This window comes from Lepidochelys kempii, chromosome 2, assembly GCF_965140285.1.
Source record: "Lepidochelys kempii isolate rLepKem1 chromosome 2, rLepKem1.hap1, whole genome shotgun sequence".
Lineage (NCBI taxonomy): Eukaryota > Metazoa > Chordata > Testudines > Cheloniidae > Lepidochelys > Lepidochelys kempii.
The window spans coordinates 204,069,014-204,213,192 of record NC_136381.1 but is presented as its reverse complement, the minus strand read 5'-3'; the positions used below and the strand labels follow the sequence as shown (position 1 = coordinate 204,213,192).

The 144,179-nt window shown below is 40.1% G+C and overlaps 1 long non-coding RNA gene across 1 annotated transcript; it reads right to left on the bottom strand.

Annotated features, from left to right (window-relative positions):
- Nucleotides 1–24,792: 24,792 nt before the first annotated feature.
- Nucleotides 24,793–125,668, bottom strand: LOC140907476 (uncharacterized). Its single transcript, XR_012157505.2, has 3 exons — nucleotides 125,545–125,668; nucleotides 87,999–88,060; nucleotides 24,793–25,250 (listed from the first exon to the last, which is right to left on the bottom strand). It is a non-coding gene; the product is annotated as an uncharacterized LOC140907476 (long non-coding RNA).
- Between the last annotated feature and the right edge of the window lie 18,511 nt (nucleotides 125,669–144,179).

The following is a 144,179-nucleotide window of genomic DNA, read 5'->3' as shown; positions in this document are numbered from 1 at the left end:
GGTCTGAAGAGGAATGACTTCTATCACATCCCAATACCTAAACACTAACAGCACATAAGATGTTATGATGAAGAGAATAGCTGTTTACTTTCCATTTGCTTTCTTTTAGAATTCGTGTTGGTGAATTTATTGCTCATTAAGTAATGGATTACACCATTGACTTGCGCTAAGTACATAGTGTGGCAAGGCAATGTGCCAGCTTCCCAAAAGAGCTCTGTCACTGCACTTCCACCCTGATTTACAAAGTACACTAGATATTCAAGCCAAGTCTTCAACGAGGAGAGGATAATGACCATGCAGTACTATGCAGAATCAGACAATGGTCTTCTTTTCAGTCATGAACATTTTTGACCATTGCTGTACTGTTTGTAATTACCATTTAACAACTCTTCACTTCAATATATATCAACAATGCATATTAAAAAATCATTATGGCAAAGATGCTTATTATTATATCAAACTAGGTAAATTCTATCAACAAGGAATTATTATTTTAGTACAACTGATTCAATTAGAAGTCAATAGGAGCTAGCAGGGGCTTAGCATTTTTGAAAATGCCATTTATTTAGGTGCCTAAGTATGGATTTCACAGTCTGGCTCCAGGCACCCAGTTTTTGAAAACCCTGGCCTAGAAAACTGAATTTCAGTTTGTGTTCTACATTGAAAATGACAATTGAATGGGCATGGGGCACAGCTAAACCAGAACCAAAACTGTACTAACAAGTTACTAAAAACTGTAAAAAAAAAAAAAAAAAAAAAAAAAAAATCAAGTTACATATATTAATCTACCTTTTTAGAATATATATTCTTTGTCTATTCTTTATAAAGGGTATCTTCAGGCCGTCTTACCTATCTTCTCTTCATTTTGCAGTGTAACAAATATATGCTAAATCATGTGGCAAAAACTAACTTTCTGATAGAGCTTTCAGAAACAAGGACTTTCAAGTGTTGGTTTACTCACTGTCCTGAACATGAATCTTAGACAATAAGCTCTTAATTCGTAGGAATGGATGGTGACTAAAGTATTATATAGTTTGAAGAGTGCTCCCTGAGTTTGCAACCCCTATTCTTTACTCTCCCACTCATTACTTTTCCCAAGTTATACTTGCTGTACATTTACCTTGCCACAGAGTGATTAATAGTGCTGCCATTCCCCTGCAATTCAGACCACCACTCTCTGTATCCTATTCAGTCCCCTAGAGCCTGGAATGCATGAGTCTCAAAGTCAGTCAAGGATCAAGGTTTCCTGTGTCATGAGACCAGCTGAGTCATCATGTTGGCCCTCAAAAAAATTAACAGAAGGAAACTTTATTTGGAGATCCCCTGCAGATCTGAGAAATCGTAATTAATATTTATCAAACTCTTAGTTTTCCTGTGCTAGAACAGAATTTCTGAATTAGACACAGCATACCAGTCACTTTGCCATTCATAAATGAGTATATCCCATTATTGTTATTATAATGTGTTAAGTTTCAAATTGGTTAGGAAAAAATCATCATGGCACCATATTATTGTATTATGGAATAGAACATAACATTTGAATTATTTAGAAGAATGAATAAAACAGCAGATAGAAGTGTTGCTAGTTGGATATAAGTTAACCTAGACTTTCAGAAGTGTTTTGACAAAATTTTCTCACTGGAACTATTAAGAATAATAAACCATTTGGCTAAGGAGTAAACATTTTTTCATGGATCAAACACTGGTTAAGTGACAGCAAATAAAGTGAAAAATATGTACATAGATATATGTACTGGGGACTGGAGGCAAAATGTGATGACATTTTGTGCAGTTTTGAGAGTGATTATCTTGTACAATTTGTTGATACAATTTTGACATTTTTTTTTAAACTCTGGCCCAAAGGGAATTTTAATACAGAACTACCATGGCCATTCCCCTTCAAAAACCACCACCACTGATTTCCAAACTAATTTGTACTATCTTGTAAGCATTACTATATGTAATACATCCAATAATAAATATCATGCCTGGAATATTTTGCCGGATCAGGCCTTTAAAGAGTAAATGTTCCCCAGCAGGAATAATTTAGCAACAAATATTTTCTTTTGCCTCTTTTAGGTTTATACCATGCAATTCGCAATAACTTTCTATTATGCAGCACCACTCAAAACATACAATTCCTATATCACACTAATTGAAAACTGGTTGAAAGCACTCTGTTGTATTTTAAAATATACTCTATGTTAAAACTGCACTTTTTGTTTCCAGGTGTACAATAAAAGTTAAGCATGAAGTGTGTCATGAACAAAACATAAAACAAATACTTTGACCATAAACCTTGGGCATTCTATGCCTTCAATCAAACCATTGCAATTAATATGAAATTCTAAATACAGAATATAATGCCACATAAATAGTATAACAGCCAAGTCCTGTCTAAGCAGCCATATGTTTTTTCCCATTGTTCAAAAAAAGGAGATGACTTCCCGTCACTTATGTTTCTGATTAGCAAGGTGATTTATGCCACAATCACTAAAAATGCCAGCAAGTGAATGAGAAAATGCATAGTGACTGCACCAGATGTGCACAATAAACAGGAATCCCATTGTAATCTCTGGTACTTAGTTTATATGAAGGTAATGTAAGAAACACTCTTGGATATGGCAAAGTCACTCTTTTTTTACATTTGACTATAAATGATATGAAATAAATTGCGTGTTTTATACTTTATGGCATGCATACATTGATAAATTAGGTACAGTTTTGTATCCCGACTTATCTACAAGACAAACCTGGCTAAGATCATGGGGATTAATTGCTTCAGAAGTGTGAAATGCAGCTTTTCCATTCTTCTCTGCACACTCAGTGAAGAAACAATGATTAATCACTGTTTAACTATTCTCTTGAGGATCTACAAGATTGCCAAAGCAGGACTTATCCTCATAAATCCAAAAAACACAGGTTTAGATTTGTTGCCAACAACTGAAAGAATATGAACTTAAAGCCATTCGTTATCAGATTAAAACAATGTCAAGGCTTTACAACCCACACCAGTGCAAAATTCTCTTTAATTTTCAGCTAACAATGGGAATCAGATTATCAAATCAGATTAAAGAAAAATGTATGTATTTACATATATATGATCTCACGTGCGTGCGTACACACATGTGCACACACACACACAACACTTATCAAAAGTAAAACATCCTACTAATAATAAAGCCAGTCTCACTAGCCCAGCCCAATAGAAGCAGTAAACCTTAATTGATAAGGTTGCTATTGATATTAAGGCAATGCTGCCTAACACAGAATTTTAACTGGAACAGTTGCTGTTTCTGTTTGGCTATAACAAAATTCACTTAGTTGACCCTGTAATAAGGCTGTGATTTTTAAATTGTTTAAATACAACTTTTGAAAAATGTCTCAGGCACTGTTACATTTCAAGAGCGTAAGAGCTTATTGATTAGATTTTTTTGCATTTGTGTAACAGCTTTTAACATCAATATTTAAAAGGTGAATTTTATTACACAAACGACCCATTAGGTTAACTGACCACTTCATCACATTTGTTATTCAAAAAAGGCTATTTTAACTTTAAAAATTGGCTACAGCCCATGCCAATAGCTACTTTCAATATTCTGCCCACTGTACAAATCTATTTGATGTAATATATAATCTGTTGTATGGTCCTTGAAAATGCCACAAACAACAGCTCCCAAATGGTTGCTAGTCTATTGTGTGAATATGCACTTTAAAAACTCTCAATGCTTTTATATATCTTTAAAAGGGGGACAGGAGAATCCACTGAAGTGCAGCATCTCAAATACTTCTACGAATGATTTCTCTTCGGTTACCTCTTTGGACTTAAATACATTATAACATTAATAATACGGCAACTCAAGAAGAGGCAAGAAATTCAGAGTTAACCATTTAGGTTCAGAGACACCATTCCAGTGGTGCACTGAGGATGAAAAATCAAAGGATTTCTATGCTCTTAGATGAACTGAAACACAGTGGTAAGAGCCAGTCCCCTGAGCAGGTTCTCTTCTCTCTCTGCCTCTTCAACTCCAAACTCCGCCCCCTTTCTTATTCCCCAGTCCGGCAGGTTCTTTCCTCTCACCGCCTGGAGAGAAGGGAAGTTTCCTTCTATTGACAGGTTTCAGAGTAACAGCCATGTTAGTCTGTATTCGCAAAAAGAAAAGGAGTACTTGTGGCACCTTAGAGACTAACCTGCTTATTTGAGCATAAGCTTTCGTGAGCTACAGCTCACTTCATCGGATGCATACTGTGGAAAGTGTAGAAGATCTTTTATACACACAAAGCATGAAAAAATACCTGCCCCCACCCCACTCTCCTGCTGGCAATAGCTTATCTAAAGCGATCACTCTCCTTACAATGTGTATGATAATCAAGGTGGGCCATTTTCAGCACAAATCCAGGGTTTAACAAGAATGTCGGGCGGGGGTGGTTTAGAAAAAAACAAGGGGAAATAGGTTACCTTGCGTAATGACTTAGCCACTCCCGGTCTCTATTCAAGCCTAAGTTAATTGTATCCAATTTGCAAATGAATTCCAATTAAACAGTTTCTCGCTGGAGTCTGGATTTGAAGTTTTTTTGTTGAAGAATTGCAATGACCTGACCAAAATGACCAATGAGGAGACAAGATACTTTCAAAGCTGGAGGGGGGGAGAAACAAAGGCTCTCTCTGTCTGTGCGTTGTTTTGCCAGGAACAGAAAAGGAATGGAGTCTTAGAACTTAGTAAGTAATCTAGCTAGATATGCGTTAGATTCTGTTTTGTTTAAATGGCTGATAAAATAAGCTGTGCTGAATGGAATGTATATTCCTGTTTTTGTGTCTTTTTATAACTTAAGGTTTTGCCTAGAGGGATTCTCTATGTTTTGAATCTGATTACCCTGTAAGCTATTTACCATCCTGATTTTACAGAGGTGATTCTTTTACTTTTTCTTCAATTAAAATTCTTATTTTAAGAACCTGATTGCTTTTTCATTGTTCTTAAGATCCAAGGGTTTGGGTCTGTGTTCACCTATGCAAATTGGTGAGGATTTTTATCAAGCCTTCCCCAGGAAAGGGGGTGTCGGGTTTGGGAGGATTTGGGGGGGGGGGCGGGGAGACGTTTCCAAGTGGGCTCTTTCCCTGTTATATATTTGTTAGACGGTTGGTGGTGGCAGCAATAAAGTCCAAGGGCAAAAGGTAAAATAGTTTGTACCTTGGGGAAGTTTTAACCTAAGTTGGTAAAAATAAGCTTAGGGGGTTTTCATGCAGGTCCCCACATCTGTACCCTAGAGTTCAGAGTGAGGAAGGAACCTTGACACTGTCTATACTCTTTTTTTGAGTCATGCTCTGATGCACCGTGAAGGGAAGAAATTCCAAAGGTGGAGCAACTCATCTGAGAAAAGCCTACCACTGACTAGGTTTAATAACCCAGAATAATAATCTCCCATCTGATATTAACTGCCTTGATCAGATAAAGGTAAAAGGGAACTGTGAGAGTTCAAAGCCTATTCAGAAACACAAGTGATAATCTGTACGGCTGTGTGGTCAATGGTTAAAGCACTGGGCTAGGAACGGATGAACTGGGTTCTAATCCATACTGCCCCTTTGTTTTATTGTGCAGTTATGAAGGCAATTTTATCTGTACCTCAACTTCTCCAACTGGAAAGCCCTGATTCAGAAAATCACTACAGCATGTTCTTAACTTTCAAAGTCATTTCAGCACATGCTTAAGCACCATTCCTGAATAGGGATGGTTTTCTGAACTGGAGCCTACATTGTGGATAATACTTAGCCATATTCGTAAAGCACAGCAAGTTCTTCAAATGAAAATGCTATTTAATTACTACTACCACCACCTTTGGTAGCATTGTCCTATGTTTCAGCAGGCCAATATACTTTTTGCTTGTCCTAAGATAAGTCTGACAAATGTTTTGTAAGTACCATCCTATGTGTGTCCTACTTTTGTAAAGCAAGGTGCAGTGTTACAAAGGCAAGAAACTTTTACCATCAGCAGTCTGTACACAGATCAGCCCTGTCTACACTAGGAAACTGACCCATTATTAACAGTGGTTGTCATGAAGAAGTCTCCATGAACTGGTGTGGAGATAAGGTTAACTGCTTGCACAGATGGAAGATATTTTCAACACCACCACTGAGCATCAATCATGTTTTCCATAATGATGTTGAAAATTGTTCTTTTCTCATCTATTACCTATTTTCAAGGACCACTTAGGAGGACCAGTTGCACATAACAAATGTCAGCAAAAGGTCAGTTTCTCAGTGGAGTCGAGTTTACAATATCTTTGCAATTTACACATTGTTAATGTTATTTTCTTCAAATACCTAACTTCAGTCATTACAGTATGATTACCTTTAAATCTATATACAGTAGAACCTCAGAGTTACAAACACCTGAGTTACGAACTGATCAGTTACCCACACACCTCATTTGGAACCAGAAGTACAGCAGCAGAGACAAAAAAAAAAAGCAAATACAGTACCGTTCCTTCTTCCCCCTCCCAAACCTCGGTTCCTGCCAGAGACTTTCTGATCTCTATGAACTTCCTCCCCACAGAGTTTTCCTGCTAATTTTTATCCCTCATTAGGCAAAGGGCAAAAACCAATTGGTTGCAAGTGGGCCAGATCACTCTCTTTAAAGGGACCATGCTCAACTGCGAGAATGCACTACTTGAAGGTGCTCTGATAGTGGAGTGATGAGGGCGAGATAAAAACCTACAAAGAACTGGGCGCAATCCTTGCCTTTAATGTTTTATGTGTTGTAAACTATATTACCTCTAGAACTACAATTTTCTCAGAATGTTACTGATAAGTAAGAATCCAGGTGTGAGGAAAATATAGGTGTTGGGAGACCTAGGAAGTATTCAAAACATACTGGTCATAATTATGCATCGTGAGCAATAGGAGGTCTGAAATACAAGTGGTCTGGGAATAATATGTTTGGGCATCCAAATGTGTGGAGGTTTGGGATTTTATTATGGGAAAATACAGAAAAGATTTCTTCTATCAGTTCCACTCATTTCTCTGAGGCTTTCAATGGCAGAAAGACAGAAGTTATAAAGGTTTTACTGCCTTCTTTTGAGTTACTGAGTGCTGAGTGCTATTTTTCATAGTTTCCACTTAAAAATTATAAGGCCACCTGATTTTATATGTACAGGCCTCAGGCTATTAGAAGAGTTAGAATCAATCAATTTTTAAAACCTTAAAATTATCAAAAATAGTTTTTCTATAAATTAAGATGTCAGAATTTTAAGATCTGATTTCTTGCAACTTGCCCTGACTAGCTATGATCAAAGGCTGTGGAAGACCAGGAATCTAATGTAATGCAGCAAGTAGTGGTTCCTCAGGTACTGGAACTTAAACTGTCACTGGTCCAGCACTGAACACTGCCAGACCTCGATTCAGTGCAATCTTCAATCTTTGCTTTTATGTGATTCACTTTCGAGAAGAAAAAAGGAGACATTTTGTGGCAGCTGATTTTAAACACAGAAACAGAGAAGCTAGAAACTGTTAGGTCTGAAGCAAATGCAGGTGAAGCAACCAGAAACATAGAATAAATTAAGTTATTTTAAGGGCAAAATTTATATTTGAGATCATCACTGAAATACGAAGCAGACAACCATTACAGGCCAACCAAAACAGATTACGTTTGAAAAATTCGTTTAATCCTATTTCTCTCTTGCAAAAGGAGCCAGGAAAAAGGGGCACAAACTAGGATTTGAATTTCATCATGACTTGGTTGTGGAGGATAGACTCAGATTTCCAAAATACTGCTTTTTACTGAAAGTTCAAGGCACATAGCCAGAACAATTCTACTCTCCTTTCATACAACTTCCTCTGCCTCCCCCATGCAACTTGACTCTCTCACATTGTGAATGAATACATGTGTAGTGATAGATTAACACATTTTTTTCCCTGTTTAAATACATCTGTGTTGGTAACTCAATTTATTGGTATAAAGTTAGATTATGGTAATTTATTTCCTCTTCAACACATAAATAAGGTGTGCTTAATAGATTTCTGTGATTCATTTTCATGTAGTACCATATTCTCACACATTTAATACTGTAATGCATCTACTAGAACACCAATCGCATACCCTGAACGCTATTTTAAAAACTCTTCAATACCAGCAATTGGCTAGAAATGTTATTCCTCTTCTTTCAGAATTCGTCATCTACTCCTTGCAGCCTTTGTGTTCTCCTACAGTATGTGTAGGGTTTTACCGAAATAAAAATATGATAAGGAAGAAAGTTGTAAAAGTTACAATTTAACAGTTCAAACAATATGCTATGGACAGTATGCCAACATTTTTATGGCTGATTTAGAACAACGCTTCCTCAGCTCTCGTCCCCTAAAGCCCCTACTCTACTTGCGCTATATTGATGACATCTTCATCATCTGGACCCATGGAAAAGAAGCCCTTGAGGAATTCCACCATGATTTCAACAATTTCCATCCCACCACCAACCTCAGCCTGGTCCAGTCCACACAAGAGATCCACTTCCTGGACACTACAGTGCTAATAAACAATGGCCACATAAACACCACCCTATACCGTAAACCTACTGACCGCTATTCCTACCTGCATGCCTCCAGCTTTCACCCTGACCACACCACACGATCCATCGTCTACAGCCAAGCTCTGCGATACAACCGCATTTGCTCCAACCCCTCAGACAGAGACAAACACCTACAAGATCTCTGTCAAGCTTTCTTACAACTACAATACCCACCTGCAGAAGTAAAGAAACAGATTGATAGAGCCAGAAGAGTTCCCAGAAGTTACCTACTACAGGACAGGCCTAACAAAGAAAATAACAGAACGCCACTAGCCGTCACCTTCAGCCCCCAACTAAAACCCCTCCAACGCATTATTAAGGATCTACAACCTATCCTAAAGGATGACCCAACACTCTCACAAGTCTTGGGAGACAGGCCAGTCCTTGCCTACAGACAGCCCCGCAACCTGAAGCAAATACTCACCAACAACCACATACCACACAACAGAACCACTAACCCAGGAACTTATCCTTGCAACAAAGCCCGTTGCCAATTGTGCCCACATATCTATTCAGGGGACACCATCACAGGGCCTAATAACATCAGCCACACTATCAGAGGCTCGTTCACCTGCACATCCACCAATGTGATCTATGCCATCATGTGCCAGCAATGCCCCTCTGCCATGTACATTGGTCAAACTGGACAGTCTCTACGTAAAAGAATAAATGGACACAAATCAGATGTCAAGAATTATAACATTCATAAACCAGTCGGAGAACACTTCAATCTCTCTGGTCACGCAATCACAGACATGAAGGTCGCTATCTTAAAACAAAAAAACTTCAAATCCAGACTCCAGCGAGAAACTGCTGAATTGGAATTCATTTGCAAATTGGATACTATTAATTTAGGCTTAAATAGAGACTGGGAGTGGCTAAGTCATTATGCAAGGTAGCCTGTTTCCTCTTGTTTTTTCCTACCCCCCCCCCCCCCCCCCAGATGTTCTGGTTTAACTTGGATTTAAACCTGGAGAATGGTCAGTTTAGATCAGCTATTACCAGCAGGAGAGTGAGTTTGTGTGTGTATGGGGGTGGGGGGGATGTGAGAAAACCTTGATCTATGCAGGAAATAGCCCGACTTGATTATGTAAAGAGTTGTCACTTTGGATGGGCTAGCACCAGCAGGAGAGTGAATTTGTGTGGGGGGGTGGAGGGTGAGAAAACCTGGATTTGTGCTGGAAATGGCCCACCTGTTGATCACTTTAGATAAGCTATTACCAGCAGGACAGTGGGGTGGGAGGAGGTATTGTTTCATGATTTCTGTGTGTATATAAAGTCTGCTGCAGTTTCCACGGTAAACATCTGATGAAGTGAGCTGTAGCTCACGAAAGCTCATGCTCAAATAAATTGGTTAGTCTCTAAGGTGCCACAAGTACTCCTTTTCTTTTTGCGAATACAGACTAACACGGCTGTTCCTCTGAAACCTGAGAAGTAGAATGTTATCCTGGATTAATTATCTGAAATTTACATTACAGAATAAAAATAAAATTCTATAGTCCTCAACGTCTCCTTTTATTGCATCTTTAATTCACTCAGAAGTCAACTTTTCAAATACTTAGTTTACAAAAAGAAAAGGAGTACTTGTGGCACCTTAGAGACTAACCAATTTATTTGAGCATGAGCTTTCGTGAGCTACAGCTCACTTCATCGGATGCATACCGTGGAAACTGCAGCAGACTTTATATACACACAGAGAATATGAAACAATACCTCCTCCCACCCCACTGTCCTGCTGGTAATAGCTTATCTAAAGTGATCATCAAGTTGGACCATTTCCAGCACAAATCCAGGTTTTCTCACCCTCCACCCCCCCACACAAATTCACTCTCCTGCTGGTGATAGCCCATCCAAAGTGACAACTCTCCACACAATGTGCATGATAATCAAGTTGGGCCATTTCCTGCACAAATCCAGGTTCTCTCACCCCCTCACCCCCCTCCCAAAAACCACACACACAAACTCACTATCCTGCTGGCAATAGCTCATCCAAAGTGACCACTCTCCCTACAATGTGCATGATAATCAAGGTGGGCCATTTCCAGCACAAATCCAGGTTTTCTCACCCCCTCACCCCCATACGCACACAAACTCACTCTCCTGCTGGTAGTAGCTCATCCAAACTGACCACTCTCCAAGTTTAAATCCAAGTTAAACCAGAACCTCGGGGGGAGGAGGGGGAGGAAAAAACAAGGGGAAATAGGCTACCTTGCATAATGACTTAGCCACTCCCAGTCTCTATTTAAGCCTAAATTAATAGTATCCAATTTGCAAATGAATTCCAATTCAGCAGTTTCTCGCTGGAGTCTGGATTTGAAGTTTTTTTGTTGTAAGATAGCGACCTTCATGTCTGTGATTGCGTGACCAGAGAGATTGAAGTGTTCTCCGACTGGTTTATGAATGTTATAATTCTTGACATCTGATTTGTGTCCATTTATTCTTTTACGAAGAGACTGTCCAGTTTGACCAATGTAAATGGCAGAGGGGCATTGCTGGCACATGATGGCATATATCACATTGGTGGATGTGCAGGTGAACGAGCCTCTGATAGTGTGGCTGATGTTATTAGGCCCTGTGATGATGTCCCCTGAAAAGATATGTGGGCACAGTTGGCAACGGGCTTTGTTGCAAGGATAAGTTCCTGGGTTAGTGGTTCTGTTGTGTGGTATGTGGTTGTTGGTGAGTATTTGCTTCAGGTTGGGGGGCTGTCTGTAAGCAAGGACTGGCCTGTCTCCCAAGATTTGTGAGAGTGTTGGGTCATCCTTCAGGATAGGTTGTAGATCCTTAATAATGCGTTGGAGGGGTTTTAGTTGGGGGCTGAAGGTGACAGCTAGTGGTGTTCTGTTATTTTCTTTGTTAGGCCTGTCCTGTAGTAGCTAACTTCTGGGAACTCTTCTGGCTCTATCAACCTGTTTCTTTACTTCCGCAGGTGGGTATTGTAGTTGTAAGAAAGCTTGACAGAGATCTTGTAGGTGTTTGTCTCTGTCTGAGGGGTTGGAGCAAATGCGGTTGTATCGCAGAGCTTGGCTGTAGACGATGGATCGTGTGGTGTGGTCAGGGTGAAAGCTGGAGGCATGTAGGTAGGAACAGTACTCCTTTTCTTTTTGCGAATACAGACTAACACGGCTGTTACTCTGAAACCTTAGTTTACAAAGTGCACATTTTTATTCATTGTCTGTTTCTTAATATGGACACAGTTATGTAATTATTCCAATTATATCAGAATTTATCTTGGAAGAACTGGATCAATCAGAAGTATCATCATAGAAAAACAAAATACATTTGTATTGAAAGCAAATTAATTCTAAGTGTTTATAATATACAAATACCCAGCTTTAAAACACTCCTAATTTCACAACTTCTCACCATTTTAGTTGCTAGGTTATATTCTGCTAACTGGCTGTTGGGAAGTGGTCCTTCCACCACAAGGTATATTGCAGAACGGTGAGATGAGACACATAAGATTAAAGGATGGGATATGGAAGGATGAAAGATGGTCTAAGATGGGGTGGGCAAACTACGGCCCACGGGCCTGTCCTGCCCAGCCTTTGAGCTCCCAGCCGGGGAGGCTCAACCCCGGCCCCACCCCCACAGCCACGCCGCCACATGGGCAGCGTGGCTTGCACCCACCCAGCTCCCAGACTTTCAAATAAGCATGTCGTGCCGCTCTGAGCAGCCGAGTAAGGGTAAGGGGGGAGGTTGAATAGGGGATGGGGTTCTGCGGGGCAGTCAGGGGACAGGGAGCTGGGGAGGGGGGTTGGATAGGGTGTGGGGTCCCGGGGGGGTTCCAGGAGGGGGACAAGGAGCAGGGGGGAGGGGGATTGGATTGGTCAGGGTTCTGAGGGGGGCAGTCAGGGGGCGGGAAGTAGGAGGGGGCAGATACGGGGTGGGGGCCAGGCTGTTTGGGGAGGCACAGCCTTCCCTACCCAGCCCTCCATACTGTTTTGCAACTCCGATGTGGCCCTCAGGCCAAAAAGTTTGCCCACCCCTGGTTTAAGAGAACCCTAACTCAACTGGAGCTGCATTTTAAAATTTCTAGCACCTCTGACATCTGTAGGCAGTAAGAATGTTTTCTCAGTGAAAATATCTCAGCTACTTGCAGAACAGTCCTGGAGCCTTAAGATTAGACCTGTCTGGCAAGCAGTGTATTTTAAAGGAGCTCACTGTCACCCAATGGAATTCATGCTGCAGGACAGGAATTCCCCTGGAGGAAAGGTTGAATTCTAAAGCTTTAAGGATCTGCTTAAACAAGAAGTTATTTTCTAGTGTTACCCACTTAGGAGTTGCATCGCTGCTCAGAAATATAGAAACAGATATACACATGCATATGCACATATAAAAGTTATTGTCAGTATATAAGTTACCGCTGTCCTGGGACTACAATAATTTATGTAACATCTGTTTTCATATTTTTTTCTAATTAACATGCATATTTAATGCATAAATGCTCAGACCACCTCTTTTTCTGCTGACTTTGTCCCTTTTTTGAAGTTGTATACTCCTGTGAGGTGTTCAGGATACATGGAACATTAAATTTGGTTGAAGAGGGTATTAGGATATAGATATTCAGGCCTGTCTGTAAAGGCCTGTACTCTAAGAATTTAGGTGTATTCTTATCACTTGGCTAGTTCTAGAGGTATAAAAGAAAGAATCAAAATCACTGTCTGCCGGTGTAAGTGCCTTCTCTTACTGTGACAGTCTGAGGCCCTGTTCTCAGGCTAAGGCCTTTGGCTGAGCAACACAGGCAGCCATAAGGTGGGAAGTGACCGGTCACATCCTCACATTCCAAACTAGTCATATTGAAATAAGGTGCTATTGGGCTGTTAGGAATACAATCCTGTCCTGATAATGCCCATCACCTCCAGAGAAAGGGATGTGCCTAGAAGATGTAAAAGGAAACTTAGTTTGATAGCATCCTGTCTGGCAAGAACTCACTTATCAATAGCTGGGATGTGAAATCCACACTTCTATATTGTTTTGTCATTATAGTTCCCACTTTGCTATTGTTTGTCTGTATAATCTCTGTCTGGTTCTGAGATTGTTCCTGTCTGCTGTATAATTAATTTTGCTGGGTGTAAACTAATTAAGGTGGTGGGATATAATTGGTTACATAATCATGGTACAATATGTTAGGATTGGTTAGTTAAATTTCAGGAAAATGATTGGTTAAGGTATAGCTAAGCAGAACTCAAGTTTTACTATATAGTCTGCAGTCAATCAGGAAGTGAGTGGATGGGTGTGGGGAGGGGAAATGGGAAATGGGATTAGGGGTGGGGAAATTGGAATCATGTTTGGCTAAGGGCAGGAATGGGAACAGGGACACAGGTGTAAGGCTCTGTGGTGTAAGAGCTGGGAAGGGGGACACTAAGGAAGGAAACTGGAATCATGCTTGCTGGAAGTTCACTCCAATAAACATTGAATTGTTTGCACCTTTGGACTTCAGGTATTGTTGCTCTCTGTTCATGCGAGAAGGACCAGGGAAGTAACTGGGTGAAGGAATAAACCCCCTAACAGAGGGGTTAGGTGAATTATAAACAAAAAATATTTCAGAAAGTTACCCGAAAGAAGTAGATAAACCTGTTTTGCACAAGTACAAGAATTTTGCTTCAATTAGTCATTATATAAAATTAAATAAAATCCAAAGGGACACATCTTTTTCTTAATGCATGAAATGTTTGAATGCCATGAGATTTACACAGGAGACAACAGATCCAAAAAAGTTTAAACTCCAACTTATAGTATCTCTGTAATCAATTTTAGCTCTTATTAAAACAGGGAGCAAAAAATTGTGGACTTTTATAATTCATCTCTTATTAGAATTATATATTCATATATGTTATTTTAAAAATCTCCCATTCTCAAGCCTCAAGGTATTAACATACACAGAGAAAATAGTACAAGTGGATCATAATAATAATAGCCACAAAAAAGGAGGATTATAATGCAAAAGTTGCTCTTGTAATGTGTTCACACAAACTATAATTAAGGTTAGGGAATGAATCTAAAAAAGTAAGAACATTCAGAGGAATGGACAGAGTTTAACAGTTTAATTTTGTTTAAGACAAGAAACTTTATTTTCTAGCTTCTATAAGATTATACCAGATTCTTCTTTACCAGGCCTCAGGCTATGAATACAGATATACCTTACTCATTTCCTTCCTATCAGTTATGGGTCTTCCCATTTTATAAATGCTGATATTTCTTACCCTTTTTTAAAGGAACATTTCTTGGCTTGTCTAATTTTTTGTGCACCAATATTTTCATACCAACGTCATTAGGTGAACTGTGGCTGCAGACCAGAAGGAGGAGCAGAACAGCACATCCTACATAAGTTTTGGTTTTGTTATAATTCTGCCCCATTCGTCTGAAAGATTTGAGAATCAACAAGAGTGTGAGTGTGTGTGTGTGTGTGTTACAGCTGCCCAGTCTGTCACGTTCTTCCCCATTTCAACATTCAATGCAACAGGCCCACTGGTTCCTAATACCTACATCTAAGCTTAAATGGGCCTGCAGTCCTGCACATGCTACTGTGCCAGCGAGACATTATTGTGGTCAGCCTAATATGACAGATTAGTGCCTTGTACGAGGAAAAAGACACAGTTCCCAACTAACACTCTCCACAGGTTTGGGAGACATGACCACTGCCTCCCTTCATTAGTTTAAACTAACCTCTGTTGCCAAAGGTTATGAATCCATGAACTGTAAGGCCAGTCAAAACGCCACATTCAAATGATAGCATGCCATTGGTTGACAGGTGCTGCAAAGCAGCCACCAGAGATGTCTTTGGTCCTATGTCCCAGCAATCTGCTATCAACTGAGAGTAACACCACCTCTTTTCAAAAGAATTAACACATGCAGCAAGCCATTTTTATTCCCAAAATAAGTTATTTTAAAATTAAACACCCTCCTCCCCCACAACCTCCAAACACTTGATATTAAAACATGTCCAACTCAGGAAGAAAACACTTTTTTCCAATTACTGCAAAACAGAACTAGTCCCTCATTTGCTTCAAAAAAGGTATTTTTTTCTCTATGTATCCCTAAAATTGAATAACAGCCACACTGATATTTTAACATTTGGTTTTAAAATTAGTTGACCCAGAATTGAGACACTGTATAATATGCTAAGTTTCCATTCAGAGTATTTTACAAGAGGTTTGATGATAAAAAATTATTACAGATATTATGAATCTTCTACTCATACATGAACAGCCATAATTTGTCAGTATTTGAATACAAAAACTAAATAAAAATTAACATTATGAATATAAAATGGCTGCAGTCTCATGATAGCAATCATTTTAGTTGCACTGAGCTCCACTGAAACCTGAGACTTCACCAATTATATATGCCCCAGAGTCTAAGTAAAGTGCACGCTGTGGGTTAGATACATGGCAAGTAGGGCTCACTGATATATCTATATCTGATAGTTAATACAGAAAAAGCTCTAAATCATCATTACCCTCATTTCTCCCCACTGCTCTCTTTCTCCACCTTGCTTCATCTTCATTTAAAATTCAATGGCTCTCTACAGGAGGAACTGTGTCTTCATTTATGTTTGTACAGTGCCTCTAGTTGCAACTACAACACAAATAATAATAAACTGGGGTTATAACTTCCTCAAAAGCCCCAAAACACAATTTCAACAGAACCATGGGGAAGATAACCCCCATCTTCCTTCACCGTTGCCTGAAACTACTCTTCCTTTATTGCAAACACTTCTTCTAGTCTCTCCCACTGACTGGCCTGGCTCCCAATGCCAAAGATAAAAGAACAGGAGTACTTGTGGCACCTTAGAGACTAATAAATTTATTTGAGCATAAACTTTCGTGGGCTACAGCCCACTTCATTGGATGCATAGACTGGAATATACAGTAAGAAGATTATACACACACAGAACATGAAAAAGTGGAGTAAGAGGCTAATGACTATCCAGGCCCCTTACAATGGTCAGCTTCTATTCAACCTGGTGATATTTGGTGTAGAATCATAAGTATTGCTCCAGGATCTGGTTGATTATTTCTGTGTGGCCATTTGACTGAAAATGGTAGGCAGAGGACGGGGCAAACAGACCTCTAAAAAACAAAATGCCTTATGTCAGAAGCAGGCAGTAAACTGGGGACTCCTGCTGGAGATGACATGATCCAGGAGGCCGTGAAAATGGTTAATCCAGAGCTGGACGGTTTCCCCTACAAAAGGGTAAACCTGTGCAGGGAATTAAGTGGGACATTTTAGAATAGAATTCCACCACTGACAGGATGGTCATGAATCCACTGGATTCTGGTAGTTCTGCCACAAAGTCCAAGGAGATGGCTTTGAAGGGCCCAGATGGGGTGTCCAGCAGTTGGAGGAGACCTCACGGTTTCTGGCATGGGATCTTATTATAGGCACACACTCGGCACGAAGCAACAAAGGTCCCTTTTGCGAGTTGCATACAGGGCCACCAGAAGTACAAAGACGTTAATTATTGGGTTTCACATCACCCCACGTGTCCTGCCAAGGTGCAGTCATAGCACAGTTAAAGAATCGCCAGTCTTGCAGGTACTGGGGGAACATAAATGAGGTCCCTTTTGAATGTGATCCCCTCCCACATGTCGTGTGGTTCTCAGTTGATAATGACCACATCACTGGATAGAATTCCAGAGACAGAGGCAGAGCTCATGCTCATTGCAAATCCTGGCGGTAGGTAGTGTAGAGGAAATTACGGGACTTCAGAATGTGGGCTGGTTGTGGACTGGATTCTCGGGGGTTGGAGCCATACATTCAGGACCTTGCCATTTCTAGTTCCAGGGTGGTAGGTCAAGGTAAAATTGAGCTGGGAAAATAATAGAGACCACCAGAGCTATCATTGGTTTATGGCCTTGGCCCTACGCAGTTACTTGAGCTTCTTGTGATCGGTAAACGCTCGGACCAGAAAACAGGCCCCTTGCAAGTAGTGTTGCCACTCTTCAAAGGCAGTCTTAATTGCCAAGAGTTCTTTGTCCAAGATTTCAGTTTCACTCAGCAAGAGTAAGTTTCCTCAAGTAGTACATGATAGGGTGCAGTATTTCATTGGGTCAGTGCCTCTGGGAGAGAACTGCCCCAATTGCTGTGCTAGAAGCATTGGCTTCTACAATGAAAACTTGTAGCACGTCTGGCGTGGGCCAATCCTGGAGCAGTGGTGAAGGCAAACTTTAGCTGCTTGAATGCCTGCTGGGCCTTGGGCACTGGGCATTTTTCTGGAGAAGATCAGTGAGGGCCTTGGCTTGTTTTGAAAAGTTCAAGGTGCACCTCTGGTAAAAGTTCGTGAAGCCTAAAAAACATTTTAGGTCGTACACACTGCCGGGCGGGGCGGGGCCCAGTCGCAGACAGCCTGGACATTGTGCAGATCCATCTGGTTTCTCTGCGGGTACAGGATGAAATCCAGGAATTCAATTGAGGCACTTCTAAAGTTTAGCAATAAAGACAATGTTGTCACAGTCTCTCCAGGACTGTGTGGACATGAGCGATGAGTTGGTCCAGATCATCTAACAAGATTAATCTATCATCAAAGTTCACCATTACAAACTAGTTCAGCAGGTCTCACACATCGTTAATGAAGTTGCTGGGGCATTAGTCAATCCAACTGGCACGACTAAATATTCAAAGCAGCCAGCGGGTCTGAAAGTCAGTCTTCCATTCGTCCTGCTCTTGGATAAGGATGAGATTGTAAGCTCCCCAGAGATCCAGTGAAGTAAATATACAGGTGGCTACCACACGGTCCAACAACTCAGAGATCGGGCTAGCGGATAACAGTTCAGGACTGTTATCTGATTTAGGGCTCAATATCAACACAGAGGCAAAGGCCACCATCTTTTTTTTTTTTTAAAAAACCAAAATGACTGGAGCACTGGCTGGTGAAGTTGACTTGTGGATGAACTTCCAGGACAGGTTCTCTTGGAGGTATTTGTGCAATGCATCCAGTTTAGCTCTGACATTGTGTATATCCACCTAAACTGTATCTTCACCCTGACTGGATTCCTCTGGTGCAACCATAGTCTTAATGAGGGTGGAGGCTTTCTGCATTCTTCTTCTCAAAGATGTCAGCATAATCATGGTACTGGAGCCGGGGGGTGGGGGGAGGGAAGAGGGGGAAGCACTCCACAGTTCCCTCAGTAGGTGTTTCAGTGAAGGCGACTAAACCTACTTGAACCTCCTTGGGCATCGGTGCAATGCCTACTGATCGCTGGCCATGCCGTTGGCAGAATTCTGATGGGAAAGTAACCATCTGTTCTCGTCGATGAATGGGGGGGGTCATGAAGTGTTAGCCAGGAGATGCCAAACAACAGGGGAAAACATGGGGAATTGATCACGCCAAGCTGTATTATTTTTCTGTGTCCCTGAACAACAGTCTCCCAGGAGACAGTCTCCTCCACAACTGGACCCGAATACAGCAGAGAGCCATCAAGAGTTTCAATCTTCTCCAGCGTGGCCTTGTGTTGCAAGGGAATCTGTAGGGCCTGAACCGTAGCTGCATCCATAAAATTGTCTGCTGCTCCCAAATCGATGAGGGGTTGTTGGAGGGGAATCTGTTGGGGGTTCCCTGGGATGCACAGCTGGGCAGGCACCTGCAAATGGGAAGCCCCTGGATAGGGCTCAGGATGTGTCTCAGTGAGGACTATTGTACAGGGAAATTCCTCTCTCTCAAAGACCAGGCCAGTTCCCCTCACCGTGCCTGGACCAGCTTGTTTCCCCAAGCTCTTCAGTGCTTGTACGGGGCAGGTCAAGATGGCACAGCCAGGTTCACTGCAGTAGAAGCACAGGTGTTGCTGACAGCGCCATTCCTTTTCTTCAGGAGTGAGCTGCTGATGAGCCAGATCAGCTTGTATAGCTTCCGCAGGCAATACTGAAGGTCAGGTCATGGTAGAGGGACTGCAGGGAACCTCATTTCTCCTCTCTTTGTTTTCTCAGCTGATCATCTGTGCAGATGGCAAGGTCTACAAGGACATGTACATCTGTAGGCATTGTTACACATATTCTCTTGGATTTCTTCCTGGAAGCCCCAACGGAACTGGAATAGCTGTGCTGCAGTGCTCCACTCTCTATCTGCTGTAAGGCACTGCAAGCATGCTGCATAAGAGGCCACTGTGCCTTGCCGCTGCCAGAGTCTCCTCAGGGTGGCCTTGGCCATTTGAGCTTGGTGCGGGTCATCAAAGATGATTGATATTGACTGGAGAAAAACATCCCCATTTGATACCACTGGGCTCTGACCTTCCAGCCGGGTGAGGGGGCCTAATCTAATCCATCTCCTGTCAGCGGGCAGATTACCAAGGCCATCTTGGACTGCTCAGAGGCATAGATTTGGGGATGCATCTGAAACAGAAGGCAGCAATGGTTCATGAAGCCCCAGAACCTCCAATGGTTTCCTTCAAACCATTCAAGCAAGGGAGGCAGACCTAGTGGTCAAAGCCAGAATCCCCGGTTACAAGACAGGAGTCAAGAGTCAGCTGGGTCAGGATACTGGGAGACAAGAAGCAGGAAACAAACTTGAGATCAGAATCACGAATCAGGACCTAGAGTCAGGCCAGGTCAGAATAGCAGGGGATCGGAGGTAGGAAACAAACTGGGTGTCAGGAACCTCAAAGTCAGATACCAGGAGTCAAGCTGGGACAGAATGACAAAAAGTCAGGCCAGGGGAGCAGGAAGTGAAAGGCACATAGTCCAGAGGAGGGAGGAGAGAAGTTATTTGGACAGCTTCCAGTTCATGTTGCTGGCTTAAGTAGGCCCAGCAGGCCTATCGGCTGCTCTGAGACTCCACCAATAGGACCATGGGGTGGAGCCTCCAACTGGTACTGGGCTTGGTGGATTCTATGTAAAAGCAGTTGTCAGCAGGGTGCCAGGTGGAGGGTTGGAGTGTGACCACTCCCACAAACCTGCATCCGAGACCAGTGGGTCTTAACAGCGGGTAGGTTAGGTTGCAAAATGTACATTGGTCACAACTTTGCAAGTGTTCCCGGCAGGAACTTATTCAATAAACAGTCCGGTTCCCTGGTAAATTGAAATTGGAAGCAGATTAGGATCACCAATCTTATTCCTCATCTTCTTCAGAAAGTGCTTTCTCCTAATGTTTGGTAAAGCAAGGAGACTACTGCTTTAGTTCCAGTATGAGGAAAGGGCAACAGGATCCCAGCAATGCTGCTGGGACCAGGTTAAATGTGTGCAATTTGGGGGGTGGGGGGGGAAGGGCAGGACACCAAGGATCCGTTTTGGGACCAATCTTATTTAATCTTTTTATTACTGACCTGGGCACAAAAAGTGGGAGTGTGCTAATAAAGTTTGCAGATGATACAAAGCTGGGAGGTATTGCTAATTTAGAGAAGGACAGGGATACCCTACAGGAGGATCTGGATGACCTTGTAAACTGGAGTAATAGGAATAGGATGAAATTTAATAGTGAGAAGTGTAAGGTCATGCATTTAGGGATTAATAACAAGAATTTTAGTTATAAGCTAGGGACGCATCAACTAGAAGTAACGGAGGAGGAAAAGGACCTTGGAGTATTGGTTGATCATAGGTTGACTATGAGCTGCCAATGTGATATGGCTGTGAAAAAAGCTAATGTCGTCTTGGGATGCATCAGGAGAGGTATTTCCAGTAGGGATAAGGAGGTTTTAGTACCGTTATATAAGGCACTGGTGAGACCTCACCTGGAATACTGTGTGCAGTTCTGGTCTCCCATGTTTAAGAAGGATGAATTCAAACTGGAACAGGTACAGAGAAGGGCTACGAGGATGATCCGAGGAATGGAAAACTTGTCTTATGAAAGGAGACTCAGGGAGCTTGGCTTGTTTAGCCTAACTAAAAGAAGGTTGAGGGGAGATATGATTGCTCTCTATAAATATATCAGAGGGATAAATACCAGAGAGGGAGAGGAATTATTTAAACTCAATACCAATGTGGACACAAGAACAAATGGATATAAACTGGCCACTAGGAAATTTAGATTAGAAATTAGACGAAGGTTTCTAACCATCAGAGGAGTGAAGTTTTGGAATAGCCTTCCGAGGGAAGTAGTGGGGGCAAAAGATCTATCTTGCTTTAAGATTAAACTCGATAAGTTTATGGAGGAGATGGTATGATGGGATAACATGGTTTTGGTAATTAAATATTCATGGTAAATAGGCCCAATGGCCTGTGATGGGTTTTTAGATGGGGTAAGATCCAAGTTATCCGGGAAAGAATTTTCTGTAGTATCTGGCTGATGAATCTTGCCCATATGCTCAGGGTTTAGCTGATCGCCATATTTGGGGTCGGGAAGGAATTTTCCTCCAGGGCAGATTGGAAGGCCCTGGAGGTTTTTCGCCTTCCTCTGTAGCATGGGGCACGGGTCACTTGCTGGAGGATTCTCTGCTCCTTGAGGTCTTCAAACTACAATTTGGGGACTTCAATAGCACAGATATAGGTGTGAGGTCTTTTTTAGGAGTGGTGGGTGAAATTCTGTGGCCTGCGTTGTGCGGGAGGTCGGACTAGATGATCATAATGGTCCCTTCTGACCTAAATATCTATGAATCTATGACACTGACAGCAGCCCCCAGGTCATCCAGATGATGGAAGGAGGCATGACCAGTTTTCCAGACATGTTACCTAATATAATTGTGGCCTATTTGAACCACACTCTTGGTGTCCTGTCTTGCCTCCCTGTGGTCTTCAGGACAATGAAATGTATGGATCCATAATATGAGTGTCTGATTTTCCTCTGAGAAATTTTTCCTCTTTCTCCAATGTTATTTTTAATTAAACGTTTTGACAGTAACCTGCATTCAACCCACTAATATGTGCCTTCAACCTTAACCAAGCTTGTATGTGTGAATTTGATTTTTGGCCTGACATATTGCCTAAATTCACAAAAAAAAAAAAAAAACCACCAACCTTTTGACTTCTTATTACAGTCATATGGCCACGTTCATTCAATGTATATAGCCATGGTGGTGGAAAATTCAGCAGGGAAAAAATGATTGCAGTAGCACAATGTGACCCCCACGCTCTTTTCTTCTGGAAGGGGAGAAGAGGACAGGGCAGGGCAGGGCAAAATGTGTGCAGTGTTGGCTCAAAATGCAGCACAGTCAGGACAGCCTGAGGCTTTGTCTTCACTGACATAAAAGGTAATTAAAATAACCCCAAACAACAACAGCAAGATAAACAGGGGACAGTTATCTTGCTGCAAAATCCTAAGTGGACACAAGACAATTGTAGTGTTCACCATGAGGTAGCTAAGTGAGGTCAGCAATCAACCCCTGACCCATGGTTGACCTGACCTAGTTTACCTCAGGGTAAGATAAAGTACCTTGTTTTTGAGCAGGGAAAGCTAATGCAAATTAGTTTATCCCGTGGTAAAACCAAACCTTTGTGTCAGTGAAGACATGGCCTGAGAGCAGATTGATTCAGCACTTCCCCTCAGCAACTCCTGCTACTGGAGCTCCTGTCGAGCAGTTGAAAGAAACCAGCAAATCCAAAGATGGAAGTGGTGGAAACAACATCTGCCCTCCCTTGGGGTAAAGGCCCTCTTGTGGGGTGTGACAGGCTTCAATGACTCTGGAAGCTTATAAATCAACTGGAAAACATATCAGAACAGATGACAAAAACAGATGGAAACTGAAATGAAAATTGACATCTTCATTACAAGGAATGGCCATATAGCATGACCCATGCAAATGTACATTATTGTGCTGACTCCTTATTATATACAAAACATACCAGCAACTACTCCATAAATGGTAGGTTCCTTTCTTCTTAAACACATTAAGTAACTAAATACTTTTCTATTTAATGAAATATTTACATCAATATTTGGGATAAAAATATTTTCTTCCTTTTACATGGATAGTATTTCTCATAGGACTTCTCTTAGAAACAAGATGTTCCTCTGTCAAATTGATCTAAAAGGCAAAACATTACATACATGCAAGAATGTTTTGAACACAGCCTCTAAGTGATCAGAGAGCCATACAGCAGGGGGGCAGAGCAATATACACAACTAAGTCACTCAAAAGGGAAAACGTTTTATTTAAAAAAACCCTCTTCTTTCTTTACACCGCTGGACAGCATCTTGTGTTACCTCTCTTGCGTGAACTCTCTTGCCTGGCCTTGACCTATCATATCATTATAATAATGTTGTCCCTAGATAACCATTAAAGACCATCTACCAAAGTATTTTTTAAAATAGCTTTCCCCCATCATAATCTTTTTTTTTAAATATTACTTTCTTCGTTGCATACTCCAGATAACACCCTGCATTGTAAGAGTGACTGATCCAATCCACCTCTCTGTGAATGGACTCAAGCACAGTAATTTGAGAGGCTGCATTCGTAAGCTGCAGGCCCAAAAATGCATATACAAAGTTAGCATCTTTCTCAATGATTTACTGAAAGCAGCAGCTCGTTTTAATAAAACCATCCCAAAACATAAAATTGATTGAGCCAACTGCTGTGCAGGGCATACACAACAGCTGATCAAAATCATTCAAGATTTTTATTCCTACAGAATCTCTCCAGAGCATGTAGAGGTTTTGTGGGTTTTTTCCCACAACACCTTATCACTTCAATTCTGATTCAGAATCACTTAGGCAAACAGGAAAATTAAGGGCCACTTATATCTGTGTGGTAAGGTTCATAACTGTAAATACAACCCAGAACAAAAATTTTTCCCACTCTGACAAAATGAAAACCAAATATATTTTGCATTCACGGTAGTATCCATAATACAAAATTTGATTCAACTCTCCAGTTTTTAGCTCAAAGGGATTTAGCATGGTAGGGCTAACTATATTCGGTAGGTCTCTCAGAAAAGTTATATCATATACAACATGGATTTTGCTAAGACACACAGTTTTATGAGGCAAAATTTCTACTGTGCAATTATTTTTAAGGAGATCACATTGTGCAAGTTAAAACATTTGGAAAAAAACTTTTTTAAAAAGCATAAACTTTGAAACTTTAGTTTTTTATATATAAATAGAATTGTAAAAAGAATTTATCTATTTCATTTAGACTCTCAAAAAAGTTCACCTTTTCAGAACATGCTGCATGAGGCTTTCGCTTTTCGTAAAGTAATTTTATGGTATGTGTGTCACAATGAAGGACAAAGATAAGCCAACTGTTTAGATTCCTTGCCTTTATGTTGTGGCTTTGATCACTAACAATGCTGTGTGAACAGCCAACAGAAGGCTGACATTTCATAAAATATGCAGTGATAAAAACTAATACCGTAGCATCTGGGAGCGATATATAAAATGCAGAAATACACCTAATAACTGTGATCTTAAATTACAAGTTACTAAAAGCTAAATAAGCAGCATAACTAAAAGAAACAGAAAGATTAAGACAGGATTTTTGTGCTTCTGTTCCTAAAAATAAACTTTAAAAATATTAATCCAAGCAATGTAATCCATAATTCTTAACACTTCTTCTGGTTCCCTTAAAAGCAGACTTCTAAGAAGAGAGCTCTTTTTTTGCTGTATTATTAGCTCTCAGCACAAGCTAAACACATTATAAAACCTTCTTTGTGCAGTATTATTAAGATTCTAATGCTTTGTGATGTCATTTTCTTTTAAAACTATAAACCACGTAAAATAGATAAAGCCTAGTCACTGACTTTTCACTGCTGTGGCCCTAGTTCAAATCCTGCCTTGACCGAAGTAAGTGTAAATCCTTCCAAACAGGTGCATACAGCAAATGTATCTAAGGGTACATATTACAGGAATGTTTACACTACATTATTTATATTTGGAACAAAGAATAGCATATAAGCAAATCAATGACTCTGAAAAGCAGACTGGATACAGTCCTGGTAAATAAATACATAAAGATGAGCTCTTACTGTGATGTTTTGGCTAAGATGCTAATGCAATTCTTAGATGCATAAGTATGGAAATACCAAGTAGGAGTAGGGAGGTGATATTACCTCTGTATATGGCTTTAATGAGACCACTACTGGAAAACGGTATCCCCATCTGGTGTCTACACTTCAAAAATTATGTTGATAAAGTGGAAAGGGTTCAGAAAAGAATGCCAGAATGATTAGAGATCTGGAAAACCTGCCTGTAGTAAGAGAGAGACTTAAAAAGCTCAATATATTTGGTTATTGAAGAGAAGTTTCAGAGGTGACTTGATCACACTGTACAAATAGCTGCAGGGGGGAAGTTTGATAGTATACAGCTCTTAAATCAAGCAGAAAAAGGCATACGGAAATCCAATGATGGAAGCTGAAGACAGGCAAATTGAGAAAAGAAATGAGACAATTTTAACAGTGTGGGTAATTAATCACTGGAACAACTTAGGTAGGGACATGGTGCATTCTCCATCACCTGAAGTTTTTAAATCAAAACTAGGTATCTTTCTAAAATATGTGTTATAACTCAAATGGAAGTTATGAGCTCGATGCAGAAATTACTGGATGAGATTCTTTAGCATGTATTGTGCAGGAGGTCAGACTAGATGATCATCAATGGTCCCTTCTAAGCTAAAATGTTAATGTAAAGATTAACTTGACCAAGGGTTCTTGCATGTTTATAGATCATCATCTTCCTCATTTGTGACTGTGAGGGTTACCTACCTTTCTCTTAAGTGCTACTCAACATCTTTGTAGTAACTAGAACAATTGCTTAAATGGAAAAGTAATATTAGAAAGTATTTTAGCTTTCTTTAACAGAATGCATCATCTGGAAACAAGGAGAAGAACCAGAACCTTATGATTCAATAGCTTTATTCAGACCATTGATTGTCCATAGACTATAGTCTGAGACATAGACTACTGGTCTAGTTCATAGAAAGCTAATAGGAATCTGAAACAATTAAAGCAAAGCATGTTAACCAAACAATGCCCTGAATCACCTGAGCATAATGTTGCAACAGCTTCTTATCTGCAATCAAAAACTGGATAGGATTTGTTTAGATGAAGTCTGAGACCTACATTAAACAGCAAAACAGCACAAAGACTTAAACTTGCCTAGTAATTAACACTAAATTCAATCTTTAGCATTAGGCTGTCATGCACTAATATCAAAACTATGTATCAGGTAAAAAAAGGATGGAAAATAAAATCCATATTTAGTGCCTGAAGAACTCTGAAGCATATTTTCTGTCTGAAAAATCCCATAACAACAGTTAAGTATGTGGGAGGCAATTGTCCTTGTGCTTATAATTAGTGTCTGAATTTAGGGATTTCACTGCTTAATGCACACCCACCCGCCTGTTATTCTTACTGTCGTTTTTTGTGTAACTTAATGGAGATAAATACTCTTTTCCCACCTCATATTTACATCAGTGCTATTTAATCTTTTTAAAACTGTTATAATAGGTTAAACAGCAGTCTCAAATCATTCTTCATCTCCCACTGGACAAAGAATGGCATTACAGGACTGAGAGTAGATGAAGGCATATTTACATTCACTGTGTTCTTAACTATAACATTTATGTAAATTATGATTTTACATTTGCAAATTCTCTAATTTTTGGTTTCACTGAATACTTTACTACTCTTTCATCATTAACTTTCTATGTATATTACAAGCTGTGAAAACTCCAATGGAAAATAAAGAAGCTGTCCAAGCACTGAAACAGTGCCTAAAAGCTAAATGCTTTCTGTAAAAGGAGTTATGCATCTACTTCTAAATTCTTCTTACTTCTCTGCGAACAGGAAGCTAGACTTAATCTGTGAACCTACTGCAGCTGTTCCTTCAGTTGGTCTCCTTCTGCACTTGGACCACATTTAGCATAAACAGGCATTTTAAAAACTTTTAAATAAAACTGCCTTTCATGGTTTTCTCTATAATTTTACATAGATCTTTACAATTTACTCCAACCCATTAATTACCACTGGCTTTATGAAATAAAAGGTAGTCCCTTTTGCATCTGTACATAACAAAACTCAATTTGCCTAACCACTGCCAAAATGTTTTGAAAGCATTGGGTTAATTATAGAATTGTATCCAAAGACCACAAACATAACAAATGGAAATTCCCAAATATAAAACTTCATTAGCTAACAGTTAAGACTGAAAAACAATACTCCAAAAAACACATGATTACACACATTAAGAAGTCTTCAACGTGGAAAACTATGGAAATCACCTGTTAAGAATAGGTTTCAGAGTAGCAGCCATGTTAGTCTGTATCCGCAAAAAGAAAAGGAGGACTTGTGGCACCTTAGAGACTAACAAATTTATTTGAGCATAAGCTTTCATGAGCTACAGCTCACTTCATCGGATGAAGCTCACGAAAGCTTATGCTCAAATAAATTTGTTAGTCTCTAAGGTGCCACAAGTCCTCCTTTTCTTTTTGCTGTTAAGAATAGGTATTCAACTCTGACACCTACCACCACACATACTTAATACAGATTGCAATTTTTTATGTGCACTTTCACTTTGATTCTGGAATGATGTCAGCTAGCAATATGTCCTTTGTTTATTTCATACCTAGGGCCTGACCCTGAAAACCCACTCTAGTGCATTTAAAATTTACCAGATGAGACTCCTACACTGTGAAATGTTATAGTGGGATGAAAAACTTTTTTGTTAAGCCTTCAAATGACATTTGCAAACTATGGTTTTAGACACGTGATAGCAACTGCTTTTTGTCACTGCCACAGCCTGGGACACATACAAGTCATCTCTATGGTGCTGATCCCTCTATATCTGGGCAACATTACATACAAATAGAAATGGTAGTAACCTCAAGCAAGTGGAATAAATCATAAGTTCAGTATACTAGTGTTGGTCGGCTTTATGAAGCAGATGGATAGCTGTTGAACTGTTTTTTTCCAAGGTATTGTTCAAGGTAAAGTAGAATGCAATACAACTGTCCAGCCGTGAAGTGCAAAGATACAGAACACTACAGGTAAGTCCACATTTGTACGACAGGGACACATTCTCCTAGACCACTGAAATGGAAGAAGAGGTTTCTGGCTACTGCTCCTTTGTGGACATCAATATGCAGAGATGAGCGTAAAAAGACACCAAGTTGTTGGATGAGCTTGACAAATCAAAAGCAGAGATCATCTATCAATGGTGAGATAACAGCTCCTCAAAATGTTTCTCCTGCCTAATATCATTTCTCTTTCCTGGATTAAGAAAGAGCCAGATATTTTCCATTGAAGTACCTATTTCCCTTAGACACTAGGACAGCAGAAATCTGCCTGTCTGTGCCTGATAATGAGCAGACAGGGTGGGGCATCATTAACATACTGATATGAAACATGGTTATCGTTAGGCAATCCCCCCCAGTGGCCCTACAAATATGATGAAGAAGAGAGTATATGATCAAGTTGTGGGATTCCACTACAGAGAAATCTCATAGCCCTGGTCTACACTATAGGGTTAGGTCAAATTTAGCCACATTAGGTCGATTTTAAAATGAATGCAGCTACACAACCAACCCCGTTCTGTCAACTTAAAGGGCTCTAAAAATAGACTTCTGTACTCCTCCCTGGTGAAGGGAGGATCGCTAAAATCGACCTTGCTGAGTCGAATTTGGGTTACTCCAGACGCAATTCGACAGTATTGGCCTCCGGGAGCTATCCCAGAGTGCTCCAGTGTGACTGCTCTGGACAGCACTTTGAATTTCAATGCACTAGCCAGGTACACAGGAAAAGCCCCAGGAACTTTTGAATTTCATCTCCTGTTTGGTCAGCGTGGGAGCTCAGCAGCACAGGTGACCATGCAGTCCTCCCAGAATCGCAAACAAGCTCCAGCATGGATCGAAAGGGAGACACTGGATCTGACTGCTGTATCAGGAGAAGAATCTGTACAGGCCGAACTCCAATCAGAAAGAAGAAATGCTAATATATATGCCAAAATCGCACAGGGCATGGTGGAGAGAGGCTACAACAAGGGACACACAGCAGTGCCGCTTGAAAGTTAAGGAGCTCAGGCAAGCCTGCCAAAAGACAAAGGAGGCAAAAGGTCATTCCAGGTCAGAGCCCCATACATGCCGCTTCTATGATCAGCTGCATGGCATTCTAGGGGGGGACCCTACCACTACCCCACCACTGTCCGTGGATACCTGCAAGGGGGGATTCTCACGCAACAGGGAGGAGGATTTTGTGGATGAGGAAGGAGAATGCGCAGCAGGCAAGCGGTGAATCCGTTATCTCCAGCAGCCAGGACCTTTTCATCACCCTGGAGCCAATACCCTCCCAAGGCGGGATCCCCAACCCTGAAGCCGGAGAAGGCAGCTCTGGTGAGTGCACATTTGTAATTACAGTACAGGGTTTAAAAGCAACAGTTTTTAATGTTTGATTTGCCCTGAAGAATTTTGATGCATTCACGGCCAGTACAGCAACTGGAAAAGTCTGTTAATGTGTCTGGGAATGGAGCGGGAATCCTCCAAGGACATCTCCATGAAGCTCTCCTGGAGGTACTCTGAAAGCCTTTGCAGAAGGTTTCTGGGGAGGGCTGCCTTATATTTTGTCCTCCACAGTAGGACACTTTACCACGCCAAACCAGGAGCAAGTAGTCTGGAATCATTGAAGCACAAAGCATGGCAGCAAATGGTGCTGGGTTTTTGTCGCATTCAAGCAACATTCGGTCTTTATCTTTCTGTGTTAGCCTCAGGAGCATATCATCATTCATGGTCACCTGGTTGAAATAGGGGAATTTTTGTAAGGGAACATTAAAAGGACTCCATTCATGCTGGGTTGTTTGCACTTGGCTAAAAGGGATCATCCTGGAAAATAGCCACGCAGTGGGGTGGGTGGAGGTGTTTGCTGCACATCCACTTGAAAACCGCAGCCTGTCCTTTTAAATGCGAATCCCAACTGGAATTGCTTGCTATGGGAAAGGATGGCACTGCAGTTTGAAACCATTCCCACGTTATGAAGGCGTAAGAAGCCAACCCCGCGTACCCTTTGGCTTACCATGGCTACCTGGAAACCGAATTCTGTTGCCCAGCCATTTGTGATGTGTCAGCATACAGGCAGGCGCTCGATATAAGGCAAAATGCGACCTTGTAACTAAAGCACATATGCTGTCTGCTGTGAATTGCTTGATTCACTGTGAAAGAGTTTCCCTTTCGTTCTCAAAAATGTATCTTAAATTTTACTCTCCCTTTTTTATCTCCCCCAGGTGCAAATGTTTCTATGCTCCCCCTATCATCTCCGTCCATGAGGTTATCGCAGATTAGAAGGCGAAAAAAAAACGCACTCGCAATGACATGTTTTCCGAGCTCATGCAGTCCTCCCACACTTATAGGGCACAGCTGAATACATGGAGGCATTCAGTAGCAGATGCCAGGAAAGCATTAAGTGAGTGCGAAGAGCAGAGGCAGGAGGCAATGCTGAGGCTAATGCTGGGGGAGCAAACGGACGTGATGAAGCATCTGTTGGAGCTGCAGGAAAGCCAACAAGAGCACAGCCCCCCACTGCATCCATTGTTTAACTGCCTGCCCTCCTCCCCAGGTTCCATATCCTCCTCACCCAGACGCCCAAGAACGCGGGGGGGTGGGGGAGGGGCGCCTCCGGGCACCCAGCCACTCCACTCCAGAGGATGGCCCAAGCAACAGAAGGCTGTCATTCAAACCGTGTTGATTTATAGTGTGGCTACAATAAGCAATGTGGCCTTGTCCTTCCCTCCTTCCCCACCCCACCCAGGCTACCTTGTCAGTTATCTCACTTTTTTTTTTTAATTAATAAAGAAAGAATGCATGGTTTCAAAACAATAGTAACTTTATTTCCTCTGCCAGCTGTGAGCGAAGGGTGGAAGGTGGTTGGCTTACAGGGAATTAAAATCAGCAAAGAGGGTGGGGGTTTGCAGCAAGGAGAAAAACACACAACTGTCACACCGCAGACTGGCCAGTCATGAAACTGGTTTTCAAAGAGTCTCTGATGTGCAGTGCACCTAGCTGTGCTCCTCTAATCGCCCTGGTGTCTGGCTGCTCAAAAATCAGCCGTCAGGCGATTTGCCTTAACCTTCCACCCCACAATAAACGTCTCCCCCTTATTCTCACAGATATTATGGAGCACACAGCAAGCAGCAATAACCATGGAAATGTTGTCTGTGCTGAGGTCTAACCTAGTCAGCAAACAGCGCCAGCAAGCTTTTAAACTTCCAAAGGCACATTCTACCACCATTCTGTACTTGCTCAGCCTATAGTTGAACTGCTCCTTACTACTGTCCAGGCTGCCTGTGTACAGCTTCATGAGCCATGGGAGCAAGGGGTAGGCTGGGTCCCCAAGGAAAACTATTGGCATTTCAACATCCCCAACGGTAATTTTCTGGTCTGGGAAATAAGTCCCTTCTTGCAACTGCTCAAACAGCCCTGAGTTCCTAAAGATGCAAGCGTCATGCACCTTTCCTGGCCATCCCACACTGATGTCTGTGAAATGTCCCTTGTGAGCCACCAGTGCTTGCAGCACCATTGAGAAATACCCCTTGCGGTTTACGTACCGGTTAGCCAGGTGGTCTGGTGCCAAGATAGGAATATGCGTTCCATCTATCGTCCCACCATAGTTAGGGAACCCCATTGCAGCAAAGCCATCCAGTATGACCTGCACATTTCCCAAACTCACTACTCTTGATAGCAAAAAGTCAGTGATTGCATTGGCTATGTGGATCACAGCAGTCCCCACAGTAGTCTTGCCCACTCCAAATTGATTCCCAACTGACCAGTAGCAGTCAGGCATTGCAAGCTTCCACAGAGCTATCGCCACTCGCTTCTCAACTGTCAGGGCAGCTCTCATCTTGGTATTCCTGTGCGTCAGGATGGGGGAAAGCAACTCACAAAGTTCAAGGAAAGTGGCCTTACGCATGCAAAAGTTTTGCGGCCACTGTGAATCATCCCATACCTGGAATACTAAGCGGTCCCACCAGTCTGTGCTTGTTTGCCGGGCCCAGAATCGGCGTTCCACTGTATCAACCAGCCCCACTGCCGCCATGATGTCCCAATTGCCACAGCCCATGTTTTCAGAAACATCAGTGTCCATATCCTCATCACAATTGTCCTCGTGCTGGCATCTCTTAGCCCAGTTCTGCACATATTCCAAAATAATGCATGAGGTGTTTACAATGCTCACAACAGCAGCAGTGAGCAGCAGTGAGCTGAGCAGGCTCCATGCTTGCCATGGTATGGCGTCTGCATGGGTAACCCAGGAAAAAAGGCGCAAAACGATTGTCTGCCGTTGCTTTCACGGAGGGAGGGAAGCAGGGGCGACTGACAACACGTACCCAAAACCACCCTCGACGATGTTTTTGCCCCATCAGGCATTGGAAGCTTAACCCAGAATTCTAATGGGCAGCAGAGACTGCGGCAACTGTGGGATAGCTACCCACATTGCACTGCTCCATAAGTTGATCCTAGCCACAGGTATTGAGGAAGCACTCCGCCGACTTAATGCACTTAGTGGGGCATACACAATCAACTGTATAAAATCGATTTCTAAAAATCGACTTCTATAAAATCGACCTAATTTCATAGTGTAGACATACCCTTAATGGAGCTGCCCACCAAAACTCTGGGATCTAATCATAGGAAAAAGTAAAGTCATTTTAATGTGACTCCTTCTGGATCCTATAGATGAAAATCTAGAAGTGTAACACTCTGGATCCCACCACTAATCCTCAGGTTAAAATTGCCTACAGCAATTTTTAAAAAGGATATAAGCTCTTCTGTTAACCATTCCAATATAGAATTTGTCTGGACAAGATAATAAAGGGAAGCAATAAACAATTACCATAAGAATTTAGAAAGTAGATCACCAATCAAGGATTAATTCCCACTTCAAAAGGTCCTTAATAACAACCAGGCAAAGCCAGTAATATCTTTCTTCATATAAATCAGCGCTATTATATAATTGCATGTTTAATTAGAAGAAAAAATGAAATGACAATTATTCCTTTAACGTAACCAATATAATCCTGAAAAACCCAAGTAACAGAAGGATAACCTGCTCAAAGAAAGCATATATTCTAAATTAATTTCCTCGAAAAACAAACAAGTTGATGTGAATCTTCAAACCTTCCCACCAGCCTTCTTCCTCTATTAATCATATAATTAAAATACTTCTAAGAACAAAGCATATGAACTGGTCCATGCACTAGTGTGTGCATGTGCATACAGATTTTCTTCTTCTGCTTTGCCAGAGAAAACTGAGTAACATTTTCCCTATGTTTTAGACCCTGTAGCTCTATGTTGCTGAAACGTGCACGAAAGCACTAAGACAACAACAACAACAGAGAGACTACATTTGTCAAAATCCCCCTTCTGCACAATCAAGAGGGCCAGTGTGTACAGCATTACCTATAAAGCAAAAACATTGCAATGCCTGGAGTGAGTCAGAGTTTAAGGCCAGAAGGGATCACTAGATCATCTAATCTGACCTCCTGTATATCACAGGATACCACTAATATCAGACAACAACTGCACACTAGACCCAAAGGAAAGTCTGAAATACCCCACCACCTGCTTGCTGAATGAGCCAGTAAGCTGGAGCGTTACAAAGATGCAATTGATCACAAATATGTTTTACAGAATGGGGAAAAAAGGGATTTAGGTATATAAAATGGAATAAAGGTAATAAGTGGGAAAAAATATAAAAAAATTAAAATATTTTAAGTATGCTTAACCGCTAATTAAGGAATTAACTAAATTAATGAACAAAGCAAAAACACAATTTGCATTTTTTCTAAAATTCTGAAAAATATTATTTTGATTGAGGATGCATGTAATTTACATATCTAGGATAGCCACACACAAGATATAACCTGAAACAGTCAACTTATATCCAATCATTCATGTATCATTACACTCCATTAATCAAAATGCATTTAATCAATGGCATGATAGTCAATGTATAATTATTGTACTATTTACTCCAGCTTCTGGTCACTATTCATTTGGTGTAAGGGTTTCTGTTAAAATCTGCCCTTTCTTTGACCCAATACATGATCACAGGAAGCTAGATGAATTCACAACTGAAACATTTCACCTGTTACCCCTACTATTGACAGAGCTTACAATTGTAAGTGCCTTTTAAAGTTTAACGGTAAAACCAAACTAGACATACTCTACACTAATACAACTTGATTTAAAAAATAAAAGCAAAACAATATAAGAGCTGCTTTTCATTTACAGTATTAACAATTATTAAATATTTATATTATTGAGAAATCTCACAAATTAAGATTTATTAAATAATTAATGCTTAATTACTTTCCTGAATCAAAGCCTAAATGAGCAAACAGAAAACAATATGTAATTTGTGCTTTCAGAAGGTATGTGTATAAAATCTCTCCACTCTGGTCACTTCCAAAACAGGGAGAAAATACAAGAGCTCTCGAAAGGTCACTAAACCCACCTTACTATTGGGTATTGACTGAGTTTGCAGAAGCCCTCACCCCCCACCCCCGCCGCCTCACCTTTAGGATACAAGTAAAAAATTATGAAAAATGTAAGTTGTGTACCCAAATCTGTACTGAAAGTAAAGTAGGGATCTCCTCATTATTTTCATCTCTATGGTTCTTTCAATAAAAGAAAATCTCACCCCAAAACACATGAAATAGATCCCTACTCCTGGAATATTTTACAAAACCCCTCCAAAATAAAACAAACAATCTCATGTTAAGGAGGATTTGGCCACTTATCCTAGAAACAGGCCCTGTACCATTCAAAGGGAAAGACTAGATTCATGACCCAAGACAGCGTTAAAGCAATAATACCTTGTAAAAATACAGAATTCCATGTACCTACTGAAGAGCTGAAAATGGATGGGTGTAGGCAGGCCCATTACTAAAGGCCTCCTGCCCTCTCGGCTTAAGAGGAGAAGCCACTGAACCCAGGCATCAACTAATCATGGGAGGAAACAAATGAGGGGAGGAGGGCGAAACCAGGATGCCAGTGAGGGTCAAAGGTATAAAATCAGTGATCCACAGGGGGAAACCAAGCAGAGAACCCCGAACAGAAACTACTGGCTCCTCAAAGGTGTCAGAGAAGCAGTGGACACCTCCCACATGAACTATGCCTGGAGATGTGACCTTAGGAGGGATCAGAAATAGGCGCCACAGTCACAGATCACAGAATTCCATGCGATTGCTCTGAAAATTCCTTGCAAAGCAATAGATGTGAAACGTGCTACAGATGCCAATAACGCTCTGAATGTGCTTTAATATGATCTTAAAGTGGCACAGCATACCTCTCGAATCCTATGATTCTATGCCAAGGCATAACTAACAAAGGCAGTCCGTCAAACACTTCTTCTCACTCAAGCTTGACCATTTTTACCACAATCTAATGGAATTTACCACTACACTTATTCAAAAAGGTCTTGCTAGAATGGACATTGGGGAATGGGTAAAATGTTGCCAGGGTAATTGATGTTGATAGTATTTTAACACCCCCTCTGAAAAGACACTTGCAGGATTCTGCAGAACCAATTTATTCTAATGAAACTTAGTTTACAGTGAATCAGTCACTGGAGATCACTCACTGTGACGTGCAACAAATCTTAAACTTCATCTCAACTGGCTCAAAATAAAATTTAATTAGCTTCAGGTAGACCAAATCAATACCTAGGGACATTTGGGGTTTCAATTAAAATGATCCCAGTGAAAAACTGGTCAGAAATTATCCTGAACTTCAACATGTTAATGAGAATCTGAGATTGAATGAATTCAGATTCAAAGAGCATTACCTACATTGGGAAGGTAGAATGTTAAACCATTTGTGTGTGCACGGGGGCAGGGACTTCAGCCTTATGCACATCAATCACCACCTCTGTCTTATTAGATGTTACTAGATCACAGGCCCTGGTTCTCTTCAATCACCCTGATATCTGCTGGGAGAGCAATACAGCGGTGCACAGACAATCCAGGAAGTTTTTGGAAAGTGTAGGGAACAATTTCGTGGTGCAAGTGCTGGAGGAACCAAGTAGGGGCAGAGCTCTTCTTGACCTGCTGCTCACAAACTGGGAAGAATTAGTAGGGGAAGCAAAAATGGATGGGAACCTCGGAGGCAGTGACCATGAGATGGTCGAGTTCAGGATCCTAACACAAGGAAGAAAGGAGAGCAGCAGAATACGGACCCTGGACTTCAGAAAAGGAGACTGACTCCCTCAGGGAACTGATGGGCAGGATCCTCTAGGAGAACAACATGAGGGGGAAAGGAGTTCAGGAGAGCTGACTGTTCTTTGAAGAATCCTGATTGAGGTTACAGGGACAAACCATCCCAATGTGTAGAAAGAACAGTAAATATGGCAGGCGACCAGCTTGGCTTAACAGTGAAATCCTTGCTGAGCTTAAACACAAAAATGAAGCTTCCAAGAAGTGGAAGATTGGACAAATGACCAGCGAGGAGTATAAAAATATTGTTCAGGCATGCAGGAGTGAAATCAGGAAGGCCAAATCACACTTCGAGTTGCAGCTAGCAAAAGATGTTAAGAGTAACAAGAAGGGTTTCTTCAGGTATGTTAGCAACAAGAAGAAAATCAAGGAAAGTGTGGGCCCCTTAATGAATGAGGGAGGTAACCTACTGACAGAGGATGTGGAAAAAGCTAATGTACTCAATGCTTTTTTTGCCTCTGTCTTCACTAACAAGGTCAGCTCCCAGACTGCTGCACTGGGCAGCACAGCATCGGGAGAAGGTGACCAGCCCTCTGTGGAGGGAGAAGTGGTTCGGGACTATTTAGAAAAGCTGGACGAGCACAAGTCCACGGGGCTGGATGAAGATGTGCTAAAGAAGTTGGCAGATGTGATTGCAGAGCCATTGGCCATTATCTTTGAAAACTCATGGCGATCAGGGGAGGTTCTGGATGACTGGAAAAGGACTAATGTACCGCCCATCTTTTAAAAAGGGAAGGAGGATGATCCTGGGAACTACAGGCCAGTCAGCCTCACCTCAGTCCCCGGAAAAATCATGGAGCAGGTCCTCAAGGAATCAATTCTGATGCACTTAGAGGAGAGGAATGTGATCAGGAACAATCAGGACGGATTCACCAAGGGCAAGTCATGCCTGACTAATCTAATTGCCTTCTGTGACGAGATAACTGGCTCTGTGGATGAGGGAAAAGCAGTGGATGTGTTATTCCTTGACTTTAGCAAAGCTTTTGACACTGTCTCCCACAGTATTCTTGCCAGCAAGTTAAAGTAGTATGGGCTGGATGAATGGACTATAAGGTGGATAGAAAGCGGACTAGATTGTCGGGCTCAACGGGTAGTGATCAATGGCTCCATGTCTAGTTGGCAGCTGGTATCTAGCACAGTGCCCCAAGGGTCGGTCCTCGGGCCGGTTTTGTTCAATATCTTCATTAATGATCTGCTGGATGGCGTGGATTGCACCCTCAGTAAGTTTGCAGATGACACTAAACTGGGAGGAGAGGTAGATATGCTGGAGGGTAGGGATAGGATACAGAGGGACCTAGACAAATTGGAGGATTGGGCCAAAAGAAATCTGATGAGGTTCAACAAGGACAAGTGCAGAGTCCTGCACTTAGGACGGAAGAATCCCATGCACCATTACAGACTAAGGACCGAATGGCTCGACAGCAGTTCTGCAGAAAAGGACCTAGGGGATACAGTGGACGAGAAGCTGGATATGAGTCAACAGTGTGCCCTTGTTGCCAAGAAGGCCAATGGCATTTTGGGATGTATAAGTAGGGGCACTGCCAGCAGATCGAGGGACATGATCATTCCCCTCTATTCGGCATTGGTGAGGCCTCATCTGGAGTACTGTGTCCAGTTTTGGGCCCCACACTACAAGAAGGATGTGAAAAAATTGGAAAGCATCCAGTGGAGGGCAACAAAAATGATTAAGGGACTGGAACACATGACTTATGAGGAGAGCCTGAGGGAACTGGGATTGTTTAGTCTGTGGAAGAGAAGAATGAGGGGGGATTTGATAGCTGCTTTCAACTGAAAGGGGATTCCAAAGAGGATGGATCTAGACTGTTCTCAGTGGTAGCAGATGACACAACGAAGAGTAATGCTCTCAAGTTGCAGTGGGGAAGGTTTAGGTTGGATATTAAGAAAAACTTTTTCACTAAGAGGGTGGTGAAGCACTGGAATGCGTTACCTAGGGAGGTGGTGGAATCTCCTTCCTTTGAGGTTTTTAAGATCAGGCTTAAAGGCTTTAAGATCAGACAAAGCCCTGGCTGGGATGATTTAGTTGGGGATTGGTCCTGCGTTGAGCAGGGGTTTGGACTAGATGACCTCCTGAGGTCCCTTCCAACCCTGATATTCTACGATTTATCCAGATTTAACTTCAATCAGCTGCCTTCCAGCCAATTGTATGTTTGAACCAAGCAGAGGGAAAGCTGAAAGATGTGGCTATTTGCACTGGAGGTAAAGGAGATCTAGAGTTGTATTTGGCTTGCATATGGCAGGCATTTGAAATTATAGAGTTTATGCCACCTCAAAGGCAAACATGCTGCTTCTGGTGAAGTGATTTAACAACTACTGAAAGAAAGTTATAGAAGTAACTAGTCTTGATGTGAGTGTGTGTGTATGGAATCTGTTGTAACAATTTCACTGCTGTGCAATGCAGCTCAATCCTGCATCTCTTCCTCTCTCCTTCCCTAAAGCTGAAAATCCTGTGGGTGTTGCTAAGACAGGGAGTCTGGCTTAATGGACTTCTCTCTCTGACTCACCCTTGCAATGGAGCTATCAATCAAGTAGAAGAACTAAGGCTTGGTCTGCACTACCAACTTGTGTCAGTATAACAACATCGCTCAGGGGTATGGATTCAGTGATGTAGTTATGATGACGTAACCCCTAGCGTAGATAGCGCTATATCAATGGGAGGGGTTCTCAGATCAACATAGCTACTGCATCTTTGTGAGGTGGACTACCTATGCTGATGGTGCACCATATGGGTAATTTAGTTGCTCCACGAGCCACAGATTATCTAAGTAGACACACTATTTGTAATACTATTGGTGTCCTCAAACAGTGCTGTTACAGATTGGCATACAAGGGGTTTATTAGAACATATATGATGTCAGAACTTTGTTAAATCTGTGTTAATTACAGTGCAGTTCTATATAGAAACTGTGGCACTTGCAAGTGAATCTGCCTGACAAGTCATCTTTAAGAAACAGTCTGTAATATAACCATGCAACCAAATCCAGGATGCAAAAACAGGAGAATCCACTCTTACTCTGGGAATTTACATCAGATTTTTGAAGTCATAGTAGATAAAGGTAAAGTTACACAGTATATTCATTTCCTTATATATAAACTTAGTAAATTAAATATTTGATCAGTTTCATTATTATCTGATTTAAATAAACAGCCTGATTACCCAACACATTAGTAAATTTAAAGTTCCACCCTGACTTGATAAATGCTAGAAACTGATTAAAAACTTAAGTAGTCTATTTTTGGACTGAATAAAAAAAATAATTTATTTGCATTTAAATTTTATTTTGTATCTTAGGAGAAATTCTTGGTTTAAAATATAGGTTCAACAAAAAAGAATAGGTAAATCCTGTGAAATATGCATAATTACTTTTCCACCAAAGAATGATTAATGTAATTTAATCCAAGGATTGGGAAAAAAAAAATCTACAGAATACCAAAGCCTCTATTGTCAAGCTTTTCCACCAAAGTGAAGTACAATACATGGATGTGTCATTTAGTACAATGCTAGGAATGGTCTGTATATTAGGGTTCCTAAAACCTCAGTCCCCATATTCTCTCCTAAATTAGTATTTATTACATCCTCTAAATACATTTTTAATGGACCTGTAAGTGGAGAAGTAGCAAGGGACAGAAGAGATTGACCCCTTGGCAAAGAAAAAGGAAGCAAGTGCATTTTAGTAGTCTATTTTAATCATGCAGACAATTTCATTTTTCTTTCTTACCTGCTCATTTTTACTTAGCAGTCAAAATAAACCAATAAATATATGGATTATATACAAATTATGTTATTGCATGAGTAATCTTGAAACACCAGGGAAGTTCCAAAAGATTGGAAGAGAGCTAATGTTGTGCCAATATTTAAAATGGGTAAGTGAGATGACCCAGGTATTTATAGGTCTGTCAGTCTGACATCAGTCCCAGGCAAAATAATAGAGCGGTAATATAATTAATGCCAATCAACATGGGTTTATGGAAAATAGATGATGTTGAACTAACTTGATATTTTATTGATAAGATTGCAAGTTTGATTGATAAAGGTAATAGTGTTGATGTAAGGCATTTGACTTGGTACCGCATAACATTGCGACTCAAAAACTACAAAGGTATAAAGTTAACATGGTGCTCATTAAATAGAGTAAAAGCTGGCTAACTGATAGGTCTCAAAAAGTAATTGTAAATGGGGAATCATCCTCAAGCAGGTGTGTTTCTCGTAGGGTCCTGGAAAAAAAACAAAACAAAGTCATCACTGATAAAGTTTGCAACTGACACAAAAACTGGGACAGTGGTAAAAATGAAGAGGACAGGTCACTGATTCAAAGCAATCTGGATCACTTGGTAAACTGGGCATATGCAAATAAAGTGTGTTTTAATATGGTTATATGTAAATGTTCACATCTAGAAACAAAGAATGCAGGCCATAGTTACAGGATGGGGGATTCTATCTTGGGAAAAAGTGTCTCTTTGAAAAAAGATTTGGGGAGTCTAAGTGGATAATCAGCTGAACATGAGCTTCCATTGCAACATACTGGCAAAAAGAGTTATGCGATCCTCAGATGCATAAGCAGGGGAAGTAGAGAAGTTATTTTATTTCTGTATTTGGCGCTGGTGTGATAGCTGCTGGAATGCTGTGTCCAATTCTGGTATCCACAATTCACGAAGGACGTTGATAAAGCAGAGGATTCAGAGAAGAGCCATAAGAATGATGAAGCCATTAGAAAACATGCCTTATAATGATAAGACTTACAGAGCTCAATCTATTTAATTTAACAAAGAGAAGGTTAAGGGGTGCCTTGATTACAGACTATAAGTGCCTATATGGAGAACACACATCTAATCATGGGATCTTCAATCTAGCAGAGAAAGGTATAGATCAGAGGTGGGCAAACTACAGCCTGAGGGCCATCCTGCCTGGCTCTTGAGCTCCCGGCCAGGGAGGCTAGCACCAAGCCCCTCCTCTGCTTTCTCCCCTCCCCTGCAGCCTCAGCTCGCCATGCCACCAGCACTCTGGGCGGTGGGGCTGCAAGCTCCTGCCGAGCAGCATGGCAGGCTCCAGCCAGGCGGCGCAGCTGCCAGACATGCTGCTCTGAGCAGCATGGTAAGGGGGCAGGGAGCGGGGGAGTTGGATAAAGGGCAGGGGGTCCCTGTGGGCAGTCAGTGGACAGGGAGCAGGGGCAGTTGGATGGGGCAGAGATTCGGGGAGGGGATGGTCAGGGGATGAGGAGCAGGGGGGCTTGGATAGGCGTGGGAGTCCAAGGGGGCCTGTCAGAGGGGCAGGGCAACCAGGAGACAAGGAGCAGGGGCAGTTGGATAGGGGGTGGAGTTCCAGGGCGGGGGTTGTCAGGGGACAAGGAGCAGAAGGGATTGGATGGGTGGGTGGTTCTGAGGGGGGAAGTCAGGGTGCGGAAAGTGGGAGGTGGCAGATAGCGGGTGGAGGTCAGGCTGTTTTGGGAGGCTCAGGCTGTTTGGGGAGGCACAGCCTTCCCTACCCGGCCCTCCATACAGTTTTGGAACCCTGATGTGGCCCTCAGGCCAAAAAGTTTGCCCACCCCGGTATAGATCCAATGGCTGGAAGTTGGAGCTAGACAAATTCAGCCTGGAAATAAGGCATACATATTTAGCAGTGTGAGTAATTAACTATTTGAACAATTTACTAAGGGTCATAATGGATTCTCCATCAGTGACTACTTTTAAATCAAGAATAAAAATATACACCTCTACCCCAATATAACGCCACCCAATATAACACGAATTCGGATATAACGCAGTAAAGCAGCGCTCCGGGCGGGGGGGGGGACGCTGCGCGGTCCGATGGATCAAAGCAAGTTCAATATAACGCGGTTTCACCTATAACATGGTAAGATTTTTGGGTTCCTGAAGACAGTGTTATATCAGGGTAGAGGTGTACTCTACGAATTATATAGGGAAAGTTCTACTGACTGTTATACAGGTCAGACTAGATGATCACAATGGTCCCTTCTGCCCTTGGAATCTATGAAGTAAAGTCAGGAGGCAGAACACTGGTAAGAGAAGGAGCCCTGGAAGAGCTTAATCCAGAACTTCAATTTGTAATAACTTTACAGCACACACGCTAAGAAGTTTGCTCCTGGCTTAGGTACGCCACTGAATAAACACGATGGACCTATTTCTTGAACAGAAGATATATGCAGGTTACATAGAGAACACTTTTCACCACCTGTTCCTTAAAGCTAGAGCCAAACTAGTAGAGATGACTTTTTCCAGTGGTACATTGGGAGAAGAGAGATTCATAACACTATCACCCTACTAAATCTGGCTTACCTGAAATTTAAGGGAAGGGAGAGGCCAACCTTGTGGAAATCCTTGGCATTCAGAGTTCCCAGTACCGTTCATTAACTTGTAAATTACAGCTGATTTATATTTACACTGAAAAAATTTGAGTTTTTAAAAAAAGTTTTTCTACTGATTTTCAACTACAATTTTCACTTATTTCTGAAACGATCACGTGCGCTTTAAATAGTTGGCTGGTACAGAAGCATTTGACCATTCAGCATTTTTTCTAAGTTTTAAGAGCAAGTCATCCCCAAATTGATACTATAACCTAAACTCACTGCAATTTTTAACTAGAGAATTACAATTTCATTTTCAAATTTCAGGCACTTGGTTGTGATGAGAAATGCTATTGAAATAATCAAATGCAAGTGATAGGAATATATGACATTATTAAAATCACATACCTACACATACATGCAGGGGGAAACACCAAACCACAAGTCTTCACTTCTTAAATCTCTTTTTGATAGTTCCAAAATTCAGGCACACATCCAGAAAAACTTTCTGCTCTATGTCTGGTCAGTAAAGAAATTGAGGTTAACCTTTAATTTTTAATGTCACCTGCAGCCAGTGACTGCTTTTTCTAATGCAAGTGACAGATAAACAGAAAAACACTCCCAAGATGATACACAAAGCACCACACACCATAAGTGCATTTTTATTTTTATACCAACTCAATTTCTCAAATGGATAACCAATGTTCCTACTAATTTACATTAGGAATTGAGTGAGGCATGAAAAATGTTCTGATGCATAGGCTCTATTTCTTTAATTTACTGTATAGTGTGCTTCTATTGCAACTGTGGCTACACAAAATATATTTAAAGAATGCACAAATACACACAAAATATTACAGGGAATGCTGTGCCTCTGACCGCTGCTGGAAATGTACTCTACTTACTGATAGGCCTTGCACTTTGCTCAAGGGAGCCCCATGACTCCTCTACTCTGAGACTGAGTCCTGGGCTTCGGCACCTCTGTTTCTCACTGTGACCCCTTCAGCCGGTCTAAATGAGCCCAGAGCACACTGAAGATTTAGGCCAGATCTACAATACAAAGTTTTGTCACCATAAGTATGTCAGTAAGAGGTGTGAAAAAAATCTCACTTCCTCGCCGACACAGCTATGCTGGCAAAAACCCCAGTGTAGAATCATAGAATATCAGGGTTGGAAGGGACCTCAGCAGGTCATCTAGTCCAACCCCCTGCTCAAAGCAGGACCAATCCCCAATTTTTGCCCCAGATCCCTAAATGGCCCTCTCAAGGATTGAACTCAGCTATGCAGACAGAAGAGCGGTTCTGTTGGCATAGCTAATGTTGTTCAGGGAGGTGGTGGGAGTATGTCAGTAAAATTCCTTCTCTTGGCATACACTGTATCTATACTTAGGGACTCCACCAGCATAGCTATATCAGTATCAACAGAGCCTGTATAATGTAGACAAGACCTTATTCTCTTGGGAGCTATGCAATCAGCCAATGTTTGCAGCAATACACAAAAGCCTATTAGTCATCAGCAATACAGTGATCAGAGACATTGGATTAAAATAGTAAAGAAAAGCCCAACGCAACTCACCCATAATCTGTCAGTTTTCCTTTAACTCAGTTAGGAGGGTCCCTCTTTGTACTGTCCTGAAAGATAGACTTTTGGTCTGCAGCTAGCCTCCCTAACCCTGGCCAATAGATCTCAGATTGGAATTCCCCCTCCTCGGCCAGGAGAGCAAGTATTTTATAAAAGCTCCGTAACACCTGTGTCCTTTGAAAAGGATGACTGGGTTTTGAAACAGTTACCCTGTTTTCACATGTACTCCCCTCCTTTCCCCAGCCCAGTTCAGGTAGGGAGATGGTTATGGTCACATAGGTAATAACCCATCCATATTTCAAGAAGTTCCCGTGGCCAGTTCTCCTTAGTGTTAATGAGTGTCATTTATCTGCATTGTATTTCTATAGTAACTTTACTCTCGTGTTGACAATTCTTGATAGACACATCTGGTTTGGTATGAATGAACTATGTGACCCCCGCCTAGTCCACTCAACACTTATTCCCCTGTACCGAGGGAGTGTCTCTGGAAAGATGATAATTCCTTGAAAGTAAATAGCAATAAAACAACGTCAGTGCCCAAAGCATTCCACACACCTGTATATAAAATAAAACTAATAACAGTTACTGGTTTGAATGCAATGCAGGCCAGTAGTGCCCAAAAGGTGTTCCTATCAAAAAGCCCTTTGATGGCCTATAAACAGCATGAGCTGTTTTCCAGCAGACCAGTGGCAATATTCTAAATGAGCAGTGTTAGCACTTCAAATTTTCAATTGCCTTATATAACTCAAGGTGGGTGAGGTGATATCTTTTATTAGACCAACTTTTAAGCTCCTATAGAGCTCTTCTTCAGCTCTTCTCTTCTGACCTGGTTATTCCTAATCTAAGCAGAAGGAATATTGCAAATACTGAAGTAATATAATCTAGCTATTTAAGGTAAAACTGGGAAGTATCTAAAAGCAAACTTTGCATCATTACCAAATATTCCCTTGTCGGGAAGGTCAGAATAGGTTTGAATCAAATACTGAATCATCCTTCCATGTCATGAATGAGGCACATTTGTGAGAAACCATAGGGAAGTTTTCACTGATGCCTTCTATGTTCCAGCTGGTCTGTGGACTGCAGACTTTAATATTTAATGCTATCAACCCATCATATTTAAGAACTAAAATCAACTGTTTGGGAGCATTTATCATCTTAAATCTGACATTAAAGTGAGAAAAATCTGTTTATGCAATTAAGTACACAGTAAAGAGAGGCATGGAAGGAGGCATTTTAAAGGAGAGTGGACTTTAAGCTTTGGATAACTACTGGAAACATATCACAAATTAATAATCAATATGTTCATAGACGGCAGAAGTAGAACTGGGCACAGGAAACTCTACCATCAATAAAACCAAGCAAACTGAATAGACTCTTGAAAAAAATCACAACAAAATTATGTTGCTTATCATTGACAGGTGGTTCAACTATAAACAGGACAATCTATCTTTTTTTAAAATTGTATTCTCAGATCATTCAGCAGTCCAGAGAGACTACTGGGATATGACCCATTCATCAGAATAACCAGGCAGCTAGATTAAATTTTCTGACATGAAATCTCTGAGGTCAATCTTGTTTCTAGGTAAATTCAAAAGATGCAACTGGGAAAAAAAACTAGACAAATTACTAAACTTCTTTAATTGTGAATTTGACCAATCACATGGAGAAATTATAGATTACTGTAGTGATTTCCATATAGTGATGGACTCAAAGAGCTCAGTCTATTTACGTTAACAAAGAGACAGTTAAGGGATGATTTGATTACAGTTTTTAAGTATCTACAGGGGAACAAATATTTAATAATGGGCTTTTCAATCTAGCAGAGAAAGATATAACACGTTCCAGTGGCTGTACGTTGAAGCTAGATAAATTCAGACTGGAAATAAGGTGTACCTTTTTCATGGTGAGAGTAATTAACCATTCGAACAATTTACCAAGGATGGTGGTGGATTCTCCATCACGGACAATTTGTAAATCCAGATTGGATGTTTTTCTAAAAGACATGCTCTAGGAATTATTTTGGGGGAAGTTCTATAGCCTGTATTACACAGTAGGTCACGCTTGTTTATCACAATGATCCCTTCTGGCTTTAAAATCCATTACCTATTAATATAATAGAAACATAACACTGGACAAATTGAACTTTTGGTTCTGATCAGATAATTATTTCATATGATCAAATGACAAAGAATCACAAATTAAGAGACAGAAAAGACCTACCAGTTACATGATGGATTTTTTTACTCTATATTGAGTATTCTGCCCAACAAATATTCCAATGATCCAAGTGATGGAACTGCCACTACGTCTCTTGGGAGAGTATTCCAAAGTCCCATTATTAGAAATATTCCCCAAAATTCAACCTAAACTTTTATTTTCCTCTATTTCAGGCTACATCTTAGTACTATTGTGAATTCCTCTCCCTGTGTTATAATCCTCAAAGACTTCTAGTGTACAAATGTATCCGTGACACTCTATATTGAGTAGAATATGTTACTGATGGTTATATCTGTATATATCATAAAGGATAGAGATTGTTATAAGACAGTTCTCAGAAAACTCTTCAATGGTTGGACTAATTGGTTAACCATTTATGAAAATATCTATAGTTACTTATAAACCGTTTATAAATGTATCACTGCTATAAGTGTGAACAAGCGTATCACTAATAGAAATGGAGTACTTGTGACACCTTAGAGACTAAAATTTATTTTTGTTAGTCTCTAAAGTGCCACAAGTACTCCTTTTCTTTTTGCGGATACAGATTAACACGGCTACTACTCTGAAACTAATAGAACTGTATCTTTAATTACAAACCATTTTACAGTTCCACATAAACAAGTATAAATCTAATCTTGTTGAATAGTAAACAGTTAACGTTTGTTTTTTTGAGGAAAACCACAACTTTTCTATTTCCACAGTTTCTACATTAGAAACGATGGACCTAACATAAGTAGGTGCTTTTGAAAATCCCACCTGGGTGCCTGTTTGCATCCTTAGGCAACTAAACACTTTTGAAAAGCTGGCCCTTATTATCAAGCTAATAATAGTTCACTTTGAATACACACTTTGAAAAACTAGTACTTATTGCAAAAGACTAAAAAGTTTCTTAAAGAAGTTTGGTGAAATTAATGTTTTGAAATGGCCCAGATGCTGGTGAGAGAACCTAAACACTTTTAATTGGATCAACACATCATCACAAACACTAGATATTAAATAATTATTTCTAGGTTTCAAAGGATCTGCATCAGACATTTGAAATCAAAATGGTCAAACACAGTCATCCTAGTTGCAATATTTTAAATACAAAAATGATTTTAATCCAAAACATAATTTATCAATCCTGTTGTGCAACTTGAATAAGTTGTAATGCATCTAGTTACAAAGAGGACTTACTGCATTCCCATATTATTTCTTAATAACCTAAGTGAATGGCATTTATATAGTTGATTGCAGCTGAACATTGTATGTTACTAAAACACAATAAAACTCAGTTTTCAGATTATACAAAGGCCATGACAACTACTCATCACCATTTTTAACATGATTTAACATATTAAAAAACAACATTTCACTGGCTAAGTAAAAGACCAGAGGAGATTTCAGATTTTTTTATACTTTCTCAAGCTGGGGGTCATGACCACTCAGGTGATCACAGGTCGCCAACCCCGTACATGGCGGGTCTCCAGGTCCAAAAAAAGGGCGCCAAAATAGAATTTTGTCCAGTGCACCATATTCCCTAAGGCCGGCCGTGGGACTAAGACAACATTAGAGAGCTTGACTGTTCAGCAGCTGAAGAGCTGCATTAAACCTCCGACCAATCAGAATATTGAGATCGGCAAAAAATAAAAATTTCTAATTTAACAGTCAGACTCACAAGCAGGGGCTGCACTGGGGGGAGGCTTGCGGAGGCTATAGCCACCCCAAAATTTGCCTTAGCGTCCCGCCCCACCCCCCGGAGTCATCTCTCCCAGCACAAAGGTCAAACATTATGCAGAAGTAAGGGTGGCATGGTATGGTACTGCCACCCTTCCTTCTGCAGTTCTGTGCCTGTGGTGGCGGTGCTGCCCTCAGAGTGGGTGCATGGCCAGCAGCCACCACTCCCCCAACTCTAAAAGAAGTGCCTGCCACCAGCAGCAGCTCAGAAGTAAGGGTGGCAATTGGGCGCCAAATCTGCTGTGATCAGTGATATTGACAAAGTTTCTTCATGTCCCCCACTTCCCAATATTAAACAGTAACTATAAAAAAAATTCTGCTTATAACAATCATTCCATTAAAATATATTTTAGTCTTAATTTAAAAGCAGTGAGAAAGGGTAAATTCATTTTAAACAGGGTTTTAAATTTAGCATTTAAAATAATGGTAAATGTGTTTTTAATTTATAATGGGGGGGGCGGGAGGAGGCTGCACTCAGAGACTTACTGTGTGAAAGAGTTTCAGAGTAACAGCTGTGTTAATCTGTATTTGCAAAAAGAAAAGGAATACTTGTGGCACCTTAGAGACTAACCAATTTATTTGAGCATAAGCTTTCGTGAGCTACAGCTCACTTCATCGGATGCACTGAAGTGAGCTGTAGCTCACGAAAGCTTATGCTCAAATAAATTTGTTAGTCTCTAAGGTGCCACAAGTCCTCCTTTTCTTTGTGTGAAAGAGGTCGCCAATACAAAAAGTTTGAGAACCATTGCCTTATATCATCATTAAAATATATGTAAATGGTAACATTCACAGTGCAGTAATCACTTGCTCCTATCACTTTGTTCTTCCTCTTGCACTTCCTCCTTCTATTTGTTCGACCCATGTGTTGTATCCTCTCTTAAATGAGACTGTCAACTTTGTAAACAGGGACTGTGACTTTTTATATATTTGTTCAGGGCCTAATACAATGGGAGTCCAATCTAGACTGGGATTTTGAGCACTAAAAATACAAATCATCTTAAAAGGTATTAAATTAGATGTCAAAAACAGTATAAATCTGGTTTCTGGTGAACCTAGTTCAGTGGCTAGTTTGGGCAAAATGATCAGTACATTTAACACACCAACTCTTATGGAAATGAACAGAAATCTCTACCGCTGATTTAAATAAAATTTGCATAGTAGGAATATAAAATATTACTGTAGGAATGTTTTGAAAACAATGGTGACACCAGTTATTTCAAGTCAATGTGATGCCACAAGCCATTCTGCACATGACACATACCATGACCTTCTAATCTACAGCTACTGTATCAATGGAAAACAACGGTTACCAGAGGAGATATTACTGTGTTCATATAATTGCATTATTTAATGATAATGGAAAAAGATTGTGTGTGAACATCTATGTTTTCATTCAAAAATTTTCATAGTACATAATTTTTCAGGATATCTACTACTGAACTTTGACTACCCTATTTCCTCCGTTCTACTAAAATATTACTTTCCATATCTTCCTCACTCATGTCATGTTTATCTCTCTATTTACCCTCCTCTTTAACCTTATTTGGAACCAGGCTGATATCTGTACCACATGGAAGACTCAGTATGCAACACTGAATTAAATAAAGGGCTACAGGAGGAGCATGAGTTACTGGGAGTTAGTCATGAGTCAAGCTCTGAAGTGGCCTAAAAGATCATCAACTACCCCAGTTCCGATTTAAGTACTTCACTATGAGAATTATTTTTTGACATTTAAGATATACAGGTGCCCAGTGGAGATTTCTGAGAACTGAAAATGGGAAACACACATTTTCCAGTTTTGAAAGTTAAAAGATTTGAGACTTAATGAAAATATGAGGAAGAGAATTACAAAAGCAGAAATGAGAAATCAATACATAAATAAATTAACAAAACACTCTAGAGCAGTGAAAATAAAATATAGCAAGATTTACATAGTGTATGACATCAGATTGCAAAATTAATTATTGATCTTGAAAAGTAAGAGTTAAAGGAATTTGACTATGAAATAAAGTATATAGGTGGCAAGGGTCAGGCAGGAAACCTCCCATGTTGTAAACAAGTGGTCAGGAGCACGAATGGAGAGTTGTCACTTTTCTCTGAAGCATCAAGGACCGGCCACTTTTGAAGGCAGGATAAATGACTACATGGACCAATGAAAAGGCATAATGAAGCAATTCCTTCTAAATCCTACTTCTAGAAAATAAAATAGTAATGAAAATGTAAGATGAGGACTATTTGTCACTGACAGTAGGCATGTGTGTAACCTGGGAGATGGAGGCAAGATTGTTATGTCAAACTGAACAGGTTCCTGACAGTTCAAGTTACTGTGCTGTTGTAATCTAGAAGAATGATCATATTATTTAGAAGAAGGAAGATGAAGATAAGGATCCTTCAGTTAGTAAGATATGTTTATATATAAGGAGATTTTTACATACATACTTTTCATTCCATTAAGAGAAAGTCCTCAAACGATGTTCTTGCTATCAGACAATGACTTGTCTGAAATAGTTCTTATTTCAGATGCAACATATAGCAGACTAAGGCTGCTTATTGTTCCTTTGTTTAATCAGTGATCAATTGCTCCCCTGCTCCTCCCAAAATTATAATTGTATATATATACACTCACATACATACAGAATGCATACACATCTTGTTTTCCACCAATTAATGTAAAAAGTCCTATACTAGACATACAAGTTTCATCTCTATCTCATCAAGATTTGATTATGTCCCAAGTCCCAAAAAGAGGGTGCTTGATCCAAATCTCAATGCATTTAGTAGGAGTCTTCCCATTTATGTCAACTGGGCATTTCTATCAGGCTTTAGTTTTGAGGATATATGAGTTGTATTTTGATGACAACTATCAGTCCTAGCATCCTATCTATCTTACAGGATTTAAAAAAAGTAAAAATATTAAAGCCATCATGATGTTGTATTAAAGATTTGAAATAGAAAGTCTCATTTAAAAGTGGATAATCATGTGGTATTTTTAAGGTTTGGCATATGGATATTCTAAAGAATTTAAAAAACTGTGGAGTACCTCTGAATGTCTTACTTCTCCATATTAGATATTAAATTTGTTCCAATGCAAGTGGGCAAAAAGGATTACAAGACCCAGAAATGGAGTAAGAGGCTCACTAATATAGCTCTATGAAAGCTGTGAATGCAGAAACTTCCACACTTCAGCAGTCTATTATTTATATGACAGAATGAAGATCTGAAAACATGAAATATAACCTTAAATTATTCACTTATTCTTTTCACAAAAGAAGAAACTGTCAATCTAATACTAAAAGACTTCAACCATATTTCTAAAGGTTTCAGGAAAATTGCCTTATTTATCAAAACTTTATTCTCCCCTTTTGTTCATTAAATACTGTAGCTTTGCATTAAGGTCAAACAGTGTCAACCAATTACTGTTGCTGGAAAAGTCTTGCCTCCTTAATACTCAAAGTAACCACAATACACAGTGAATTATTTTAATAGGCAAAATGAATGCTGTTTACCCAAAGTACATTTTTAACCATAAAAATGTATTTTAAGGGTTTCTATCAACAATCAATTATACTACTATTTATTATCAAAGCAGCATTAAACATGATTCTTACTTGTCTACTTAAATGCCAAGCTAAAAAAATCAACCATACCTACTTTAGCATATTCAGCAATAGTCTCTTTCTAGTTCGTACTAAAGAAATGCAACACATATTATATGACCTAGAAAACACAGTAAACTGAAAGGTAAAAAAAATGATTGCTCAAACTGTAAAAACAACATAGCCTTTTAAAGAGAGTATCAGTTTGGTATAAAACATTTTGGATTCTACTTTTATAAATTTGGGGTTGGAGATGCAAAACATGCAACTGAGAAAATACCTAATAGCCTTTACCACTTTCTTATTTTGATCCTGCGTTGTGATTTTTAAAACCCCTACCTTGCAATGTATTTGTTAATATCCACACCTGTGTTATTACATATTCAACATTTAGTTTTTTCAGTATAATAAGAGGATCATGTGTCAGGGGTTCATGGGATATGGAAACTTTATAATCTATGTTAATGGATTACTTTTCATTTCTTCCTTTCTGGGTTAGCCCTGGCTGGCACTAAGAACCACTACGCACTAAAAGGGTGCATAAGATTACCGTTTATTACATGTTACACCAGCAGTTTTCAAACTTTTTGAGTTAAGCCCCACACTTTGAGTTACACTTTTTAGTTGCACCCCTCCCCAACCCAGACAAAAATAGATACAATACCTGCCTCTCCTCCCTTGGGTTTTCAAGGTCAGGGAAGGCGCATTTGACCGTCTCTGGGGGCAGAGCCAGCGCTGGGTATGGAGGCTGCCAGAAACAGCGAAGCAAATGTTGACACCGACCCACAAGCTGGGTGGTCCATTGAGGTGAGTCAGGGGGTGGAGGTGGTGCTCCCTCCACATGGGGCTGTCCCCAGCCGTTTGGCCCCCCAAAAAACATTCCTATGCACCCCACTGTTTGAAAACCTCTGTGTTAGATATCTGTACCATCAGGGAACATGCAATGCTATGTGTATGAAAATCTAATTCACAACCAGTAGAAAAATAATCATACTCTTAGTAGAACTGCAGGAAAGTAAAGTGCTTGTAATAGAAAAATGCGTATCTCATTGAACTATTCATCAGCACTTCGTGATTTCCTACCAACTAATTTACAAATCCAACTGATTTTTCAGAATAAAAGTAGTATGTTAGTCGATCACTCCTTATACAACATTGAGTACAATATTTAGCTTCCTAAGAGAGGTAAATCAGAGTACAGTAGATAGAAGGACAGGATCTTATGTGATGAGGAAACCATCCTTAGAAAGATAAAGAGTAGTATAGTATTCTTGCTATAGGAAAAAAATCCAATTATTTTAGGGAATAAGGCTGCAAAAATTCAACGTATTTACATGGTTACAGATTTCTAGACCTGGTCAACTTTCTAATCAAACAGAGAAATATGATCCTCCATAAAGTTTTGCAAGAATGAAACAGAACCAAAATGACTACACTTTGAATAGATAGGACGGGGAGCTCTTAAATTGCTCACAGAATGTGAATTGTAAGACACTATCCTGTTTCATTATTGTATACGTGCCAAAACTCAATTCAGGCAAAATAAGGGAGAGGGTAGACACCATTTTGGGGTATGTCAAATTTAAATTTATCAGGAATAATAAATCTTAGCCATTTCCATTTAGAGAGGCAGATTTGGCATCCTTTGCCACTGTCACTAAAATCAGCTACATACAGTACTTTGTGCTCTTGGAACATATCTTATATCTATATTATATACACTAAAGCAATAGTGAGCTCTAAAGGAGTTACTGGACTTAACATCTGCTAAAATGTAGACAGAAACAATTTTGTTTTCTGTGACCTTAAGAACATTCTACCGCCAGAAGACAAGGGGCTCACTGGTATCAGGTAGTAAGTTTCAGTTGGCCTGCCCAGTTCAGTGCCCCAATTCACTTATGTCATATGTATCTACGGTATCAGTGGAAAACCAACACCACACTGATTATTAATTAATAATGAATTAATTCCTGTATGGTGTATGTATGTTAAGCACCTAAAGGAAAGAACAAATGTGAAGGAAATATGGGTCTAAAATGTATTTGAAGCAGACAAGTCTGGGGAACAAGTAAACAGGTTTTTCCAGACAAAGGAAAGGCTGATGCCTCCATCCAGATGCAAGCACAATCTAGTGGCCACTGGCTGGCATATCAGAAGCAGTAGGGACAGATCAATTTGCACCGTAGAAAGCACCAGGAGGGAAGTATCAGCATAGAATCTTTCCCATCTGATTCCATGGCGCTTACCTCACAGCAAAGGCACTGGACTTGGATAAAGATACATTTAAGAAGTTCACTGGACTACAGAAGAGAGGGGCAAAGAACCTAAAGTTCTCTTTCACCTAACAAAACAGAACTGAGCATTTTGGACTTTGTGGGAGATCCTAACCAAGATGGTAGTCAGCCATCTTGCTGGAAGGAGGTATGGTAAGAATCTTACCTTGAACCAAGACTGTAGTTGTGTGATGTTTTGGTAACTAGAAAGTGATTTTCACATCTACTTGTTTGTAACAATTTCGGACTTTATCCCTCAAACTTGAACTTACTCCAACCCTCTCTCTTTTTGATTAAATACACTTGTTTTACTTTCACTCTTGATCAATCCAATGCTGTGTTTGACTTGAAGTGATGATTTACTCTAGTAAAAGCAACAAGCTGCTGTGCTTTTGTCTCTTTAAGGGAGCAACAGACATTATTACTCCTCAGAGTTCTAGGGGAGGACTGGACATTTCAGGACAGATGGCTCTGGGGAAATTCGAGACTGGGGTTGTGCTGTGGTCTCTTGACTAGAGTAACCAAGGCTGGTGGAAGATCATATTGCAACTGTGGTGTAACAAGCAGACTGTTGGAGTCAGAGTTGCTGAACCAGGGCTGTTCAACATTCAGACACTCAGTGCATGCTTGTATTCCAAGTGAGAGCATCTAGACAAGGAGCTACAGCAGCAGAACATTTTAAGGCACTCAGAGTTACAGGACAAGCAGTGACAATCTCCCACTGGCCTGGATTACACCCCAAAAAGTGACATTTTCCATTTGAAATTGCATTTGAAAAAGTTTAACAATACAATAAAAGAAAGATATATAAGCATAACAGAGACAAAATAAATGCTCCGATAAGCTTCTTAGGAAACTGACAGTTGCATATTGTAGCTAGCTATACAGTTACTTTTATCCACAAGTGAATTAATCCATACTACAAAAGTTTCTAGTCTGACCATTCCTCAAGAGATGCAAGCTAAGCACGACGTGTCAACATTTATGAAGGATACTTGCATTCCGAAAACTAGAAATTCCTTAAATTACTCCCAAAAGTTCTTAATTATTAAACATCCATTATTTTCTTTTCTTGTAAATTAACTCCACAAATGTCAAAGAGCATATAACATTATCTAAATTCAAAGAAAAGAAACAAAATACACAATATATGCAACGCAGTAATAGACAGACAACTTCATTAGTCTGTGGCATACGACATCCAGTAGACTATTATCATAATAAATGGGAGAAGTAGGTGAGATTCTGTCAACAGTGAGTTCTGGAAAAAACAGCTTCATCTGTATGACAAATGTCTTCCTTAAATATACACAGGTCATGCCGACATTCAAAATCTACAAGTTAAATAATTGTTTCTTCCTTTCATCTGTTCTCTTTTTAAGTTTAACAGATTTTTTAGTACCTTGCAACAAAAATTATCTTAATTTATTAAAGATACATAGTGTATGATTTAATTTTTAAAGGAGGAGTTAAGTTTGCCTATATTCAACAGGTGAAAGCCCAATTGAACTAACTCATTATTTTCTGCCCTTCCACCACCAAAGTAACAATGCAAAATAAAAACCTTTGTTGTCAACCATACAAACCATACTAACCATAATTGGTTAGTCTCTAAGGTGCCACAAGTACTCCTTTTCTTTTTGCGAAGACAGACTAACACGGCTGTTACTCTGAAACCAACAATTTTTAAAGTCTTTGTCAGGATCTATGACTCCTGTTAGTATAACCATGCAGGTAACACACAGGGGTTCAAATTATTTCAGTTCTGGAGCTGACATGCCAACCGCCATTTCCTGGGGATCATACTATGCATATGGTGGTGTGTCCAAGCTGCAAAGTAATTGTTTTATATCAGAGAAAGAAAAAGCTATATACTGCATGCTTTATATTGTCCTTTTTGCTGTAGGCTTAGCTTGTAAATTCTACATTATGAGATAAAGATCAATCAGAAGAAACAACTCTAACTGTGACCCATATGCAATAAAAGTTGTAATCAATTCTTTAAAGGAAGTTAAAATATTGTCATATTTATCGATAAAATGGCAGCTATTTTATAGATATGAGGTCTTTCACTATTCAAAACATGTAAGATAACTGAAATAGTTACCCAATTTAAACAATTGTCTGCATGTGTATAAATAGAAATTTGTGGGCTATTGAAATAGGAAACAGAGTTACAAAGCAGCATAAGAGGCTTTTATAACTCTCACAAACCTGAGAATTCTGTAAAAATATTTGAACAGGAAATGTTCCTCAAGAGACAGTGGGTAAATTCCTCAGAAGCACTCAAATTGTAAATTTTTTAAACAGATCTGCAGAGTTAGAATAATCAGTATCACACAGTATCTAGATACCCCATTTTCTTTACCCTCATCAATCTAAGTATTGACCTGGGTTATTCCTGCTGCATTGCTGGATGAGCTAACAATGGATGAAGATGAAGTATCCAGGCTGGTTTTATCTGAAAAGCTGCTTTCCACACAGTTGATTATGAATTTTTCACCACACACATGCAGTCTTCAGCAGAAGTTGATGGCATTACTCTCAAGTGAATTCATTCTTCTCTCTCGACCAAATCCCAGAGGGTAGTATTGGGCAATTGTACCTCTACCACAAGAGCAATCACATGGTGTTGTATAATATTCCACCTGTCCTCTCGCTTGTTCAATATGTATATGAGGCTGTGATGAGAGTGAGTGAGGAAACATGGGTTGTAGCATCTTCAGCAAGTTGATGACACTTATCTCTGTGTTTCAATATCCTCTCACCCAGATGCTGGTACTGAATTGACTGCCTTCCCCGGTGTCTGGAGGAGATTTGGCCATGGATAGAGACCAACTGCCAGAGACTCAATTCAGATAAGACAAATGTGATGGGGTGAGTTGAAGAATACAACTTGAAGGTAAGGCAAAAAATCGCACCTGTGCCATCCATTGGAGATGTCTTCCCACCAATTTTTGCTCATGTTTGGAAACGAGGAATCCAACTAGACTCCAAATTATTGCTGGACAATCACCTTTCAGTGTTAGCTTTCTATTATTTGCATTTGTTTAGGAAGTAGTCTCTCTCACCTGTCACCATTTCATCTTAATTGATCCCTTGAAATATGTATTAACTACCTATGCTAAGTTAAAAAGAAGGTGGAAGAGATTGTTGTGACACTGAGTACGTTTCCCAGACCTGAAGAAAAGCTCTGTTTAGGTTTGAAAGCTTGTCTCTCTCGCCAACAGAAATTGGTCCAATATAAGATATTGCACTCACCCACCTTGTACCTCAAAGATGGATTACTGTAGCGTGCTCAATTTGGAGCTACATCTGAAATCGATTCAAAAGATAAGGCTAATACAGAACATGGAGTTGTCTAATTAAGCAGAATGTCCAACCACATATTCAACCAATACTACATGAGCCACACTGGCTGCTTGATGGTTTTCAGATGAAATTAAATGTTGAAATTTACCTATGAAGTTCTAAATGTTTTAGGACCTTCCTGCCTGAGAGGTCATATCTCTCTCCCTTACTGCCATAGTTAAGATCTATGGATGTACTTCATCTCAGCACAAAAGGGGGATCCGTTCCTTAAAACCCACTTCACTTTGGAATGTGCTCCACTTATGATCCAAAATAGCCCAAATCTGTTTGTCTGGAGGGCATGCTGTAGGGTTCATGTTTTTAAGATGGAGGTTGAGGAAACAAATACTCTCCAAGAGATGATGTATAAGAAAAGCAGGTAATTTCTTTGTAATATGATCTGTGCTGTATGGCTATTCAGCTACTATATATTGTGGGCGGCATTTTGTTTTTTTCATATTGTTATATTGATTTTTTCATGCTTTTGATCGACTGTCCGAAGCAAGATAAATAAATCCTGTATTTTTCTAAATCTGAATGAATAAATATATAAATGTTCAAAAGACTAATTTAAAAATTCACCTAGAAATCTTAATTTACAAGTGATGAAATGTAAACCATCACTACAGTTAGTACCAATTAGTACTAATATCATTAATCTCACAAGGAATACTAAGTATCAAATAAGAAATGGAAAAAGCCACCTTCACATATCAAGAAGTGTCTCCCCTAGGTAAAGACTGAGGCCCAGCAAATTAGTGGGATGGTGTGGAGACATTAGCGGTGCCATTGCAAATTCTGTTCTGTTCCATAAGAAGCACTCAAACTGGTAGGTGCTAAGATACTGTGGTGATAAAGGTGGTATAACTAGGTGTATACAACAATATTTTTTCCCATACTCTTACTTTCTGAGAAGTGTGTTTGGTTTATTGTGTTAGAAGAAGGGATTCACAGAGATGGACTCATTACAAACAGAACAGTGGTGGAGTAACAATGGTCTGAGTATGTGTGCATGCGTGTAGCCAATACTTTGCTGCTTTCTTTAGAGTCTGAGTGTTGGGATGCACAAAGCCTAGGGAATTTTACACAGTGACATTTTTAAAATGAGTGTGAATTATTGCAAGAAGTCTGTTCCTAGAGTGCTCTTATTCCAAGTAATTTTTATTTAAGGCCTCATTCTATAGTTCAGTGGCAATGTTTCCTAAGCAAGTTCTAAAGATCAGAAGGGTCCCAACTACAGAGAAGTAGCATGTCATAAGAGTAATAGGAAGTGAGGCAAACTAAGTCCAATTTAAGATTGTGTCCTTGAGCATGTAACTAGAGTTGTTTGAGTTTTCAAATGCCAGGTAGTTAATTGCTTTAACTTATTTCCAGAAAATGAAAACAGCTTGTAAATTCACAAATATATTTCATAAAGAGTACACCTTAGTACAGTGGATATTTTCCTTACCATAGTCTGTCTCAAAGTTCAACATACCAATGACAGTTATTAATAAGAGTTTCCTATTACTATGAGTTCTCCAAGCACCCAACCACCACCTTTTCCCAAACAGAAGATTGAAAATAAGGCATCGTTTTCACAGACATCTGGGACTTTTCCCTATATACAGTTAAGAGCTACAAAAATCTGTCAAACATATACTTGTATTACCCTTTATCTACCAGTAAGATAGAAACTTAATTTATTTTTGTTTTACTTGGTATAAAATGGTCTCTTATTGCTATGTTCTATTTGTGGACAAATGTTCTTATTTCATTGGTTCTATGGTAATTTTTTATTGTTATTTATAATTAATAAAAGCAATATGTGCAATAGTGTAATTCTCTTATAATTCAGTCTTTATAAATAAAACATATAACCATAAGCAGAGTTTCACCTTACCAAGAGCAGACCAAATGAGGCAAAATATCTCTGGCTTCACCTTAAGAAATATGTTCAGTCCTTCTTCACCCCTAAAGTTAAAGGTATGATAGCATTTTAGCTTCACGCCTCCTGGGATGCGGTTGTAAGCAAGACCAGCATATTTTCTATTCACTCCCAAGAGGGAGCTGCTGCAGCAAGATCAGGAAACTGGGATTCTTTTTAATCTCGAAAAGTGGAATACTGGGGAGGAATATTCTACTTCCCCACTCAGCAACAATAAGGAAGAGGAAGAGGAGGAGGGGAATGTAATAACGCTTCTAAAAGGCAGGTGGTAATAACTACAGCTGACCGGAGGACGACAGTTCACTCCACAGCAACTTTCAAAATTTCAAAATTTGTTTTGATTCTGCCCTGGAATGAAAAAAACATGGACATGTCACACTATAGCCTAGCTGCAAGAGTACTGGCCTGGGATGTGCGAGACCCAGGGTCAGGTCTCTTCTTTCCTTGTGTAGAGCAGAGTTTTTCCATCCCAATCAGGGAGAGCAAGGACTTGAATACCTGGGTCTCCCACATCCCAGGCCAATAGCCTAACCACCCACCCAGCTAGTCAGTCAGTCTCTCTGGTAAAGCTTTCCCAATGAAGGTTTTGTGGAAAGTGTTGTAGTTTCAATGAATCAGCATCTTTTGCCAAATTGGCAACAGAGATGTCAGTCAGTTTTTGCTGTGGAAGACAAGAAGGATGCAATTAGGGTGGGGAACACACACAGCAGACCCCGGAATAGCTTTATGCCAGGGGCAGGGTGAAGACATGAGAGAAAATCTGAACACCAATGGCTTAGAGAACTTGGAGGATGCACAGACTTATTCAAGACAAGGCCTCATTTATCAAAGTTAGCAGAGTGTAGTAATGCTTTAATAGTCATGGGTAAAAGACTATAGACCAAATTTACAAAAGAGCACACCTCCTATTTAGGCACCTGAAAGGAGTGGCCAGAATTTCAAAAGTGCTCAGCACTCAATCAAAATTGGATCAAATTGCACTGTGAGGTTTTGAACAAATGTTCCTAAGTCTGAAAAATTCAATAGGAGCCACCAAGTACACAAAAGTCTCAGATTTTTATCTTGCAAGTTAAAAGATTTCAGGCTTTTCAAGTACAATTAGTCAAGTTTGCCAGGAAACATAATAAGTGTGTCACCAGAAATGATTTGCACTGTGTCATGTCAATTCTTTTAAGTCTAGCAAAAAGTATCTGGCCATATTTGCTAAATGAAATCCTACCAAAAATCAGCTATAGTGTGTGCATTTGTTGAGGGAGAGGAAAAAAGAGGAGTTTCCAACACACAGTTTTAAAGTATAATTATTAAATGCAGCAAACTTCTGGAAGTAAAGGACTTACAAAAATCACAATTGCTAGCAGTTAAGACACAAGAGGAACTAACTCATATGACACAAGTTAAATTAATGGGACTAAATGCTTCCAATACTTTTCCAAGATTGCTGATGAAATGCAAATGTCAAAAACAGATCTCAAACTGATCCACCAGAAATATCTAGAAACATAAAATCTCATGAGGTTTTTATAAATAAAAATGTAAACCAATAGAAATGGTTTGTGCTACATCATGTCAATTCATTTAAGTTCAGGGTGTTTTTCATAGCAAAAATTATCTGACCATATTTGATACTGGAAACTTTCTATTCCTAATGTAAACTGGAAGTCATTTGAAATTCAATCACAGTAATCTAAATGACCAGTTAATAGCCAAATAAATAATAGATTCAGTGTAGATTTTACTCCGTGGCATAAATTTGTTGACAATACATTTCTCAATAAAGAAAAACTGAATTATAGCCTGAAGGTGGTTTAATTTGGTACAAATTTTGAATAATGTCATATACATTTTCACAGCAGATGCTAAGAGACTCTACAAGGACACTCTGCTCAATCAGAAGCCAGATTAAAGTTCCATCTGGAACCTAACAGTACCACTGTTCTATTACAATTACCACAGTCAACAATGTCATACTCTACAATTGTACAATACACACCTCCTCCTCTTCAAAATGTAGCTATCACTGCCCCAGAAACCAAGCAAGCACTTCATAAATATGTCTAAAAAGAAACTTTTTCAAGCAGCCAGAATCATATGCATCTATAACTAGGCTAGTAAGAAATTCCTCCCAACACTGCTGTTATTGTAAGTAATTAATGGTGAGTTTAAGTAGTTCCATGTGATTTAACAGTATTCTCAAGAGGCAATGTACAGACACTCCCCAGATTACAGAAGACCCAATTTACGCAAATTCACACTTACAGGGAAAAGTTCCTTAAGCTAGAAATAGGGGGGTTTGTTTTTTCTTTTTTTGGGGAGGGGGCAATAACGTTTGGGTATACGTTTCCGACTTACGCAAAATTAGAGTTACGCAAGGCTTTCCGAAACGGAACAATTGCGTAAGTCAGGGAGCGTCTGTATGATTTGGTACCACCTTTACTCAAATACATCGTACAAATATTGTGTCCATCATTAAAATCATAAGTCTTCCAGTAACTGTGATGTTGAAAATCTACATACTTGAAATATAATTGAAGACTGAAATTTAAAGTGCACTCTCAGAAAACAGAGCATGACCCTGACTTACCCAACATCCAGATTGCCCATTTTGTCACACAATGTCACCCCCAACATGTCATTCTAAACAAGTTCTGCCCAAAGTAACTGCATTTTGGTTGTATCCTATGCAGCAACTAGAGTACAGTCACTACATGTGTGGCTACATACCACAGTGAAATCAGGCTGTGTACACATTTGCCACTGCAGCATGTAGCTACACAAGGCAGTGAAAGGCTCTGACACGGTGAAGACAAGGAGAAAGGCTCTGGCAGCAGGATACTACACTGCTAAAAATAGCAATGTAGAAGTGGGAGGCACTGCTTGGGCATGTAGAGAGCCATGTATTGTAGAGTATATACCCTGCAGGTTCAGGCATGTAGGGAACTCTACTCTACTCACCTCAGCTGTGACTCACCATCTACACTGCTATTTTATACTTGTGCTAGCTGGGTGTGCGTTGTCTGTATTCTACACATTGCCGTAAGTATAGACATACCTTTATAATCAATCCCAGGGATCCTTATATGGAACAGGGGTAGAACTCTGACTACAAATTTTCACAGGCATTTAACAGATATAAAATTTAACAGGTATAAAAACTCTCTTTGCTCAAAGATTCAAAACATGCTTTTTTCTTAAATGTCGTTAAACTAAAAGCTGAAGTCTAAATTCCAGTGAAAATCCTAGAGAAAACATCACAAAAGCAAATCATAACACTGATTCTGATATACTGTCAGTCAAAAGAAACACACAAACCCCCTTAAATCTACCATTTTTAAAGACAAAAATTTGGATTGAGTAATTGATTATATAAATAATTGCATCTCATTACACACATTTTCAAACAAAGATTCAGTTAAAGGTACACATTTATTCCAACCAACAGCTAAAAAACACATCAATGGTCTGTTTCCTAATCTTAAATAGCAGAGTGTTAGATATCAAGTGTTATTTGTAATTTCTCTTAGCTAACAATAAAGGTAAGAAAGAATTAAGTACTCTTAAGAGTTAATTACTGTATAGTTAGTTTTTCATTAGTGAGGGAGCCCTAGGAAGTTTTAAAAATAAAGCAACAGTTTGGACCAACAAAACTTGTCCTACCTTTATTCTAGTTCTTCACCATCATTCCTGAAAATACTACTTGGGAGATCTCTCTCTGCATGACCTCCTAAAACAGGCAGGTGATACAGCATCTCAAAAGTTGAGCGGATAAAGATCCATGGGAGAGCTAGATCAGATCCCAAAGACCTGATCTTCAGCCTAGATGTCAAGATCAAGGACAGTACAACCTACCTACTGTCTTGGACATATTATCATCTCATTAAGGCAGCAGTCAGAAATCTTCCAGCCCCCAGGCAACATGACCAACCAATGATCCTGATTTGACTATGAAAACTCATAGTCTTTAACAAATTCCAAAGCTTGCTAAAACACAGTACTCCATCCACAAGATGAGTAGTCAAGAATCTGATGAATCATCCTCATTATACACTAGCCTCAACCATTGACACACTGGCTCCCAAACAGCCCCTTCTCCCCATCCCCAGCATAGATCACCTTGGGTTTTCTGACACTCTGCACCAGATAGAAAGGGGAGGAAACCTGGGCACCAACAGTGGAAAACAAAGGCTGATACAGACAGGATGAAACAATTTCCCCAAAGCCTTGCATGAGGCCATACTGTAGACCAAGAGAATCTTCCTATCAGCCTCCACTAACTATGCCAAATCCTATTCCAAGGAGTTATCCACTTCATCGATCCTGTGTGCCTACAACATGTATCAGAACTAGCACTACACACTCCAAAAAACTATCATCCTACTTCGCTGAAAATATTACATTCAGGAAGCTCTCTCAAACTGCATGGATCCGTTCTGTCTAGAACCATGCAAAAGCCCATCTGCATTCCCAGAGTTCCATACATTCACGCCCCAAGAAGTTCTAGACACCATAAGGGAGTCTCAGTCCAAGACTTGTGAATCTAACCCAGGACATTCCTGATTTATGAAAAAAAGAGTCATGAGGAACTGACACACTCCTGACCAAAACAGCCAGTGTCAGAAAGTCAATAGTCTAACACCGAAGAAACCAATGTATCACTAATTACTGCCCACGTTAAACCCTACCTTTCCTGAGCAAGGAAAATTAGCAAAAAGGGCAGCTTCAGTTAGACGAGCCTGAAGTTAGTCTAGACCTGGCACAATCTGGATTCAGCCCAGCAAATGGAACCAAAACCCCTTGGAGCACTGATGGAGGCTCTCCTCCTGTCAATGGATAGAGAGCAGACATCCTTTCTCAGCCTCCTGGACCTCTCTGCAGCATTCAACACCTGAGATGCTACTTTCTCAGCTAAAAGAGGTACCAGGTTAATACACTAGGATGGTTTGAGTCCTTCCTGAAGGGATATACACAATAAATAGTGATGAGAAACTGCAACTCCACCACAAGACCTCTCACCTGTGAAGTCCCACAAGAACCAATTCTCTCTTCCATTTCTTTCAACATGTACACGCAACCACTACACATTGAATCAAGTGCTAGCAATATGCCAATGAGACAGAGCTTTACCTATTCTTCACCACACAACCCCACCACTACTAGCAAGACAGCCCAGTGCTTGGATGAGAGCTCATGGACAAGGAACAGCTGGCTGAATCTAAATCTGAGCAAGACAGAGGTGGTACTTATGAAGAGAGGAAAGCATTTTGAAGAGTTTGTAGCCATGGTGCAGTCTCCTTTGAACATACACATCCATAATTGGTCAATTCAGACCATCGTTTTGAAGTACTCTTGGATTCCTCGCTTGATAATAAGCTCTCATGTAGCAGCATCCATAAGTAACAGTTTCTATCATCTTCAGTTGGCTAGGAGAGACTGTCCCTTCCTGGCTGATGATTACCTGGCCTCAGTTATTCACGCCTTTATCACTCTTGGCTGGACTAGAGCAATGTGAAACCTGGGCATGAAACACTGCACTTGGGAAATTCCAACTAGTTCAGAAAGCTGCAGCACGTCTTCTCAGCAACACTAGCTACAGGAAACACATTAAACCTGTTCTCCATTCTCTACACTGGCTTCCCATGGAATAGTGAATCAAGTTCAAGGTCTTGGCCCTCATTTTCAAGGCCCTCCATGGCCTGGGCCCTGGATATCTAAAAGACCACCTAAAGCTCTGCGATGAAGACCATGATGAAGAACTATGCTCCTCTGGCACAGCTGAACTCTCTACCGTAAAGATAAAGCTTGTCTGTGTGTGGGACACAGAACTTCTTGGGGCTGGTCTGTGGAATTAACTTCCTTAGGAACTAGGGGCCTCCAAACGTCACCATCTCCCACTTCAAGCGCAAGGAGCATTTCTTTGATACATAACAAATACATAGCAACACGTATTTTAAAGAAACAGAAAACCTACACAACCAAAACAAGACATTTAACTTCACATACTTCTCTCCTTGTAGAGAGGATGAGAAAAACATCACATGACTGATATTAGTCATGTTCCTTAATGCATTACTGGAAAGCTCTCATACCACTCTCACCACCATAGTATCTAAGAATCTATAGTCAGTCAGTCTCACTCCATCCCAGTGCTGTCTTCTCTGTGGATTTTTGCCTCCACACCCTTCAATGTTTCCACAGTTGCCATTTTGCTACTGGTTTCCCTACTGCTGGCAGCAGTTTGTGATCCCTTATATAGGATTCACATAGTAAGAATCACTGTTGTTCTACTGCAAACAAAAAGTCTCAAACTGACTCCTATGGTTTTCCATGTAGTAACCACTTTCCAACTGAAAACGCTGTTGCAGCATACCAGTTAGAAAGCCTGTTTAAAAGCAAGAGACATGGTGTCTCCAGCTTTTACATCAGCTTTCTATCCAGTACACTCTTATTCCCTATTCCATAGTTTTTTAGCCAAATTCTCTTTGAAACACTAAGTGCATTGCATCCACTGAATTTCTCTCGTCTCATCTATTATGGCAGTAATATCTACATAGAACTCCAACAAATTAGATAAGCATGAACTGCCATGCCTAAAACCATGCTGGCTATCCTTAGACTGCTTTTCCAGATGTACTTCTACCACAGCCTTAAAATAATTTCCAAGAGATTCCCCATAACAGATGTTAGGGTCACTGGCTCTATCGTTTCTGGTGTGATTGGGTTTTTTGTTTTTAAAGGCAGAATTTGCCATTTTCCAACAATTACGAATGTCTCCCAAATCTAACCTCTGGATCAACAGGAAATAGATGAATTTCACAAAAAGAAAAGGAGTACTAGTGGCACCTTAGAGACTAACCAATTTATTTGAGCATAAGCTTTCGTGAGCTACAGCTCACTTCATCGGATGCATCTGCAGCTGTAGCTCATGAAAGCTTATGCTCAAATAAATTGGTTAGTCTCTAAGGTGCCACTAGTACTCCTTTTCTTTTTGCAAATACAGACTAACATGGCTGCTACTCTGAAACCCATGAATTTTACAGCATCACTCAGAATTCTCTACTCTGTACATCACATACTGCACCTAGCTCACATGTGCAATGAAAAGGGAGTTGTTAAAAATGGGGTTTGGGGCGACTGGGAAGAGTAATTCTCTCTACAACCTGAAGAAAGTTTAGACAAACTTGCCTTTGATAATCCACTGAACAAGCTGCACTGCAAGCATCAAGGGATGGTGTAGGGATATCTAGCAGGTGCTGCAGTTTATCACAAAACCGTCTAAAATAATTGGAAGTGACAACCAGCACTACCACAAATGATTTATTAGTCTTTCACTCAGCTTTTCAGCTTCCTCAGGGCCAGAATAAATAATTTACCAACTCTGTATCTTCCAATCATTAATTCTTCCCTGTGCATCCAAACTGCTCTGCTGGGTTCAGTGGAATTAGAAAGACAATAAGAAGATTCCCCCCCGCTGCCCTCAAGTATAGTATTATCTGACTGTATCGAAAGGTAAAATTGTCAATCACTATTTATATCTGGTGATAGAAAAATTTAAATGATTAGATGTGGTAACTAATGTGGAAACAGAATATCCATGGAATAAAATTAAAAAGTTAAACTGGAGGGACAGCAACAATGAAACATTCCCAGGCGGTCAAGAGTGTGTTCAAGATTTAAGGTACAGATATGAACCGAGCATATTGATCAGCATTGCCTCTCTGATCCATGAATTAGTACCAACATTAGAGAGAAACAGCTAATGTATTCTACAAGGTAAACATAAAACAAAGCCATTGGGTGGGAGAAGGTTGGAGAAGTCATAAAATAGAAAAAAAAATCATCAAGAGAAATTAAGTACTCTCACAGCTATAAAGAAGAGAAGACCTATGGAAATATCTTAATTATTTTAAATAAATTTTTAACTAACTATACTACACATTTGCTAGTATATGTCTTTTAATTCAAAGCACGAAGAGCGAAAACAAGTATTTATACAAGGCAGACTTAGGACCAAGGAGCATAAAATAATATAAAACTATAGTACAAATTTCAAATTTAGAGTATATAAGGTACCATATTTCTATTAATTATGTAGAGAAAACACAGAGAAAACAAAATCACACCCTAAATCCATTTTTGATGTAAGCTAGTCTTGTCTCATTAAATCAGCATCTATGATTAAAACAGAGATCATTTTTGGTACATAATGTATTGCATTGTTAGAGCAGCATCTGTTTGTTGCACAGCATAACACATTTTTCAGCTTTAAGAAACTGTACTCATATGGAAGAAACCACCCAGACTTTGATAATATAAAAAAATATTTTTGCTTCCAAATGTATTTTTGTACTAAATGGGTTAATAACATTAATGTGCTAATATTCCACATTCTCAGAAGAAGCGTCAAGCTGTTGGAAACATACAGAAGAAGAATTTCATGGTACTAACAGCTTTCTTTTCAGTCCTATGGGACTGAGACAACTCAAACTTTAAGTGCTTAGAAGAAAAGCTCTGTAAAGCTATGAAGGCTAATCAATAGGGCTTTCACCAAATGATAATACAGTCTGAAATGAAATAAATTGGCCATAACAAAAATGCCTTACCCTTTTTCTCCTCATTAATCTCAATATAGGGAACACTACAGTATGAACTACATGAATCAAAAAAAAAAATCCAACATACAAATCAACTACGGTATTTCTTTATACTACTTTAAATACAAACAGCTTGTATAAACAATTCTCTAAAATGAAAAAAGTGAACACACTATATTTGAAAGGAATTAATTGGCCCATAAATGTCCTTTTCTTAAGCATCTGCCTTTAAGAGTTAAGACTCTAAAATTTTTATTTCAACTCTGTGGGATAGCGAAAGGTCTCCTTCCTTCAGTTCAGCTCTAGAACCTCGTCTGCTGTAATTGACCCAAACATGACAGTATTAACTGAATCAATCTCTAACAGCTACTTTCTAAAAGGGATTGAAATAATTTCTTCATATTGGTAAGAGGGTCTAAAAAAACTCCAAACCAATAACAAAAAACAGTGCAGTTTGGCAACAAAAATGAAACGCAGAGAAATCAAATTAAAAGGCAAGAAATTGCCATTATCCATGCTTTTTCAAGCAGTGGGACAAAAACAGTACCTAGACTCATAGCAAACATAAGAGATGTACCTTGAAAAACATACCAAAAAGAATAAACATACACAAAAGGCCCACATAGGCTACCCAGACAACAAGACATTTGTTCAGTGAGCCAATCCCTCAGACCAACTGGAAGACTTCCACTTCCAGTATTGGCTGGGAATGCATAGTGGCAAGTTGCATCAGACTCATGATGCTGTTCTCAAGCTGAAACAATACCACCTGCTGCTGAATACTGCTCAAGACCACCTGCTACAGCCCTCTGCCAGTTCCAGCTCTACTCCAGATTCCAGCTCTGCTGCTGTCAAGAGCAGATAATAGGTGAGGCCTCGTCTACCATTTTGCTTATTCCTGCAGCCCATACTAGCCAGCAGCAGCCAGGAGGCACGCGTAAGCAATTCCCATCCAGTAAGGTGGCATCCCCAAACTATTCCGATGTCTCCCAGTCCTAGGTAAGGCAAGTCACCCAAACAGGGGACAATGTGGAATGCTGGGATGAGAAGTAATATTTTTTACAATAGACAGCTTAGGCATATGGCATAGATTTCCAGTAAAAAGTTCTTCTTCTTGGGAAGAATAACCTACACCTCCCAAACAAGACTTCTTTCTCTCTCTGTAGATAGTCCTACATCCCTTCACATCAGCTTCATTCCTCTTCCTCCCCCACATGTATGCAAATTACTCATCGTGGTATCCATTCTTCTAAGCAAACAATGCTTGGGACATGCCTGTACATCTTTGATGCAGAATCAGTAAGTGAGGACTAAGACAATGAAGCCTAAGAGTCTAAGGGGCCCAAAACAGCAAACAGGTGACGTGACTTTTTAACTTCCAGTGTCTTGTTCAGAGAGACAAGGTAGGTGAAGTAATACCTTTAACTGGACCAACTTCTGTTGGTGAGAGTCACAAGCTTTCGAGCCACACAGAGCTCTTCTTCAGATCTGGAAAAGGGACTGTGAACATCATAGCTAAATGCAAGGTGAAACAGATTGTTTAGCATAAGTAGTTAGCACATATTCTAAGGGACCATTCAAGGTACAGTGGTCCACTAAAACCTCTGAAATCATAGGACAAGAAGAGAGAGTTAGTGGGTTACAGATTTTTGTAATAAGCCATAAATCCAGTGTTTCTGTGTTCCACCTTGCATTTACCTGTGATGCTTGGAGTACCTTTTCCAGACCTGAAGAATAGCTGGGTATGGCTCAAAGCCTGCCTCTGTCACCAACATAAGTTGGTCCAATACAAGGTATTATCTCACTTACCTTGTCTCTTGTAATATCCTGGGACCAACTCTACTACAACTACACTGAATACAACAATAGTGTCTTGTGCAGAAAGTTATGCAAAGTTCTTCATAACAAGGGCATGAAGGTACCTTGTTGTGAACATATTGATCCAAATGAAAAATAAAGGATGGAACCATCTTGATAAGGAAATGGGGCTTGATCTCTACCTTTTACTGATGAAAAAGCAAATACGGATTCTTGATTGATATAGGCTGAAGCTTCCCAAATCAACTGAACATATAGGCACTAGTAAATCAGTTTGAAGAGAGCAGAATTGTCAACTCCCTTTGTTAGGGATCTGGGGGGAAATGTATGAAGTACTACTCTGCAAAGGATGAAAATCCTATAAAGCCAGAATTTCATCTTCAGCTTACTAGCTACTCTAAAAAATTCACCACCTCCATGTGGGAACTCACAAAGGAATGTTCTCTTGTGTGTCCTCAAAACACAATAGCTGCTGTATCAATATACAAGAAACTGACAATGGACCTTTAGTCAGGCTGTAATGAAAGACTGATAGAAATGCCATAACCAGTAATGCTTAGTTTTTGATTTGTAAAATATGCAACGATCAAGAATCTGGCATTTTACAATAGTTTCAGTACAACACAAACAAGAACAGAACTTGAAAAATATCAGCTTTGATACCTCTCCAGCTAAGGTATAAGATCACAATTTTCTATATATCAGTCAACCTCAGTGTGATTTTTTTCACTTTTCTCCCTGTAGTTTCCTCCATTTATATTTGTCTATCACAGACCATTTGTATACCCAAGCAAAGTATGAAGCAAGCAGCCAAGATGAAGCAAAGGGAGAGGATATTTAGGACTAACGCATAACTCTTATATAGCATTTTTCATCTTTCAATCTCACGTGGGAGAGAAAAGTGTCATCTCCATTTTACAGAGAGGAAAACTGAGGCTAAGTGGCTTGCCCAAGGTCATACAGCAGAATCAGTGCTAGAACCAGGAATTGAACCCAAATCTCCTGACTCCCAGTCAATTGTACACTCAATTGTAAAGAAATTAACATCTTGACATCGATCTGTCATTATGTTCATCACCACCCTTGTTCACATTTCTTCTTAAAGAACTTCGTTCTAAGCTGAGACCACACGAAGCTATTTCCACTCTAAAGAAAGAGAAGTCAAAACAGATTTGGAGTATTGTAAGGTCATCCACAGCTGTACATCTTGGCAGGGCATATTACTACAAAGAAAGCTCAAATGAGATTGCAGAAAAAAATCTAAAACATGGGAGGGGAAATTTTATTTAGGAGAGCATGCTTATAAACCATCTTCCTTGGACACCAATTTTTCCAGCTATTTTACTTGAGCCCTTGCCAAATAAGCTCTATAAAAGAATGTTTGTAAAGACATCTGTAGCTTTTAAGAGGCACCACTACTTCCCAGCCCACTCAGGGCCACAAGGCATCAAATAGTGGAGTGGATTTCTTGTCTACTTACCAGACTCTGAATCCACCCTTAGGCCACATAAATCACATCTCTGTGGAGGTGTAAAGCTATCTTAAGTGCAACATTCTTGTTAGGAACAGCCAGCATCATGACGTGTCTTCAATAAAACAATCAAATAATGAACGTCTTGGAGCCCTAGCCAAAATAGCTTCTCCTCATCCACAGACCCTAGAGACTGTGCGAGCTATTCACCAAGTCAGCACAGGCAGAGTACCCATTTTGAAAAATCTGACTCTTGAGAAATCCAACTACCCCCTCAGAAGGTATTTCATCCTTAACAGATCCTGCATCATCTGTTGATATCGAGTTTGCAGGAGAGATGGAAAAATCATCCTTGCAGAATGCAAAGACTGATGTACGTAGAGTTAAGGTAGGAATTGGCACTACTTCAGAAAGAGAAAGGAGGGATATCATGCAGGAGAAACTGGCCTCATTTAGGTTTTCTCCAGCCTGGCAGAGGAAAGATCTGGTGCTCTGGGGTAACCCAGACATTTAGAGTCTCCAGAGTCATGCAAGGGTGCTATGATTTTCTCTGAACAGACAAGGTAAAAATATATTGATGTAAATTACTTATTCACGTTGCTTTGTGAGACACGGTCAGGACCCTGTCAACAACAAGCATGGTAAGTGTTAAGTGAACAATAGTGCTAATTTGTATCCAGAAGTTTTTCCCTAAGAAAGGACTGCTTTATTCCTGTAGTTACCATACCTAAGGCAAAACCAGATGCAACAGTCACTTGCAGGGCTCGCCATTCATTTTGCCCAACAGGTGGAAGAATGAAGCCATGTGGAACTGGTGAAATGTTGGGGTTGAATGAGCTGGATTAACTTCTGTTGGGCTTCTGCTCACTCTAAAGCATTAAACCTTAGGCCTTTATAAGAAGCAGGACAGGATGCAATCAGAGGGTTGCTTCTTCAAAGGTTTTACCTACCAGTTAGGGCAGATGTGAGACACAACAATCTCTGGGGTCATCTCTGCACAAAGGGCTCTTATCAGCTTGGGGAGAAAATATTTTAAAATTTCTCTACAAGAGCACCCAACTCTAAACTAGGCGTTTTGGCAGAAACAAAAAGCTTCGGCAACCAAAGAAAAATAAAAGGTAATAGCCAAAAGCCTAACTGGGTCAGAAGAGCTTCTTCCACATGCTGGAAATCACATAATTACCACATTCAGACAGGCAAACTCTTGATCACAAGAACCTTATTTTCTTATTCATGCCCCAATTTTCGTCTGCTAGTCAGGATTTATGGGTTGAAGTGGCAAAAAGGGTTACTGAGGAAGATCCTGCTGTATATGTTTTATTGTTACTAAGACACAAGGAAGAGAACTAAATCTTGATTGAGATTTTGAAAGGCTGTGCAGCAGACTATTTTTATTCTCATGTTCTCTTAGAAGTTTGTGAGGAAACAGAATCTTTTCCAAACATCCCTTTCTGCCACCTCAGCTCGTAAGTCCTTCTACCACAAAATAAAGACTGGGGAGTGGAGAGAGTGGGAAAAGTTCTTGTTACTCTTTTTTGCATATTTCACAACCTGCTTTTTTACTGTGTGCCCCTCTGATTCCCCCCCTCTGCAACTGGAAATCTCTCCTAAATTAACTCAATTTCTTGAACATCATGTTGTTTTTACTCAAGATTCTGTTCTGGACAGATCTTACGTATCACTCTTGTTAATTATCCTTAAACTTAAATGTTTGTGCAAGTGTATCACCTTAAATTGTTTGGTTTCAGAGTAGCAGCCGTGTTAGTCTGTATTCGCAAAAAGAAAAGGAGACTAACACGGCTGCTACTCTGTAACCCAGGAACCTATCCTTGCAACAAAGCCCGTTGACAACTGTGCCCACATATCTATTCAGGGGACACCATCATAGGGCCTCATCACATCAGCCACACTTTCAGAGGCTCGTTCACCTGCACATCTACCAATGTGATATATGCCATCATGTGCCAGCAATGCCCCTCTGCCATGTACATTGGTCAAACTGGACTGTCTCTACGTAAAAGAATAAAAGGACACAAATCAGACGTCAAGAATTATAACTTTCAAAAACCAGTCGGCGAACACTTCAATCTTTTTGGTCACTCGATTACAGACCTAAAAGTTGCAATTCTTCAACAAAAAAACTTAAAAAACAGACTCCAACGAGAGACTGTTGAATTGGAATTAATTTGCTAACTGGATACAATTAATTTAGGCTTGAATAGAGACTGGGAGTGGATGAGTCATTACACAAAGTAAAACTATTTCCCCATGTTTATTCCGCCCCTCCCCCCACTGTTCCTCAGACGTTCTTGTCAACTGCTGGAAATGGCCCACCTTGATTATCACTACAAAAGATCCCTCCCCTCCTCCCCACCCCCGCACTCTCCTGCTGGTAATAGCTCACCTTAAGTGATCACTCTCCTTACAGTGTGTATGGTAACACCCATTGTTTCATGTTCTCTATGTATATAAATCTCCCCACTGTATGCATCCGATGAAATGAGCTGTAGCTCACAAAAGCTTATGCTCAAATAACTTTGTTAGTCTCTAAGGTGCCACAAGTACTCCTTTTCTTAAATTGCTTGTTGATTTAGGTCACACAAATCTCTATTAAAGTCCTCTGCTTTCATCAAAACAACTAAAATTGTCATATGATCCATTTTTGTGTGTTTTGAATACTGTACTTTGTTCCATGAAGATCAAATTAGCATCACAGGAAAGTAATTCTTTATATATATATACACACACTTATATGTATAGAATGTTTAATTAATTTAACTAACGCATGAGTTCTCAATATGGGAGTCACAACCAGGTGTCAGGGGCCCATAATACTGTGTTAGAGGAAGGCAAGAGTCTAGCTAAATGAGATCATGGTACAGAAAACTTGGTCCAAGCATGTACAAGGTTGAGAACCACTGACTGTAGGACTAATGGGGGAGCATACAAGTAAAGCCTTATAATTTCATATTGTAAATTAACAAGTTACATTAAAGTCCTTGCAATCTTCGCAACATTTTTTATCTTAGAAAAATGCTGACATTATTAGAGAGTTACAGATAGAAGGTAGAGTGGAAAAGGCCTACAGTATAAGTCAAATACTCCATTCCTACCAGTCTATGAAGAATTTTCCCTACATATATTTTCTAGTGCATAATGAAATTTTTTCAAACTTAAGCTGTATTTTCTGAAAAGATTTGCAAAAGCAGAACTGAGCAGAATACAGAATTTAGAGGAAGATGACTTGCTGTTGCAAAGTACAGTAGAACCTCACGGTTACGAACATCTCGGGAATGGATGTTGTTTGTAACTCTGACATGTTCATAATTCTAAACAAAAGGTTATGGTTCTTTCAAAAGTTTACAGCTGAACACTGACTTAATGCAGCTTTGAAACTTCACTATGCAGAAGAAAAATACTACTTTTAACCACGTTAATTTAAATGAAACAAGCACAGACACAATTTCCTTACTGTGCAAGATCTTTTTTTTAAAACTTCCCCTTTATATTTTTAGTAGTTTATGTTTAACCAAGTACTGTACTGTGTTTATTTTTATTTTTTACCTCCACTGCTGCCTGATTGTGTACTTCCTGGTTCCAAATGAGGTGTGTGGTTGACTGGTCAGTTCGTAACTCTGAGTTTCTACCGTAGTGCCAGAACTTTAATGATCACAGTGGTCATCATTCTCTGACCTTTGATATATCACCAGGAACACAGTGTCTTACAACATCATATTAGGTCACTGGTTAAGTATGAACTCAGAAGAAAGACTACTATCTACTAGCTCTGCAACATGCGTTTTTCTTGGATGCCTCCCATTCAAGTACTGACTAGACCAGTGATTCCCAAACTTTTACCCATGAGAGATGGTGATCCAAGCAGTGCTGGCTGATCACATTATGCTGGTTCTCCTCATTTTCAGTTGCTAAATCACATTAAAGACAGCAAAATATAGACTACACATTTTTCTAACATTACTCTTCCATGTAAGTAATTGTGAAATTGCCATAGTGATGTTATGTGATTGCAAATGGAAGGGGAGGTATACAAGATACACTGTTAATATGTGATCATTGAAAACTTGAGAACCCCCTCCTCAACTCAATGCTACTTAACATCTGACAATGAGATCACAGGGTAGTTTGGTTTTAGCAGAGGCATAACTCACCAATACATACGGAATTTCTACAACTTCAATTGGCAATGATGGGAAGGGGGAAAAAAAATCTACGTTAAACCCTCTGTGAACTGAGGAAAAACTAGATTTCCCAAAGTATGACATCTAAACTTCACTCTTGATTCATATATATTAAAGTGAAAAATTGTCATCTTGACATGATTTACATTTGTGTAATGTATTCATTGGAAATAAAAAAAATCTATTTAACTAAACATTAATTTTTTCTTCACACTGTTTCTTGATCACAAAAAAAAAACTTGTTCCCCATTTTATCTTCTGTTTCTGCATGCAAATGTCTTTACTCAATCCCATTCCTCCAGCAGCAGTTTTACCTTAATTTCTTTCATGTTAATAAAATTAACTCAGCTCAAGATCTTCCTCAGGCTATAAAGAGGCCAGACAGCATGGAATATTTTTAGTGTCACCTTATTTCCCCCATAATCCATAGCAGTTGGCATGTGCTTTTTTTTTTTTTTTGCAAAGATAGTATCACAGTATCAATCCTTAAGATAAATATTACCCAGGAACTCATGAAAAAATTAAAGCACTCTACAAGTTTAAAAAAAAAAAAAAGATTGAGATAGTAAAAGGAAAAGTGAAGAGGCCTTACAAAACAGCTGTAGCATATAAGAGACATTAGCATAAGTGACTGCAGGGAAAATCAGCAATAGGCTTCAAAGAAATCTGGCTGGGGTCACTGAAGAGAAAACAGCAGCAGATGCTAGGCTGCCTGGTCCAGGTCACTGCAGGGAGAACAACAGCTGGCTGTGTGAGAGTCTTGCCTGGGATATATAGCTGGTGATTGAACTCCTGAGCTCTTTTTGTAAGACATGCTTGATAATCTTAGTGTGGGGAAGTAGGCAAATAATCAAAACTGGAATTTTTTGGTGTGGAGCTGTCAGGACATAGACCAATTTAACTTTGTAAAGTGTAGTCTCAATACCACTCAGTATATTCACTCTTGCTTAAAGACAAACAAATAGACAGTGACTGCAAACTAGGAGTGGCTACATGGATTTACATTCTGGAATATCAGAAAACATGTTCTGAAATGCTCTGTCAAGATATCAATATTTTAACAACCTTAACAGTTTTAGAAGCAGTGCATTATACTGTTAGGGATTGTACCATCGTTATTCTAGTAACTGCTGTATATATTAAGAGTTTTCCATTTTTCCTCTATATGAGGGGTGAAAAGGGAAGACATTCCTTTATCAAATCACCTATGACCACACCCATTTTTCTCATCAAGGTCAATCCTCCCCTTCCATCCTCAGGGACCCACATTAAAGCCACCATAGTTTTAGCTGAGGAGAACTGGACAGGCTTCCCTTTTAGAAACCAACACACCAATGCAAAACTGATGGGGGGGGAATGAATGACAAGTCACTCCTATCTATCCATCTAGATATTTATACAACCCACCAGCACCAGGATATCTGAACACCTTACAAGAGAGCCATAGCTCCTCCTAGAAAGCGGAGCATTTTGCTTCTGTTCAACTCCTTGGCAGCCCTGGGAGGCAGAAGAGAGGATGTTATAAAGCCTGAAGTTCTGGCAGACCAGCCCATTTGTCTCATGAATTTCCCATTTTTTAAAATAAACTTATTTTGAAAACTTAAAAGTGGCTGAACATAACATCAAAGACAAGTTTCTCTAGTCCCTATCTCTGGCCTGTGACAAGCCATATGACCTCTGTCTCTCAGAGTTGGACAAGCAACCCAAATTATGCTTTTTTCTCTTCATCCCTACTGCTGTTGTTTACATTGTCTTTGGTTTTTAAATCCTTGTATTACTGGATTGACAATTCTGCAGATATTCTGTTTAGCAAAATAATGGGTACAAAATAACAGCTTCAAGACAAGCTATTGTCCCTGTTGTAGATTATTTTTTTTAAACAGATTATCTCTGGAGTTGAGAAATAAATTCAGCCTCCACATCTATTTAGGTGTTAGTCTTTCTACTGAAACTGAACAGGCTGTCAGCTCTGGTGGAGTTTCAGTAATATGAATGAATTAAGATGTCACTAAATAAGTGTGCATGAGTCACCAAGCTGCCATCACAAGGCAGAAACTTTCATTACTGACCAAAGCTGGATTCAAACAAGTTATCTAAAAATGAAGCTCTCCATCACTGTCCTATACATATAAGTCATGAAGTCCCCCAATCATATTGATGATTGTAACTCCTTTTCAAGAAGGCATGCAATTCTAAACTATCACTACCTTCATTCATCAGATTATTGAAAAGGATCCTTTAGAAGCAATGTACAACTTCACTTAACAGATTAGGTCCTTATTCAAAACTTCTGTATTCTAAAATAACTAACGTACAGTATATCCCCTCACAAGTGTTCTGAAACAGGAAGTAAAACCAAGGAACATTACCTATAATTCATTCACTCTGTGGACAAAATCCTAAGAGTAATACTTTACATTTATAGATTACTATTAATAAAGGCAAGATTTTTCTAAAAGTTGTCCAAATATGTGGGAGTTCTGTTGTTTGTTTGTTTCATTGACTTGAGGTCACTTATTTATTTCCTTCTAGCTATGGTGGATGTTTATAAAAAAGAAGTTTAACAACTGGCCTGGTCATTTGAGTTAATTAAATATCTCAATGGTGGAAACAAAGAAATAAAATGTTAAACAGTTGCTTTCGCTGTATAAAGTATTATATCTCTATAATTAGGGTCCTACCAAATTCACAGTCCATTTTGGTCAATTTCACAGTCACAGGATTTTAAAAATAGTAAATTTCATGATTTTAGCTATTTAAATCTGAAATTTCATGGTGCTGTAATTGTAGGGATCCTGACCCAAAAAGGAGATATGGGGGACTGCAAGGTTATTGTAGAGAGGATAGCAGTACTGCTACCCTTACTTCTGCGCTGCTGCAGGCAGCGGCACTGACTTCAGAGGCGGGTGGCCAGAGATCAGAGGCTGCTGGTCAGGAGACCAGCTCTGAAGGCAGAGATGCCGCCAGCAGCAGTAACGATGTCATAGTACGGTATTGCCATCCTTACTTCTGCACTGCTGCCCTGCAGAGCTTGGCCCTCAGTCAGCAGCCGCCACTCTCTGGCCGCCCAGCTCTGAAGCAAGCAGCACAGAAGTAAAGGTGCCAATACCATGGCACCATGGCAAGTTGTCCTGCTTCGAGCAGGGGGTTGGACTAGATGACCTTCTGGGGTCCCTTCCAACCCTGATATTCTATGATTCTATGGCACGGCACTGCCTTCAGAGCTGGGCACCCAGCCAACAGCCACTACTCTCTAGCCACTCAGCTCTGAAGGCAGCACAAAAGTAAAAGTGGGAATACCACGATCACCCTAAAATAACCTTGTGACCCACCGCAAGTCCCTTTTGGGTCAGGACCCCCAATTTGAGAAACTCTGATCTCCCCTGCGAAATTGGCATAATATAGGGTAAAAGCACACAAAAGACCATATTTCATGGGAAGAGACCAGATTTCATGGTCCGTGACGTGTTTTTCATGGCCGTGAATTTGGTAGGGCCCTATCTATAATCATTAATAGTAAGGAGATAACACTAAACAGCATGCTCCTATAATGTACACTTAAGCACCTCTGTGAAACAACGAGCATCAAACCTTATAACAACTCTGAACAATTTAAGTTTAGACGTTATGTTCTTTGGGGCAGGGAAAGTCTTCCTCTGCATTTAGAAAGTAAGGTACACATTTTTAGTACTAAAGCAATTTAAATAGGAAATAATGCTTCCTTAAAGCCACATATATTTCAAATAGCTAATCTGCTCTAAAACAGAATTACTGAATATTAGACACCTTTTCAGCACATCAGAAAAGCCAAAAAACAATATAACTAAAGTAGCCTAATCTTAAAATACCAACAAGTTTGCTCCTGCTGAGGTCTAAGTTGAAAGTATATTAGGAGACACTTTACCCACAAAGCTTACATCATTCCTCCACTTTGCCCATGCACATCAACTCCACTCTGGTATTGAAATCTCCATGATAAAGAATTACCTGTTTTGTTATCTGAATCAACAAATCACTTTAAACTCATACTATGGTTTGCATACAAAATTATGGTTTGCAATTTTCCTCAAATCTCATACATATGATTGGCATAAATATGAAATAATGGGGCAATCACACCTTTTGTTTAGTTTGCTTTGAAAGTGCGGATCAACTGAATATGGCCCATTTCTAAAACCCAAGATACATCTACCCCACAGACAACTATGAAATGGGAGGATGATAAAACCCTTTAATCTCCATGTTTTTGCTGATTACTTTCACAGCAACTAACAACGATGTTTCTAATGTTTGTTGATCCTCACAAAAGAGGGAGGAACATTAATCCAGCTACCACCATATGTCAAATGCATTAGCTGGCTAGAGTCTGGGATGAAGACAGCATTTTGAAAGCGGTGGGTGTTTGCTAAATATATGATTGCAAGGGAACACTCATCAACTTTCATATGATTAGTCAGGTCTTAAGCTAAGCACATGCCTAAGCGTTTGCAGGATGGAGCACATATTTAGAAGCAGGACGTTCCAGTAGATAGAGCACTAGCCTTGGGCTTGAGAGACCTGGGTTCAGTTTCCTGCTCTGCCCCAGACTTCCTGTGTGACCTTCAAGTCACTGAACCTCTCTATGCCTCAGTTCTCCACCTGTGAAATAGGTGTCTAATGCTTGTGAAGCACTCATATACTATGGTGATGGGGATCATACAAGTACCTTAGAAAGATAGACAGACAAGATTAGAGCCTGAGCTTCAAGGAGACAGGGGTGCCCAAGACGACATTGACACATTCACTGAGCTTCTTGCCCCTGATATTTGAGGGGCTCCTTCCTGTGGGCATTCAAAAGTACAATAGTGTTCTTGTGGAGGTTAGCCTAGCAAAAGCCTACAGAATTTATTTTTTTCCAAGAAAAATCATTCTGAGAAATACCACTACTATATTTAGTAGAAATTAAGGTTGCCTGATTAAATGCTTGAAGTCAGTAAATTATAAAGTTAAAGTTGCACATGCAGTCTTAAATTTGTCCCCTTGCAAGTATGTTTCACAATATTCTATTTTATTTACACAATTAGATATTTCTCAAATTCTGTAATATACATTTTTCTACAACTAGACATACCCATGCAGCATCAAAGTTCTGTATACTATTCTGTATATGTTAGACAAACAGTCCATTAAGCCATATACAGAAAGTAAAATACAATAGTAAATCAATTTTACACAACGTACACTATATTAAGAATAATGAAGTAATAATGGAAACTTTCAGGCATATACAGTACACCTAAGTGTGAAGTTAAGTCAGTTTTATAGTTAGCTGCTTCATCTCCCAGTTACACTTTGTGATATACTGGGGCTATGTCTGCACAACTTATGAATTCTGATTGATACTGTGAAGTTGTATTATGAAAAAATGCCTATATGTACGTGGATCAACTATTGCTGATAGATCCTGTAGCAAGTACACCCCAGACAGATACAAAGGAATATACTTAAGTTAATGATGGTGCTTAGACCTCTAAAATAAAGAAACACAGGAAAAGGTGATTTTCTCCAATCCATGAGGCAGATTCCGCTCACCATGTAACTGCATGAGGCAGGGGACACCTTTCCTGCCTGCCTTCCCGGACCCAGATGGTTCCCCCAGGACTCATAATGGAAGGGTGAGCTAGAAAGTTAGGGATACCGTGCTTTCAGATTTATTATTTAATGATCTATAGTCGCCTGTGGTTTACATGATTAAGTATAAAAAGGTATAAAGATGTAGACTGTGCAAAATGTATGCATGTCAACTGTTTCACAACTACTGCATGCCTCAGAGAGCTAAACTGTAATCCAAAAACTTTGCATCTTTGGGGTTAAGCTCTGGGACAGGGGTGGTATAAGTTACTGGGTTATTTCAGGGGTCAGCACAGGTCCTGGGGCCTAGGACAGCTGGGCTGGGGAGCCCCATTTCCAAGAGGGATAGCAGAGTCAGTGCCCAGGAAATGTGCCGGAGAGACCAAGGGAGGAACAATTGCTGCAGCTTGTTGAGGCTCCAAAAGCTTAGCACGGCCCAGGGAATCCAGAACAGAGAACTTGGATTCCCCACATAGCAGTCCTACTGGGTGACCAGGAGGGGGCGCTTTTTAGAGTTTCTGACACCTCTGGAAAGCTCTCTCAGTGACTGAAAATACACTGTATAGTATGTGGCTATGTAAAAGACCAATTCTACACTGCAAATATTTGCTATCATGACTGTCTCTGTCCAACCTAGCTATACTAGCAAAAACTCTTAGTGTCGACCCAGTTATTCCAGCAGAACTGCACTTTTGCTGGTATAGTTTATTTCGTTCAGGGGACTGGAATAAGCTGTGCTGGCAAAAGGGTAGTTTTACTGATATATTCTGCATCCACACTAGTAGTACTTTGCTGGTATGCACACCGCTAAAGCTATACCAGCAAATCACTCCTAGCAGAGACTTGGCCTGAATCATTAAAAACATACTTGAGAGAGAAAAGAGAAATCTATCGTATAAGTGTTCTGAGTTTGTGGTTCTCAAACTATGGTCTATGTACCACCAACTGCTGGTCTGCAGAGAGCTGGCTGGTCATCTCCATCTGCTGCTGGCTCCGCCTTACTTCCTAAAGCTAAACTGCATTAATAAACCAGGAGTACATTAAATACTTCCCTATGATCACTTTTAAATGCAAGCACAGTTGCTATAGTTTTCACAGGGGTGATATTTGGTTGCTAATTGAATAGGAGATGTTTACTTCTCGCGGAGGCACTGAGATACCATGGTGATGGATCTTCTAAAAACCTAGAGATAGAGGTGTTCCACACACTCATTGAAGGAAGGGGAGGCATTCTAAAACTATGTATTTATCATGTTGCCTACACTAGGAAAGAGTCTGAGAACGCTTGCTCCCTGTCAAAAATATAAGACAATGAAAATAGTATAATAATAAAATGCTACGTGTAGAATGCTATTGATAAAGCTGCATAATATTACATGATCATGTAATCACAGATTATTTTTATTCACCCAAGCAGATTATGCAACCTTAATTTTGTGATGTATTATTTGAGGGCTTAATAACTGTATAATATACATATATATTACACAAGTGTACACACAAATATATTCTTGTTGAGGAAAGTATTATACTTCAATAGTACAAGAAGATTTATCCCTAGTGTTGCTCACAAATGCTCATCACAGTCCCAGTACAGGTTGTTCAAAAGCTCAAGCCTGCTGCTAGCCCTATGCCCACGAGTTCCTATCATTATACTGCCTTCTCATGCCTACGCTATTTCCTCTTGACTTCACGTTTCCACAACTCTGTCTTCCCCTGGGACTCTGAGTTCAATTAAGAACAACTGTTTACTCCTCTTTGACCACAACACAGAGTGTGATCTTAGGTTTGGTACAGCAATTTCTCTGGAGGAAATATTTTTCCCCCCCGCAAGATAATTTTCTTTTCCTGGTCAATGCAGCAAAGATTTATTGTGGAATTTTCTTCTTTTTTTAAAAAAAAAAATTTCAATATTCTATGTGCCTCTGGGCATTTTAACTTAAAACAGTAGACACTCTGTGGTCTTCACCTTCTTTGAACCCAATATTTTTTCTTTAAGATGTTTGCAATTTTTCTTTAAAATGTCATGCTGCCATCACTGTCAGTTCTGACCAGTCTCACACTGCAGATTGAAAAAAATATGCTGTAGAGTCTCTTTTCTAGTAAGTGAGGTAAAACTATCAGTTTCATTAACCTTCATTTTACCTAATCCAATACATGTATTTTCACTGCCAATACTTTACTCTAAGATATTTATTATTATTTCTCTGGTAATTCTTTGAGCATACTCTTTTAAACAGATAGATAAATTGTAAAGACGGAATCACCAGTCTCCTCTCAAACCTATATTCTGGTATGTGTACACTGAAAAAAATATTTCAGCTCAGGTTAGCTAATTTGGGTTAAAATAGCAGTGAAGACATGACAACTGGGTTTTTAACTCACCTTAGCAGCTCAAGTTGAAACCTATAACCCTAGATTCTAACACAACTGAAAAGCAAAGCTGCCATGTCTTCACTACTATTCTCACCTGGGTTAGCTAACCCAACTTAAGAACACACCTCTTTTTGCACTGTAGACGTACCGTGTCATTAGGATGACACAGACAAGCCTCATGGGGGCAAGAGGAAACACTGCCTGAAACCAAGCACGTTGTGCTGTTTCATCCGTGAAACAGCAATAGGTTCAGTTTCAAAAGCAAACACTGTTGCCTGATGTCACATCTGCATGTTTTACACAACAGTGGTAAATCTTAAAATAAAAATCTTTAAGCTACCATTATCTAAGTAGTTCATCTAACATTGTGGAGAGAAAAAGCCATTGATATATACTGTGCACACGTTTTTAATCCATGAATATATAAAGAAAAGGAAAAAAACTTTGCAGACAACTGGCTGGTCATCTGCTGCTGGCTTCTCCTTATTTCCTAAAACTAAACTGCATTAATAAGACAGAAGTACATTAATACTTCCCTACTATCACTTTTAAATGCAAGCACAATTGCTGTAGTTTTCACAGGGGTGTTATTGGATTAAAATTACAGGAGAGTGTAGTTGTAGCCGTGTTGGTCCCAGAGTGACAAGATGGATGAGATCATCTCTTTTATTGGACAAACTCTGAGATTACCTCACCCACCTTGTCTCCTTAACTGAACGGGAGATATTTACTTCTCTTGGTGCCTCCATGGTACCATGGTGATGGAAGACATTATAAAATCCTAGATGGAGGTGTTCCACAGACTCCATAGGAACAGTAAAGGGGGGTGGAGGGGGAGGAGACAAAATAAGACAAATGCTAAATACTGAAATATTAATTAAACACAATAGGGAGACTATATGATTCAGAGGGATTTATTAAGAGGATGCAAATCCTTTCATCCATAGGTCAGGGGTTCAAATAGGATCCAATCTGACTTCTATGGAGTCATACTATTCAGATCAGTAGTACCCCTAAAGTCAGGCCATAAAACCTCTATTCCATGGATGGTCAGTAGCTTATGTGAAGTGAATTAGTAGTTTCAGTTCATTTCCTGATTAGCTTTTGTGATGTGGACACTTGTTTTTGTTATTTTTAGCATCTTGGTTGGCAATTTCAGCACAAAGCCAAGAACAGAATAGCCCTAAGAAATGAACTACCCTCTCACCCTTAGTGATAGGAACCCTTTAAGTTGAGGCTGAAAAACAGCGTGGAGTGGTTTGAATTTCCTGCTCCTAAATAGCAGACTTCAGTTACCAGGACAGCGAGTCTAGCACTTTACAAGATGATAAAATTCACCTACAAAACTGTTAAAAAAAAATTTTTTTTTAAATCAGCATTTTTCCACTTGAACTGCAAGAGGAAAGCCATTTTTATAGTCAGACCACGTTAATACAAACATCAGTTTGCACACATGGACACAAACAGTTCTCTTTCTGGAATATGAAATTATGCTTTTAACTAAATTTATATAAGTTAAAAATATATTAAAGCATAAATATTATTTATTGATACTGTATAATTTTATCCAGAATTTAACTTACTTTAGAATAGTGTAGTAGCACTTAAGTCAACATGCAAAAGTTCCAGGCTTAAGTTCTGAACTATGAACAAAATAATACACAAGCCACAAAAAACATTTCAGGGCAACTGAATCAGTGCTTTCCTTTTCTCTTTAAAAATATGGTAGTGTAGGGACCAAATTCATGTTGTGTGCTATCCAGGAAAAGGATTAGGTGTGAAAGAAATCTCTTGTTTAATGTGACCTTTGGCTGTACTTTCACTTGTCATAATTACAAAGTAGCTACTCTCGGTGCCAACACATACGCTTCATTATATTATCCCTATAACTATAGTAATGCATATTTCAGGAAATGTTTCATACTATGCAAAACTGGAGACAGAATACACTGACAGCACTTTACCTGCTGTTATCTGTAACAATGCATAATAGGCCTTATTGAACAAGAAGATTTCACGTATGCAGGAAAATAAGAGTAACTGTACAAAATTTCATAAAACATGCCACGTAATTTTAATATACATTCAGGAACTTCCATGGAGTTTTCAGCTTTCACCAAAATATTTAAATAAAGAGAAAACTCAAAAATTTCAAAATAAAATTCTTCCCCAAATAGTGAAAATATTTGGGGTTTTATGCTAGTATTAAAAGTTGCAATATACCTGACCTCTCTAAACATGTGAAAAAAATATTCCTGGAAGGTAAAAGAAGCCAAGAGATATGCCACTTCTGCATGTTTTACACACAGTGGTAACTCTTAGAATAAAATCTTTAGCTATCATTTAAAGCTGTTCATGTAATATTGTGGAGAGAAAAAGCCATTGATACATACTGTACACACGTTTTTATCCATGTATATAAATCAAAGGAAACAGCTTCCTTTAAGGCAAGCATATGAAGATACTAAAGCAAGATACCAATTAAATATTCATACATTCAATATTTCAAAATAAGGAATTTGGATATACACATGCATAATTTAAATTCTATAGTGAAACCTGTCTACAGAGGCCATTTCTACTGTATTTCAACAGCATCCTAACTTGAAATGTACAATGCAGCCTTTCCATGCTGTGTTAAAACTTTAAAGTATATAGTAATTCATTTCAAGCACTAAACACAGAATAAAGGCCATGTTATGCACACGGCACTTTTCTACGGGAAGTACTGCTTTGCCTTGTTCATTAAACTCCCTTCAGTGCTATGCAATAAGGCCCTAATCACTACACTTTCCGATAAGGTAGGAAGGTAAAGTATGCGTTCCCACAGGGTATCAGGTAGAGTCAGATTAGAGAAGCAATTTACTTATTTGATCCAGAAGTTAAATAGATAACTTTAGATACAAGGTTGATAGCTTCTCAAATCACAGCAGCCGTAAGTTAATGAGACATATTCAGAACTCAGATATTTGTACACAACTCCCGGAAGCTGATGTTCATATATGAAGCAAGAATTTAGCCCTTAATTTTGGTTTTACACATTATGTCAACCCTTTGTTGAGTAAAAACCCAGATTTAAGAGAACTGCCTACAGAAAGCACCACCAAAAGGTGGTCACGATATTCGGTACACTAAGAATGGTTCTTTGTGAATTATATAAAATAGTGGCTAACAGTTATTTACCTATGGGAATACACAAATGCTAAATTTGGGGAATTTATAAATTCCCCATTCATATAAAAAAATCTGCAGCCAAGAATTTTAAACACATCTTACATACTAGTCCACTTCCTCCTCCTAGTTATGTGTAAATATTAATCTTATATATACATCCGTACATATCATATGTTTAAAATGGTCTCAGTAGGACTGATTCTCCCCTTGAGAAGAGTTCTTGTGATTTTAATCCCGTTATTTTCTTAACGGAAGTTGTTAAATAAGTTATTTTTGCTATCAAGAGGCTTCATCAAAAAAGCACCAATTTCTTTTTTTGACTAAAAATGCCGGGATCAATTTCAACAACTCTAAGAATGATAATTAATAGCTGTATAAGAAACAACCCTATTTTTACACATTTTTAATCTTTGCTCCTGAAGGTCATTCATTTCATGTTTATATTTCTAGGAATAAGCAGAGTAAAAACTCATACAGGTAAACAGTAGTGTTAAGAAAAATAGAACTATACACCATTTGTCTCTATATGGTAAATTACTTCATATGAAAAACATCTATGGATCTTGCAATGACTATACTTTTCCCTTGGAGCTAATACTTTAATTTTCAAGAACCAAGTAAGAAAAAAAATCAAAACTAGTCAGTAACAATGCAGCGTCGAAAAGCAATAAACTCAAAATTAAGTTATAAATAATTTAAAGCATGTCATGAAGATGTATTAATAATTCATCAGATAAATAATTTACTAAATAATCAAATAAATAAATAATGAAATACATAAATAAATCAGCAAATAAATAATTCTGCAAAATAACCTAAACAAGAAGTCACTAAAACAAATGACAAACCTGCAAAACTACAATAATTTTCTAAATTCTGATAGTTTTAAATAAACAAATGTATATAAACTAGATCAATCTTTGTTGGATAGAGAAATATTTTTCACTGCTATTGGTAAATTCCTGATTACACTGTATAAGGATACAATTCAGATTTTACAAGAAGGCAGTTTTTTCCTTATAAATTATTAACACGATTCCTACAATTCCTGCTCTGTATTTTACATGCAATCCTTTTATGTAGCTCATTTTTCCCAAATATAAATGGACAGCCTCTTTATAACACTCTTAATTCTTAATTTTCTTTTCAGTGCAGTACTTACAATAGTACTATAGCCTTCTTGGTGGTTCTCTCACTATCTTCTCCAAACCTTTAGAAGTTGTGCTGCAGGGGGAAAATAAGTAGAATAACCTTAATTATTACAGATGGTATCTCATTCATTAGCGGATGACAACATTTTATTTGAAAGCACAAGTAAAGCTGTTTTATAATTCTAAAAAGCAACTTAATGTGAAACCACCATTGCTGTTTGCAGACTACCTAAAGTTTTTAGAAGTCTTTGGTGGAATGAGTTCAAGCAAACTGAGGCCTGTTTCTTGTATTTAAACTGACAAGCAATCTGTGCAAACTGGCACTAATTCAGATGTGAAGACAAAACGTGAGAAGGACAAATGCTTGGCTGACATCTAATGCTCTGGATTTTGGAAGCACATAACCCTTCAAAGAATACAAGACCACTTAATTTCCACTATCTAAGTTCCCTCACAGTGTAATTAGAACACTGCACTCCAAATCCAACAGTGATACCAAGAAGGGTCAAGAAACTACTGCCCTCATAAATCAGCCTTTATTCTGCATTTATTTTAATACACTATATTGACACACACTGTAGTTTGCTTCAAAAAGTGGTATTGTGTAAATAGTCTTTTAAAGGAACATGCCAGAAACGTTATGCATACATTGATTTTACCTGTACTCTCCAAACTCAGACTTCGTAACACACCTTATAAGCAATGTCACCTACAAGTATTTTTGGACTCTGTACAAGTCTGTGAAATTGTAGATGTTATGTACAAAAATTACAGTATGTCACTGAACAAATTTCACATACTCGTGAATTTTGCTATTCAAGCCAAAGGAAACAGGTAAGCAGAACTATTTTCCTCTACAGATAAGATTTTAAACTGCATTGGTTTGTGTGTATTTCTGCATTCAAACTACAAAGGAAAATTCATTCCTAAAAGAACTTACAGACACGTTATATTTAACAAGTCTCAAATTCTCTTTAGAGATTATAATAAGGAAACACTTGCTTAATCATAAATTTTATATTTATCTTGGCTAAACATCCTCCTTTGGATAGACTGCCATGTTTTGTCAAGAAAAATCAACACAGTGGAAACAGAGTACTTGTTCTGTTATGTGGTCATTCAAAAGAGTTTGTAGAAGTAATGTAAATGTGCACCAGCGCTGCTGATAATTTCACGCTCTCATACTCTCATTTCAATTTGCTTTAAAAAGGACTATTCCTCCTGGCTAAATATAGTCATCCTGCAAAAGCACACCTCTCCTCTGAGCTAACATTACAAACCCTAAAACATAGCAGTGCAGAGGCTTCTATTTTAAGGTATCTGAAATGCACCTGTCTCAGGATATAATCTTCTAAATTGGGGATAAATGAGATGTACCTAAAGAAGATATTTTTCTCCTGGTACTGATGCATTATGTGAATAAGAAATAAACTTTCTTTCTTTAGTAATGTTCCTCTCCTTCAAACTACACAGCATGAATTCTTCATAGATGAAAGGATTTAGAGTTTCCTGGGATACACAACAGACCAGGCTTGATCCTGAGCCTCTAAAATCAGAGTTTCTACACTGTACCATTAAGCTACAGGACGTCATTTACTATTTGTAAGTTTGTGTCGCAATGTGATATTCACTAATGAATTACAGTAGAGTTAAGAACATAATTATACCCACCAATATGTTTTATAAAAGTATGCATCAAGGTAAGTGGCTAGGTTTTTGGTAACTGTGCTTTGTTCTTAATTACTTTAAAGCTTAATTTGAACCATAAGGGGCCCCAGGATTGACCTACTTATGTTTCTTCCTGTTTTTGCAAGGTAGAGGCTCACTTCCCCTGCTCAGAAACATTGGGGGAACCTAGGCTAGCAGAGATTGCAGCTGTTTTAAAGACCAGCAGCTCTAAGAGAGCCTGGGAAGGATCGAGGGGGATAAGAGATTCTGTCATCTTCAAAAGGATTCGGGACAGCATCAGGAAAACCTAGGGAGAAACATCCTACACTCCACTCCCATACACACAGCATATGGTAGAAAGACTGTAGGGAGGATTGGCAAGGAGCACCCCTACCCGCCCATAGGATAGCCAGTTTGGGAGGCAGGTTGAGAAGCACCTATGTGCACACCCCACAAAATCTGGGGAGCACCTGGGAGGGAGAGAAACACCACTTTCTCTTACCAAAAGTGATGCGAGTTGGCAGGTCGGTAGGAGGCGATGGGACAAGGGAAGCAATGCAGAAATAGCCAGTCCAAAGGCCCATCTAGCTAGTATCTTGTCTTCTCATAGCGGCTGGCACCAGATGCTTCAGAGGAAGTGAACACAATAGGGCAATTTATAGATACATTCCCTTTCATCCACTCCCAGCTTCTGGCAGTCAGAGGCTTAGGGATACCCATGGTATGGGGCTACGTCCCTGATCATCTTGGCTAATAGCCATTGATGAAACTATCCTCCATAAACTTATCTCATTCATTTTTTAACTCCTTATACTTTGGTCTTCACAACATCCCCTGGCAACGAGTTCCACAGATGACGCTGCGTTATGTGAAAAAGTACTTCCTTATATTTGTTTTAAACCTGCTGCCTATTCATTTTGTTGGGAGACCCCAGTTCAAATATTATGTATGGGGGTAAATAACACTTGCTTATTCACTTTCTCCATACCATTCGTGATTTTATAGACCTCTATAATATCCCCCCCAAGCCATCACTTTTCCAAGCTGAACAGTCCCTGTCTTTTTAAACTCTCCCCCTATGGAAACAGTTCCACATCCCTAATCATTTTTGTTGCCCTTCTCTGTACTTTTTCATATTCTAATATATCTTTTTTGAGATGGGGTGACTAGAACTGCACACAGTATTCAAGGTGTGGGTGTACAATGGATTTATATAGTGGTATTATATTTTCTGTCTTCTTATCTGCCCCTTTCCTAATTGGTTCCTAACATTCTATTAGTTTCTTGAATGCTACTGCACATTGAGCAGATGCTTTCAGAGAACTATCCACAAAGATACTAAGATCTCTTTCTTGAGTGGTACCACATAATTTAGACCCCCATCATTTTGTATGTATAGTTGGGATTATGTTTTCCAATATACATTAATTTGCATTTATCAATATTTAATATGATTTGCCATTTTCTTGCCCAACCATCCAGTTTTCTGAGATCCCTTTGACATGTACAGGGCTCTGTATCTCGAGTAGAATCATAGAATATCAGGGTTGGAAGGGACCCCAGAAGGTCATCTAGTCCAACCCCCTGCTCGAAGCAGGACCAATTCCCAGTTAAATCATCCCAGCCAGGGCTTTGTCAAGCCTGACCTTAGTCAAGCCTGACCTTAAAAACCTCTAAGGAAGGAGATTCTACCACCTCCCTAGGTAATGCATTCCAGTGTTTCACCACCCTCTTAGTGAAAAAGTTTTTCCGAATATCCAATCTAAACCTCCCCCACTGCAACTTGAGACCATTACTCCTCGTTCTGTCATCTGCTACCATTGAGAACAGTCTAGAGCCATCCTCTTTGGAACCCCCTTTCAGGTAGTTGAAAGCAGCTATCAAATCCCCCCTCATTCTTCTCTTCTGCAGACTAAACAATCCCAGCTCCCTCAGCCTCTCCTCATAACTCATGTGTTCCAGTCCCCTAATCATTTTTGTTGCCCTTCGCTGGACTCTCTCCAATTTATCCACATCCTTCTTGTAGTGTGGGGCCCAAAACTGGACACAGTACTCCAGATGAGGCCTCACCAATGTCGAATAGAGGGGAACGATCACGTCCCTCGATCTGCTCGCTATGCCCCTACTTATACATCCCAAAATGCCATTGGCCTTCTTGGCAACAAGGGCACACTGCTGACTCATATCCAGCTTCTCGTCTACTGTCACCCCTAGGTCCTTTTCCGCAGAACTGCTGCCTAGCCATTCGGTCCCTAGTCTGTAGCTGTGCATTGGGTTCTTCCGTCCTAAGCGCAGGACCCTGCACTTATCCTTATTGAACCTCATCAGATTTCTTTTGGCCCAATCCTCCAATTTGTCTAGGTCCTTCTGTATCCTATCCCTCCCCTCCAGCGTATCTACCACTCCTCCCAGTTTAGTATCATCCGCAAATTTGCTGAGAGTGCAATCCACACCATCCTCCAGATCATTTATGAAGATATTGAACAAAACCGGCCTCAGGACCGACCCTTGGGGTACTCCACTTGATACCGGCTGCCAACTAGACATGGAGCCATTGATCACTACCCATTGAGCCCGACAATCTAGCCAGCTTTCTACCCACCTTATAGTGCATTCATCCAGCCCATACTTCCTTAACTTGCTGACAAGAATACTGTGGGACTGTACTGTACTGTTCAGTACAGATAGCATGTTCAGAGATTTTAACAGCAAGTCTAATGAGTTCCACTGAGGACGTACAAATTATGATTTTCAAAGGTTTATATCCTTAGTCAAGACTCAATGGATTTTCACGGAGATTACAAAGCACTCGTCTCTGAATCCATCACCACACGCCTCTGCCTAATTTCAAGTTCCTGCTTCAAGTCATAAAGCTGCTACAGCTCGTCAAAGAAATAGTTGGAAATTTTTTAACACTGGCAAAACTACTAATTTTTTCCTAATATTATTCTCTGAAATGGCTGAACGATTTCTGTTGAAAAAACTTTCCAAACAAATTCAGCATGAGGCAGAGAGCAACCATAAAATTTCACCCTGAATGGTTACTGTTTGGCAAAGTTATAAGCGACTGAACACAAGAGTTTATAATGCACAGTTGAGGTTGCCTAAAACTTTCCATGGAGATAACATCTACATCTATAATAGCACCATCAATTGCTTTGGATGAAGATGCTATGTTTCCTCAGTTTGCAGGCACTAACCAGAGTCCCAAAAGTGCTTCTTTCACTTGATACCTCTGATGGAGTAAACAGTGTCCCAGAGGAGAGACGTGGGAATTAAGAAAAGTATATAATTTTAAAGTTAGGACCAAGAGGGGGAAGCTTCCTAAATGAAAAAAACAAAAATATGTGACCTTGGGGGAAGAGATATACACATACATATCAATCTGACCAAACTGTATGCAAAGAAAGCTTCTGATCATTTAATATTCACACAGGTTCCAAGATTTCAGTTTCTATGAGGTTATGTGAAATATTTTGTATCTAAATATCAAAGTAATTTTGACTTCAGTGGGTCATTCTCTTTAGGAACTTTAATACTGTGTATTACATTGAAGACTTTAACGGGAATGGTCTGTTTTTCAATTGTTTTCTCTAATTACCACACTTTTAATATATTAATGAATTTTTTTCTGTTTTGTTCAAGATCCTCCTCTTTATATTTCATCTTCATACTTCAAAGACTATAGTGTTTACTGTATTATAATTTAGTACTGTATATGACTAGAATGCATACATATATCTCCATTATTCTTCTTAGTGATTTTGATTTTTCAAATTTTAAAATAGCAGGGGAAGTGTTATTACTGAAGCTTAACTAAAGGTTTTAAAAATAATCCAGCATATCAAATAGTTATAGAATTACTTTCAGTATGTTCTAGGAAAAGACTTCTTGGACGTTTGGAGACGAAAGGCTGGTCTATGGCGAAAATTTACATCAGCGTAGTGATGTCTCTCAGGAATGTAAAAAATCTACACCAAGAGATGTAGCTACACAGACCTAACCCTTGATGTATGTACACAGTGCTAGGTCGATGGAAAATTTCTTCTGTTGAGCTAGCTACCACCTCTTGGGGAGATGGATTAACTACAGTGACAGGAAAACCAGTCCTGCCTTTGTAGTGAGTGTTGACATTTAAAAAGCTACAGTGGCATAGCAGCAACACTGCCACTATAGCATTTTAAGTATATATATATATAGTGGTATTTTATTTATATAGAGAGAGTTTTCAGCCACCATCTTTTTATGACTCATCATTTTAGGCCACTCGTAGCTAAGTGCCTCTTTTGGAACGCCAAATTTTTCCATGACACATATGGTGGATATTTTACCTTGACATGTATGTTTTATATATAAAATAAATCCTAAAGTATTAAGATGGGATACAATTTATATAATCCTCTCCACACTGTCTCCTAAAAAATAGTAATGCAGAATGTTTTACCTTATTAGATGATATATGATTGAATCAACTGCTATTAATACAACATGCAGTTCACTGGGCTGTAGATATCTAGCAGCCAGGTTTCCTAATAGGTGATTCCTAGGGGAAAAAAAAAAGACTAACTGATCACTAGCAAAGGTTTATCTCATATTCCCACATGTACAGCATGCCACATTAACTATATGCAAATTAACCTTTCTCCTCTAGTTTTTTAAATCTGACAACTCACATGACCTGAAGCCATGGTTAACAATTACAATTATTTGACTTTCATATTTATATAATCAGTTATCTTATATGCATGTTAATCAATTTCAACTGATACTCTTGTATTTTTATGATCAACATTAAGCCTATATTTTACTAATCCCTTTATTTTTTTAAACAATATCCCTTACACTATTCTATCCATTTCCACTATGCACCCTTTTCTAGTATCTGCCTACAAGATGGTCATCATTACAGCTGGTCATATTAAATTGTCTGAAATATGACCGGGCAAATATTTTTATTACAAACTGTATCCTACAATAAGATCCTCATTTTGATGGTAAAGTCTATTTTACTATCAGAGATATTTCTCTTTACACAGTTTACACAGATAAAATTACTATGTTATTTAAACATTTGATTATTCATTAAAACAGAAGTGATGAAAAACATTAATGCTGATTAAGTAAATAGAGAATAAGCAAAGGATGATTTTGTGGTTATTTGCTGGTCAGATTTTAATATTTAAGGTTCCTTTCACTGTTGAAATATGATAACCAAGAGAACATTCCTCTGAAAGAATCTAAATTATGAGCCTCAGATATGATTCTAATCAGCTCCCAAAATCCCATCCAGGAGAGCATATGGCTCTATTATTAGGATGCTTATTTCTAAAGGAAAACACTTTCTAGGAGAAAGGTGGTTTAAGACCAAAGCATTCCAACTGTCACCTCCACAAAGAGGTAATTTTGAGATAGCGTTTTATTTTAATGACCAAAGTAAGATGCTTTCTAATTACCTGTGTATTTATAATTTGCCCATCATTGTAGCACCAAATGCAATGTTAAGAATTGCACAGAACTTCCCCATGAATTATCCAATCATCCACTATTCTTTGATTACACCATTTTACTTAGTGTATGTTTTAAAATCATCATCATCCCCAAGATGTGATGCCAGGTTCTTCTTCCAGACAGAAGTCATCCACAAAAAAAAAAAAAAAAAAAGTAGGTCTCATCTTGTTCTCAAAAAGATCAGGCTTGGTCTCATTCCACAGGCAAGGGTTCTCCTCATTTAGGCCTTATCAACAGTTCACAGGAAGCTATGCTTTGCCAGTTGCAAAGCAAGAATTGTCCATTTCCCCAATTAATGAAATTGCTGGCACTGATGAGAATATTTCATAATCTATGGAAAATGTTGGTGGACTTATGGGTCCTTTGTTCATCTTTTAGCACATCAAAGAGTAACATCAGCATCTGCTTTCATTTACAGAAGAGATGAAAGATGTTTTACAATTATAGCTAATGACAAAGAGAAGGATGGAATGAGCCCATAAGGTGTAGGATGTGTGTATGGTCATCAGATACATTAAGTTGCACAAGGCACATATAGGTTCATAGCTAATCGAAGGTAAGTTTGCACAAAGTAAGTAGAATGTCTGCAGTTCTTCAAATTTCATTAATACAAAATAACCTATATCAAAGTCTGATTATAAAATAGTTTCCATTTTAATCAGAAGGTAAGCATCAAGTTAAGGGTTTAAGGAATAATCTATAAAAACCTCAAGTATAATAAATGATCAGAACTAGAAAGTAGTAATTTCTGCAGAAAACAACAGGTAAGGTAGCCGACGCACTGACATGGCTATCTAATATATTCTTATAAAAAGCAACAGTTTTCATTCCTGAAGATGCCTCATGTTTTAAAAAAAAAAAAATGGAGAAAAGGGTGATTTTAGAAATTATAGACATATTTAATCACACTTTAGCTCTGGGAGAAAATGGATTGGAAATGTAATGAACACGTCGATAAATATAAACTGATTGTGTCAAACCAGCCCTGCTTCTGTAAAGGTAAATTACTTGAACTTCTTAGTATTAATTGAAAGTGGTAATAAGCTAAAGCTGCAGTTCTCAAACTGTGGGTCGGGACCCCATTTTAATGGGGTCGCCAGGGCTGTCTTAGACTTGCTGGGGTCCGGGGCCAAAGCCGAAGCCCGAGCCACACCACCCAGGGCCAAAACCCAAGTCCCGCCGTCCTGGGTGGCAGGGCTCAGGTTATAGGCCCCCTGCCTGGGGCAGTGGGGCTCAGGCTTTGGCCCCACCATCCACAGCATAGGGGCTTAGGAGGACTCAGGCTTCAGTCCCCCCTACTGGGGTCATGTAGTAATTTTTGTTGTCAGAAAGGGGTTGTGGTGCAATGAAGTTTGAGAAACCTTGAGCTAATGGATAAGGAGAAGATTGAAGACAATGTACTTGGATTATCAAAATTTTGCCATGTCCTTGAGCTGAGATTAAAGAAAATAACCACAGAGCAAGTGTCAAAACCCTGTCACTTACTAAATTTAGGTATGCAATAAAAACTGTGTGTGTGTACGTATACTAACCAACTACTCATCAGAAGGAAAATCGGGGATTAGAAATGACTTTAGACGAGAGATATCCAGTGTATTTATTATGGATTTGATGAAAGCAAGTTGTTGAAATTTGCTAATGACAATTTATAAGCTAAAGAACCAAGAATGTGAGGAATTCCAGACCCAACTAAATAAAAAAAAACAGAGGGATTGAGTTGAAGGAAAACAGATCAGATTTAATTTGGGAAATCTACAAAATAATGCAGGTAGCAAAAATTTATGACAGTAGGTTTTTAACTTGCATTATCTTCTCACAGAAGAAACACCCAAGAATCATTATAGAAGCATACAAACGTAGGACTGGAATGGACCTCAAAAGGTCATCTACTCCATCTCCCTGGGCTAAAACAGGATTACAAATATCTACCATCTCTGGTAGGTGTTTGCCTAACCTCTTCTTAACAACCTCCAGCAATGGGGATTGCACAACCTCCCTAGATAGCCTATTCCAGTGCTTAACTATCTTTATAGTTACAAAGTTTCCAATCCACATCTCCCTTTTATGGCAAACTAAACCATTACTTCTTGTCCTACCTTAAGTGGCCATGGAGAACAATTAATCACCATCCTCTTTTAAATCGCTTACATATTTGAAGATTTGTCCACCCTTAGCAATCTTTTCTCTAGACTTTTTCCATAGATCATTTTTTCCTAAACCTTGTATTTTTGTTGCTCTCCTCCTCAATCTCTCTAATTTGTTCAAATCTTTCTCAAAGTACGGTGCCCATAATACTCCAACTGCCAACAAGTAGAGTAGAACGCTTACCATTTGCGTCCTATTAACACATCCCAGAATGACATTGCCTTTTTCGCACCAATACCACACTGTTGGCTCATATTCACTTTGTGATCCATTATAACCCGTGATCCTTCTTTTCAGTACTGCTACCTAACCACTTATGCTCCATTTTGTATCTGTGTGTTTGATTTTCCCTAAGTGCATTACTTTGCATTTGTCTTTACAGATTATGAATAGTTTAATAGTAGTAAGGCATCATCCAGAGCACTATGGTCAATTTTGGTCACTGATGCTCAAGGAAAAAAAAATAAAGCAGAGAACAAACAACAACAGTAAAATAGAAAAATAGTTTAAAGTCTGGAAGCGGATACAAGTTTAGTCTCAAAATGATTTTAAAATTACATTTTTCATACATCTCAGTTAAAACTGCACTGGTACAGGGAACTGTCAGATACTCTTTCTCACAGTTTTGCCATATGAAGGGAACAAATATGGAAACATAATAAATTTAACAATCAAAAATAAAGACCACATACTTGTAGAATTGACTGTTCCAGGTAAATTGTTTACTATTATTTCAAAAACATTAATTTTAATAGTTTTATTAGCATTTTATATATCTACTATATCAATATATATTTTTCACTAGCACAAGGAAGCAAAATCTTGTGTTTTGAGATAGGCTCTGTGAGAGACAGAAATGAATTTCCTTTCCCTTTCTTCTATGCACAAACTGGAACAACCTGGAGGTGGGTGTTGTGTGTCTGTGGTGCATAGGCCAACTACATTCAGTTGTGAATAATAGCTTGGTGGTTTGAGCCCTCCAAAGGATGTGGCAGTTTCTCAGATACTACAATAAAGAGTACAGTATCAGAACCTAACTAGAACATGATTGTAGTAGCTGGAAATTATGGGAGGTGGTCAAAAGTTAATAATCTTCAAAAGTAACTATAGGGAAAAAGTCAGGCTTCGTGGGAATTACGAATAATAGCTGATTAGAGTCCTAATGTATGAGTGAAAGTTAAGAAAATTGTTGCTGGGGGAGAAGGAAAAAAGTTAGTCCCTCTAAAACAGGAGTGGGCAAACTTTTTGGCCCAAGGGCCACATCTGGATTTGGAAATTGTATGGCTGGCCATGAATGCTCACGAAATTGGGGGCTGGGGTGCGGGAGGGGGTGAGGGCTCTGCCTGGGAGAGCAGGCTCTGGGGTGGGGCCAGAAATTAGGAGTTCAGAGTCCAGGAAGGGGCTCCAGGCTGGGGCAGGGGTGCAGGCGGGGGTGGGAGAGTGAGGGGGGGCTGAGGATGCAGGCTCTGGGATAGGGCTGGGGGTACAGGAAAGTGCTCTGGGGTGGGACCAAGGAGTTTAGAGGGTGTGAGGGGAATCAGGGCTGCCCTGTCCGCAGGACCAGCCCACGGCCAATGGGAGCTATGGGGGTGGTGCTTGGGGTGGGGGCAGCATGCCGACCCTCTTGGCTGCCCCTACGCGTAGGAGCTGGAGGGCGGACATGCCACTGCTTCCAGGATCCACGGCACATGTGGATTGAGGCAAACCCCCAACCCCACTCCCGAGCAGGAGCTTGAGGGAAGGATTAAAATGTCTGAAGGGCCGGATGCGGCCTCCAGCCCGTAGTTTTAGAGCTGGGGTGGGCAAAATTATGTAAAGCTGAAACCATTATTAAACAAGGATACATTCAGACTGCTTTAACACCTCTAAAAACAGCAACATTTTTCACTTCATGTCTAAATCTTATCCACCATTATAAAATACGCCAAGTGTCCCCCACATTTATTAACATTAAATATGAAAATATAGCAACAGTTTAACTGTATGAAATTCTGTTCCTCTATGGAACAGGAGAAAGTTCATAGTTTTCCAGAACAATGCACAACCCTATGACACCAGAATGGTGAATGTAAACCTGTAAATACCAGAAAACTGCTACCATTTTAGGAATGCGCGTAGGGCAGAGGAGGGACATATTGCAAATGTGAAGTGAAACAGTTATTTGAACACACTTAAGTTCTACATTAAGACATTCGAAACCATTAAATACATGGAAATTATTTCAAACTGTACCCAGTCCCTTTAAAACTCTTGGACCTTAAAGTTGGATACATTAGCGACATAAAATCCACATGAGGAATGCTGAGTTATGTTACTGTTTCACTAACTACAGTAGTTCCCTTTCAAAAGTTTCTCTCAGTGGCTTTTTGCATATTGCTGAATAAATAACGCTGGGACTAGCTTACTTTTCTTGGAGGCATTATATAAGATTATTTTCTTAGTCTCCTCTGATTTAGTACACCTTTTAAGATAATCTATCAATGTTTTGGATATCTCATTCATCATCCATTACTGTGTGTGTCATAAATTAGAGGAATGGAACAAAGCACTGGACTATACACTTTTTCCATATTCATCAAACAAAACAGCCACCCTCACTGGCACACAATGAACAGGGACAAGTTGGTTTCATCCACTACAATGGGAGAACTACATCAACACAAACCACTTGTATGGATGGTGTGAATTTCAAAATTTGACACCATCAAATCTGGGGCCTCTTATGGTACCAAGGAGTAAAGATGAGTGCCCCAACATTCAATATAAAGGAGCGAAACATTTTTGTCTGTGAAAGATGAAAATGCTCATGAAGGAAATTGTTGAACCCAGTTAATCAACTGCAGTGGAGCACTGATTCAGTGGAGCCTTGTATAAAGAAATAAATGACTAAAACAAAATGCTGTGCCCCACAAAACTTAGAGAGACACAGTAGTCACATTTCTTTGTACTGGCCATTATAAATGGGAAACAGAGAAATTATTTAAGTGGAAAAACCTGTATTCTTGATGAAGAATATCATTATCTGTGCCTAACTTATTGGTGGCATCAAGAAGTTTTTCTTACAAATTAAGGTCTCTCTTAAAACAAAGTCAGGGCACATGCCTACACTTAAACTCGGTCACATGCAACTGGCCCCATAAAGTAGTACTGCAAAAGATCAAGTATTAGATCAGATTTTTTCCAAATATTTTCTATTTATGAATCCATTAATTAATTGATAATTCTCATCTTTTGCTTTTTTGGATTTGCTGATGCCCTCAGCCCAACAGGACAGAAAGATATGAATACCCCTTTCATCATTCCATTCCCCTCCCTGAGTAGTGAGTTCTGTCTTCCAGAGTTTCATTTATTTTCAAGAAGTATATGAGCATCAAAACCTAGTGGGACAAATTTGAATGCTAACATACATAAGAAGTTTTTCTCTCTAACATAAAAACAAGGGAATGAAATGCAAAATAATGTAAAAATCAATGTTACATGAAGATTATATATTCTTAAATAGAATAAATCATGAAATGCAGAAAGGTAGTGGAGGCTAGCAAACTACTGAGTTTGTCCATGTTTTCAGATTATGAGACTCAGTCTATAAAGACTCATTTCTACTTTATTTTTTATTAAAGACCCTATTTGAGGTTTTTTTGTTTTTTTTTAAAAATAGTGGCTCTGAACTCCACCCCATGGGAAAACCCAAATGCCCAACTAAATGTCCAAGGACCTTTTGTTGCCAAGTGGCAGAGGGCACAAAGATACATAAGGGTACAGAGACCCCCTGCATTCACCCCTGCAAGGTCCCTAATGAAATCCTGTGTCACATTTACCATCATCATCGTGAGATGTATGACCAGAAACTATGTGAGAAGTTATGTATACTGTTCTCTAGCCTTTGGGCACTCAAATGCAGCATGCCCTGAGGAAAACTGCTCCAGACTGGAGGTGGGAGACACTTACCTCCCTGGTGAACCACTCTCTCTCACACTACAAGTCTATTAGTATATTGAGTCAAAAGCTAATGAAGAGCTTGCAGAGACTTCTGAAGGAAATTAACAGGAAGAGGTAAACAGTGGGGAGGAGGGATGACCTGTATTTCAGATGAAGATCAAAGGTCTGGCCTATCTGGGGTTGCAAACACATGTTCTGGCATCCTCCAGTGTGTGAAGACAAACTACCAGAAGCCTTAATCTTATAAAGGTGAATCTCAGCCATCCTGGCTGAAAACGCTGGGAAGAGGACTTGGGGTAAACTATCCTGTAAAAAACAGGGGAATATCTTGAGAGTTAAGTTTATGCACTAGAAAATGCATTATAACTTTCTTTTATTTGTAATCCTTTGTTTCCAATATTCCCACATCTTGAATATAGCATACAGTTCTGGTCACCCCACCTCAAAAAAGAGATATATAAAAATTGGAAAAGGTACAGAAAAGGGTAACAAAAACAATTAAGGGTATGGAACAGCTTCAGTAAAAGGAGAGATTAAGACTAGCACTTTTCATCTTGGAAATGAGATGACTAAGAGGGGATATGATAGAGGGCTATAAAATCATGACTGGTGTGGAGAAAGTGAATAAGGAAGTGTTATTTACTCCTTCCCATAACACAAGAACCAGGGGTCACCCAGTGAAATTAACAGACAGCAGTTTTTTGTTTGTTTTTTTTTTAAAAGGAAGTACTTCTTCACACAATGCACAATCAACCTGGGGAATTCGTTGCCAGGGGATTTTGTGAAGACCAAAACTATAACAGGGTTCAAAAAAGAACTAGATAAGTTCATGAAGGATAACTCCATCAATGGCTATTAGCCAAGATGGTCAGGGATGCAAACCCATGTTCTGGGTGTCCTTGGCCTCTGATTCCCAGAATCTGGGAGTGGAAAACAGGGGATGGATCACTTGATGATTGCCCTGTTCTGTTCAATCCCTCTGAAGCATGTGGCATTGGTCACTGTGGGAAGACAGGATACTGGGATAAACGGACCATTGATCTGACCCAGTATGATCGTTTTTTGTTCTTTCTTACTATCATTTGAATCTCCGTTCTTTGATAATAAACTTATTCTTGTTTTCACTGCAAACATATCTAAGTGCTGTGTTTTAAACAGAGTGGTGATCCTGAGTTGAATCTTGTAAGTTGGAGTATACTATTCCTTCGGGAATAGAGAATCAGAGTTCTGTGATCGTTCAGTAGAAGAGGTCCTGAGGACTCCAGAGCAATGGTTGGAGGATTTGGGAGTGTGTCTGTGCTTACCACTAACCCGTAAAATAGGGCCTGAGTTGCCAGAGACTGGTAGAATGCGAGAGCTGCTCAACAGCAGGCACAGACAAGACTTCCTCACACTAAGGGCAGGCAGTAGCGAGGTACCTCTCAATCCTGGGTACTCCTGGAAGCATCACAAGCATATGCACTGAGAACTAATTAAAGTTGCTATGAGAACATTCACAGTCTGTGTTTAAATAGAATACATAACCTTTCTGTAGCTTTAATGTAGTTTTTTGCATTGTATGTGCGATTACGAATATGCTTTTTGCCATTTTAGGCTTCATCTCATTCTGTCAACCCTCTAATATTTACATGCTTTTAAATAAAGCAAAATCTCCCATTAAGAGAAATTAATATTTTACATGAAATAATGGTACTGCATCAGGCTATTTTCTGTCCACTATGTAAGATGGAGTTTGAGCAGAGTCTAATTCATTCATTAATAGGATCAGATACTGAAGAATGAAGTTCTTATAGTGGAAAAAAAACCGCATTAATGAAAACAAATTGTGTGTGTGAGATTTAAATGGGTAAAATGTTTCAGATTACTAATTGTGTTTATAGAAACTGCACTAGCAACAAATAGCTGTTACCTAAACTTCTGCCACTAAGGAAAAAAAAGTATCCTAGTTTGGAGACAACTGGAACCGGAAACATTAGAGTATTTTACTCCATTCAACAAAACAGTCAGCTTCTCTGTGCCAACTCCAGATCACAACTATTCATATAGTCCAATGGAAACTCAAAATGGCCTGTATAGCAGCACTGTTCAGGGAGTAATTGCTGACTGTTGACAGATCACACCTTAACAGTGCTTTTTAAAAGTAATTATCGTTAACTAGGTTCAGCTTGATTCATTGGCGGATTTCAATTTCAACTGAAAACAAATCTGTACACAAAGTTGCATTTTCCCCTTTGACTTAATACATTATCTTTAGGATTACTAATAAATAATTTGGAGAGCTCCAATTTATGCTTTGTAATTTCTTCAAGCTTTTGAGCCTTTACTTATTAACATTTATCAGTGGAATGGAAAATCAGAGAAACAGAACAAAGAATTGTTACATATAATAGACTTTTTTAAAATCAGGGTGGATAAAAATCAATGATTTTTTTTTAATTAAAAAAAATCAGATTTTTATTTAAAATGGATTTTTTTGATAACATGTTTTTTGAGGAGAAACCTATCTCAAGATAGTTTTAATTAAGATACATTATAGCGCAAAGATATCTCATCATGGAATAGGGATTATAAATTCTAATTCTGTAGTATGAGACAATATATTCATGTAATGTTTAAGAAAAGTTTTGTAAATGAGTTCCAATAGTTCATGGATTAGGGACCCAATCTTATGGGGTTCCAGGGGCTTCTGTATAGATTATTTAGGTTAATCATTCTATCTGCCCAATGGGACTCAGTGCTCAGTCTAGAAGATACCATCAGAGATGCTCAGTTTTGCAGTTCTCAAACTGTGGATTTGCGTCTCCAGAGATAACATGCTCAACAACAGCAAAAATGTTTTTAAATAAATAAATAAATAAATAAATAAATAGAGAGAGAGAGGTGAGAAATAACAGACCTCAAGCCTACTGTTCCTCTGCAAATTTTGTATACAGAGTCAATCCCTTACCTCTCTCTAAAAGTAAAAAATTTCAAACAGTTCAATGAATAGAAGATTGTTCAGGGGGAATAAATCTGGACAAGGAGAAGTCTGGAGATAAATGTGAGAAGGGAGGGACAGGCAGTAGAAACAAAAGTGAAACTGTTTGAGCAGCATATTCCAGAAGTCTTGAGGTCTTTCTGAGTGTAGCCTGCATTGATTTGAGATATACCATACCATTCTCTCACTTGAAGGGGAAACCTATAATGTCAGCAGGCCATAAGAGACCCAGTTTGGGAATATTTTAATGAAGTTCCTCTACCTGTGGGTAAGACAGGCATGCGTGCAAAATGCAAACAGTACAAAAAAGAACTGCACGGCCTGATTGGCCGAATGAAACAACATCATGAGAAGTGTTCTCCTTCTCAGGAGGAAGTGCATTGAAGATGATGAAAGGAACATGTGTGAACACGCAGGATCTTCAGGTTGGTAAACTTTTTTATTTCATACTTCTTTCTTAAGGACTGCCCGTCTTCCTTCTGGACTATTCTTGAATTCTCATGTTTGAGCAAAAAATATAGCTGTTACTCTATGGTACTATCATTTTAGATGCAGTTGTGATAAAAAGAATAAATAGCTGAAATAGGCAGATCTTCCTTTTACAATTTCACCTTTAAAGTAGTACTGAGTGTCAGTGAATGCAATGAGTAATACTAAATGAGCAGTAAATACTAATTAAATAACTGCATTGACTTATTTTGTTTAGGAGAATCCATCCTCAACATACAGGATTCTGAAGACTGTCCACTTTCAAGATCACCATCATTTTCTATAGTTTCAGAGTTATCTGCCAATGATAATGTTTCAGTCACATCATGTAGGTTACATAGCCACAGTATATCCCCTGCAGCAAAAAGAAAAAAAAAAAACTCCATCATCCAGAAACAACCATAGATAAGTTTGTGATAAGAACCAGCAGATTACAAAAAGGGGTAACTGATGAAAAAATTGCCCGGTTTGTTTATGCAACAAACTCTCCTTTCCATATGACGGAAAACCCATACTTCCTTAACATGGTTCAGTCATTAAGACCAGGATACAGTCCACCCAACAGAGCAGCAATTTGCCTGCGACATCTGGAAAAAGTATATGAAAGAGAAATTGAGCAGCGTGCAAAAAGTCTACAGCAGGGGCTGGCAAACTACGGCCCGTGGGCCAGATCCGGCCCCCAGCCCGCGGGCCGCACACCAGTCCCAGAAGCGGCCAGCACCACGTGCCTCCGGCCCCTGAGGGAGGGGGAGCAGAGGGCTCCACACGCTGCCCTTGCCTGTGAGTACCTCTCCCCTGAAGCTCCCGTTGGCCGGGAACGGGGATCTATGGTTATGACATGGACATCCAGGAATCATCCCTTCACAATGCCAACTATAATAAACTTCAGAGCTAAGGGTGAACCAGTCAAGAAATATATGTTTGTTGATGATATTTTAAAGAAAGTCACACCAGTGAACTGGTGGAAATCATTTAAGCACTTCGATTCAGAGACTGTTGAAGTGATAATCTCACTTTTAACAGCAGTAGCTTCTTCTGCCAGTGTAGAAAAAATATTTTCTTCCTTTAGACTAATTCATTCCAAATTGAGAAATTGTTTGGGACCTGAAAAAGGAGGAAAGTTTGTTTTTCTTTTCCAGATTATGAACAAACAGGAAAATGAAGGTGAAGATGACTGAGTTAGCTGCAGAAGCCAATATTTTAAGTTTCTCATGTTGATCTGGCTGACATAGTCCATTTAATATTTCATTTAACTATTTTAATTAAACAATTAACAAAAACAAACCTGATTTTAAAAAACTTGAATGTTTAGCTAAATTCAAAAATTAATATGCTTGTTTTGTTAAAATATTATATGTTTGCTGTTGAATAAAAAAATCCAGAATACATAACGTTGTTGTTTTAGTTAAATAAAACAATTTAAATGTCTATCTGGTGATGTTCTCCTAATACAGCATGGCAAGAAAATCCTCCAAATATTAATGATTAACCTGTTGAACTGGAGATAGTTCACCTCCCAAAGACTTCATAAGTATCTGCTTCAATTACCCTTGGTAAATGTAATAACCAAACAATTATTCATTTTCTGACATAGCTGTAAAACTAATCTGAAAAGTTTTCAAAATAAATCACTTTAAAAATGTATAGTGTGTACCTTCTAAAAATAAAACCTACATCTATCTCTGAGTTGTGAAGAATATGTATTAAGGTTATAACTACCAACAAGAATGAACTTTTATGTAGAAATCCATGATTAAATCAAGTATTTTAATCCAAGTCTTTTAAACCCTGGTTAAAATCTTATAAATTCCACTGAGGTTTTATAAATGATCCTAACAGTTATGTTACATATTTTTCCAACTCATCAAGGAAAAATGTTTTGCCACAGAGGAAAAAGTTTGTAATGCTTCACTTGATAAGATGGACAGCAATATCTTGGCTGGGGGAGGGGGCAGAAAAAGATTTACCTCCTTCTCTCCGTATAGACTTCTCTGTTGCCTTACCAAACTATTGAAAAGTTGACAGCCTGGGCACAAAACCTGTCCACTTTTTCCATGAAAACAAAGAAAAAAATTAATGATATTTTACTTGACCTTTATTATTTCCCAGGTGAACAAGCAAGACAAATTTTGCTAAGCTTTTCTAATTTAACAAAATCAGTTTGCTTTTAATAAATATTTGTATTAATATTTACTCTACAAATGTGTTTTTAAAAAAGTGTAAATGGGGGCCTACTTACAATGGTTTGAGTCTGGCATAGTGTGAGCTGTGTAAGTTTCCTCAGATAATTATGTGAATGTACCTTTCTCTTCACTTGTAACATCCAAGCTAATCTGATTCTGGGCCTCTTAAATAGAGATCACCACCACCAGTAAAGTATGCGATGAGTAAAAAGTGTCCATTCAGGAATAGATTAAGATCAAACTTATTTAATTAGAAACTACATCTGAATTCAAGATTCTACTAGCTCAGAGGTGGGCAAACTACGGCCCACATCTGGCCCACAGGACTGTCCTGCCTGGCACCTGAGCTCCTGGCTGGGGAGGCTAGCCTCCGGCCCCTCCCCTGCAGCCTCAGATCACTGCACCACCAGCACTCTGGCCCGCCACTCCTGCCGGGCAGCGCGGCAATGGGGCTGCGAGCTCCTGCCACTCCGAGTGACATGGTAAGGGGGGAGGGGGGTTGGATAAGGGGCAGGGATTCCTGGGGGGCAGTCAGAGGACAGGGAGCGGTTGGATGGGGTGGAGGTTCTGGGGTGGGGGACAGTCAGGGGACAAGGGACGTTGGATAGGCGTGAGAGTCCCGGGGGGTCTGTCAGGGGGTGGGAGTGTGGATAGGAGTCGGGGGGGGCAGTCAGAGATAGGGAGCGGGGGGGAGGGGTTGGGGCCTGGGTTCCCAGGAGGGGGCAGTCAGGGGACAAGGAGCAGGTGGGGTTGGATGGGTTGGGGTTCAGAAGGGGGCAGTCAGGACGTGGGAAGGGGCAGATAGGTGGAGGCACAGCCTTCCCTACCTGACTCTCCATACAGTTTCACAACCCTGATGTGGCCCTCAGGCCAAAAAGTTTGCCCACCCCTGTACTAGCTTCTATCACTCTCCATGGATTTTTCAGTAAAGATGATGAACAGGGGGAGAAAAACAAAGAACATCCCTTCTTCCTTTTATCAGCCAAAGGCTTGGAGGCTTTGTATTTATTATACCTACTCAATGGAAATTACAAGAGACCGAGTCCCTTAGTAATTCCTAGGACAGAGGTAAAAATACAAGTGCCGTCCTCTTTTCCAGCAACAGTGAAAAGGGGAGGCTTGGCTTCTCACCTGCATGAGGCCCCTGAACACCAGAGTGTCCTCTGTTTATTCAGTATTTGGCAAAAAAATTAAGTCCTATGAGAGTGAACCAGGACATTGGTGTATGTGTGAATGACTAGATGGGTGGGGAGAGAAAGAATTGCTGCAACCAGGTAAGAAACAAAATAGGATAAGGAAAACACAAAGAATTTTTGGGGAGGGTGAGGGACAAAAATAGAGGTGTAGTGGAATACAATGTAGGGAAGCGAAATGGACATAAGGGAGTGTACATATATCCTACCCCTATTACTTCTCCATGATTTTGATCAAAAGTGTACGTTGCAGCTCTGGATCAGCAGCAACTAACAGTATTCCCAAAACCACTGTGTTTAGTGAGAGGGGCAAATGGGGAAAGGAATGAAGGGACAGGCTGACTGGGGACAGGAAGAAACAGGATGGAGCAAACCAGTGACTAGACATGGAAGAAGATGTGAAGGTGCAGGGATAGTGAGCAACTGGCATGCAGTTGGATGCCAGGAACAGCTGAGGGCAGAACCAGAAGATATGAGGAATGAGGAGGAACCCCTCAGTAAGCTACAGCATGAAGTAGAGAGAGGATGACTCCCAAAGAAGGGGGAGCATAAAAAAGTGGGGAAGAGGGTTCTTGGAGGAAGCCCCCAGCTGGGAGCAATAGCACCAGATGAAGGCAACTTGGAACTGAACATGAATGGGCACTGACCTGACACCCCAAAACCCAAGTAAATGTTCCCTTTCCAGCCACTACTTTCTTTTATGTCTCACTACCAGAAATAGATTCTAAGACGTTGGCAGTTGTGAAGTCTTAATGAGCTCAGAGCCAATCCAGCTTTGAGTCCACTAGGCCAAGACTCAGATTAGCTTGCTCACCAGGAGCAACAGCCACATAACTCAGCCTTCCTATGTGGCCTCCTTTTGCCCAGAGTTCAGAAAAAGTGTATAGGGAGCCCAGAAGGATGTGGTAGGGCAGATATATTGTGCATTGCTAGCAGGGATATACTTCAAGTGAATAGGTGCAAGCAAATAGTGCAAGTAATCTTATTTAATTGATAAGCAAACTGTTCCATGTTCATGTGTACAATCATAAAACTTACTAAAGCGATATGGTTTAATAACTATTAAACAAGTACTATTAATTTAGAAATCTACTAGACACTATAAACTCAAAGAAAGGGTGCTTGTTTACTCCTCATTATAGTGTCAGTGAGTCAAAGAGTTGATCTTAAACAACAAAAGCCTGACAGGGCTGGCTGCATTTTCTTCTGTCAAATACAAGGAACAAAAAAGTCAAGTCTCAAGTAATTGTACTGATCACTGACTACATTTATAAAATGAATCAGTCTCTTCAAATCCAAATGTAAGATCCTACCCAAAGCTCTGAGAAATACTCCACCTTTCTTCCTCAATGAATTTATTGATGCCAGAAGTCATAGTGTATTTGTGGAAACTCTTAACCTTAGTGGGGAAAAAGTTAAGATGAACATGTGAGACCAAGGCCTATCAAGGTCAGGATCAGAAACCAATCTAGGATATTGGTTTAACGTACTAGCCTTACTTTTACGGTTTTGCCACTTAAATGTCAATATCATTAATTCAAAATATTAACTGTAAATTAAGGTTTTAGCCGTCTGCTTAATTTTTTTCTTATATCCCCCAAAAAACTACTCCAAAGACTGAATTCCTGCATTTATCCATACTCTCATTCTCAGGTGAAATCTTTGGCAAAATTCTGATGGTGACCTTTAAACATTTCAAAATCAGATACTTCCCTGAAACATAAAAGCAATCTAAATTCATCCTGCTAAAAAGGTAACATCCATAAAATACACTGTTGGGTTTACTACCATCAACTCAAACTTAACAGCAAAACATGATCTTTCCTACAAAATCTCCTCTCCCCAATCCTCACAAGTTCTCATTGTGAGCATACCATCATCCTGTGTGCGTCATTGAGGCCAATAACCCAAGAGGTCACCTGAAACTCCCCCGCCCTCCCTCCCACCGCCCTCTGTCCTCACACTTCCAGATAGCATCCCAGTCTTGCAAATTCATTCACTACATTTGTAAGATCTACGTCTTCCTTGGTCCACAGAGATAAAACCATCAGGCAGGTCTTCGTAACTTCTACTTATTCTAACCTTTTCCTCACTAGCCGCCAAAACACCCATTTCACCCCATTCCTATTCCTAAAAAAAAAATGTAGCCACAAAGATAATTATAGCTCCTGGTCATCATTCTGACCATATGACTTGCTTTCTTCAAATTCTTCACTAAGTTGCCACAGCACATCAAGGTCAAATTTTCTATAATTACTTTCAAGGCCCTACATAACTCTGACCATCTCTTCTTAACCAGCTTTGATTTTATTCTTTAGGAAATGCATGTATTGTTCATTCATTAAGCCTTTTTCAGTAGTATTCTTGCTACTACTTATTTGAAATAGAAAATAAACAGAAATAGATTCTATTTGTTAAATTTCCCTGCATTTGGAACAAAATATTAACCTATAAGGCAAATAACTAATTGGTACACATTAAACACATTTCAACCACCACCAGACCAAAAGTCAATAGAAACATAAACAACAAACAGAAACAAAGGCAGAAGCAATAAAGAGAAAGTGGCTTAACTTGATAACTGCCTGGTATGCTCCACACTCACCCTCCCTCTCAAGCCTCTTAGTAAATTTATATTGATTGTAATTATATTGAACTATTAGTTCAAAGTTTATTTAAACGGAGGCTTTTCAACTGCTGAAGTCAGCAGCAATGCTATTCATGACTCCACGCCTATGAGAACAGACCCATTTTCCCTTCCTGGAACAAATCTCAAACAATCTGAAACCTAGGACTGCAATGTTCGACTTCATGAACTAAGTGCTTACTCAGCAGGCATCCAAAAAGTAATGCATTACTCCACTTAACCATGCTAGCACTATTATCCATTTTACATAAGAATCCATAACAATAACAAGTGTATTGTTTGACATATTGCAAAACATATGGGCAAACAACAGATATTTTGTCTGACCCCTTTCAGGTAAATTAATTTCCTTAACAGTGACAAAATGTCACAAGAACAGCAAAACAAGACAACACAGAAAAAAATTATCTCCACTAGTGGAGAAAGCCTATGGCAACCCAAATATATTCAGTGAGATGAAATGTCTATGTTAAAAAATAAACTGTGCAGAAGTAATTTTCTATTCCTACTGTACAAGCTTCATCTTTTGAGTCATGTATAGTATCAAATGCTATACTTCACAGTAAACTAATTTTATGAAATCATATGGTTGTCAGAAAGAGACAGCACTATTTTATTTATTATTTATAAGGCACCTATCCAGAGCGCCATTCCATTAGAGGAATTCATTTCATTTTAACCTTATGTTTCACATGCAGTACAAATGATTATTTTTAAAAATAGCTAATGACATTACCTAAAGCCCAAAATCTAAACACGAAGCAAAGTCAAATATAAACAGGAATGATGTCCACACAAGTTTTATACAGTGTAGTTTCTAATCTTATGTATTTTTTACCAAGGCAAAATACATCAATTTAGAAAATGTAATCAATGTTCTTTAACATTTGTGATTATGAGGGATTACCTTCAGGATCAAAAGCAGCACTACATGAATACCAATCTCAAATGATATTGCAAGAAGAAATTTTCTCAATTTTCTAGTCATATGACAAAATAAAGTAAATTAAGACAATTAAATCATTTAAGATTTTTGACAGGATAGGTGTATGCTTAGTTATTGACATTTGTATCTCCATTTCCCTGCCACCCACAGTCGTTTTTCTTAAGGTTGGATCTAAGATTCCAGAGATTCCTGGAACAAACATTCCTGACTTGTTTTCTGTAACAACTGTTTAAAGTGAGTAAGCTGTAGAGCTGTAAAACTGAAATGTGCAATCTAAATTTCTAAATAAAGTCCAGTCCAAACATTAAGTCCTCCAAGATTTCTTATTACTGTAAATAATCTGAAAACTTTACTGATGATTGCTCAGTCCTGCTTTTGAGAAAGAACCATTTTACCTGCTGTAACAGAAAGCTGTCTGATAATTTTGTCTTTCACAGTGAAGCAGATCAATGAATATTTGTGACAGCTGGTGCCGCGACTATCCAATAAACCAGATTTAATGTTAAACTATTGTATTTTGTTATTGCATTTATACACTTGTTATCCAATCAAAGACACACTCCTAAAACAGGAATACTCAGACACCAAGTTGGGATGAAGACTCTTCAATTGGATACAAAATGTCAAAGGTAATTATGTCGACTTTAATTAGTAATTATGTGTGAGGTATCCAATTTAAAAGTCTAAAATACACATTCAAAGCATCTTTTAAAATGAGCAAATAAACCTTGCCCTGCACACAAGGTTGACTTTATAACTAAGTAGTGGAGCCAAACAAAATAGGCATGGACTTAATTAAATCTGTTGTTACATGTAATTGTGTAAGGATATTTTAATTAAAGGCCAACATAATACACAACAAGCTAATGAAGACTTAACACCTGGGCTAATAAAGCCCTCCGAGAATTAAAAACAGGGCTTCTGGCTACACAAGGAGACAAGTCAAGGCAAAACTGACAGACACTGACCATAGACACAGCTTGATCAGTCATAAATGCCTGAGACAGATGTTAAGACACAACATGCTGTTGTTAGGAGGGACAAAGCTTACTGCTATGTAACATTTTCAACTTGCTAAATCAACGGATTGTTACTAAATTCAGACACAGCTATGGTTGCTCATCACAGGGATAACCTAACACTTTATTGTCTATTTTTGGTAATATCCCCTTAAACTTAAAATGAAAAAACTATGTTAAGGTATCCGACATTGGTAGTAGAGACTTGGAAAACTACTGAGAGGAAACCCATCTCTAATTCCAGAGAATGCCAAATCAAAGGGAGAGGAAAAAATGTGAGCACTGTCAAAGGCAAGAGAACTGGGGAAACCCCAGTCTCAAGAGGTGCAGTGAAGAAGTTAACACTCCAGTCTAGACCCAGACAGCCATAAAATGTGTTGCGTACTGCAGCTGGGTACAGCGATGAACTGTTAGAAAACAAGAAAGCTTGTGCTGGCTGCTACAAAAGAATTCTGGAATTAAAAACATATTTCTGTTCTTGTAAAATTCAGCAAAACAAACAGCAATATAAATTGGTGTAACCATTACTTTTACCAATCAAAATCCTTAGCTGTACATTGAAAATTGGACCCAAGTCAAATGGCAGCTATTTTATTCCTGTCTGTTCCTAATACCATATAATGATGAAATCATTGAAAATTGTAGCTCAGGGCTTTGAAAGGTAATTTCTCACTGAGTTAGAAAAAAGCAGAACTAGTCTCAATTTTTTCATTTACTTGGAGGTTAATTTGATTACTGATGTTAGTAGTTGTCTGGTCAGAGCAAATGAGAGATGTTATATTTTAACTAACACTTTAGCAATTTAGAGACCCATTGGCAGCTTGACTTCTTTTTCTTTTCTTTTTTTTAAACTAGAGGGGAAATATATACAGTACATAGCACAAACACTGCAGAATAAGTCTTAAAGACTAATGTAATCATTAAAGCACTAATGCTGATAGGTTTTTTTTCTGTTAAGTGAACAGAATGTTTTTGAGAGGTGCTGGATTGAAAGCTCTCTGATCCCTCTATTCCTGTCAAACACGTCATTGTCCTCCCTGTCACTCAGGCTCAGTTTGTGCTGGAGGATCTTCAGCTCCTTCTTTTGCCCTGCACATTCAGGCCACGGCCAAACCCTGTTGCCTCTTCACCCATATAATTAAGATCCAACCTTTTCATTGTCCACACAGTTAAAACTCATCTCCAGAGTTTACTACTGCAAATTTCCCCCTCTTTAGTGTAACCTACATCAGTTTCCCTCCAATCCATTCAAAATGAAGCCAATAAGATGATCTGACCAGATCATCCTACTCTTAAAATACTTCTATGGCTTCACACTTTCTTCACTGGATAAAGCTGAATTTTCTTGTTCTCTCCCTTAAGACTCTACATGTCTCTGCCTCTCTGTACCCTGTTTCTCTTTCTCTCCCCTAGCCAGCTCCAAGATTTTCTTCAATAATCCCAGCAGCACATGAATGCCCTTTATGAGATGGGTCAAAAAACCCTTATTTTTATTTATATCCCGCCTTAAGGCCTACTTCTCCCATGACACCTACAATTAGCCAAAATCATCTACTTGTTTATCTTAGAAAGTACTCCATCATACTCTGCACTTCACTGAGTAACCATGTAATGGTTTTGATATTATATCTGTCCTTCCTCACCTACACCTCACTATTATTTACATTATGGAATCACGTAGGCACCCCTCTGTGCAAACATGGAATATTAAGTCTCTGCCCTGAAGAGTTTTCAAGCTAAATAGACATGGCAGACAAATCATTAACAGAGAAAGGATACTATATGCAAGCACAATGAATAGTGTGATGGTCAGCAAATGTCACGTTAGTGCTACAACTTGTGTTTTGTTCCCATGTTTTATTGCGGATTTGGGGGCACGGTTAAACTTTGTTGGGATAAGATTAGCTAAACAGAGACAAAGAAAGAGAGGGGAAGGAATTCATGCAGATTTAGGTTGAAAAAACGACTGAGGAAGGAGGTGGGAAGAAGTTGAAGTGGGCAGCTAAACAGCAAAGGAGAGAGAAAGTCCAGAGTAAAATCTGTAGAAAGCTATCAGGCATTGACATCATCATCAGTGTCTGAAAGTCCCTGCAGCAGCTGCTCACCCCTGGTCCTGACAGCTGCATTTCTAGGTAGCCCATCCCAGCCGTTTCTCTTTCTTCTTCAGGCTCACATGGCTGGAGCTATATGGACCCTGATATCCCTAAAGTAGAGGTGTCCCCTGAACAGTTCTGAGTTTAGGGTGCAGTGGGGGGAGGGGAAGAGATGAGAGGGAATTAACCCCTTGTGTCCTATCTCAACTTAGTTGTGAGCTACCTCAACTGAGATTACCAAAAAGGATGAGTTAAAACCATGGTCAGATGCCAGCAACAGCAAGAAGTCGTCTAAGAAAAAAGTTTCACATAGTTTCACTGAACAGCTATAAAATGGCAATGCCTTTCACTTGCTATTGACCCAGTTCAGATTGAACTCCTGATCTATAGGTAAAAAGCTATGTACTGTAGTCCAATTCCAGTACCTGGAGCTCAGAAAATGTAACTGACATGACCAAGGACAAAGCCTACTAACCTGGGAGAAAAATATCTGTGCTACTATGCCAACCAAGGCCATACAATCCCACACCATATACAAATTAGGACAATAAAAGAGTGCATTACATTTTTGTACTGTTTTTACACCACTCTTTCTTTACTATAATAAATCATGAAGTATCTTTTCCTGAGTTGTCTTCAATGTCTGTCTCCTCTTCTGCCCTCTCCCCTACCCTCACACCCTTAATTACTCTCTCCTCTTACTTCTCCCACTTCTTCCCACAAAGTCTACCCAAAACGTAAGTTTCTCTTCTTACCTGGATCTGGTAAACTTCTAGTCTTGGAGAGGGCTTTGTCTAGTTGATTCACTTGGATTATCAAATCCCAAAGGTACAGAGTCCTGTTTGATAGGTTTAGGATTCTTCTCTCCAGAATCATCTCCTTTCACTAAAGCAGTGGCATGCATACATTGCTACCAGAATCATATGGAAGTTCAGCTAGGTTTGGAACCAGGTGATTGCGTCACTGGTTTCTTCTGTATTGGGGACCTTAATTAGTCTCAACTCGGCATGATATCAGAGTGCACCTATGTCCAGTGACACCATTGCTTTTTCCTGATCCAGTTTCATCAGGACTGATTCCCCTCAAACTCATACTCCATTCTAATGGGCAAAGCGATCACACACATAAATTATGCACATACTCTCCTATACCTGTGGAGGTGTAATCCACGTGATAAATTTAGCAGTCACTTTTGAACACCTCAGCTAATCTCTGCCAACTCCCAAAATTTATTCTAAATAGCTGCCATTTAAAAAAAAAGATCTGACAAAAATGTTTTCAACTCGTCTCTCCAAATATGAAATTTCCTTCCAAAGTTACATCTGCCCAAGTCCCAGGATGAGACAAGATTCAGTCTGGGGATAAGAGAAGCTTTTCTATCCTTAATGTCATAATTTAAAGTATGTCATTGTGGAAATATGTAAGTAAGCTAGTAGGATTCAGAGTAGCAGCCACGTTAGTCTGTATTCGCGAAAAGAAAAGGAGTACTTTTGGCACCTTAAAGACTAACGAAGTTATTTGAGCATAAGCTTTCGTGAGCTACAACTCACTTCATCGTATGCATTCAGTGGAAAATCCAGTGAGGAGATTTATATACACACAGAACATGAAAAAATGGGTGTTATCATACACACTGTAGGGAGAGCGATCACTTAAGATGATTACCAGCAGGAGAGCGGGGGGCGGAGGAGGGGGGAGAAAACCTTTTGTAGTGATAATCAAGGTGGGCCATTTCCAGCAGTTAACAGGAACGTCTGAGGAACAGTGGGGGGGGGGGGGGGGGAATAAACATGGGGAAATAGTTTTACTTTGTGTAATGACCCATCCACTCCCAGTCTCTATTCAAGCCTAAGTTAATTGTATCCAGTTTGCAAATTAATTCCAATTCAGCAGTCTCTCGTTGGAGTCTGTTTTTGAAGTCTTTTTGTTGTAATATTGCGACCTTTAGGTCTGAAATCGAGTGACCAGAGAGATTGAAGTGTTCTCCGACTGGTTTATGAATGTTATAATTCTTGACGTCTGATTTGTGTCCATTTATTCTTTTACGTAGGGACTGTCCAGTTTGACCAATGTACATGGCAGAGGGGCATTGCTGGCACATGGCATATATCACATTGGTAGATGTGCAGGTGAACGAGCCTCCGATAGTGTGGCTGATGTGATTAGGCCCTATGATGGTGTCCCCTGAATAGACAGTTGTCAACGGGCTTTGTTGCAAAGATAGGTTCCTGGGTTAGTGGTTCTGTTGTGTGGTTGCTGGCGAGTATTTGCTTCAGGTTGGGGGGCTGTCTGTAGGCAAGGACTGGCCTGTCTCCCAAGATTTGTGAGAGTGATAGGTCGTCCTTCAGGATAGGTTGTAGATCCTTGACTGCTGAATTGGAATTAATTTGCAAACTGGATACAATTAACTTAGGCTTGAATAGAGACTGAGAGTGGATGGGTCATTACACAAAGTAAAACTATTTCCCCATGTTTATTTCTCCCCCTCACCCCCCACTGTTCCTCAGACGTTCCTGTTAACTGCTGGTAATGGCCCACCTTGATTATCACTACAAAAGGTTTTCTACTCTCCTGCTCATAATAGCTCATCTTAAGTGATCACTCTCCTTACAGTGTGTATGATAACACCCAATTTTTTCATGTTTTGTATGTATATAAATCTCCTCACTGTATTTTCCACTGAATGCATCCGATGAAGTGAGCTGTAGCTCACAAAAACTTATGCTCAAATAAATTGGTTAGTCTCTAAGGTACCACAAGTACTCCTTTTCTTTAAGCTAGTAGGCAAATTCATAAACCAGGGAAGAGGGAATAAAGTAACCAACCACCACTTAGTCGATCTCCCTTTCTTTAAGGCAGGTTTCATTATTAAGATGATGCAAAAAAATTCAAAATAATACAAACATTGGGTAACCAGCTGGAAAGGGCGCATACAAACCACTGATTTCTTTCAAAGTGTTTTGCAATGGTTTTGACACCCAGAGTGATATAAATGCAGTTCCCTCTAACCACAGTAACACACAAACTTCCTGTATGTAACATTTTCCTCCATAGTGCTGTTCACTGTTCTTTCATCAGACTAGGAAGTGAAAGTTACAAGAGTCCAGCTTTCTGAACACTTTAAAGAACAGGATTCTTTTAAATGTTGCCTGTTATATTTTTCCTGGAAGGAAGTAAAGTTAACAAGGCATAGGCAGTGTAAGTGTTATGTGAAAATGAGAATCTACAGTTAGAAAAAAACAAGATCAAATTCTTGGCCTGCTAGTCTAGACAACTGGATACAATGCGCATAACGATTCATTCATAATGAACTATAGGTATCACCACAGGCAGCACCTCAGTCCTGGAGGAACTTACATGTGTGGTTACCTTTAACCAGGTCAAGACTGTAATTCACTAGCCTGACAGTGGAGAGGGACACTTCCTCAGTCCAAGACCTGACAGGATGCTATGACCAAGAGTGACAGAACCTGCAGAATGGTTCAGAAGTACTGCAAAACCTGCCAAGTTCTCCATTTCAAAGATAACTTGTCAAGCAGTCAGTCATTTAAGACCTGCATAGAAGCAGTTTATTATGATGTTCTCTCATGCTTTTGTTCTGAATAGATACTTTGTTTTATGAAGGTTGGCTGTCACTGCCCTGGGGAGAACAGGACTGCAAGTGCTGAACTGAAGTCAGACTTACTCAGGTGATCAGTTAATTGCAGCCCAAACCCCAATCTAGAAAGCTGTGGGATCCTGCTCTGAGGAAGATCTCGGACCATCGCCTAATACAGGTGCCCTCAGGGAGGCCATAAAGAGGTCAGAGGTACAGTTACGTTGAGAATTGACACATACCGCTTTGTTTTTTTCAGCGTACAGAAGTGATATAAAAAGCCAAAGGAAAAAAGAACAGATTATATTATTAACTTTCCCCCCAACTTATTTATCAGCAACATAGGTTGAGGCCTAAAGGAGGAAACAGGATGCCACTGACTCATGACTGAGAGTCAAGCAAAGCACCCATTTTCAAATAACTGTGTCCAGTATTTGGTTCTATGTAGAGATATTCTATATTGTTGGGATGGAAAGGAAGTAGGCACAAAATTATCTTTATTAACATAAAGTAATTAGAAAATAAGTTATGTTCACTGAACATAAAACAGCCCCACTTTCCAATTCCCCCAGCCACTATCATTCCAGTACAAAAGACTTAAGGAAAGCAGGACAGCCAAGGTCAGGCATCAGTACTGTTCTACAAACTAAAAACAATCTCAACTAAAACAACAAACTAAGGGCCAAAATTTCTCCTAGACTAACTCCATTGATTTCTATGGTCTTATTCTAACAGTGACTACATTCCTAAACACTTCTTTGCATTCTTCCTGAATGCACTAGGACCAACTTGTCATTCTAAGCCTGCTCCTTCATTATATTTCTGGAGTTTCTTTAAAAGACACCATTATTTAATGTGTTTAGATTGTTAAAACTTGGAAAAGAAAGGACAAACGCATTTAAATCAAGTGACTTACCAAATATTTTGGTTCATGCTGATGGATTCACTCTGTGATAGGGAATCATGGGACCTGGGTTCTGACTACAGCTTCATCATTGACTTGCTGTTAAGCCTCAGATAAATCACTTGCCTCTCAATGAAAAGGATATTCACCTTTGTAAAGCACCAACATCTATGGATGGAAAGCACTATAAAACCAGCAAGTATTAATCACATGAATAATTTAGAGAAAATTCTTTGCTCATTTTTGACTACCTTGTGATCAAAGACTGAAAAGTGGCTATGTAGAGATGGCACTTTATTACTCAGATTTATTCAAGTTGTAGTCAGAGTTATACTAAACAGAGCACATTTGATATGGGAACCATTATGAAATTAACATAAAATCTACAATGCCATTTTTACAAGTTACTTTTCAAAGAAGATCTTATAGAATTACTTAATGTGGTTAGAAAGTGTACAAAATAACTATCTTACAGAAGATAATTTAGGTAACACATGCATACTCTGTAGACTGAATAGAAACAAACCCATACTGCTTCTGTAAAGGAAAATCTTGCTTCTCTAATCTACAGGAATTCTTTAAATATATATCAACAAAATAGTGGGTAAAGAAGAAACACTTTCAAGAAGGCTTCTGACAGTATTCCTCATAACAAGGCTGTTAAGGAAAACTAATCATGATATAAGTAGTACATTACTACTACACAAAAGAATATGGCTTAGAGATAGAGAAAATGCATATGGACTATTTTTAGAATGGCAAAAGGTTAATGGTGGGGTTTCTTACAGCTCAATACATCAGAACTAGCAGAAAAAAAGTATTTAGATTAGTCAACACTACAGAAGATTGAACTTCAAAGATATCTACAAAACCTAGATGAATGTACAGCATGATGGCTGATTAAATTTATTGTTGACAAATGCAAGGTAATGCATACTGGAAGGAATAATTTAAACTACTCATATGTATTGCTGTGTTCTACATTTCCCTAACCATTCATAAGAGAGCTGAGCATTATTGTGGCTAGCTAAATAAAAAACAAGAACTTAGTAGTATTTGTAAAAGGGTGAGATATTTGTATGGATAGTAAAAACATCAACAGTACAAAAGGTATATATTAAAAATAAAAAATATTTTAAGGGATACAAACTTTCATGCTTTAGGCCATATGCCAACTAGTAGGTTATAGGAATTTGTAGAAACCTTTGCTATAGTCACGTTATTCTACAGTTATATATTATGGGGTTTTTTTAAACTTCTTTTGAAACATCTGGTTTTGGCCACTGTGGGAGCAGAATACTAGTCTAGATCAGTGGTTCCCAAACTAGGGGTGACGCTTGTTCAAGGAAAGCCCCTGATGGGCTGGGCCAGGTTTGTTTACCTGCCGCATCCGCAAGTTCGGCCAATCACAGCTCCCAGCGGCCGCGGTTCATCGTTTTTGGCCAATGGGAGCTGCAGGAAGTTGCACGGGCCGAGGGACATGCTGGCCACCACTTCCTGCAGCCCCCATTGGCCCAGAGCAACGAACCGCAGCCATTGGGAGCTGCGATCAGCCGAACCTGTGGACACAGCAGGTAAACAAACCGGCCCGGCACACCAGGGGCTTTCCCTGAACAAGCGGCAGCCCTAGTTTGGGTACCACTGGTCTACATGATCACCGGTCTGATCCAGCATGGCAATTCTGATGTTACACGGGAATAAAATTAAAATATCAAAAATATCTAGCTACAGTTCTAGAGGGTCCATAAGACCCCATGCCTTCCTTGGAACGTAAGTCCAATCCTGTTTTAACAAATAACCATATTTGTTTCTTACAGTAAAAAGAAAGTATTACTCTCAAAGCATATATAAAGAAAAAAGTTATATACTACATAATAATGGGCATGTTTATCAAATATGTGTATTTCATGCTTCATGCTAAACATAGTTCACACATTCCTGGTTTAGGGTTATCAATAACTCAACCACAGGACCTTGAATATTTATGGATCAATATGCTAACTCAGTGGCTGTCTAACTTTATCAACCTGAGGACCCCACGCCCCTCTGCTCAGCCCCAGGCCCCGTCCCCAGTCCACCCTTTCCCCAAGGCCCCACCCTCGCCCCTCCTCTTCCCCGCCTCCTCTCCCTCCCCTCCCAGCACCTCCTGCACTCTGGGAACACCTGGAGTACCCTTGCGGACCCCAGTTAAGAGAAACGTTGTGCTAACTAACAAATCCTAGGCAGGGGTACCAGTGGGGGTATGTTATAGACAACCAAATCAACCAGAGAATAGCTAAGTTACTCCTTAAACAATTGTCCATAACATGTGGGGGGGAAACTGTGTTGCTATAGGAGACATATGCTGGAGGTCTCATTCAGCCTGTAGTAAAACATCATTGGGGTTTCCAAAAATTATAGATAACACTTTTCTAATATAAAAGGCATAGCACCACACAAGGTAACTATTTTGTGCTTTATGATAGATAAAGATGAATTAATCACAGAACTGGAAGTTGGTGATTGGCAAAGGAGCAATGATAATTACTTGATTACATTAACAATGAGACCGGTGGCACCTTAAAGATTAACAGATTTTTTGAATAGGGACCGGCTGGCTCACTACAAAAGCAATTTTTCCTCTCTTTGTATTGACACGTCCTCATCAATTATTGGGAGTGGACCACATCCACCCTGATTGAATTGGCCTTGTCATCACTGGCTCTCCACTTGTAAGATAACTCCCTTCTCTTCATGTGTCAGTATATTTATGCCTGCATCTATATTTTCACTCCATGCATCTGAAGAAATGGGGGTTTTACCTACGAAAGCTTATGCCCAAACAAATCTGTCAGTCTTTAACGTGCCACTGGACTCCTCGTTGTTTTTGTGGATACAGACTAACACTGCTACCCCTCTGATACTGGATTACATTCGATATGGACAAAGAGAGGACAGACTAAACCAGTAGATATTAAATGGCAAAAGATTTAGTTAACGCAGAGCTAAGGTTGCCCAGTGGTAGCTCGTGCCCTTCCAGAATGTCGAAGTCAGCAAAACTCAAATTTCTGAAATACAGAATTAAGGTAAATGTCCACAAAACTTTAACTCTGCCCCACCCTTGTGCTGCAATAGCCATTGGGAATTATCTGTATGCATACCAGCTGTATTCCTTGTGTTAGCTGTACTGAATTGTGGAGGAATAAGCTGGAACAGGTTGGAAGAGCTCTGATTGTGATATGAGGAGATCTGGGGATTAGTTTGAGAGGCACCACAGAGCTGTGACTGTGATATAAGGAGATCTGCATCTGAGTCCCCATAAATGTCATCTAAAGAAAGAACTGCATATGTACCTTCAGGTTCCAGTCCGCATCATTTCAATGCAGAATTGTATAGATTGTGTCCGTAGACAAAGGTACGGTCAATAGCGAGGTGGGATACCAAAGCAGTCTGTGGATTTAATGATGGGTGGGAGAAAGTAGAGGTTTAAGTGATATCTTATGTTCAAGCGTGAAGGGGTCAGAAAAGGATATAATGTGGTTGTTAAATTTATTAGGTGTGGTCTTCTTCTGGGGGAGCAGGCACAGCATTTGAGTGTAAGACAAATGCAGGTAGTGCCTGTCCACTAAAGCGACAAGGCAGAGCGCAAGTATGCACGCTATGGGCATGGTGGTGCATTGCTCAAAGAGGACAGAGCATTTTCCTTAATTCTATATTTCATGGTTTTCAGAAGTCTGAGTATTGCCGAACTGAACATTCTGGAAGGGCACAAGCTATCATCAGGCAACCTTAACTCTGTGTTAATGAAGATTTTTGTCATTTAATTTCTGTTTAAAAACTAAGAAAGAGAAAGTTTGTTGGTAGGAGTTAGTGGTCATTAAGATAGTTGTAGATCCCACCTTGGTTTTCAGTTGATATGCTACTGTGACTACGTAATAATCAAAAGCCCTAGCTTTTAATAGTGCTTTTCATCAGTACAACTCAAAGAACTTTACACCAGTATCCCCATTTTCATTTAACTACTCACGAAAACATAAGCAGCAGAAGCAAAGACTTTGGAAGCAGAGTATGGGACTAAGAAGGGTGCAGAGTCACCTCCCTATCTTGTGATCCAACAGAGAGCCCATGAGTAGCTTTTTGAAATAGCTTTTGCCTTCAATTGATCTATTTGTAGCTTCATTTGAATTATGAAATCACAAAGTATAAAAAATATGCACACACACACACCCTGCCACATGTGTATGTCTAACAAATGACAGTTACTGTTGTCATGCTTAATTTAATCTGCAAACTATAGTTAAAACATAGGTTCACAAACCATAAAAGGGCAGGCGAACATCATTCATTGGCTCAGAAGTAACTAAAGTTATTAATTTAGAGTATGAAGCTGTAAAAATAATCAAATTCTTGAGACAACAAATTCTTCATCACAGGGGATTTCTCCCTCAGTGCATGCCTGGCATATTCTGGGTGCCATCACAATACAAATAATAGAAAAGCCTGCTGAAAATTGACCAACCATTATCAATGAACTTTATATTCCACTTCATTGCTTTCACCTCTGTACTTCAGAGGGACAGTAGCTAGAGCCTTCTGATACCAAAACTGGAGATTTCCATACCAGGTGGGAAATACGTTTAACAATGAACCTCTCAGCAATGACAGTAAGCCATGCATTTGTTATATTTTCAAAATACAAACAGGTTTGAAAACAGTAAAATCATTAGGTTCCTCTCTCTGTGGGCTATTATCAAGGAATATAAAATCCCAACCAGCCAAGCTTCAAATATAACAGTATGCGATGACTCAAAGTGAGGTATGCATACATCATATGATGTGAGGTTACTAATTCCATTTGATCTCTCTAAATTTTTTAATTAAATATTTTCAGTGTCAACAATGTAGACAAGATTTGTTTGGAAAACATTTGTAGAGTTTTTTTGGCCTAAAAACCTTGACAGAGATAATACAAGTAAACAAATAACTACTGTGTAATAAACAACAGACCTAAAAATAACATCCATCTATGAGCACATTTTACAAAAGCAAAGAAGATGGTCACTGGTGTAACAATGCTTTTCTTACATTGAGCTTTTCATCCATAAATCTCAATGGTAGGTATTACCACCAATTTTTGCCACTGGGGAAAACGGAAGTACAGAGAAGTGTATTTCACATGTCACACAGGAGGCAAGTGGCAGAACTGGGGAAAGAACCCAGGTCTCCTGGCTCCGACTCAGTGTTCTACCCACCAGAACATACTTCTTCCATAAAATAGATGAATGGTTTCTAAATGTTTACAAACATGTACAATCACAGCACTAAGGCAAGATGCCAATATGGCAGCAGCAAAACTTTTCCTAGGACTAGTCCGCAAAGGCTCCATGATGCAAAAAAAGCCATAAGGATCTTAATAAGCTTATGCTCAAATAAATTTGTTAGTCTCTAAGGTGCCACAAGTCCTCCTGTTGTTTTTAAGGATCTCTAGCTAAACCAAACTACTTATGGAGATATAGTACAGCACTCTAAGAGTATACAGCAGTTTATAACAGTTGAAAGTGTGCTAACAACAGTGCTTGCCTTGAAACTGATGCTAAGTAACTCAAACTACTATACTCAACAAATATGAAGGGAATGGTTAAATGTCTGAAACTGCGGTTTTTAAGGCAACAGACTGAGAATTAGAGTGAACTGAAACCAAAAGGTGAAAAGAACCAGGATGGTGGAGGGGAGGTGTTAGGGAGGGAAGGAAAGAAGGAAAATCTAACTTCTGTGAACTATTTATAAAGGACTGGGAGGAACTCTGACGTTTCTAACTTCCCAATAGTGGATTGAAAATATAACCAAAAAAAAAAAAAAAATCCAGGGAGGAAAATTTGATGACAGATCATGCCCCCTCCTCCCTACTCACTTCCACAGCCAGGAATGAAAGGGACACAGGGGGAAAAAAATCTGCTTGACACTGTCTGCTCTCAGTTTGTAATAAATTAACCTCCAGGCACCAATCAGTTCCCCAAAATGACCCTGAGGAAGTTTCTGTGAGGCGAGAGAGGGGCAGCCTACAGCAGCTCTAGCATACAGGCCTCACCGCCACTTCCTAGCGCCCCTGCTGCAACTCAGGCACAGCTGGGGGGTGAGAGAGGTCTGGAGCGAAGGGGGCAGGGAGGGAGGTGAGTGGGGGCGGGGTCACTTTTATTGCAGGAGACTGGGGTGGAGGAGGGCAGTGGGTCAGGCTGGGGGGGGAGGATAAGATGCTCTGGGGCTGGTTTTACCTGCTGCGGCCGCTGCGGCATGACGATCTGGTTCAGCCTCTCTCCCTCCCCGCCTCCCTCCCCGCCTGTGCTGCCCAGACCCACGCCGGCCCGGCAGCGACCCGCCCGGAAACCAGCGCAGAGAGGGGGGGGGGGGGGGGAAGCGGACGGGCTCTGCCCGCACACGGACGTACGCGCGCGCGCGTGGCACCGCCCCCTCACGCACGCACGCAGGCAGGCAGGCAGGCGCGCGCCAGGGCTGAGGGAAGCGGAGGCCGCCCACCCCGGCTGCGGGAACGCGCCTGCTCGCGCTCGGCCGGCCCGACCCCGCTCCGGGAGCAGGCGTGGGAGAAGCTTCCTGGGCGGGGCCGAGCGGCGCGGGGCTGGAGGGTGGGGGCTGTGAGGAGGGAAGCTTGGGTTGCCGACTTCCTATTTGCGGTACACGGAGTACTGTTGCCCCGCCCCTTTTCCGAGGCCCCTCCCCTGCCCCCTTCAGCACCCTGGCTCGCTGGCTCTCCCCAAGCGTGGGCGATGTGGGAGCAGTCGCGTCTCCTCCCTCTTTCCCAGCAGGGAGGCCAGCACAGGGGGCCCTGACCATGAAGCTTCATGACCCTGTGTTTTAGGGCGGGGTGGAGGCCTGGGTATGAATCATGTTATGAAGCAACCCACCCTCCTACCCCCAGTCAGGACCCACCCCGGGCACAAGACCAAGTCACAGATCCACCCTGAAGGCCTTGTGTTGAGCAGAGGCCCTATCCTGCGCCCTGCAGAGACATTCCCCAGCTGGCCATACCCAGAGAGAACTGAAAATTGAATTCTGACAGAGAGCAGAGGTATCAATCTGTGGTGAGAGAAGATGGCGTTGGATAGGATATGCTGCCAGAGGGGTGGGATCCGATGCACTTCATCGGTCACTTCACAAGACCATATGTTTGAAAATCCCCTGTAAGATGGGATACTGTCAGGTTTCAGAGTAACAGCCGTGCTAGTCTGTATTCGCAAAAAGAAAAGGAGTACTTGTGGCACCTTAGAGACTAACCAATTTATTTGAGCATAAGCTTTCGTGAGCTACAGCTCACTTCATCGGATGCATACCGTGGAAACTGCAGCAGACATTATATACACAGAGACCATGAAACAATACCTCCTCCCACCCCACTCTCCTGCTGGTAATAGCCCATCCAAAGTGACCACTCTCTTTACAATGTGTATGGTAATCAAGGTGGGCCATTTCCAGCACAAATCCAGGGTTTCTCATCTCCCCCCCCCGCCCCCCCCCCACCACCACCACCACCACCTTTTTCCAAAAACCACACACACAAACTCACTCTCCTGCTGGTAACAGCCCATCCAAAGTGACCACTCTCTTTACAACGTGCATGATAATCAAGGTGGGCCATTTCCAGTACAAATCCAAGTTTAATCAGAACGTCTGGTGGGGGGGAGGGGGAGGGAAAAACAAGGGGAAATAGGCTACCTTGCATAATGACTTAGCCACTCCCAGTCTCTATTTAAGCCTAAATTAATAGTATCCAATTTGCAAATGATTGGTTTATGAATGTTATAATTCTTGATATATGATTTGTGTCCATTTATTCTTTTACGTAGAGACTGTCCAGTTTGACCAATGTACATGGCAGAAGGGCATTGCTGGCACGTGATGGCATATATCACATTGGTGGATGTGCAGGTGAACGAGCCTCTGATAGTGTGGCTGATGTTATTAGGCCCTGTGATGGTGTTCCCTGAATAGATATGTGGGCACAGTTGGCAACGGGCTTCGTTGCAAGGATAGGTTCCTGGGTTAGTGGTTCTGTTGTGTGGTATGTGGTTGTTGGTAAGTATTTGCTTCAGGTTGGGGGGCTGTCTGTAGGCAAGGACTGGCCTGTCTCCCAAGATTTGTGAAAGTGTTGGGTCATCCTTCAGGATAGGTTGTAGATCCCTAATAATGCGTTGGAGGGGTTTTAGTTGGGGGCTGAAGGTGACGGCTAGTGGCGTTCTGTTATTTTCTTTATTAGGCCTGTCCTGTAGTAGGTGACTTCTGGGAACTCTTCTGGCTCTATCAATCTGTTTCTTCACTTCCGCAGGTGGGTATTGTAGTTGTAAGAATGCTTGATAGAGATCTTGTAGGTGTTTGTCTCTGTCTGAGGGGTTGGAGCAAATGCGGTTGTATCGCAGAGCTTGGCTGTAGACGATGGATCGTGTGGTGTGGTCAGGGTGAAAGCTGGAGGCATGCAGGTAGGAATAGCGGTCAGTAGGTTTCCGGTATAGGGTGGTGTTTATGTGACCATCGTTTATTAACACTGTAGTGTCCAGGAAGTGGATCTCTTGTGTGGACTGGACCAGGCTGAGGTTGATGGTGGGATGGAAATTGTTGAAATCATGTTGGAATTCCTCAAGGGCTTCTTTTCCATGGGTCCAGATGATGAAGATGTCATCAATATAGCGCAAGTAGAGTAGGGGCTTTAGGGGACGAGAGCTGAGGAAGCGTTGTTCTAAATCAGCCATAAAAATGTTGGCATACTGTGGGGCCATGCGGGTACCCATAGCAGTGCTGCTGATCTGAAGGTATACATTGTCCCCAAATGTAAAATAGTTATGGGTAAGGACAAAGTCACAAAGTTCAGCCACCAGGTTAGCCGTGACATTATCGGGGATAGTGTTCCTGACGGCTTGTAGTCCATCTTTGTGTGGAATGTTGGTGTAGATGGCTTCACCATAGTGGCCAGGATGGTGTTATCAGGAAGATCACCGATGGATTGAAGTTTCCTTAGGAAGTCAGTGGTGTCTCGAAGGTAGCTGGGAGTGCTGGTAGCGTAGGGCCTGAGGAGGGAGTCTACATAGCCAGACAATCCTGTTGTCAGGGTGCCAATGCCTGAGATGATGGGGCGCCCAGGATTTCCAGGTTTATGGATCTTGGGTAGTAGATAGAATATCCCAGGTCGGGGTTCCAGGGGTGTGTCTGTGCGGATTTGATCTTGTGCTTTTTCAGGAAGTTTCTTGAGCAAATGCTGTAGTTGCTTTTGGTAACTCTCAGTGGGATCATAGGGTAATGGCTTGTAGAAAGTGGTGTTGGAGAGCTGCCGAGCAGCCTCTTGTTCATATTCCGAACTATTCATGATGACAACAGCACCTCCTTTGTCAGCCTTTTTGATTATGATGTCAGAGTTGTTTCTGAGGCTGTGGATGGCATTGTGTTCTGCACGGCTGAGGTTATGGGGCAAGTGATGCTGCTTTTCCACAATTTCAGCACGTGCACGTCAGCGGAAGCATTCTATGTAGAAGTCCAGTCTGCTGTTTCGACCTTCAGGAGGAGTCCACCTAGAATCCTTCTTTTTGTAATGTTGGTAGGGAGGTCTCTGTGGATTAGTATGTTGTTCAGAGGTGTGTTGGAAATATTCCTTGAGTCGGAGACGTCGAAAATAGGATTCTAGGTCACCACAGAACTGTATCATGTTTGTGGGGGTGGAGGGGCAGAAGGAGAGGCCCCGAGATAAGACAGCTTCTTTTGCTGGGCTGAGAGTATAGTTGGATAGGTTAACAATATTGCTGGGTGGGTTGAGGGAACCATTGCTGTGGCCCCTTCTAGCATGTAGTAGTTTAGAAAGTTTAGTGTCCTTTTTCTTTTGTAGAGAAGCAAAGTGTGCGTTGTAAATGGCTTGTCTAGTTTTAGTAAAATCCAGCCACGAGGAAGTTTGTGTGGAAGGTTGTTTTTTTATGAGAGTATCCATTTTTGAGAGCTCATTCTTAATCTTTCCCTGTTTGCTGTAGAGGATGTTGATCAGGTGATTCCGCAGTTTCTTTGAGAGCGTGTGGCACAAGCTGTCAGCATAGTCTGTGTGGTATGTAGATTGTAATGGATTTTTTACCTTCAGTCCTTTTGGTACGATGTCCATCTGTTTGCATTTGGAAAGGAAGATGTCTGTCTGTATCTGTACAAGTTTTTTCATGCAGTCGATAGCTTTCCACTCCATACGGCTAAATGCAGTGCCTTGCATAATGACAGGATTCAGAGTAACAGCCGTGCTAGTCTGTATTCGCAAAAAGAAAAGGAGTACTTGTGGCACCTTAGAGACTAACCAATTTATTTGAGCATAAGCTTTCGTGAGCTACAGCTCATTTCATCGGATGCATACTGTGGAAACTGCAGAAGACATTATATACACAGAGACCATGAAACAATACCTCCTCCCACCCCACTCTCTTGCTGGTAATAGCCCATCCAAAGTGACCACTCTCTTTACAATGTGTATGATAATCAAGGTGGGCCATTTCCAGCACAAATCCAGGGTTTCTCACCTCCCTCCCCTTTTTTTCCAAAAACCACACACACAAACTCACTCTCCTGCTGGTAATAGTTCATCCAAAGTGACCACTCTCCCTACAATGTGCATGATAATCAAGGTGGGCCATTTCCAGTACAAATCCAAGTTTAACCAGAACGTCTGGGGGTGGAGGGGTAGGAAAAAACAAGGGGAAATAGGCTACCTTGCATAATGACTTAGCCACTCCCAGTCTCTATTTAAGCCTAAATTAATAGTATCCAATTTGCAAATGAATTCCAATTCAGCAGTTTCTCGCTGGAGTCTGGATTTGAAGTTTTTTTGTTTTAAGATAGCAACCTTCATGTCTGTAATTGCGTGACCAGAGAGATTGAAGTGTTCTCCGACTGGTTTGGGGACAATGTATACCTTCAGATCAGCAGCACTGCTATGGGTACCCGCATGGCCCCACAGTATGCCAACATTTTTATGGCTGATTTAGAACAATGCTTCCTCAGCTCTCGTCCCCTAACGCCCCTACTCTACTTGCGCTATATTGATGACATCTTTATCATCTGGACCCATGGAAAAGAAGCCCTTGAGGAATTCCAACATGATTTCAACAATTTCCATCCCACCATCAACCTCAGCCTGGTCCAGTCCACACAAGAGATCCACTTCCTGGACACTACAGTGCTAATAAACGATGGTCACATAAACACCACCCTATACCGGAAACCTACTGACCGCTATTCCTACCTGCATGCCTCCAGCTTTCACCCTGACCACACCACACGATCCATCGTCTACAGCCAAGCTCTGCGATACAACCGCATTTGCTCCAACCCCTCAGACAGAGACAAACACCTACAAGATCTCTATCAAGCATTCTTACAACTACAATACCCACCTGCGGAAGTGAAGAAACAGATTGATAGAGCCAGAAGAGTTCCCAGAAGTCACCTACTACAGGACAGGCCTAATAAAGAAAATAACAGAACGCCACTAGCCGTCACCTTCAGCCCCCAACTAAAACCCCTCCAACGCATTATTAGGGATCTACAACCTATCCTGAAGGATGACCCAACACTTTCACAAATCTTGGGAGACAGGCCAGTCCTTGCCTACAGACAGCCCCCCAACCTGAAGCAAATACCCACCAACAACCACATACCACACAACAGAACCACTAACCCAGGAACCTATCCTTGCAACAAAGCCCGTTGCCAACTGTGCCCACATATCTATTCAGGGAACACCATCACAGGGCCTAATAACATCAGCCACACTATCAGAGGCTCGTTCACCTGCACATCCACCAATGTGATATATGCCATCACGTGCCAGCAATGCCCCTCTGCCATGTACATTGGTCAAACTGGACAGTCTCTACGTAAAAGAATAAATGGACACAAATCAGATGTCAAGAATTATAACATTCATAAACCAATCATTTGCAAATTGGATACTATTAATTTAGGCTTAAATACAGACTGGGAGTGGCTAAGTCATTATGCAAGGTAGCCTATTTCCCCTTGTTTTTCCCTCCCCCTCCCCCCCCCGATGTTCTGATTAAACTTGGATTTGTACTGGAAATGGCCCACCTTGATTATCATGCACATTGTAAAGAGAGTGGTCACTTTGGATGGGCTGTTACCAGCAGGAGAGTGAGTTTGTGTGTGTGGTTTTTGGAAAAAGGTGTGCGGGGGGGGGATGAGAAACCCTGGATTTGTGCTGGAAATGGCCCACCTTGATTATCATACACATTGTAAAGAGAGTGGTCACTTTGGATGGGCTATTACCAGCAGGAGAGTGGGGTGGGAGGAGGTATTGTTTCATGGTCTCTGTGTATATAATGTCTTCTGCAGTTTCCACAGTATGCATCTGATGAAGTGAGCTGTAGCTCACGAAAGCTCATGCTCATATAAATTGGTTAGTCTCTAAGGTGCCACAAGTACTCCTTTTCTTTTTATGGGATACTGTGAAGCTAGTGCTGGCAGAAGTGCTTTGAGAGCCTTTGAAGACAGTGCTATAAACTAAAACTACAACGTATTTCATTATATTATATTGCACAGATGTCAATTTTACATATATTCAGAGACTTTTACCCTGCTGGATCTCAAGGCATTTATATATATATATATATATATATATATATATATATATATATATATATATATATACACACACACACACAATATGCCTACAGTTTAACCAGCTGTGAGGTGGAGTTGGCATGTAGGCCCACAGTTTAAAATGAGATAATTTAAAGTGAATTTCATTCACTGGTCCTTTGGCTATGACTGACCAGCCTCAGACGTACCTGGAAAACTCCTTGTCAAATTAAGAGACTTTAAACACTTTTAAAATTAACTCCCAGTGAAAGAAAAGTGCAAGTGACTTGGTCATGCTCATAGGCTTGGAAGGGAAGGGATAGCTCAGTGGTTTAAGCATTGGCCTACTAAACCCAGGCTTGTGAGTTCAATCCTTGAGGGGGCCGTTTAGGGATCTGGGACAAAAATGGGAGATTGGTCCTGCTTTGAGCAGGGGGTTGGACTAGATGATCTCCTGAGGTCCCTTCCAACTCTGATATTCTGTGAGGTCATCTAGTTCAGTCCCCTGCAGCCACCATGGGATCGCAATGTTCTTGTTTTATACTTCACCTATCATAAAGACCCCTAATTCTTGCTCTGTGAAAAAGAGTCAGCTGGTCATTGTCATACAGTGTCTTGTTGGCTACTATCATTTGTGCAACCCTCTGCTTGCCAGGAAATGAAATACTCATATTCGCCATGAAGAAGAGCTCGTGTAGCTTGAAAGCTTGTCTCTTTCACCACCGAAGTTGGTCCAGTAAAAGATATTACCTCATCCACCTTGTCTCTCTTCTAGCCTGGCACCAACACAGCCATTTCAACACTGCAAACATACTTTTCTACAAGCTAGTAATTATTCAGATGTGGTAAAATATCTGACTTTCCAAGTCAGACTTTTGTATCAGGGCATGTCTGCTTTAGTGTATCAAAAAGATACATACAAGTAAGAGGTTCATTTTAGGAGTTCATTAAATCTTTTTACATTTGTTTGCCAGTGGCCCCTTTTTCCATTAGAAATATTCCAGAATTTACAATTTTAAGAGTCTGTGCCACTTGAAGGAGGTTCATTTAACTTGCAAAAAAAATTAGCAACATACGTAATGACCAATATATTTATTATTTAAAAGTCAAGTAAACATAAATTTCCTGGGTTGTATTATATTAGAAGAGAGTGGTATTTTGATATCAATATAGGTATGAACTAGGAAGAAAAGTTGGCCAGTTCTTGTACCAAATTTTTTTTTATAAAATATAACACATTCATCATGTAAAATATACCTGTAAGGTGTCTTGTAATTCTCCTTATCTCAAGAATTGAGCAAATTCCTTGAGGCCATTTTTGGTTATTTAAGAACACCTAGCTATTTAACTTTGCAAAGGATTTTCTTAGGAAGAAATCTTACCTTCTTAGCAGCCTAATAGTGTTCTTAATTCCCCCAGCTTTTGACTTAAAAAAGAAACCAATGTAAATACTAGATTGCTGGCAATGGTGTTTTGCAGCAGCTTGCTTCAACATTCTGCCCTAACTTAAGCAGAGTAAAATTTGTAAGCTTACTATAATAACAGCAATTTAAAGTTAACTGTTACCAATTTGTTTGTTTGTTTTTTAAAAAAAAAAACCTGCTGAATATACACAAGATTTTCCTTGATATCCTTCATTTCACTCCGATCACTGTATTTTCTGTGAGAGATCTAAATTTCCATTTGTCTCTTCTTACATTTACTTCGTGTTATAGAGGATCCTGATTATATTAAAAACTATGTGATCAGCCATCTAATATTTGTCTAGAGTGTTTTAAAATGTTGGGCAGCTAAGATCGTTTCACAATAGATGTTCTTAGCTGCCTAATGGAGAAATGGTAGTAGTGAATTACCAATACAGAGTACAATTTTTGCCATAGTAGCTATTTAACCATATGCAGTCAATATATCTGGATACCGTGGTGACTCATGCACTAGCAATATATATGCCGCTACGTAGTTTCTGTCTTTGGATTGCTGTAAAAGCACTCAGATTGATAGATGTAATATATTTGGGGGAAAACCTTTATGAGAGAATTATAGCATATTCTGTACACAGGATGTAACATTCACACAATTTACGAACTACAATCTTAGGTCATAATCTCTACTGGGGCTATTGAAGAATCTCTTTTATAAACTTGCAGAGTTGGACTGCTACTGTTTTTATATGAAATGCATTAAGATAAACGCACCTATATTTGGAAATATATTCCAACCTAAAGGACAGTTCTGTGGTGACCTAGAATCCTATTTTCGACGTCTCCGACTCAAGGAATATTTCCAAAATACCTCTGAACAACATACTAATCCACAGAGACCTCCCTACCAACTCTACAGAAAGAGGGATTCTAGGTGGACTCCTCCTGAAGGTCGAAACAGCAGACTGGACTTCTACATAGAATGCTTCCGCTGACGTGCACGTGCTGAAATTGTGGAAAAGCAGCATCACTTGCCCCATAACCTCAGCCGTGCAGAACACAATGCCATCCACAGCCTCAGAAACAACTCTGACATCATAATCAAAAAGGCTGACAAAGGAGGTGCTGTTGTCATCATGAATAGTTCGGAATATGAACAAGAGGCTGCTCGGCAGCTCTCCAACACCACTTTCTACAAGCCATTACCCTATGATCCCACTGAGAGTTACCAAAAGCAACTACAGCATTTGCTCAAGAAACTTCCTGAAAAAGCACAAGATCAAATCCGCACAGACACACCCCTGGAACCCCGACCTGGGATATTCTATCTACTACCCAAGATCCATAAACCTGGAAATCCTGGGCGCCCCATCATCTCAGGCATTGGCACCCTGACAACAGGATTGTCTGGCTATGTAGACTCCCTCCTCAGGCCCTACGCTACCAGCACTCCCAGCTACCTTCGAGACACCACTGACTTCCTAAGGAAACTTCAATCCATCGGTGATCTTCCTGATAACACCATCCTGGCCACTATGGTGAAGCCATCTACACCAACATTCCACACAAAGATGGACTACAAGCCGTCAGGAACACTATCCCCGATAATGTCACGGCTAACCTGGTGGCTGAACTTTGTGACTTTGTGCTTACCCATAACTATTTCACATTTGGGGACAATGTATACCTTCAGATCAGCGGCACTGCTATGGGTACCCGCATGGCCCCACAGTATGCCAACATTTTTATGGCTGATTTAGAACAACGCTTCCTCAGCTCTCGTCCCCTAAAGCCCCTACTCTACTTGCGCTATATTGATGACATCTTCATCATCTGGACCCATGGAAAAGAAGCCCTTGAGGAATTCCAACATGATTTCAACAATTTCCATCCCACCACCAACCTCAGCCTGGTCCAGTCCACACAAGAGATCCACTTCCTGGACACTACAGTGCTAATAAACAATGGTTACATAAACACCACCCTATACTGGAAACCTACTGACCGCTATTCCTACCTGCATGCCTCCAGCTTTCACCCTGACCACACCACACGATCCATCGTCTACAGCCAAGCTCTGCGATACAACCGCATTTGCTCCAACACCTCAGACAGAGACAAACACCTACAAGATCTCTGTCAAGCTTTCTTACAACTACAATACCCACCTGCTGAAGTAAAGAAACAGATTGATAGAGCCAGAAGAGTTCCCAGAAGTTACCTATTACAGGACAGGCCTAACAAAGAAAATAACAGAACACCACTAGCCGTCACCTTCAGCCCCCAACTAAAACCCCTCCAACGCATTATTAAAGATCTACAACCTATCCTAAAGGATGACCCAACACTCTTACAACTCTTGGGAGACAGGCCAGTCCTTGCCTACAGACAGCCCCGCAACCTGAAGCAAATACTCACCAACAACCACATACCACACAACAGAACCACTAACCCAGGAACTTATCCTTGCAACAAAGCCCGTTGCCAATTGTGCCCACATATCTATTCAGGGGACACCATCACAGGGCCTAATAACATCAGCCACACTATCAGAGGCTCGTTCACCTGCACATCCACCAATGTGATATATGCCATCATGTGCCAGCAATGCCCCTCTGCCATGTACATTGGTCAAACTGGACAGTCTCTACATAAAAGAATAAATGGACACAAATCAGCTGTCAAGAATTATAACATTCATAAACCAGTCGGAGAACACTTTAATCTCTCTGGTCACGCAATCACAGACATGAAGGTCGCTATCTTAAAACAAAAAAACTTCAAATCCAGACTCCAGCGAGAAACTGCTGAATTGGAATTAATTTGCAAATTGGATACTATTAATTTAGGCTTAAATAGAGACTGGGAGTGGCTAAGTCATTATGCAAGGTAGCCTATTTCCTCTTGTTTTTTCCTACCCGCCCCCCCCGCCCCAGATGTTCTGGTTTAACTTGGATTTAAACTTGGAGAGTGGTCAGTTTGGATGAGCTATTACCAGCAGGAGAGTGATTTTGTGTGTGTATGGGGGTGGGGGGGATGTGAGAAAACCTGGATTTGTGCTGGAAATGGCCCACCTTAATTATGCACATTGTAGGGAGAATGGTCACTTTGGATGAGCTATTACCAGCAGGATAGTGAGTTTGTGTGTGTGGTTTTTGGGAGGGAGGTGAGGGGGTGAGAGAACCTGGATTTGTGCAGGAAGTGGCCCAACTTTATTATCATGCACATTGTGTAAAGAGTTGTCACTTTGGATGGGCTATCACCAGCAGGAGAGTGAATTTGTGTGGGGGGGTGGAGGGTGAGAAATACTGGATTTGTGCTGGAAATGGCCCACCTGATGATCACTTTAGATAAGCTATTACCAGCAGGACAGTGGGGTGGGAGGAGGTATTTTTTCATATTCTCTGTGTATAAATAAAGTCTGCTTCAGTTTCCACGGCATGCATCCGATGAAGTGAGCTGTAGCTCACGAAAGCTCATGCTCAAATAAACTGGTTAGTCTCTAAGGTGCCACAAGTACTCCTTTTCTTTTTGCAAATACAGACTAACACGGCTGTTACTCTGAAACCTGTCATATTCCAACCTGGTACTCAAGACAGGCAATTGCTAGTTGTCTATATATAGGTCATTTACTGTTACAGTCACATGTTCTATCCACATGTTCATATACACAGCATAATTGAGAAGACTGATGTTTATAATTAGGTATTTATAATTTTATGGAAAAATTACCATTTGGACTGGAACATTTGTGTATTTCAACTCTAAGGCCTGATCTACACTGGGGGGGGAGGAATCGATCTACGTGAATAACGTAGCTGAAGTCGATGTACTTAGATCTACTCACCGTAGCGAGTGCAGTCTTCACTGCAGTGTGTCGACTGCTGATGCTCCCCCATCAACTCCATCTGTGCCTCTCGCTCAGGTGGAGTACAGGAGTCGACGCGAGATCACTCGGGAGTTGATTTATCGTGTCTGGACTAGACGCAATAAATTGACCCCCGCTGGATTGATTGCTGCCCGCCAATCTGGCAAGTAGTATAGACATACCCTACGTGTGAGTTTTTACAGGGGAGTTTGGTAAAATTCTATTTGTCTGTGAGTTACCAGGTATGTAAAGGTAGGTTTTATATTTTAAATTCATTTTTTCTGGTGCTGTTTTTGCACTTAAATAATGTAGGCCTTAATTCTGCAAAGACTTACAGACATGTTTAACCTTCCAAATGAGAATAGTCCTATTGACTTCAATGAGGCTGCTTACATGCATATGCCTTTGCAGGATCAAGGCCTTAAATGGTTTTATGCTGATAGTTTAAGATTGCTTTGCATAGTCCTCAGTGAGGATAGCTTGCAGAGATCCAGTTGCAAGATCATGGCTAATTTAGGAGTAAGCAAGGCTCGCAAATCCTGACTGACATTTGTGTTGATCACTTCCAGAACTCTCACCTGGTAAGGGAGTGGAAGAGACTCAGTCTGCATATGTCCAAAATCCCTGGCATTTGGATTCCCCAGTTTGTTCACCGAAGATATAGAAAATAATACAGAACATATGTTTAAGTTAGCAAGGTTACAGCTTGTGTTGCAGTCATATAGATTTCCTGATTTTTTACAAAATGTCAGATGCAATGTCTCAACCTAGTACTCACAGCTAGTACTTGTGGCTTAGTCAATTTATTTCTTTCAATCAGAATGCAATAGGTACCACAGCTGACACATGAAAACTCTGTCATAAACACATCAGACCTGTGAGACCATTGTATTTTAACTTGAAATACTATTTTCCACTAATATAGTGCATTGCATTGGAGGATCTCAGCACACTTTTACAAATTCTAACTGGTTAAGCCTCTCCTATGGATTACTACAAATCAGCAACATTCCTGCAGAAAAGAGCCAGGTTTTTGTGGGTTTCTTTTTGTTTTGAAGTGTTGCTGGTAGTGTGAGCTATTCTAAGCACACACATTTAAAACATTCAAGAATAATTACGTTGATTTTGAGTGTCAAGGAGCTCCCCCTGTGAAGCTCTACCCATAGAATCCTGTTTGACATCAAAAGAGGAACACATGCAGCCTTCAACTTGCATTGTAAAGAAATCACTCATTCATTTGTAACAATTTTTTCTTCAATCTTTTTAATGGTTTTTCAGCAATAAAACAAGCTTTACACTAATTTTGGTTCTATCTGATTCAAATAATAGTTTTAATACTTTATGTCCCTTTCACTCTTCATCTCTGCTCACCTGCCTGCATCCAACATTGGGAATAATAGCATAGGAAATTCCTTGTTGGTCTTGTTGAATGTGTGACTCCAACTTTTGCTCTTAAATTATAGGTTGGTTTTGCCATAAACATGCAGATTTTAACTGAAATATTTGAGTCTTAAAATATTTATTTTTAAGGGAGTTCAGATCGGGTATCATTTCAGTCAGTTTTCATGTCAGATGCACAAGAGTCAGTCTGATCCACCTACTACTGTTTATGCCTTCCAGGCAACTAACCAAAATACACTGCCTATATGCTGATAGGGAACCAAACAACTGTGCGTTTTAAGCAAAGTGCATATCATGATTTTTTTAAAACAATATTTACAAAAAGAAAAATCATGCAATATATTTTGATAAAAGAGCATCATTGTCTGCTTCTCCAACATACTGCAGAGGATTCAGTGGAGAGCTATCAAGAAGGAAGAGCATGGAACGATGCATTGAGGTGGAAAGAGTATAGTTCAGCTGAAGTACAGCTAAGATGGGACAGAACCATCTACTTCCTTTGAAAGGAGCAAAACAATTGCCCCAAACCTAAAACAGATAGCAAGTGGGCAGACTGCTGCACCTGCCTGGTATGGTGCACCATACTTGTTGCAGGATTAAGGCTATGAGGAGGAATAATGGGTTGCAAGTAGGGTGACCATACATCCTGTTTTGTCTGGGACAGTCCCTTTTTTAAAGCCCTGTCCCAAATTTTTTTTTTTTTTTTGCAAAAGTGGGCATTTGTCCAGTTTGCTCTTGCCAACTTTATCAGTTCAAACATCTATGAATGTTAATAATTTTGGTCCTGATTCAGTCAAAAACACTTAAGGCTGGTCTACAGAGAGGTTTAAATCAGATTATGTTGAATTAAACTGGTTTGAAAATGCTTGTGTGCGCACAACTCATTTAATTATAGCGCACTAACTCTGTATTTATTGGGAACTCTGAAGTCCTCTTTCAAAGTGAACTAAGATTGCAGCAAATTTAGTTCAGTGTGTTGTTCATGTGCACTATTTTGGCAGTCTTCCAACAGCGATCCCACACTGCTTTGTGAGCAACCGTTAGTGACTTATCTGTTTACCTGTGCACCCTCCACTGCTCTGTTATAAAGTTGACCAAATGTTCCTTTCCCCAGTTAAAAACAGGAGTGGGGCCAGAATTTGCCCATTTGCTACTGGATTCAAGTATATCAGCATTGCTGCAATAATAGTCCAGAAGCCCTACAACGTGCCTCGAGCTGCTGCCCTGGATCTCGCTGCCGTCTGGGGAGAAGTGTCAGTACAGGAAGCTCTTGTGTTTAGTCCCTGGAATAAAGATTTTTATGTGGACATGGCTAGGCAGATAACCACTAAGACAGAGGTGGGCAAACTACAGCTGTGGCCTGCAGGACCGTCCTGCCGGGCCCTTGAGCTCCCGGCCGGGGCGGATAGCTCCAGCCCCTCCCCTGCTGTCCCCTCTCCTCCGCAGCCTCAGCTTGTCGTGCCGCCAGCACTCTGGACGGCGGAGCTGCGAGCTCCTGCTGGGCGGCGCAGCGGTGTGGCTGGCTCCGGCTGGGTGGCGCGGCTGCCAGCCCTGCTGCTCTGAGTGGCATGGTAAGGGGGCGGGGAGTGGGGGGGGTTTGGATAAGGGGCGGCGGGTTCCGGGAGGAAGTCAGGGGACAGGGGGCGATTGGATGGGGAGGAGGTTGTGGAGTGGGGCGGTTGGATAGGCGTGGGAGTCCCCGGGGGCCTGTCAGGGGGCGGGGGCGTGGATAAGGGTCAGCACAGTCAGGGGACAGGGGGTCCCAGGAAGGGGCAGTCAGGGGGCAGGGGGGGTTGGATGAGTTGGGGGTTCTGAGGGGGGCAGTCAGGGAGTGGGAAGTGGGGGGAGAGCAGGCTGTTTTGGGAAGCACAGCCTTCCCTACCCAGCCCTCCATAGAGTTTCGGAACCATCAGGCCAGAAAGTTTGCCCACCCCTGCACTAAGGGGTGCAACCAGGATACTGATCAGTGCTGGATAACAGCAAGCAGCTCAGGAGAACTTACATTCAAACCAGGGATCCAAGGAAAAAGTCCAGCAGTGGAAAAGTGACCTGTCCATTTTTGGAGGAGCTGAACAGGATTTTGTACAATTACATGACTACTCAACCAAGAAGGTTGTGGGCCTTCTGCCTGCTTCCCACCCCCTACCCCCAACTCTGAGGAAAACCATCAAGATTCATTGGCGGATGAACATGAGGAGGCCAGTGAAAAGCTGTCCCATGAAAGCCAGGTGCCTGACAGCAATTCAAAAATGGCGCTGGTCCACCTGGAAAGGAAGCATGGGGCGGAGACAACGGAAGCATGGGATTTTCTAAAATTTTAACTGGCCTGGCTTCTGCTATGCATCCCAAAATGCAAAGTGAGAAAAATCCCAGAATGCATACTGCTGACTGGCTAGGCGAAGGGCCATGGGATACCCTCAGAGAACTCCCCATGCTTAGTATGCAGCCAACTGCTGCCATGTGTACACAGTGATGAGAACTGAAAGTAGGGATAGTGTCCCGTGTGCATGCTATTACTGCAGCTTAAGTATTGCCAGTTAAATAATACGCATCAATCAGTCTGGTTTAAAAAAACCCTTACTCCAGTAGATAGCCCTTAGGCATGTGCTTAAGACTCATTGATTTCACTAAGGCTTAAGTGCTTTCCTAGATCAAGATCAGTTAAGCACCTGACATAAAGATACTCATGTGCGTAAATTGTTCGTAGGACTGGGGCCTTAGTGTGTGGAATAGATTCTGAGAAAAGTTTCGGCAGCTGAGTTATTTAAAACTAGAGCAGACCTAGCACTAAATAACAAGAGGTTGCAATTCTGCATTGGCATGGGGATGGAAGATGCAACCCTAGTCTTTCATATCCACAATTCAGTGATCAGCATACTAGCACTGTGCTGATGAACAACAGCCAGTGAATCAGATCGCAATCAGTGTACATGACAATGGAGCTAAGTGAAGTGAAACTCCAATCTGTGTAGGAAAGGCTGCACTTCAGCAAAAAATCAGAATCTTAAAAATATTTTAGACAAAGCCTGCATATTATGGCAAAATTAAACTGCAATTTAAAAATAAAAATCAGATTCATTTCCACATCATTTGCAAGGCCAAAGAAAGTTCTCACAGTGCTGTTGCCAGCACATGGTGGCAGCTGGGGAAGGGGAAATAATGGAGGGGAAAATAACACTGACCTTATTTATTTTAATAAGAAATAAATTGAAATATTATTGCTGATAATCTATTTAAACAAGCTGTTTGAATAAAGCAATCACATAGCAATTAATATTTTTATCTTGGTAATTGAGGGCTGCTTATGTCACCTTTAAGATACTATAGGTCTCATTTATTCAGCCCATTTTAAATAAAAATACCTTCCAGATCATAAGATACATGACATTTCTAATACTTTAACCAGTTAAATATCTCTCTGTAGGGAAAGTCTTGTATGCATCCTATGTTAAACCCCTGATTGAGAAGCATGATTTTTAAGTCCAATTTTATTAGTAGTTAGTAAGCAAATTCAAAGGGCCTGATCCTGCATTGCTGACACCAGGAATAAAACACAGCACACAGGTAATTAAATTAAGGGCCAAGGCTGCAAGCAACCATTATTGAAATCCAATCATTCAAACTGCAGTGTTACCCAGCAGTTAATAGTCCCTGTGGTACTAAATAATATGAAGCTTGAGGGTACTTACTGCATGCCTAGATAACAATCAGATGCAACCCCTCCACAAGCTGCAAATCACAAACCGTACTCTCTGTGCATAAGAATGGGATTCTCCTCCATACCCCTTGCACACCCAGACCCTGTCCTTAACATACCCGTTCCCAAACCTATGAAAAATTATTGGAAAGGAAACCACAACAAATCAACTTCTATTGCAGACGACTCCACCTGCCTCCATACTCGAGGCTAATACCCATGTCCACAGTCTGACACCAGCACTGTGCCTCTGCTCCCGCCTCTGGCTCCTCTCTCAGCTCCCAGAACCACAGCATTCTCTTTTTGACTCAGCCCTCCCCCTAGGTTGTTGTCTGTATTTCCCCCTTCTGGGGGTAAGTATCTCCCTCCCACACTCTAGCCATTTCCCCAGTGGCAAGTGGGGGTGGGAGGGAACATGGGCCCACCCACTACTCCAGGCCCCCAACTCAGTGACTCTGTAAATAGCAGCCTCCTGCTGCTCCTCTGTAACCTCTGTAACCTCGGTCATTGCAGCTCTATTTCCCCGGGACATTCCCTCTATTCTCCATGGCCCCAGCACTTTCTTTGCCCTTATCTCAAGGCCTCAGCTGCCCTATCCAAGGTGCTTACAGTTCTCCCAGCCATCTAGGAACATCTAGGAACACAGATTTTACTCCCTCAGCTCCCAACAGCAACTGACCATACTCTGCCCTGCAGCTCTTTTTATAAGGGCCTTCTGGGCCCTGATTGGCTGTTCCTCACAGCCCCTCTCCTATTGTCTGCTTCCCACACAGCCTCCCCAGGGCTCTAATAACCCCTTCTCTGCCACTGTGGGGCGGAAGCCCCATCACAATTAGTCAGTAGCCAACAAAAATAATAATGGAGACAGAGTTCTTCTCTTTGTGTTGAAAAATTCAGATTCACATCCATTAATGATAAGAGTTGTTTTAGAGAAATTCTGAAAAGGGTCACCCCTTTAATCATCTAATAAATGATTCGCTGAAACCAGCCATTGAGTCTGAGCATTGAAGTCAGTGAGAGTTTTTCAACTGATTTCAGTGGGAACAGAATTGGCCCTCTTTTTAGTGCAGTACTTCAAACAAATATATACAGTACTGCCAATCATTCTGATGAAACACTCTTTCAGAATCTATTGCTACTGACTATTATTGGAGATGAAATATTTTGGGCACAACTAATAATATTCAATACCTTGTTCATATTGTCTGATAGGAGCTTATATTATGAAGTGAATCTGATCTCCATGAATGATTTGTTTCATCATCTCACTCATTCTGTTGGTTAACATTTTAGGTATTATTGCAATAAATTAGAAAAATAAGGTGACAAATTGAACAATCAAGTAGATATTTTATCATTTTCCAATATAAATATTATAATAGCATCACAAGTTGATTTATGCCTGTGGCTCTGTTTAAAAAAAAAAAATGTCTGTAGCATCAAGGGGCCCACAGCTTCAAAGACAGTACAAAAAAATTTTGGTGGATAGTCATCTTCTCCTGGTGTGTTACCAAGTGTTAACTATTTCATTGCTTCTTTGAGATTTCATCCAGTATAAATGGGCCATCTTTCTAATCCTTTGGTTTAAAAAGACACATAAACTTTAAGATTTTAATTTAAAATTAATTTTAATCAGCCCCAAAATTTGGGTTTCATCTCCAGATGCTCTAGTCTCAAATTTATATAGTCTCATAATATGCCTTAAAGATATCACTTATCTCATTCTTATTTGTTCATTATCACCCTTTGTTTTGTATAAATTGCAGCTATGCTGAGATTTCTCTTCCCATTTTATTTAAACAGTTAACCATTTACCAGTTTTATTTGAATTATAGAAAAATGTATTTGCTCTCTAAAATTAATTGGCTTCTTTAACAGCAATATTATTCAATA